Here is a 131,530-nt window from a genome sequence, read left to right as displayed (position 1 = left end):
ACTCTGTAGTATCTGACTTAGAGTCACTCTCAAAGGTCTTCTTGATCCTCCCATGCATCCTCAACCACAATCATACCCATCCCATCACCATGTAAATCAAGGTCAACATCATCCTCATCACTCTTTGTATTTGACTTATAGTCACTCTCAAAGGTCTCCTCTAGTCCCTCTATGGCTAATTGCAATAAAGCTATCCTCTTACGGTGGCTAGAACATGATTTGTGTTTATGGAAAAATGACATTAACAAAGAATCAAGCACATATATAATTGTAAAAGGGAAAATAATAACACAAGATTGCTATATCATAGATCTTTCATTACTCGATTCAAGATAACATGAGAGAGAGAGAATTAAGATGGTGAAGTGGTTGCTTCATGCATGTACGTTCTAAGAGCACATTCACATGGAAATTATCCTTTAATACCTACCATGTGCAATTTAGATTTTATCCAAGAGTGAAGAAGGTGATTGCATACTTTTGCACACCAAACAGGTCATATACAGAGTATACATTGCCTCAAGGGTGCCTTCCCAGAAAATAATAAGTTGAGTGGCTTGAAGTCTCATGATTGAGACAAGTTCTTATGATATAGAGACTTTTAAGCTCTTTTATTTGATCATTAATAGTGAAAGTGTCTTAACTCATTAATGTTTATGGATGGTGTGACTTTGTAGTTTGTACTTCCTATTATAACCGAAGACATCAGGATTGCCGCCATTTGGATTAGTAAGATGGAATTTCTTTAAATGAGATCAACTTATAATCTATTGATTAGGCAAGAATCAACTCAATAGAAGTAGTGCTATTAATTAAGAAGTATTTTCTAGCATCTATTCTCACTATCCAAATACACATAGTAGATGAGGTTGTAATATCAAATACCGGTTATTGTCGATACCTTCTTTTTGGAAAGGTTTATGAAGACCTTAAAGGATTTTGTGAGACAAAGGACAAGGCTTGAAGGGAAAATGGTAGAAGGTTGGCTAGTTTAAGAATCATTGGTATACATGTCAGAGATTCTTAGTCAATTAGATTCACATATGCCTCAACTTTGGCATAACAAAGATGATGAGTTTATAGTTGGAGAATTACTACAAAGATATGGAATCACTCGTAAGATGGATGAACCCTTATGACATAAAATCATAAAAAATTGTATCTTGAATTCTCCATAAATGCAAAAGTGGATTGATAGGTATAAAGTGCTAGAAGACTTTTTAGAAGAAGACATAGATATCTTCCATATCTACCCGAGCTTGCACTCTCCATAAATGCAAAAATGGATTGATAGGTATAAAGTGCTTGAAGACTTTTTAGAAGACGACATAGATATCTTCCATATTTACCTAAGCTTTCACTTTTCTCAATAGATATCACTTAGATGGTTAGAGAATACTCCTAGTAGGCAAGCCCACCCAAGCTTGCACTTCTCTCCATAGATATGCCACTTAGATTCTTAGATAATTCTTTTAGGCAAGCAAGGGATAACGATGAAAGGACCAGTGTGTGAGAGATAGAGTTTACAAGAGGATGCGACTGGCATGTAAGTAAGTTGAAGCACGTACATAACCCTATTAAGTATTTAGTTTTTTGCTTAAATATTTATTGTACTATTGAAAATCTGGAGCATTATGGTCACATGGTTGTCACTTTGTGTGGAGCATATTGAAGAATGACCTTTGATTCTAAATCAACGACTAACTTTCTCCAAGAGAGTCGAGCTAGTGCCAATGATACAAATCTTCTCACCTCTAGTCTTCATTATTTAGAAATCATACAAGATATCATAAATGTAACTTTTAGCAATTTGACATATTATCTTGACATTTAATGGTTCAAAGTCATCTACAATGGTCCAAATACAATAGTCAAAAGAGATAAAAGTGGATTCTTTGTTATCAACTCAACAAAGTTGTGATACATTTGTGATACCACAACTTTGTGAGTAGGTAATAAGTTTTAAGAAATGTGTATTCTTTTTCTTTTAGATATTAGTTTTTTGTTGTTATAGAATGGAAAAAACATAATAGATCTTATAATATGGAGCATATAATCTTCCAACTAGCTTCGTTGGAATTGCAATGGTGGTATGTAATATAAGTTGCACCTCAAAGCAAACACATATTTGAAGATAAAGGTGTTGGTTGAAGTGATCATGTGCTTCAACCGCCCCTACATATTTTAGCCAGTGGGTGTCTAAATCGGTAGGGAAAACATAGCATTCTAGCCTAGGGAATCCATTAGGCTTGCAACTTCTATGTGAGTGTGTTCCCCATGATGGTTCCGCTATATTGGCCTGTTCAGGTTCATGTGAGTAGCGACATCAGGCAGGTATGCAGTGCTAAGCATGTAGAGAGATGTGATCTCCCGCGTGTTGGCTATAGCAAACTTGGTTCCCGTGCGACTTGGAAGTATGTCCAAGGTAGCAAGGATATGCAGTGCTAAGCATGTAGAGAGGTGTGATCTCCTCCCTGTTGGCTGTAGCAAACTTGGTTCCTATGCAACTTGGAAGTATGTCCAAGGTAGCAAGGATATGCATCCAATTCTCAAAGTCTTTTGGCTCCAAAAGAGGTGCACATTCCTCGCTATCCTTTTCATCATCTATTGTTTTATGGCACGTTTGACATAGGTAGACTGTAGTGGATCTGGTAGTTGTTACTGAGTCCTCTATGAAGGGTCTACCATCCATGGGATGTACCTTCCACGTGCGTAGGTTGATCTTAACTTTTTGATCTTCCCTTTGGATGTAGATATGGTCGATATCCTAATTGTGGATCATTTTAGTTTCCCTCATGAATGGTCGCCCAAGGATGCAGTCGTATGAAACTGGTTGACATCGGAAGTTCATCACCACACCTTTCACCACAAAGGTGTGGCTCCAAGGATATTTATTTTTAAATCCTTCAATAGACCAATGGGTCTAGCGATGGCTCCGTCAACAACGAGTTTTACCAATAATGCTGTGTCATCCATGGTGGGTGCTCCCCATTTTACCCAGCATTGTTTGGTAACAATGTTCACTCCTGCTCTCCCATCCATGATTGTTGTGACTTGAAGGCCATCAAAGGTTATCGGCAATGCAGAACTGAGTTCATCGCCTTCAAAATATTGTCCAATCTTATTGAGTCGAATTGTGGGAGTGCCAATGATTTCGTGGGGTTCAACGAGTTTGTCTTCCTGTGACTCATTAGAGCTGTCTAGCTCTATGGATTCTTGCATGCCGGCCCCGAGGCATCCCTCCATCAGATCCTTCCATAAGCTTGGGCTACCTTGAAGCAAGGTGCCAATGGGGATTTGGATCTTAGAAGAGAGGAAGTAAGAGAGACCAGCAATGCCTCTAGCACAGAGGCTGTTTCGTGAGGAAGGTCGCCTTGGCTTGTTCTCAAGCTCTTATTTGTATAAGGTATTTGGATGGGGACCTCTGTGTCCATTCTTTTGAGATGGTCATCCCCCAAATTTTTGAGATATTCAGCTACCCGGTTTCCCTGGTGGGGGGTAGCAGTCCAGTGGTGGGTTCTGTTGGTTGTGTTGGCCTGTGAGGGGGTGACTGGTCTGGGAGCTCTCTATTATATACTGGGCCTCTTCATCAGTAGGTCTCATGTTGGAGACCAAAGGGCATGGCTCAAGGTAAGCAGTTGGAGGCTCATCTTCTATCTGAGCTTGGCAGTCCTCCCTGACTAATTCATGGGCTACCAAGAGTTTTTCCTTCTCCTCAATGGGGTTAGGGTATTTGGCAAGCTTTTTATGGAGCTGTTTAGTGTCAATTAGTTTCCTAACTTGGGTGGTTGAGTGTAGCAGATGTTCCTCTTTAGATGAAGAGGCTGATGCATATGTGGTCCTGCCATCTTCCGAACCACTCTTAATAACTACCCAGCTGTCCCCTTTGCCGATTTTTGTGGTTTTCTTTCTTGAGTGTCTAGTTGCTTATACTTGTTCAGGGACATTCTTTGAAGATAATACCTTAGTTTGTCCCTGGTCTCGTGAGGTCGATGCCTCTAATACAGCACGAGCTGCGGCCCTCTGTCTGTTATTAAATCTTGTCATGGTGTTGAGAGGGACCGTATGGATGAAGCCATCTCTTACACTCAGTAGGTTAATGCTGATGCTGGGATTAGCTTCACGTCTATCATCCCACACCCAACGCATAAAGGGGTTAATCTGGAAGCGTCTACATAGGTACTTACCATCCCTTTCTTGATTGGACACTCAGCCACTCGGTGAGGTCCCACATAATGGTAGCATTGCATGGGTGGTTGTTTAGCCATTGTATTCATGTCCTGGCTTTGTGGGATTGGGGCGGCTAAGTATACTGGGAAAATTTGGTCGCCCTCCGTTACGTAGTGGCTTAGAATTTGGGAGGGTGGACTAGTTGGCTCTAGAGGTTCCTAGGTGGGACCTTTAGGAACTTCCCCCTCATCCCCTTCTTCAGAAATTTCCATGAGGTTAGCTGATGAACATTTGTGACCCGTGGCAATGGGGGTGGAGGTGGGCGAACTGGGGGGCATTTCGGGTATCCTAAGAATCCCTCTTTGGGCCACTTCTCAGCTTGGTTGAGGTACATTGTGAAGCGCAGGTGTGCTGGCAAAGCCAACGGTTGCCTTGGGTTTGCAGGCAAGGCTTGAGGTAGAGCACGAGCTTGGGCAGCCCTTTGCTGATAGCAATTTGTGATTTCATGATTACCCCATCTTTGGCAATATGTGCAGTAGAGGGTGGAATAAGGTCACAGATGTGGACGCTCCGTGCTGGTATGGTTAGCTCAACAAATTGGGCACCATACTAGCTCCCTCTTTCGATAGAGATGGGGTTGGCCAACTCGATCCCAACCTTGGCTGGTTTTCCAATGTTGGGTCATTTGCTGCATTAATGCAGCGAGACCAACTGCTCGACCTGTTGTCCAAAGGTGGACTCCTTGCTCTTTCCATCAGATCTTGTGTTTGTGGTCTTGAATGAGGCTTCTCATGTGCCCTCATGGAGTTCTCAGGAACGTGTTCCCTTGAAGTTGTCCTCGAAGTCCATAGTACTCCCGCAGCTTTGCTCAAAGGAGGTATGGGCCAAGGTATACAAGGAATTGTGTAGGGGTACGTCATCTAAACCTTCCAGAAATCTCCCTATTAACCTTTCATCAGAGAACTTATCATCACCATCCTTTTGTCTATTATTGTATAGCTGCTCAACAGGACTCCATCTGGTTCCTTGACGAGAATATCCAACCTTGAAGGCCTCTTTCAAGGCTCCAAAAGTGGCCTTGTCTTCAGTTTTTAAGGACCTAAACCATTGGCCGGCTTTACCATCTAAGGTGAGGCCAAAGGCACTCACCTTAACTTGATCGTCCACATAGCCAAAGGCTTCACAAATCTGGTTGAACATCTCTAAGTGTGGGATGGGGTCTCCAGTCCCATCAAACTTAGTGATTAATTTTGAGATGTTTGCGGGTTTGTTCCACTCTAGTTTGGGTCCTAGTATTGGTTGAGCTGGTACCAGACAGGGACGTGATACCAGCAGCCACCCCCCTTCCTATTTCCATGGCTATTCTCAACATTTTCGGTGTTAGCAGTGCCATGACTACATTGGGTGCTGGTTGGGAAACAATGGGTGGAGGAGCTTGGCCAGGTAGATAATAGACCATCGGAGGTCCTTGTCTCATGGGTGGGTTGGGTTGTGCCTCATGTGGCCCCATGTGATACTCGCGGTATGCTTCTCAAGGTGGGTATTGTTGATATACAGGTGGCCCAGGTTGGTGTAACGGGCCAAGTAGGCCCTTTCTCTCTGGTATGACATTTTAGGTCCTTGGGGGAAGATGGATCTGGCCCTAGGTATAGTATGGGTCTTTGGGCCCAGAATGAATCGCCCACCCTCGAGATGGGCATGGCTCTCCAAACTGGCGGATGAGTCTAGGTTTGATGGCTCTCGCTTTGCCCTATTTCCACTCTAGGATCTAGAGGCTATGTGGGCTCACTTTCATGTCGGTGTTCCATACCTCTCGCCCTGGGATGTGGCTCTTCTGACTATGCGTTTCCTAGGATAAAGTTGCCAAGCCTTGAAGAAAGGCTTCTCTATGAATGTGTAGAAGAGGTAGGGTCTTACTCCTGTGGACAGGTGGTATGTCCATACACTGAGCTTCAAGTTCTCTTGTTTCAAGGTCAAGAGTGTCTTGTCACATGCTGGGATGATCTTCGCTCTCACTGGTGCTGTTAAGGACTAGCACCATGTTTGGCTCCAAGCTGTATTGACCAATGGGTCTGACCTTATGAGCGAGGGAGCTTCATGAGAGTTTATATCATCAAAGAGATGGTTGTTTCGCACCAATTTTCCCAAATGTAGGTGCGTGAATTTGTGGAATTACTGTGCCGGACCCCCTGTGAAAAGTCCCTTTTTGTGAATGGTACAGCCATACGCTTTAAGATGGTATAGGCATACGCTTTGTTGAAGACACGGGCATACGCTTCTCAGAAAGAAGATGACACGGGCGTATGCTTCCTGGAAGACATGGATGTGGCTTTAGGAAGGAACATGCTTCCTAGAAGACATGGACGTGGCTTTAGGAAGGAACATGCGTGTATTTTTGAATAAAGAAAGTACGAGCGTGACAAGTAGATGGTACAGGCATGGCAAGGTTGCACACACGGGCATACGCTTTAGAAAGAAGAGATGGTATAGGCATGGCAAATATGGCACGGACGTACACTTGCTGTAGTCGGGGTAAAGGAGATGGAATGGGCGTGGCACGTTGGAATGGGTGTATGCTTTCTAGGAAGGAACGATTATGCGATTCAAATGGTACGGGCGTACGTTGTAAGTGGTATGGGCGTTCTAGTTTTCAGAGATTTTAATGCTCCAGGTCTCACTGCCTACAAATATTCTCTAACAGTGCAGCTGTACCCCTTGTTTAATACAATTTATGCTTACTTAATGCAATTATTCCCTTTTTAATGCTAACTACCAAATTAATAGCTGAAGATCTCACAAGATATGCTCGGGAGGAATGGAATGAGTGTGGCAAACTTGCCACGACCATTCAGTGAGGATGCAACGAGCATTCACTTCACAAAGGTTCATCCAGAATGCAACTTTCGCCTACTTTCCTCCTTTGATTTTTGCAGATTCAGTTGTCTTCCTGATATTTTTGGATTTTTGTTTTGATGGGGAGCTAGAGCTAATCTCTTACTACCTATTAATACCTAGAATGCATAAAGAAACCTAATAAATTAAGATTAATTTGATGATTAAACTATTGTGCAAACTTAATAAAATATGAACAAAAATAAAAAATTATATGAATGTCAAGAGAAAAAATTGAACACTTACTTGTGTCTCCCACTTTTGGTGAAGACTTCAATGCTCCAATGCTCTGGTTGACCTCCATAGCTCCATTGAACATAATCAATCAAACAAACAACAAAATCAAACAACATGCAACCAACCAGTGGATTTGTACTCCAACCGGGCAAAATGAGGACTCTAGCATATGAAATATATGGAGGATGGAGGACCCTAAGCTAAGTGCTATCCCCGACAGCCGCACCAAAGATGTTAAGCTAAACATACAACCTTGCACACAAGAGAGGGAAAAAGGAAGAGAAATAACCATGCAAGGGTCGAGTTGGAGGTGTGCACTTAGCCAACCCTAATGAGGGTTAACTCCCCTTTGAGGCGTCTAGGGGCTCACTCCACCACCACTTGTGTCACCCAAGTGGAGATTTACAAGCTAGGTGAAGAGCAAAGCAGGAGGGAGCTATGGAAAGATCTCCATGCCAACATGCATGCAAGAGGGATCTTGGTAGAGAGACAAGAGAGGGGAGAGGAGAGGAGAAGCTAAATCATCACCATCCCTAACATGCACACACAACACACAACAACAATTAAGCATGCAAGCATCTACAACACAAGCAAGAATCCACAAGCTCAAGAGAGTGAGAGAGAGAGAGAAAGAGGGAGTAAAACTCAATTGAGACTAATGGGATTGTCCCTTTTTATATTCCATAAAATGTCTTATATACAAGAGCTCTCATTTTACAATGGCCGGCCACCCATTTACAATTGGGGGCCCAAAACTAGCTTCCTGGCTTTATGTACATTCATTCCTATGACCGGAATTACACAAGCCGTAAGCTCAGTCATCCCATATCTCTTTTATCAATTAGCACTTTGCAGAGTTACAAAAAGCTAAGTTATAAGAAGCGTGGCCATGCTTGAAAAATAATGTTAACCACCACTGGAGTGCTTAACAGGTCTAGTGAGGGAGGGGTCAGGGTGGTTAACAGGTCTAGTGAGGGAGGGGTCAGATTGGTTAACTCCTCTAGTGAGGGAGGGATCAGGGTGGCTGGGAATGAAGCTCTCTCAAGGAAAGTGTCCTTGTGTCTGCGAAGCTTGAGAAGAAGGAAGCTCCCTAGGCAAGAAGTCAATGATCTTGCAAAAAGTGGGTCGAATCCCTCATGAAACTGATAGTGAAACCTCTTGCATATCTCTCATAGTTTAATGATTGAGGAGCGACATATGTAATGTTCCTCTATCCATGTGGCATAATTAATAGATCCTCTCCTCCCTGGGTCTCGTATGAGCTCCTCGGCTTTGAAGACGTGCTCATCTATCCCCTTGTCTCCACTCTAAGGTAATGGGATGCAACATATATCTAGTCAATCACAATTCACATGTGGCAATGGACAAGTGAACACACTCAGGTATCACGGGCTGTGTTGGGGATGAATCTATCCTGAGTGACCTGAGGAAGTGATCTATGTAGAAGTGCATCTTTGATGGAATCTCTGAAGGTGTGATCCATGTGTAGTGGGTGGAGAGGCTGAGATCTAACCATATAACCCGATTGGTGTCTTCACGAGAGCTTTAGAGAAAAGGGGAGTCCAAACTTTAGTGAAGGGGTGGGAGGTAGTCTATGCAATGCCCATCTCCTGAGTGAGAAACCGAGTGGGAACTCAGGCATACCATACTCTAAGGTGGCCCTCAAGTGCTAGCTATCTCGAGGACTCCAAGGTAAGCCTTGGAGTCCTCGAGAGGCTGAGATCTAACCATATAACCCGATTGGTGTCTTCACGAGAGCTTTAGAGAAAAGGGGAGTCCAAACTTTAGTGAAGGGGTGGGAGGTAGTCTATGCAATGCCCATCTCCTGAGTGAGAACCGAGTGGGAACTCAGGCATACCATACTCTCTAAGGTGGCCCTCAAGTGCTAGCTATCTCGAGGACTCCAAGGTAAGCCTTGGGTACCTATGGGGATCCATGTGATAGATGTGAGTGGAGATGTGTGAATGTCTAGAAGAGTGCATCCACTACCATCAAGGCTACAATAAAGTCTGCATGGATAATCTGGCATGGGACTGATGGTTTAATGTGTGGATCATACAAGAGAACATCATGACCTAGGGCCTCTCAACTCACTACCAATCCTCATCAAATAAATATGACCCCTAGAAGGTTGCTCCTCCATTCATCAAGGCTAGTTTTTTACGAGGGCATCAAGAATCCAACCCTTCACCCTGGTCTCTTGAAAATGTGGCTAGAAGCACTGCCGCTCTCAAGTAAGCTCAAGGTTGCATATCCCCGTGTAACTTTGAGAGAGAGAGAGAGAGAGAGAGAGAGAGAGAGAGAGAGAGAGAGAGAGAGAGAGAGGGTTGACTCATAAAGGCCATGCTTACAATATGCTCAAGGTAAAATGAATAGTTACTAAACTAACCCCTCAAAGAGAAGAGAGGTGGGGTCACTTAAAAGGAATGAGGTATAGTAGGTAGAGTTTAAAGAATATTCAATAAACCCCTTTATACAATTTTTAACCTTCTTCGATTATATTTACTTGTGAAATGTCCTTTAATTTACCTAGCCCTTATTAAACATATGATTTTTAGGCACAACTTATTAGTTGCCTTGCTATACAACTTTCCTTTTTTGATGATGTATAGTTCCACTTTAATATCATTCTACTTTTTATAGCAGACCTTTGTAAGGTGCCCCAATTTACGATAGTAATGATATTTCATGCTATTTGCATTTTGATTTCTTTGCCAACCACCTTGGCCCCTCTCTGGCTCGCCCTACCTCTAGAGTGGTCTCTTTCACTTATTTGTACATTAAATTCCTATTATTGCTACCCATGATTTCTATTTCCAAAATGGCCTCTACCTTAGCTTTTAAATGATGATCTATCTCTACCTCTACTTGTATATGAGTGAAGTGCTTGCTCATGTAATTTTTTTCCTAATATTCATCTCCTCATGGATGAAGAGAGTAACCAGTTCTAAAAATCAAGAAAGTCTCTCAGTCTAAAACTGATTGTATTCCTTACCAAGACCATTCAAGGTCACCGGTGACACTATATCATCAGCATCTACTAATGATTCAATAGAAGAAAGGGCATATCTAAATCCTTTAACCTTTATCATAATCATTTATACTTAGCTTCCCTTTTGCCACATTATGCAGATTTTACTTTAGTTGTATCTTCCAAGCTTAAGTGTTTGTATTATACATCTTCACCAAGGTATCCTAACCCTTCTTAAGCATTTGTGCATACAATCATAAGAGTGTCACATTGATTAAAAAAATAGTAAAACACCTTTTTAGCTCTTTCATGCCATGCTTTATATGTGTACACTTGATATGGGATAGATTTTCTTTAATAATCTTTGGCTCCTTTTCATCACCTGTGTGATGAACTCCCAATATCCATTTCCAATAAGGAAGGTGCTCCTGAATTTCCCTACCTGGAAGTTATTTTTGTTTAGCACAATCTAGTATAGACTATCAGATATGATTACCTGACTGCTGTAGCAAGGAAGGTGGTCCTAAAGTTTCGTGCTTGGAAGTTATTCTTGTCTAGCTTCTCCCTCACAATCTAGGATAGACTATTAGATATGATTACCTGCAGCAAGTGACTTACCAAATAGTTTTTATAAATACTTCTGCACTTACAACAAGCTTATAATATCGTACATAGCAAGCTTATAATATTACAACAAGCTTACAACAAGCTTACAACAAGCTTATAATATCTAACATAGCAATATCATACACTTGTTATATTGTAACTATATGTGAACCAGTCATATTAACATACATCCACTAATAACCTACAAGTCTTAGAATCTATTCACAAACAGTCTTGCAACCAAATTTTTGTCACACGACTTTGCTTCGACCATAAATTAGGCATACAAAGTCAAAATCAACACTTTCTCAGAGTCCCAGTGAAAAACTTACAGAACTAAAATGGGGCCCAAAATGCCTCAAAATGAATAAAAGTTTTTTAGTTAACATAGTGAGTTGCACACAACATGGTCTTCTTCCTTCACCCAAGAGAATGTCTCAATTTAACAATGACTTTTCTATCTGCCTATAGCTCTCAAAGTTACCTATAGCTCTCAAAGTTATCTGACTTTTCTATTTGCCTATAGCTCTCAAAGTTACCCAAAGGTGTTGCTCTAAAATCAAAGAGGAAAAGAGATCAAATTACCCTTACCCGTGTACTGCTTTCTTTACTTGCCTCTTGAGCTCTCCACATAAACCGATGCTCTAATACCATGAGAAGAATGTAGGGGAGAGGATGACCTTGAGCTCCTTTATAAGCAAACCCACACACACACACACGAGTAGACAAGCACACAAGAGAGATGGATGGCTAGATTTTTTTCTATTCTCTTCTCTTCTTTACAACCATAACATAAAGAGATAAGAGTACATACTATAATAGAAAGAAAGTACTCTCCTATTATAACATACAATGGTCAGTCCATAGTGTGAATCCAACTACATGAGCTGCTATTATAACTATGCCATAACTCTAATATACTAAAGTGGTTGTAAAGCACTTGTGGTATATTGCCCATAATGTCACCAACCATGCCATTGGTGTAAGTGCGAAAACTATCACTCAAGTATGTCATCAATGTCTACAACACTAGCTCGATATCTCAATAACTACTAGATCAGGTTGTACTCACATGTAGTTATTATCGTCCACATCCTAAGTAGACATCCTACTAGATCAGGTTATACTCACATGTAGCTAATATCGTCCACATCCTAAGTAGACATAATGATTGAGAGATAGGTAGATAGATAGAGAGAGAGAGAGAGAGAGAGAGAGAGAGAGAGAGAGAGAGAGAGAGAGGATGCTCAAGAGGATGACAGCCACAATAAGCCATTGAAGGTTGGAAGTATGAGATGCGATTAAAAAGGGAAAAATTAAGCCCTTGTATCTCGATGTAGAATATTGGAGAAAGGCAATGGCCGAGATACTTGACACCCCCAACAAGTATAAGCAACAATGGGAGGTAGCTAGAGCACGTCTCGAAGGTTCGAGGGCTTCTCATCTCGGTAGCAGCCGGCACCATGTATACTTCGTAAGTGAATCCCTCACATTTACTCCATGTGTTTATGCATAGCCTTATACCATATGTGCTCAATTGTCTTTCACGAATGTGTGTAGAAGGAAGCAAACAAATGTGCCTATATGCAAGATGAGTATGACTATGTATGGAGGCATGGAATAATTGCATTTGCTAAAGAAGTTGGAGTGATAAGGGCATCAAATTAATTGGGCCCACTTTGTCAACTATAAAGTATAATGTTTTGCTAATTAAGTTTGCAAGCATGTAACTTATGGTTTGATGTTGGAAGCTATTGACCTGGCCATGCCACGTGGATTAGTATAGTCCCATATGCAACGTGTGTATCTAGGCATCATGGGTATATATGTAAAAAGGGGAACTTGGCCTCTCTTTTCCCTCCACATTTTATGTAAAGCACACGGGATATGAGGTGGATGGGAAGGAGGGGCTTGGCCAACAATGGCCTCCACGTGCATACAACTAACATGGTATCAAAGCCAAGGTAGGAAGACTTGTTGGTGGTGCTAAATCGACTGTGGTAGAGATGTTCGACCTCTAGAACTTTGTGATGGAGATGGTGGTGGTGATTGAATGCATGTACGACTAGGTGGACAAGCTTATGTAATCATTAGGCCAAAAAAAGACTACGTGGGTAAATCCTAAGGGTACCAACCGTGATAGCACCAATTATGCGAGAAGCATTTGAGCCTCATCTCATCTAGTTCCTCTAGTCTATTTATGTCCTGGCCGTCAAGGGGAGTGTTGGAAGCTATCGAACTTGCGGTGCCTGTGGATTAGCATAATCCCATATGCAATGTGTGTGTCTAGGCATCGTGGGTAAATATATAAAAAGAGACACCTGGCCTCTCTTATCTCGCCATATTTTATGTGGTGCACATGGGATATGAGGAGAGCTAGAGCTTGCAAATTATTGAATAAAATTCTCTAAAATTAGGGGAAAATTTGAAAATTGAGAGATGGGAGGGAGGGGCTTGGCTGGCTCTAGCAGTGGCCTCCACATGCACCCAATACAACCAACATTACGTAATTATTACCTATATTTATGTAGGTAATTTCGGAGGAGGCTCGCAATGATGAGAAAGGGGAAGGAGCGATGGGAATGAACGAGTAGATAGGCCACACCATGCAATATATAGGTTGTTTTTTGCTCATGATTTTTGTAAGAGCTTGGCTCGAATTTTTTGAAGAGTCTTTAATCTTTTGTAACACAACAATGTATAGATTGTGCATCACTAATTTATATCAATGTAGATGATGTTTATGTGAGTGTTAATATCAATGTGTGCAGTACCAATATGTCTTGTAACTATGCTTTCAAACACGTTTCTTTTAACACCTCTAAAATCTGAGTACCTATTGTGGTACCAATTGGCAGAATGGGATAGAGTGGGGCTGACTTATTGGAGCTAGAATGAAATGATGGCATGGTAAAATGAACAAAACATTATGTATACAGTAATCGTTATTTAATCTAAAAAGAACCCATCCTATTTTTCCTCCTTTTTGTGAAATTTTGTAGAATATTGGGCTTATTAAAGGTTGCTAGTATTTATGAAACATAAAAAAGTACACACATGTCAAAATTTTGTAGAATATTGGGCTTATTAAAGGTTGCTAGTATTTATGAAACATAAAAAAGTACACACATGTCAAAATTTTTGCAGCACTCTCCCCAAAAAAGAAACTCCCTTTAATAACCTCTTAAAAGGACTATCCCCCCAAATCAACTCTCTGCCCACCCCCTCCCCAAAAAAGAAAAAGAAAAAAGAAAAACACTCTTTTTAATCGCCTCTCAAAAGGAGCGATTTAGTTATATCACATATATAATTCACATGTTTATACAATGGATCAACTTGAATTTCAAAATCTTGGTCAATAAACACTCTAAATTAAGATGCAAGTAAAAGGATAGAAAACTATCTTTCAATATGATGCTTAATGAGAATGTCAATGTGACATGCCTAATTATTTTTCCACACAACAAGGCAACCATGATAAGGAAAGAAATAACCTCGAAATAACTAATTATATTAGAATGATGCATTTGGTTGGATGTTGAGATTGCATTTAAAACATGTTGATGTATTAGCTTGCCAATGAAGGTATCTCAAAGATTTTAAAATGTACCATGCATACCATTGTGATATTTTTATGGCAAAGTGACCTAGGTAGCTAGCTAGCTTTTTATTGAAGCATTAGGTGATTTATACAATTCATTTGAATCAATGGATTATGAAAGTTATAAAAAAGTTATTGTTGAAAGAGAAGCATGAATTCTTAGAAATTTTATCTAGTAAGACATGGACATAAGGAAAAATATTCTTATGTTTTGGATTTACAATAGGTAACCATTCTTACTTTTTGGATTTACAATAGTTAACTATAAAGATAGTCGATTGTTGGTCAACTACCTTTAGTAAATTCTTTGTTCATAAAAAATCCAAACCATGCTAAATTTGGAAGTTCAATATCTCTCTCCATAAAAAATCAAAACCATGTTGAATCAACCTCCATAAAGAAGCAACAAATCTTTTGCTCTCATAAGGTTGTACTTGTATATCAATATCGATAAGTGTGTGTTTAGAAGGACATATTTATGATCAAAATTAAGCATGGTGTGATCCTATACCATTTCTTCAATGTAAAAGAGTGTGCTACATTGAAAGCATGCATATAATAAGTCGGTCTTCAATGATCCTTTTGTTTAACAAGACCCCTCAAACATTCCTCTTCTTATCAAAATTGTGTATTTCCTCAAATCTAAATGAGAGGGATATAAGCTATAATGACATTAACAAGGGATTAAAAACTAAGATAATTAGCCCTTATCAGAGCCTTTCTCATTTGTTACTAGGAGTCACCAAGCTTAAAGTCTCACCAACCACCACTTCATATGATCCACATCACATATTCTTACTTTTTGGATTTATAATAGGTAACTATAAAGATAGTCTATTGTTGGTCAACTACCTTTTGTAAATTCCTTGTTCATAAAAAATCCAAACCATGCTAAATTTGGAAGTTCAATATCTCTCTCCATAAAAAAATGATGAATTTAGAAGTTCAATATCTCCCTCTATAAAAAATCAAAACCATGTTGAATTCTCCCTCAATAATTAAGCAACAAATCTTTTACTCTCATAAGGCTATATGTGTAAATCAATATTGACGACTCTCTATTTAGAAGGACATATTCATGATCAAAAGTAAGCATGGTGTGATCTTGTACCATTTCTTCAATGTAAAAGAGCACGCTACATTGAAAGCATGTATATAATAATTTGGTCTTCAATGAGCCTTTTGTTCAAAAAGACCCCTCCAACATTCCTCTTCTTGTCAAAATGGTGCCTTACCTTAAATCTAAACGAGAGGGATGTAAATTATAATGACATTAACAAGGGATTAAAAACTAAGATAATTGTCCCTTATCAAAGCCTTTCTCATTTGTTACTAGGAGTCACCAAGCTTTTTAGTCTCACCAACCACCACTTCATATGATTCACGTTGCACATTATCAGAATGACTAGGACATAAATTTGCCACAATGATATACCAATCTCTTATATACAATGATTTCACATGTCCTCTACTAATGACATGTGTATGAAGCACCAAAGTGGTGGGTGGCCATGTGTATACATTTTCTTATACATATCAAAAGGTAAAAATGACTCAATGGCTCGTACGTTCAATTGCATTCGATTAATGCATATGATGAAAGGAACGTCAAAGATAAAAGAAAACATGGGTATTTTGAGGAGATCCTTTGAAGATCTACATTGGATCTTTATAGAAAACTATCTCTAGATGTCAAATGAAAAGGGGAAATACATCAAAGCACTTTCTCTAACAATTTGGATGTCAAATTGAAAATGGAAAATACATCAAAGGATCGCATATAGCACTCTTTGGAATAGCTTCAATAGAATAAATAATTAATCTTGGTTTTTATGGACATTTAATAGTTAGAATATTTGCTTAAATTGACAAATTCTACACTCAAGGGTTGTTTAAATGGGGGGGGGGTTCACTCTATAGAAAATTTGTATAATATCATGTGTGTTAAAGGAGTATATTGAAAATCCATTGTTTGTGAATTTTGAGTATTAAAATGACCCCTTTTTCTATACAAACTTACAATTATTTCATTAAAAAAGTCCTCTGTATCCTAAAAAGGTGAATAAAATAATATCTCATGTGATACATTCACATATTTTTGAGTGAACTCCTTGAGATTTTACAAGCAGTTATATGTAATTGGAGGTGTCCCTTCTTAACTTATGGATCTTCTTTAAACAAATCATCATGCTAGATTTTGCTAGTTTTAAATATATGGTAGATTCAATTGAATCAAAGGGTTAAATTCCTTCATAATTAGTAGTAAAGCCATGCAAGCAACACAACAATCACCACCCCTCTCCACAACTTCAAACAACCCCCCCTCCCCCCCTTTTCCTTTCGAGGCCTCACTCTTGAGAAAACCCCCATATGACTTGTGTGAGGAGAGTATTAAAAAAATAGGTAAGTATATGCGATATATATCATTTCCACTTGTATACATTCTTTTAAATACATTGGTAACTACTAAATAGGACACCTCATGTAAATGTAAAGATGTAAATGGTTTAATTAAAGATAAGAAAAAAACCCACATCCATGCACATACATAATAAAAATTTTAAACATTTGAATAAGTAATCTTCCTTCTTTTAGGTTTGATTGTTTTTAAGCACCTTAGGCTAACGGAGCTTGATATTAGGCAGCGTCAGAGTAGTTTGTCCAGCTCTACTATGCTCTACTGTGCTCAATATGTAATTTAGGCCACCAAAAAGGCATAGTAGAGCGTTTCTCTAATTACCAAAACGCTCTACTATGCCTTTTTGGTGGCCTAAATTTCCAAAAATCAATCTCAATCTAAGATTTGAATGCTCACCCAGCTCTACGAGGCAGTGACAAACTACTGTGGCGCTGCACCAAAAAGAATGGGTTCACAAGTGGGTGGATACACCCCCAACTCGCTCTCAATCTCCCCTCCTTTTTGGCCACTTGAATCTCCTTGCTCCATAATGTTTGATTGTGAAGATGGAGAATGGAGATGGGGACAATTGTGCATTTTCAAAAAATATTGTGGTCCATTTTATTTGAGACGTTTTCAAGTGTGTGAATGCACCAAGGTTGGGTTCGTAGTCGACGACCGCGCGCCCGGACTCGCGGTGCCTACATGTGAACGCGACAACATTTTGTATGAAGAATGGTATGCATAAATGCTAATCATCACATACCAGGACTTTCAATTTGGTTGTTGGGGAATATCCCGGGCAGAACCAGCCATGGCAGAAAACTCCAAAAAAGCGTTTCATGTTGCAATTTGGAGCAAAGCTAGGGCAAAGCGAAGGTAGCAGGGCAGGTAAGCCATTGCCGCAGATCATGTACTAAAATTAACATAATTTGCGACTAATCCTGGCCAAATTAGGATTTTGAAAATTGGTCATTTACAACAGTTGTAGTCCTGACCAAATTTAGGTTTTCTGTATCATCAGAAACACAGAAGGAGAAACGGAGGGATCTTTTGCTGCATAGACGAACAACTTTAGCAGAGCCACATAGCTAGATTTTGCTTTCATCTAGAAGGGTTTTCCACAGCATGAACTGGCTTTGAAGCCACAACTGTATGAGAACTCCATAGCTGTTCAAGCAGGATTTATTTTCTCAAAGACAACACATGACCACCATCTCTTCAGAAAAAATCAGTTCGATTTCTTCAAGGAGTGGGAAGAGATGACGGTTGACCTTTGCTGGTAGCCTGGTTCTTCAATCACTGTATAAAATGCTGCTTAGCTACAACAAGCAGGTTTTGCCTAATACTATCGAAAGGCTCATAGTACTTGCCTCAAAACCACAAGCTTCATTGTGAGAAGAAGCAGAATTTGCCTACAAACAGGAAGAATTGAAAGAGATGAAGACTGCCATGGCAAACACTCCTGGCCCCCCTCGAACTCCACTGACTTCTCTCTCCTCCCTCACTCGCCAAACCTCAATCTACACGCTGACGCTTGAGGAGCTTCAGCATGCCGTCAATGATCCAGGCAAGAGCTTTGGCAGCATGAACATGGAGGAGTTCCTTAAGAATATATGGACCGTGGAGGAAAGCCAGGCCATGGCTGCTGCCATGTCGGGTGTTGTCGAAGGGAATGGCTCTTCTTTGACCGGAAGCACCCCTCATCCACCAGGAGGCTTGCAGCGCCAGAGTAGTTTGTCACTGCCCAGGAACTTAACAGGCAAAACTGTGGATGAGGTATGGAAGGAAATCCACCGGTCTAGCGATCGCAGTGCTGCAGACAATATCCAGCAACATCAAATGACTATGGCATCGATAACTTTGGAGGATTTCTTGGCAAAAGCAGGAGTTGTGAGAGAAGAGGTTGAGGTTGAACCCTCTGCCAATAGTCACAGCAGTGTAGCGACTCTTAGCACAGGCTTGGTAAGTAGTGGGCAGGCAGATGTTATGCAAGCATCTCAGGCGGCTCCACAGCAGTTAGACTGGTTGAACTTCCAACTGAAAGGCACCATGCCGCACCAACAGTTGCTTCAACATCAACATCAGCAGTTGCTGCAGCAACATCAACATCAGCAGCAACAACAAGCAGAGGCAGCTTTTGCAGGAAGGTTGGTTGCCTCGGCTGCTGTCGGCTTGCCGCCTGCAACAGCTGCTAATGTTTTGGATGCACCTTATGATGCAACCACAGCTTTAGGTCCAGGCAGTCTCTCCCACTCATCAGCACTGGTGGTGTCTGATAGAAAACGACCGCTTGAAGTTTATGAGGAAAAGTCGATTGAACAACGACAAAAACGGATGATCAAGAACAGGGAGTCTGCTGCCCGGTCCAGAGCAAGAAAGCAGGCAAGCTGTTACTGCAATGTTGAATTGATAGTTTGGTAAAGCAGGGCCTGTTAAGACCATTATTCTTGTGGCAGGCATACACAGTGGAGCTGGAATCTGAGGTGACACAACTAAAGGAGGAGAATGCTAAATTATTACAGCAACAGGTGCTCTAACCTTTACTAAGGGTTTGTGTTTGCATTTTCATGATCTTGTCTCTCTACATAGGTACATCAATTATTATGTAGTTAAGGCAAGGTCCTTCTGCATCATGAGGTTCTGTATCCTTGACGAGCATGCATAGGGCTTTGTAAAGGTGGGCAGCCAAGATCTATGGGATATGATAGAATCCTTGAGAAATTTGGGGATTTGTCCTTTTGATGAGTGGCAGTTTTAGGATCAAGGGGATACAAGAGAAGAAGCCTTGGGATGTTTGGTAGCATAAGTCACTTAAACTCATGCGAGCATGGGTAGCTAAATGATCTAGAGTACTGCACCATATGCATGGTGCAGAGTTTGGATATTTTTGTTTAGCCTGGACCAACCCTGCTTGATCACATCACATGGGCTTGCTAAATGTTGATCCATGAGCCCCAAGACTTGGATCTCGTGCTGTGGTTGCTACCTCCTTTATGTTCATGTATATGCTAATATTGGAATCAAGATAATGGCTGTGTTGTAATCAAGGAGAAATGATGTGTGAAAGTGAATTGGAGAAGTCCACAACTGCTAAGACACTAGTGCAGCACAATGGTTTTTGCGATAGATGCATGTTGGTCAGCTTTTCAAAATGGAGATCTTAAAGAGGAGATCAACAGTCATACAGATTTGTGGTCAATGACTGTAAAAAGAAATTAACTATGCGTCAACAAACTAGATGTTTAACAGAACACGAGTGCTATAGAAGCCATGCGCTGGACACACCACCATACAAAGAACTAGCTGAGTGCAGATGGGTGTAACTGTGATGACTACTATAACTGCCAGGACTGCTATATAGCACTGCCGACTCCTACATAGTAGTGTGTGACCAGAAAAGCATGGAACAGAGAAGAATCCATAATCAGTTTTCTACAAAGTTTCACTTATGTTTTCTTAAAAAAAATGTATTATAAGAAATTTTATAAGCTCTCAAAAAAGCATGTCGTGTTACAAAGATTCCCATAAGTTTTTCTAGAGCTAGGACACCTCCATCTATCAAAGCGATTCCATGATTGGGTCCCATTAACCCTTAGAAGAGTCCTGTAGGTATTGCTGTTTGCAGTAATGGACTGACCTGTAGGGCCGTGAAAATCCTAATTACTGACTAAAATGATGTGCAAGATGTGGGTGTAAGAACTGGCCTGAAGTTGCCTCTGCTAGACTGTGCTCATGTGCTGCGATTTGCTCCACACAGGCAAGATGACCTGCATTTTTTCTTCTACACTGACTTGGGACTGGTCTTGACCTCCTCCTGCTTGCGTTAAGGGCTGAAGACTGTGTTTAGACCGTTGTTTTCACCTTGTATGTGTGCAAGAATGCTGAGATCGCTGCTATGACATGATGCACATACTGCTTAAAGTCTTTCAAAGACCTTAATCCAAGTCTGTTACGTACTTGACGCTAACCACAGGGTTGTTAAGACATCATCATCCCCTTGCTGCTGGCTTCTCTTTGGTGTCCTATTTGGCCTCTAGGGCTGACCATGTTAGCTTGAGGGGCTGGTCACGCTCACACCTTTTCCCACCTTTTTCCCCATTGTATGGAGTCGTGGGCCTTTAGGTCCAGTCCTGTGGTGCCTTTCGCCCCTTTTTGGGCATATATATATATATAGCCGGGCCTTCCCCCCCTCACACACACTGTATTCGCCTCTTGCTTGCCTTGGGCCTCTGCGTTTTGGCTTGCTGCAGTCCCTCACATACGAGGTGATCTTCCAGCATGTGCATCTTGTTTGGTTGATATTGAGAGCAGGTATCCACTTGCAATTTTCTCCATCTCTCTCTCTCTCTCTCTCTCTCCAGCCATATACTGTTGTACTCACTGTCACTTTTGTACTGCCCCATATTCATGTATTCACGTATCCATGTACTCATGTACCCCATTTTGACTAGTAGCATTAGCTTCCCACTCTCCCTAGTTGCTGCTTCCGGATGCTCCCTACTGATGTATTGTAGGGCTAGATACTTACCTTCAGTTCTTTCTTTTCTTTTCCAGACAGTGTATCAGATGTCACATGGTTGTAACTTTGGTCTCATAGGTCACTTTGGCCTTTTGAAGACGTTAATATAACATTTCATTTCATTTTCATTTCTCTCCTGCATTTCCACTTTCCTGTCTTCCACTGTGCATTCCCTCATGGTATCAGAGCTCCCGGTTCTGTTGCAGTGGTAGTGTCTCGTCCTTCAGTGTTTTCTGCGTGCATCACCTGAGGGTGTTGTCTGCCTGTGTGACATCTGTGTTTTGGAGATTCATGACTCCGGTGGCCTCAAGTTTGCGGTACGGAGGAATTTCCATCAGCATTTTCTTTTGGGTGCAGTTCTGGGGCTGCTTTGCTGACTTATGATCAGCGTTTTGCTGATTTTGGAATGCCTACACCTTCGTTTTTTGGTCTTGGACTTCTCACAGTGGCCAACGCTTTGTTGGTATGAGAGTGCCGGTGACTTGCAGCATTAGTTGCTTCCTCTTCTTCCTTCATGGTATCATCAATCTAGGATCTGCATTTTCCTGCTGCCCCATATTCTGCCCTGTCTATAGTCCTCCTCTGCGTTTTTCAGATATGTAGCCCTCTGGTTGCTGCGTTTCCTGGACAGTAGCTGCTGGTAGCTGTACCTTCACCTGGGCTTCATCGTTTGCAGCCGAAGGTACCTTCTTTTCAGCGTTTTTTCTCATGTGATGTGTGGAAGCTGGCTGGCCTTGTGTGGATTGTGGCTTTTGGTGACAACTTGGTACCTAAGGAGGACATTGGATTTGCTGATTTGAGTCAGTGTTTTGCTGATTTTGGAGCATCTATACGTGTGTTTTTTTTTTTCCTGGCCTACAGAGTACTCTGTTTTCTCCTATTCCTTGCCTTCTGTTGGCGGTGGAGTACAGATTTTTTGGTGGACAACAATTTTTTGGCTGCGTTTTACTTCTTAGAGGAGTTTTTGTCAGAATACGCAGCGGAGATGATGACCAGATCTGGGAACACAAGAGCAAAAAACGCAGGTAGAAAAACAGCACAAGAGAGAGAGAGATGTAGGCGTGTAACTCTGCTCTGATATACACAAGAAGATCCCGAGAAATGATACAAATAGTGGTATGGGGCTGGGGGCCTATATATATGCCCCCACATCAGCAGCAGTCGGCTTGCTGTAGGGCAGCCGACTGGACACAGGAGCCTCCACGACTGGATAATCACAGGCGGCCAGCATCAGAATGGGTCGGCCAGCACTAGAAGAGTCCACGACTCAAGCACTGCAGTCGGCCAGGCTCAGGGTCCTCCTGCCACTACTAGACTGCCTCCCATGCCACAGAAAAATGGGAAAAAATAGGGGAAAAATACGGGGAGTGAGGAAAATTGATAAAACACCTGATAAGGGCGGGCACACCCACAACAAGGCCCTGGTGTATAAAACTGGACAGGAGATGACTTCTAACACCCCCTCTCAGCTCCTGGCTGTGAAACCAACCACTGGGAGTTGGGGTACCGCCCGAGCAAGTCCTGAGAGAGCGACTTCGTGAAGAGGTCCACCGTACTGTCCTCCGTCGAACAGAACTCTAGCAAGATGTCATCAACAACGATATGTTCACGAACAAAGTGCCTCTGGATGACCATGGGTTCCTCCAATGGAAGCCCAAACCTGCCATGCAACCTTTGCATCTTCACCACCTCACAAACAGCATCACAAACAGCCCGGTATTCTGCCTCTGTCCTCGACAAGGCAAAAGATGACTGTCTCCAACTGCTCCGAAAAACTGCTCTTGGGCCTCAAGTAGATCCCCTCGTGTCCGGATCTCCTCCCCAAACCGAGTCACTCCAACCGACGCAATCCTGCCTCCCAAAGAGACATCTGCAACCATGAGCTCAACCGCCTCATCAGGAAGCTCCCGTCCAATCTAGTGTCCATCAACCAGATCAATGAACCATATAGCTTCTGAGTCACAGAGACATCACACTGCTCACAAGGATCAACACCTGTTACGGTGCACAAACAAGTCCTGGAAACCTGATGAAACCTGTCAACCACCCCCTCTGAATCCGGAACCACAAAGCCTCGAGAAACCGCCTCCTTCTGCAAGTAATCACCTGCCACCTGCCTGGCTTTCCGAAAGGTCCCCGTGGAAAGAACATCCTCATCTACTGGAGGTTCTTTGTCCCGAACACGACGAGACATCAGAGCATAAGTGACCTGTTCAGCTTCCTCTGACTGACGAACACAAGAACTACCAACATCGGTACTGGAAAGTTCCTGCCAACTGCTGCCATCTACTGGTAAACTATCCACCATCTGGTCTCGAAAAGCCTGTACCTGCAGCGTATCCACACTTGAGTAGCCATTACCAGACTGCCACTCATCACAATCCTGAGGACCTGGGAGAGAGAGTGCTGAAAGCCTGTAAACTCCATTCTCCACTCCGCCTTCCCAAACCACTTGGCCTGTTGCTTTGTCCCGGAGAGCAACAAAATGCTCATCAAACTCCACCCGTACGCCAGTCTTGCAAACCTGATGCACTGACAACAGATGAAAACCAAGTGTCGGAACATACAACACCTGGGAGGAATGCTTCCCCCCTCTGCCATCGGGAACTATCTCCATCCTGCCCTCACTGTGAACTGGGATAGTGGACGTATCCCCAGTAAGAATATGACCAGAAAGCCTGCAGAGATCCTGTAAACCGGAACGGGAAGGAGTCATGTGCTTGGAAGCACCACTATCGAGAATCCACTCCCGAGTATCCGTCCAATCTCCTCCCTGCGTGAAGAAAATGAAACATCGGTGTCCATCACCTCCAGGTGCACAAAAGCCGGAGTCTTCATGATTGTTGCTGAGGAGTCTTCACCCTTCTCGGTCTTCCGCTTGGGGCACTGCCTCCAATAGTGGCCTTTCTCGCCACAATCATTACAGGTCCTCTCTGCCTTCAGTTTCTCGCGGTCAGCGTCGGACTTCTTCTCAAAAGACTTCTCCGATGAAGCCTTCCCTTTGCCCGAATTACGGCCTTTCGACCGTTGGCCAGTTAAGGCCTCCGAACCTCCACCCTGAGGAGGGTTCGTGAATCGTTCCTCCTGGTCCAGGACCATGGGCACAAGCTCCTCCCACGTGATGGTGCTGAGCCTGCCACTGGTAATCAACGACGAGTAGAATGCTGAGTACGAAGAGGGCAAATGTGACAGCAACGTGATGGCCATGTCCTCTGATGATATCTCCTTCCTAGCCTGAAGAACTTCCTGCTGAAGAGCCTGCAGCTTGTTAATATGCTTTCGCATCGTCGACGACTTTGCAGGGCTCATAACCCGCATCTGTACTTCCAAGGAAATCCTCTTCATGGGCGATACCCTGTTGTAAAGTGAGGCCAAATGCTGCCATATACCTTTGGCCAGTGTCATATGCTTTACATGATTGATTACCTGTGGTGTGCAGTTGAGGAAAATAAACGAACGGACCCTGGCGTTGACACGATCCCACATCTGCGTCTGAGCCTCCCGGTCCTTTCGGGTTGACGGTAACTCCCCTTCCTCTACTTCCGGCCGTGGAACACCAACAATGACGAAATCGGCGAGGTCGTAAGACTCCAGAACAGATTCCATCATAACCTTCCATATGCCGTAGTTGCTCCCGTCCAGCTGACGGTCCACCGGGAACGTGGGGAGTGTCGGGATCTTCACATGTCTCTCGGCCATCTCAAACAGATCTGCCATAGCGGGGATGTACTCTGAAAAGGGTGGGTGGGTGGGAACAAAGAAGAACTAAAACCTGCAAGTGGCTGTCCAGCAAATCAGCCCGCCTTCCTCTTGCTTCTCCTCTTCCCGATCAGCCCAAAACAGTCCACCAATCAGCCACAAAACAGTCCCCCTCTTGCTCACACAAATCCCAAGACCTATCTAGAGCCTAGGGCTCTGATACCATGTCAGAATACGCAGCAGAGATGATGACCAGATCTGGGAACACCAGCAAAAAACGCAGGCAGAAAAACAGCACAAGAGAGAGAGAGATGTAGGCGTGTAACTTTGCTCTGATATACACAAGAAGATCCCGAGAAATGATACAAATAGTGGTATGGGGCTGGGGGCCTATATATATGCCCCCACATCAGCAGTCGGCCTGCTGTGTAGGGCAGCCGACTGGACACAGGAGCCTCCACGACTGGATAATCACAGTCGGCCAGCATCAGAATGGGTCGGCCAGCACTAGAAGAGTCCACGACTCAAGCACTGCAGTTGGCCATGTCACAGATGCAGTCGGCCAGGCTTAGGGTCCTCCTGCCACTACTAGACTGCCTCCCATGCCACAGAAAAATGGGAAAAAATAGGGGAAAAATACGGGGAGTGAGGAAAAATGATAAAACACCTGATAAGGGTGGGCACACCCACAACAAAGGCCGTGGTGTATAAAACTGGACAGGAGATGACTTCTAACAGTTTTCTACACTCAGAGGGGGCTACTTCACTTGAGGATCAGTTTTGGGAGCTATTTTGTACCTGTGGAGACTTTCTTCTGCGACTAGAGTTTGCAGGTTTTGGAGGAGAGTAGTTCTTTTCTGACTAGAGTAGTGATCTTTTCTGACTAGAGCAGTTCTTTTCTGACTAGAGTAGTGATCTTTTCAGAGATCCTGAGCAGAGTTTATTTTGTCCGAGCTTGTGTTCTTTGCAGTGTTTACAGAGAAAGGAGGGTGTTCTGCTTGTGAGGTGTGATCCTTTCATAGGGATCACTTTTTTGTTGCTGATTCTTGGGATCTAATTCTACATATAGAATAGTCTTCTGCTATCAGTGATGCTTTTGAGGACTTTGTTACCACGATAGTTTATATTCTTGCTTCCCTTCCTCATTGTGAGCAATGTTGCATAGAAACGCATTTCGTACATGTTTGAAACGTACGAAACGTTTCGTCCTGTACGAAACGCGTTTTTTATTCATCCTGAATATTTTAATACCCTATAGCCCATCTCTGCATCCTCTACACGCATGAATCTCGCATATTCCCCCTCTCTCAGAATCCATGTAACCTAATGTGTCAGCATAACCCTAAAAAGCATAAACTTTTTTCCTGAGATGAAAACATAGGCATGGCGTAGAGAAATAACCTTCAACGAGTATGCATCAAATCAACCTTACCACAAAAGCGTAAAGAATACTTGCATCTTATGAATCCATGAAAAGTAAAACGGAAAAGCTTACTTACTGAGTCCTTCTCCCCTGCATCGCGATACCTTCCGTGTCTAGGCCGCTTTGATACTAAGTGTTGCAACCCCACGGATCTCCTAAACACGAGACACAAGTGATAAGTACAAACCCCCTAAAAGGGGTGCATGCTAACTCACCTCTCAACCGTAGGTTCTGTGCTTCGAACCACCCCCGAGTTAGGGGGGTTAAGGTCTGACTCCCACAGATCCATGCTAGATCCCGATCTATGCTCTACCACACATGTAGCCGGAGTCTTGGTGTAACTTTGACCAATAGCGAGGTTATGACAACAAGAACCCATGTTTTACTTATATAGTGTCCATTGCTACTATAAATAACCATATTGTTATAAATAGCGAGTTCACATGGATTTATAATAATAACCTTATTGCCCGTATTAGCCAGCTTTTTCCTAATCCTAGGGCTCCCCTAACCATGCTAGATTAGGTCGCTAATCCGAGGGATTAGCGCTAGGTACGTAACATGTGCAATGAGGCTTGTGTGGCCTATTTGAAGAAGCAGCTTGACTTGTTGAATATGGATGAGGGTGAATGGATGGATGTCTATTTGACTAAGGTGAAAGACCTTCAAGAGCAACTTGCCAACATTGATGAGAGTATTGCGGACAGCTTTCTAGTCACTACTATTCTCAATGCATTACCTAACACATATCAGGATTTTGCCACTACACTAAGGCTATTGATGAAGGGCAATCCCAGCTCATTCTCAGTTGATGAGTTGGTGTCTTTACTCTTGCAAGACGAGCAATCTTGGGTGAATAAGTTGGGCATAAAGCATGGGGATCAAGCCTTGTTGCCCAAGGAAAGGGCAAGGCAAATGTCACGTGCACACCCAGTAGGTGTACAAGTGACATGGCATTCTTAGCATCCATAAGCATTAATCAGGTAGCATTCAGTATTATCTAGAGCATTTACAGCATATATCACAGCATGAGCATGTGTATGGGACTGTTACAGCCCCGACAACAGCACATAAAGTCTTAAAGGCATCTAGAGCATTTATCACATTAGGTAGTGGACTGTGGAACCAGCCGACAGGACCTGGTCAGTAGCCAATTGCAGTATTAGAGCATTAATGAAGTCGTGAGCATTAATGGCAGCTGATAGCATTTATCAGTAGTAGCTGATAGCAACTCGGAACCAGCTGACAACATTTATAGGGCTTTTCTAGCATTTATGGACATTATCTCTTTGAGCCTTAAGGAACATGAAAGAATCATCTGCTAATGCCTGGCCGACCATCTGCTCTCCGCTTGGAAGTGTAAGCCCTACAACTTCACCATCCTCCGCTAGCTTATCTAGTCGAGATAAGATTGGATGTGTAACAATTGCAAACAAAAGAGGGCTAAGTGGGCATCCCTACCTGACCGATCTCGTCGAATGAATGGGCTCAGTCATTCCACCATTAGTCACCCCACCATTAATCATAAGCCTAGCCACTACATGTTGGCTAATAGTATAAATCAAAGAAGACATGCGAGGGCCAAATCCCATAGCTTGCATAAACCGCGAAAGAAAAGACCAACTAACGTGATCATAAGCCTTTTCAATATCTAGTTGAATCATAACCACCTCTTGCTTTGAAGCCCTTGCATAATCAAATCCAATTTGTATATTTAGTATATTATGCAAAATATTTCGACCTTTAATAAATCCATATTGCCTTGGATGAATAAAAGTAGGAAGAAATCACTACAACCTGTTAGCCAAGAGCTTTGCAAATATCTTATACATAGCCCCCATCAATGTGATTGGTCTCCATTGACATAGATTAATTGGGGATGGAACTTTAGGCAATAAATGTACAAGCCCAATCTTCCAACTCGCATGCATGATCCTTGTATTCCAAACCTCTTGAAAAATAGAAGCGAGTGTCACGTGCATCCCGCACTTGGATGCCACGTAGACATTTATGTACAGAAGGTGCAGGAGCTGGGATGGTGAACTGGTCCCATGTGAGCCGAGTCCGGGACGAGTCAGCCAGGGATCCATCTCAGTCGTCCGAGGTCAGGTGTGCATTGTCCTGCACATGAGTCCAAGGTCGGGTGTGCACTGTCCTGCACACAGTGCCAGTCCGCGTTGTGAGTCTCCCTCTAGAATGATGTCAGTGGTTCTGTGTATCTGGTATGGTACCGGATGCCAGATCACTGAGTAGATAGTGGTTACGACAAGAGGCCAGCCCATAGGGCTACCCCGGATCTTAGTGTCGGCATGGGAATGGTGTGGAACCAACCCCATGAGGGCCAGGAAGGCCCAGGCTGAACCCACCAGCCATGGAGGGGTTGTAGGACAGCCCTAGGGCAAGATTAAGGCAATTTCCAGGAGATTACAGCCTTTATATGGCTGTAGGGCAAGTATGGGGCAGCCCATACAGGCTGCCCAGCCCTTGGATTGTGGGCAAAAGCTGTGCCCAGCCCTCTGGAAGCAGGCGCATGATGCCTAGCCAGTTAGGAAAAAAACGCAGCATTTTATGTGATTTATTTCAGCATTAAATGTTGGAAATTCAGCCGTGGGAGTCTTTTATGCTGGCCGACTGCTTTAATGCTGGCCGACTGCTTTAATGCTGGCCGATTGCTCATGATTGGGTAGTATAAATAGGAGAGTCCATAATCCCAATTGATCATCTCATTCTCCACCAAGAGCTCAAGCATAAGAGGCTAGACAAAGCCAAGAGGGTGCTAAGCAAAGGGGTGAAGGATTCAGGTCAAGGGCAAGGTATTCCCAGCCAAGAAAAGGTCCAAGATTGCTGTATTTTCTTTCAGATTTCTCATCATTCTAATAAAGCAAATACACCATCCGTGGTGGGGGCCCTACAGAGGGTAATTGGGACCCAATACTGTGTCCTCTCCACCTCTCCCTCCCTCTCTCTGTCTCTCTCTATATTTTTCTGCACTTCTCCTTTCAGTTTTGTGCGTTAATTTCCGTTGCAAAAAGAGTGCTGAATTATGAGTATTGAAGTTACCGATTCTTCTCCGAAGCTTCCGCATATTACAGTGGTACCAGAGCCTACTTCAAGTACAAAGATTCAGCAAAGAAACCAAAATTTTTTCTCGCTCGTGTGGTTGGTTTTTAGACGCCGGTGGACTATCCCTTTCGGAGTGACTCCTGTCCCTCGAAGGACGGTTGGTTTTTAGCCTCCGGAGGCCTCTGGACGTCTCCCACACAGATAGTGGATGGTCAGATTGCGTTCTGGAAAGGAATTGCATTTTCCTGCTATGGTGAGCTTCGACGACGAGAGAGACCAAGAACCATGGGACCAGAGTGCACCAGGCAGCCCAGCTAGGGCACCAGGCTTGAGTGTCACAGACATGTTCCAGCAGATGATGCGAGCAATCGCAGAACAGACAGCCAAGTTGGATGAGCAGAAGGTGCGGATCTTGGCTCTGGAGGAGCGTACCCGCTCTCCAGTGTCGCGTTTTCCATCTCCTCCTCCCTCTCCTTCCGTATCCCAGATACCAGATCCTCGACACAGGGACCCTCTCGCAGGGTCACAGCCGCCGCAGCCAAGCTCTTTGCTTGAGTTGCAGATGCGTGCATTGGAGATTCGACAACGAGAAGACGAAGCCATGCGACGCGTGGAACACGAGCGTTACCTCAGAGCCTTGGACGCCAGATTGACACCGGCGGCGCTCTCGAATCATTTTCCCGAGAAAATGAACTTTAGTAAGTATAATGGTAAACTCGATCCCACAACTCTTTATTCATGGTTACATCAATTTGAAGCTTACTTTGCCGCAGTTAGGAAAACAGATACTGACAAAGTGATCTTAGCTTTGGAAGGTGAGGCCATTCCTTGGTGGATTCAGTGGGCTCATGCCCACACGAGAGCAGGTATGGCAGCTTATGTGTGGGACGAGTTTGTCCGCGACCTTAAGCAGCGGTTTCTACCGCCCCACTACCTTGAGCGACTCGAAGACGAGTTCAGGGGAGCGCGTCAGAACGCGCAACCAGTCCTTCAGTTTGCCAATAAAATTTCGACTTTATGTCTGCAATTAGGCTTATCTGATACGGACGAGAAAGAGCAGTTTTTGTATGGCCTGGACACGCAAATCCAATGGGAGGTGCGTATGTTTAGGCCAGCCACCTTTGAAGACGCACTCTCGCTTGCGTAGAGTGCAGAAATGAAACATAATGGTGGCAAGTCCAAGACTTCCTAGCTGGTTAGACATAGCATCCACATTTTGATGATTTGGCACAAGGCTATCACGAACAAAAACCAAGTACGCAGAAAGACTCTTTTTGATTGCTTTATTAATTTGGATGTGTGATACAAGTGGGATGGAATCCCCTTCTTTGCCAGCATCAATAAAATGCATGCGGACTTTATGCATAAAAGAAATCATATTGGACTTGTAGTCTTTGCGGGGCTCAAGCCTATGGTGTCACGGCTTGCCCAACAATACATCACATCCATTTAGTGGAGCAACTAGGAAATGTTCATTATCAAGGTAGCCCTGGATATGGATGCGCAACTTCCCTATCAATGGGGTAACCTGCACCTCTTTACCAATAAATGCAGCTTCGGCTTCAATCTGAGGTCCCATATTCTCAACCTCAATACCCAATGCAGCTGTCGTTTGCATAGAGATGAAGTTATCGATTGCACAGTCATCAAACATGAATAAGGCGGTCTGATCCTTGATTTGACCCCAAGCCTTGCATACCATCCGCTCTTTTGCATCATGACTTGTATTTCCTTGCACATCAGGAACTGCATGTACATTAGCCTTGGTCTGCTTGTCCTCGTGCTTAGGTTTGCGGTCAAGGCATTGTCGAAACATGTGCTCCTTGCTACCACAAGAAAAACATTTTCCCTCCTTGGCATATTGCTCTCTTTGTTCCGGGGTTAAGCCGAATTTGTTCTTCCTTGGGCCCTGATCTTTAGATGTGGTATTTTCAGCTTTACCACCCTTGTAGGTCTCCCGGAAGTTCTTTTTAGGTGGCTGTTCACCCTTTTGCAGATTTGGGACAGCCTTGTCTTACCCCTTTGAACCGCCTTGATCCTGCTTAATTTTGAGCACCAATTGCTCCGTGGCAAGAGCAGAAGCTGTGAGCTATTGCAAAGTATGTTTCGGGTGCAATTCAATGCCCGAACGATATGCTGGTTGCAGTCCAGAGCGAAACTTCCTCTTTCTTTCATCCTCCCTTTTTTGCATAAAGGGAGTTACTTCCAGCAACACTTTCCAAAACTTGTTGACATACTGTTGCACGCTTTCATTATCTCTTTGCTCCAGCTTGTCCCACTTTTGGGTGAGAGTTTGCTCCGCATTTGGTGGCAAAAACTGAGCATAGAATCTATCCTTAAATTCCTTCCAGGTGCAAATGGGATCCTTGGTGATCTTTTCAGTAATCCACCAATGAGCAGCAGTCCCTTTCAAAAACATGCTAGCATGGCGTACTTTTGACTTCTCAGTGAAGTCCTCATCGCTAAAGGCAATTTCAAACTGTGCCACAAATGCTAACACTTTAGAAGCATCATGCTCTCCATGAAAAACATCAAACTTAACAGATTTGTCACCTGCTTTAAATTCCTTGAGCTTTCTGGCATGAGGCTCATGGTCTTCTCTTTTTCTTTTCCCCTTATCCAACGGGGCAGCCCTATCTGCATGGGCTCCATGGGCCATCATGGAAGTTTCATGAAGCACGGTGGCATGTGCTCCACGAACTTGAGAATCCGAGGCATGTGACTTTCCTGCATATGGCAATGTCTCTCCATGAGACAACTCAGAAGGCAAAATTGTTCTAGCAGACCTGTCACCCTTACCATGGGATACATTGTCATGTGCATCATAGATGCCATGGACATTCTCCAGGCTAGATCCTGAAGAGGCAGCCAGATAAAGAGCAGAACCAGGTTAATAGAGCATAGAGCAACAGTTGGCAGTGTAGACTGGAGCTGAAGGACAGGTGGCTGTCGGCTGCTCATGGACATGGTCGGCTGAACCAGAAATAGGGGCAGCAGGAGGCGCCAGCAAGAGGACTAGTTGGCTGCGTATCATGAACAGGAAGGAGGACCAGTCGGCTGCGCATCATGAACAAGGAGGAGTCGGATGTATTAAATGACATTTTATGCATTTATTACTGGCCGACCAGCAGTCGCCCAGTTCCACATGGATTTCAAAGGCTATAAATAGCCCAAGTGCTCATTGTGTTTAATCATTCAATCCCACTAGGGGTTTGGATCCTTAGAGGTCCCACAGGGGACAGATTTAGGTGTAATCACCTTTTATGTAAGCATAGTTGCCACACGTTTTTTGAAACGCGTTTTTGAAACGTGTTTGAAACGTTTCAAAAACGTTTCAAACAAATTTCCAAAAGTTTTTTAAAAGTTTTTTTCAAATTTTTTTTCAGGTGTTTTTTCCAGGTTTTTTTTAGGGGGGTGTCCATAAATTTATGTTTGGTACAGTTTAATGCTAAAATCTACATTCAACTTTCATATACATGAATCATGATACATCATGAATGATGAATCCATGATTCAAATTTCATACTGAATCCTGATTCTTAATACATCATACATGATTACAATTTACATCATACAATGATCATACATGTAACATGAATCATGATACATCATACATGATACATGGCAGTCTTCAGGAATCAGGAATTAGATCATAGATGGCAAAAACCCATATAATTATTAATAGCATAACCAGTTTGAAGTTACAAGTTACAACTTACAACATACTAAGCAACATACTAAGCACTAGTGAATAGTGTCAAATGATAAATCTGAAATCTGAAATACAGATGTCTGTACCGAAAGACCAAATACAAAAACTCTGAAAAAACAAATGGTCTCCAATGTCTGGAGTCTGGACTCTCAACTCTAGACTCAAGTGTCAAGAGTCAAGAGTCACTAGTAGTAACTAGTAACTACTCAGCATCATCCTCCTCTGAGGAATGTGAGTCTGTGTCGTAAGAAGATGAAGCCTCAGCCTCAGCCTCAGCACTCGTAGATGCATGATCTGCTGATGTCGGTGCCCGTGATCGTGTCATAGTAGCTGGTGCCATCATCTCCTCGTATAGCATGGCATAGATGTCGCGCTCCTCAGCAGGGATCTCTGGTACGTCCTTCACTTTCTCTATGTCGATCTTGTCGACATTCACTTGGCGCGGCTCAATGGGATTGCCTTGCTGCTCAATTAAACGGAGGTTGCAATGACAATACACCAACCGTTCTAATTGAGCAGTGGACAATTTGTTCCTCTTCTTTGTATGGAAGAGGGCCCATGTGCTCCAGTTTCTCTCACATGGACCAGAGCTGCAATCCTGTGAGAGGACTCGTAATGCAAGGCGTTTCTGTCAAAAGATAACAGAAAACTTTATAAATAATAAGAAGAAACAACTTATATAAGTTGTAAGTACTAAGTTGTTACTTCAAAGTGCAAACTTATTACATGTAAGTTGTAACTTGTCAGTGGGCACTTACCAGAACTGGAGTACCGATGCCATATTTCTCCCACCAAGAGACTGGCTGAAGCTGAGTCTCTCTCAAAACTGCAGTGGCTCTCCCAAAGGCATGACTCCCATTCCGAAATACTAGGAGCTCATCCTCTAACTTCCTGAGGAGCTGAACATCACCTCCAGTCCAGGTCTGGATGTAAGACTGCCATCCCTCTTCTAGCTCCTCATTGTTGAACTGCTCCTCATTCCGCCATAGTGGGTGTAGTATATGGGCAACCGCATGGATTGGCCTATGAAACCAATCCCATCTACGGTTCCACACCTCCCTGATGTCCTGGATCCTGTTCAACGACACTTGGAAGCATGGAATTAATATCAATGTATAATGTGGCCACTGGCAACTAAAAGAACAACAATGACATACAATGATACATACCTCTCAGCTGATAGTATAGTGCATCGATCTAGGGCCTCTCCAATGCGGTCCATGAACTCATATAAGAGTCCAAGGGTGCTGCCCTCCATGTCCGTAATGCGAAGCACACTATATATAGGCTGAGTGGCCGTGACAAGTGCAAGGGCCTCAGCCCACCAAGTGTCTCGCATTACCGCGCGCACAAATGCTACTGCCTTGGGATGCTCTCTATCATCCCATGCCATCCACTCCTGAGAGACAACAGTGCGGAGTAAACCTGTACGGACCCGCACAAGCCTCTCAACCACAATGAGCATGTAAGCAAACCTGGTGTTTGAGGGCTTCAACAACTCCAAATCACTGTGTGCACGAAACATAGCTAAAACCTTTGGCCTCTTGGTGACAAACTTCACCATGCTCCGAGAAGTACTAAAGAGGTCGGCAATCCACCCAATTTTGGCCACATCCTCTATCAAGAGGTCCAAGCTGTGTGATGCACATGGAGTCCACACTATCTTTGGAAACTCATCCTCTAACATCCTGCCCATAGATACACAATTTGACCCATTATCTGTAACTACCTGCACTATGTTCTCTGGGCCAATCTCTAGCACTGCCTCACGCAAATGTCTCCATATGAATGCTCCAGTAACAACTGTACCTGGAACCGAGGCATCAATGGCACGCAAAAACATTGTGCCCTTACAACAGGACACCAAAATGTTATATACATTTCTCTTTCTCATGTCTGTCCAGCCATCACAAAGCAATGTGCATCCATATTTCTGCCAGGTTGCCTTCAAAGGCTCCATCTCAAGCTCCACTGCCTTCTTCTCCTTCCTTAAGTGGGTTTTGCGAAGGGACTCATAAGATGGACCCTCCCACTCATACCCAATGCGGCTGATAGCTTTAATGGCCTTCTTCCAACGAGGAGTACGCACGACGTGAAATGACAAAGCGCATTGTATAAACAACTTTGTCAATTCACGTGTGGCCTCCTTGACAGCTTGCTTTTGTATGCCTGCTTTAATGCCTGCCCTCTTTAGAGAAGGCACGGTGGGCAATGAAGATCTGTGGGCTACAGGAATGGAGCTAGACCCACCTGCTTGACTCTGCAAATCATCCTCTGTCCTAGCTCTTTTGGACACATCACCTACAGAATCTGTATCCTGTACATCATCATCAATAGGCTGAATTCCCTTTGCTGCTTCATGTTCTCTCTTCCATTGCTGAAGAGACGCTACAACCTCTCTTGGTACTTGACTGCAAGGGCCAATGCCTTCCCCTCTTACTCCTGTAAAATGGGCCTTTACCCTAATAATAGACCCACCTGACACTTTGGCACAAAAATTGCATTTCCACCTTTCTGTGCCTGAACCCCCATATCTGCTCACAGGAGTTACGTGGTTCCACATGGCATCCTTAGCCCGAGGCATGATGAATGAATGAAGAAATTTGGGCAACCTGGCAAGAAATGCCCAAATTTCAAATCTGAAATTTGGTCCAAAATCAGAAAAAATCAGCATTTAGGGTTATTAAAAACCTGAGAAGCAGGGTGCGTAGGGGCCGGAGGAGTAGGCTTGGTGCGTAGGCAAGGTGTGCATGCACCAATGTAGGCAACCTGGCAAAAAATGCCCAAATTTCAAATCTGAAATTTGGTCCAAAATCAGAAAAAATCAGGATTTAGGGTTAGTACAAACCTGTTACCTACGGTGCGTAGGGGCCGGGGGAGAAGGACTGGTGCGTAGGTAGGGGTGCAAGCAAACCTGGAAGACTTCAAAGGCTGGAAACGTCTCTTTCAAGCGTCACTTTCAAAACTGAAATGCCAGGAGATACTGCATCGTACGTTTTCTATCATAAAAAAAAACTGGCCCAGCAAAAAAACGCGTTTCAAACGTTTGAAACGTTTGCACGTTTCAAACGAGTAGCCTAAAGTTTGAAACGCGTTTTTTTGCAACTATGTATGTAAGGCAGCCCATGGCTGCAGATTCAGATACCTTTTTGTATCATAGAAGAATATACTGAATTTCCAGCACAACTCTCTCTCTCTACTCTCTCTCTATACCTGCGTTTTTGCATCAGATGGTTCTCAAGAGTGTTTAGGGCTGAAAGAAGACTACCTAGAGCTTCCGCGCGTTACATACATGTCTTGAATGCATGTGACTTTCATGCCCTCCATGAGCACTAGCATACATATATCTATCAGGTTTTGTGCCTTGTGGAGAAGATGCATGTCGAGAGGTGACTGTCACCTCTTCCTTTTGCATAAAAGACCTCAGCCTTCGAGATGCGGGATCTCCATACTCCAAGCGAGGTGGATTTCTGAATTTCAGCTCTCCATCGTCCCCCTCTTTGATGTCACCTTTGCGGAGGAGGTAGGCAAGTGCCAACTCCCTTGGCTTCTTGCCCACTTCCCGTGCCATGGACTCAAAAGTTACATCTACCATTGCATCAGCCTTCCTAGCTTCAATGGCACTTTGCACATGGGGATCTTCATGCAAAAATTTTTACTCTTGCTCTTGTGCCTGCAAAAGTTTTCTCATATGTTCCATTTCAGCCCTCATTGCATTAGGCTCTTGTTCAAGCATAACTGTCTTTCCTGGAGACAGTTGACCCTTTGATTTGCTATCATTTACCCTTTCAAGGGGCTTGTGCCTTCCTCGTAGAGCATTAGAACCACGGGAGGCACTAGATGGACCCCTCGAATTAGGCACTTCCAAAGGGTTGCCTTGGCTGTCCATTGTGTTAAGTGTGCTAAAAGCGGGGTGTCCAATACACAAGTTCGTTTCCCCACTAAGAAGAGGGAAACAACCGTGCTCTGATACCAATGAAACCGATCCCGTCAAGTGGGTATAGACTCCGTTGGACACCCACACGCGTAATAGCACAACTTAATATCACAATTTGAAATGGACAACTTAATAACAACTTGAAATTGAAATGAAATGTAATGAGATAAATGGACACCAGCACTGGGGCCGGAACGGGCCGACCCCCCCCCCCTCTCAATATATGATATATTTATTGGGAGTATTTAACAAATACAATGCTCCATGGGTTCCAAGAACCAGATGATGTCCATGTACAAATGAATACAGTACCAAACAAAAGGCTTGAAGTCGAAATTCGAAGTAGAAGGACCACTAGCGTGGTCCAATCTCTACGGTCCCGTGCTTTCACTGGACTCCGCAGAGAGCGCCCCACTGGTGTTCCAAGACCACGCACAAACAGGCGCTCTCGTACTAACTCCTGGCTCTCCCGATCTCAGCACCTTTGAATCGAGGTTCTCCAATAGCTTGGACTACCCGGCACCGAACGGGTGTTGCCGTGGAGAGAATCCCTTATCAGATTTATCACAAAATACTTTACTTAAATATGAAATTCACTTACTTAGAAAACCAATACCCATAGTGTCTGTCTGTGTGCAGCTACTAGTGGAGGATACCAGGGATGCAGCCACCTGAAAGACGGGGGATGATATAATCACTTTGTATGGGGGAAGGGCAGCAGCCACTGTGCCGAGGAGGCAGCCGCCTAGAGAAGATACCTGGCTGTAGGAGCACGCTGCCAATTGAAGGAACAACAGCCCAACTGGAGCGCAGCCTGCTGGTGGTGGATAACGGCCTAGCTGCAAAGTATAACTTGTTGGAGATGTTCACACAACCTGCTGGTGAAGGACACACAGCCGGCTGCTGTGCAACGCAGCAACTAGTAGAGCAGTTACTTGAGAGAGAAACGCCGTAGGCTGGTGATCAGGCGCACAGCCGCCTGAAGTATAGGTAGCGTAGCCTTGGCAGCATGCGCAGCCTGTATGGGAGAGGGAGCCTGCGCAGGAGTTTTGTTGCAAGTGGAGCGCACACCTCCTGGAAAAGCATGCGCAACCGGTTCAGCCGCCTGGGAGCAGAAACGTAAGAGATGGTCGCCGGTTGTGTCCTACGAAGGGTGGTTGCCCTTTTTTTTATGAGTATTGGAGGGGGAGTAAAACCATAGTGATTTGGCTGGCCCCCCACGATTGCATGTGGGCGGCCAGTTCTATGGGGGTGTGGGTAGGTGACCATGCACCCACCCCCACACACACACTTAAGTGTGGCTCCCTATCTTGGCCCCTAAGTGGGTGCCCACTTTTAAGTGAGTGTGAACAAATAACCTTATAAAACAAAGGGTTAAAATATGAAATATTAAAACAACATGTGCAATATACTTACCACCTGTTCACATGCACCAAAACTCGTCAGAAGACAGAGCAGACTTCACGACTCACTGGCAGGCGTCCCCGCTCAGTAAGTAACATGTCAAGCAGGCAAACACAAAAATACAAGTCATGCGAAAACAGTTTCAGACATGCAAAATATGAGTGCATGTGCAAATAGTATCATGGACATATCTCCCGTTCATGGAACAAGTACAAAATATCTGTCGGCACAAAAATGGCACGACGTAAAACATAAAACCTTGGTCTTCCTATGGAGTGACAGTCCCATAGGTAGGACACAGTTCCAGGCACGAGCCTCCCTATGGAGTGACAGTCCCATAGGTAAGACACGGCACGAATATTGGCTCTTCCATGGCGTGACAATCCCATGGGTCGAACACAGTCCAAGTCATGGTGGCACCAGTCTGGCTCCCATCCATACGACACCATCCTGCTAACACACGGGTGGCACCAGTCTGGCTCCCGTCCATGTCAAGCAAGAAAACTGGCCTCTTCACATGAGACACTGGCCTGGCCTCAAGTGAACAAGACACAAAAACTGGAGATGGACCAAATGGTCGGCCAATTGGTGACATATACTGTCAGGTCAATATCTCGGGTGTGCTGATAAGAACACCAAGTGACTTGCAGATCTCATCTAAATGAACTCTGTGACAAAGGAGCGGAGTCACCCCCTCTTGAGTAATAGGCAGTACTCCAGAATCCATAGCTGAACCTGTTGAAGCACTTTGTAAGGTAGGCTCCAAACCAAAAGCTGTAGTATCCTCGGTGAATCTGCCAAGTCACCCTCCTCCATCCACTTCGAATCCATAGGTGAATAGTTCACAAACTTCACCAGATATCGACGTGAAACTTTCCCTTTGACTTTTCTTTCATTATGTGCCAAAATCTATTCCGGTTGAAGAATCTCATCAAGTTCTTCTACCTCTGGTTGCGGCTCATCAACTTGCTCTGTAGGCACCGCACCTCTCAAAGGTCTAAGAAGACTCACATGGAATGCATTATGAATCTTCCAAAGATCCGGTAACTGAAGACGATAGGAAACATCACTCATCTTCTCAATCACCTGAAAAGGCCCATAGTACCGCATACTCAATTTAGGATATAAGCTCTGTTTACCCTTCATTTTCTTGAGTCTAGCCTTCTCAAATCTCAAAAGCACCCAATCACCTAAATCAAAAACCAATGATCGACGGTGAAGGTTTGCTGCTTTTCTCTGTTTCTCTTGAGTTCTTTGAAGAGCCATTTTGACCTTTATGTAAGCCTCATCCATATTCTCCACGAAACGATGTGCCTCGAAGATCTTATCTTTTGTATGCAGGATCGGAGGTACTTTCTTCCCGCCTTCCACAATCTCGAAAGGTGCCTTTCCTGTCGAAGTGTGAATGGTGTTGTTGTAAGCAAACTCCACCAAAGGAAGATACTTTTCCCACTGTTCTTTATGATCCGAAACATAACACTTTAGAAGATCCAATACAACTGAGTTGGCAATTTCCGATTGCCCATTTGTTTGTGGATGAAAGATGATGAGAACTTCAACGAAGTCTTCATGTTCTCGAACAATGCTCTCCAAAATAAACTCATCATTCGAGGATCTCGGTCACTAACAATAGATGTGGGCATCCCATGGTATTTGAAGATATTCGTCAAAAATATCCTCAACATTTGCTCTGCATTAATCTTCTTCCTAATTGGAATGAAATGAGCCTGTTTGCTGAAACGATCTACGATAGTCCAGATGCCATCATTCCCACTCTTTGTTCTAGGAAGGTCAAAGATAAAATCCATAGCAATACCCTCCCACGGTCTATCTAGAATAGGCAAAGAATGAAGTAACCCAGGTGGCTTTTGACGGTCATACTTCACCTTTTGACAAATGATACAATCACGAACAAAAGCATCAGCATCCGTGCGCATAGTAGGCCAATAAAAGAATGCCTCCAAAGCCTTCACTGTAGCCTCAATACCATGATGGCCCGGCGGAGCATGGCATTCTGTCAAAACCTTTTGCCTCAGCTGAGATGTGACACACAATTTGTCATGCATCATCAAGAATCCTTCCTTGAGAGAATAATGATCAACTCGTTCTCCGTCGGCCAAACGATCAAAAATCCGCTCAAAATCTGAGTCATTAGCATAGTGTTCTCGCATATCATCAAGTTCATGATGAAAGATAATGGAAACGGCGGCCACATGTGGTTTCCTAGAGAAGGCATTTGCTAGCACATTCTTTTTGCCATCTAGATGAACAATATGAAAGTGAGACATGGACAAAAAGTTTGCCCATCTCATATGCTTCTCTGAGAGCTTCGTTTGAGTAAGGAAGTATCGAAGAGTCTGATGATCGCTTTGAACAATGAAATCAGCCCCAAGAAGATAATGCTTCCAAGTAGAAAGAGCATGAATAATCGCAAGAAGCTCCTTCTCATATACTTGTAGATTCCTTTCTATTGGTGACAGAGTTCTACCCTCATAAGCAATAACATGTCCTTCCTGCATAAGAACAGCTCCAATGCTATTCCCGCATGCATCACACTGTACCACAAAAGGTTTATGAAGATCCGGTAAAACCAAAACTAGACCAGTGGTTAGTTTTTCCTTAAGCTTGTTGAAAACTTCCACTTCTTTTGCTGTCCATCGGAATTTTACATCCTTCTTGGTCAAGTGATGTAAGGTGAAGCAATTTCTGCAAAGAATCGGATAAACCTCCTGTAATATGAACAAAGTCCTAAGAAACTTCTCACATCATGAATAGTCTGTAAATCCGGCCAATTCTTTATCGCTTCAACTTTTGCTGGATCCATCGTGACGCCATCCTTAGACACTATGTGCCCAAGAAAGTGATTGTATCATTTGTCAAAAGGTGAAGTATGACCGTCAAAAGCCACCTGGGTTACTTCATTCTTTGCCTATTCCAGATAGACCGTGGGAGGGTATTGCTATGGATTTTATCTTTGACCTTCCTAGAACAAAGAGTGGGAATGATGGCATCTGGACTATCGTAGATCGTTTCAGCAAACAGGCTCATTTCATTTCAGTTAGGAAGAAGATTAATGCAGAGCAAATGTTGAGGATATTTTTGACGAATATCTTCAAATACCATGGGATGCCCACATCTATTGTTAGTGACCGAGATCCTCGAATGATGAGTTTATTTTGGAGAGCATTGTTCGAGAACATGAAGACTTCGTTGAAGTTCTCATCGTCTTTTCATCCACAAACAAATGGGCAATCGGAAATTGCCAACTCAGTTGTATTGGATCTTCTAAAGTGTTATGTTTCGGATCATAAAGAACAGTGGGAAAAGTATCTTCCTTTGGTGGAGTTTGCTTACAACAACACCATTCACACTTCGACAGGAAAGGCACCTTTCGAGATTGTGGAAGGCGGGAAGAAAGTACCTCCGATTCTGCATACAAAAGATAAGATCTTCGAGGCACATCGTTTCGTGGAGAATATGGATGAGGCTTACACAAAGGTCAAAATGGCTCTTCAAAGAACTCAAGAGAAACAGAGAAAAGCAGCAAACCTTCATCGTCGATCATTGGTTTTTGATTTGTGTGATTGGGTGCTTTTGTGATTTGAGAAGGCTAGACTCAGGAAAATGAAGGGTAAACAGAGCTTATATCCTAAATTGAGTATGCGGTACTATGGGCCTTTTCAGGTGATTGAGAAGATGAGTGATGTTTCCTATCGTCTTCAGTTACCGGATCTTTGGAAGATTCATAATGCATTCCATGTGAGTCTTCTTAGACCTTTTAGAGGTGCGGTGCCTACAGAGCAGGTTGAGCCACAACCAGAGGTAGAAGAACTTGATGAGATTCTTCAACCGGAATAGATTTTGGCACATAATGAAAGAAAAGTCAGAGGGAAAGTTTCACGTCGATATCTGGTGAAGTTTGTGAACTATTCACCTATGGATTCGAAGTGGATGGAGGAGGGTGACTTGGCAGATTCACCGAGGATACTACAACTTTACCTTGAGGCTTTTGGTTTGGAGCCTACCTTACAAAGTGCTTCAACAGGTTCAGCTATGGATTCTGGAGTACTGCCTGTTACTCAAGAGGGGGGTGACTCCGCTCCTTTGTCACAGAGTTCATTTGGATGAGATCTGGAAGTCACTTGGTGTTCTTATCAGCACACCCGAGATACTGACCTGACAGTATATCTGCCTATGGGATTTCTATGATCTGTGTGTACTAGTCACATGGTTTGATTGATGGATATACGAATATCTGCAGAGAATGCGGACGCCTATTCTAGACTTTCGTTTGATATGCGTCAGTGTTTACTTATGTTCATGATGTACTGCTGATCGTGGGTCCTATGGGATGGCCATGAGCGGAGCAGGTAGCATCTAGGGGGACATGACTATTCACGAGGTGGATGCTCTTGATTTATGTTATTCAGATGTTCTGTTTCAGTTGGCAGGACATAGTTTTCTCGTTGCTCTCTTAGGTTCTGTTTCAGTTGGCAGATCCTTTGAATGAACAATCGAGGACGATTGCTTTGTTTTAAGAGGGGGGTATGTTACAAGATTGAGTATTTTACCTCTTTGTCTTAAGCATTGTTAATTATGTTTTAAGCATGTTTAAGCATTCACTAATCATGTTTAATCCAGTAAATGCATGTGTAAGTTTGTACATGTGTGTGGATTCAGATACATGTTGGTGTGTGTGTACATGTGTGCATGCTCATATGTTTGTGCATATGCATGTATATGTGTGTTTCTCTTATCTTGTTGCAGGAGCATCAGTTGAGGCATCTTGTGGGTTAGCTCTGCAAGTACCATCAGGTACAGGCAGCCGACACGTGGCACTGATGGCAGGCAGTTGACGTGGCACATGTGACGTGGCAACTGACAAGTGGTACGGCTAGCTGCACAGGATGGGATTTGCTTGAACTCCACCCAAGTGCTAGGTGCTATTCCTTGATTCGACCACCATTGAAGAGCATTACTCTTTAGGAAAGAAGTTGCCTTTCGTACCTTAGATGCCTCTGTGAAGTTACCACCAGAAAATGCCGCATCAAACTGTTGAATGAAGGTGAGAGTCTTCAAACGGTCCTTTGCACCACTAAAAGTATGAAACTTTACTGCAACACCACCCTCTTTATAATCTTTTGGCTTCTCGCCTTGAACAAGATTATTATAGGGATATGGTTTGAGAAAAGAATTGCCCACAACATTAGATCCTATTCCCATCATACCACCTCCCATACCAGGCATACCAAAAGCACTTCCACCACCGCCACCATAAGTTCCATACATACTTCCTGGCATACCTCCATGCATACCTGGTTGCATGCCATAGCTCCCAGTCATGCCCATGTTGGGTACACCCGTCATGGAATGAAAGACAGAGTCTCCGCCAAAGTAACCAGGATGAGAAGTATTGAAAGGGTTTCCATGGATAGGTGGGGGAAAAGAAGAAAAAGAATCAGGGTATGGCTGAAAATTTGGGTGGATGGGAGTCGAATGTTGAGGCTTAGCTTTCTTCTCAGACCCCTGCCTCCGTGGTTTGGAATCAGTTTTGAAGTTTCGTGGGAAACGTGAGTCCTTTGCGAGTTCCATTAATTCCTCCATCAAACTCTGCATCTTTGCTTCATAGGTGGCATCATCTTCTTCAAGCTCTGGCATATTGGAAGGTATTTCTTGCTCGCTTTCCTCATCTTCATCGAAATAGTAGTCATCCTCCTCCGAAGATAGATCCTTCATCTCCGCACTAGTTCCAGCCATAGAATTAAATGTGTCGACCACAGGCTCGCCCTCTTGAAAAAGTTGACGATGAATCCCGGCAATGGAACCTTGAAACTGGCCTTCAGAAACTTGACGGGCGGTGAACACACTTAATCACACTTTAATCACTTTATGAACTGGAATAATAAATTTGGAAGAAAAAGAAAATATTTAAGTGGAGCTAGAGTGCTCCTGCACAAAAGACCAATTCGCCCCAAAGCGTGGTGCCCCTGCAGGTATTTATTTATCACTCGAGGTTGGCGTAGCCCTTGTACAATTCCCGAGAAGATTCCTCCTTGATCCACGGGGAGGAGATCTCCTTCAAGCTTTCACCCAAGATGTGTTGTGGGATACAAGAGCCTTGGCTCCCTATTTATACAAGTCTAGGGGTGAAAAGCTATGCTTTTCCCCCTTCGAGAGAAAAAAAACTATACAAGTGCTTTTATCTCATTCAAAAACTCTTTGAATATTTTCTATTAAAAAAAAAATAGCACGGCACTAGCGTTTTCGAAAATCCCACGCAGCTTTCTTTTTTTTTTCGATTTGCTGCCCAGCGCTTTTTCTCCATCGCGTTTTTCTTTGCTGCCCGGCGCCTTCGCGTCTAGTTGCCCGGCGCCTCTCTCTTGCGCTGAGTACGGATGCCAGCCACCTTTGCCTCTCTCTCTCTTGCTTGTGTGCGCCTGTGCCTGCCACGTAGACAGCGCCTGTGCTTGTGCAGCCAACCGCCATGTGTACCAACAGTCAGCCCAGCCACTCAGGTGTACCACACACACGTGCGCTTCAGCCAGGTGCCACATCAGCTTACAGCCCATCCTGTGCAGCCAGCCGTACCACTTGTCAGCTGCCACGTCACCTGTGCCACGTGGCAGTGCCACGTCAACTGCGTGCCATTAGTGCCACGTGTCGGCTGCATGTACCTGATGGTACTTGCAGAGCTAACCCACAAGATGCCTCAGCTGATGCTCCTGCAACAAGATAAGAGAAACACACATATACATGCATATGCACAAACATATGAGCATGCACACATGTACACACACACCAAACATGTATCTGATTCCACACACACCAAACATGTATCTGAATCCACACACGTACAAACTTACACATGCATTTACTGGATTAAACATGATCAGTGAATTTAGACTTGCTTTGCCGGAGTGCTTACTGCTGCCGCTCCTTAGATGATATTGAGGCTGAAGAGGTTGAGGTTTCTGGTCATGTAAGCAGCCATGGTGACACACAGCAAAGCGTGTTTAGCGAAATGTCCCAGCAGAGCCATTAAACATCCTACAATCTCATGCATATAGCTGCATGCATAAGATTTACTCACAATCTGGTATCCCAGAAACTCAACATGCAATAATTCCATTATCAGCGAGCCTCCAACACAGATTGTTCATCGATAGAGGCTCCTTGCCTGAACTGTTCTCGCTAACCTCTTCTCCAATGATGGTGACCAAAATTCTAAGACCAACCTTTGCTTGCAAGTCTCTAAACAGCTCCTGCCATTGCCTCAATAGTCAAGGCAAGGTTTGTTGTTGCTACTTGTCGCTCCGAGTGCTAAAGAAAAAATGCACAAGGCTGCATAGTTGGGATTGGAGGAAGCCCTCCAAAGAAGATGAACATGGCGAAGCAAAACTCCCTTGATGGAACTATGCGCTCTGATACCAAATGTAAGGCCCCCTTGGTGTGGAACCCTAACCCTAGAAAACTAGCATGCATGCAAAAACGTGATGAAGAGACCTTTCCAACAGATGAAAACCCTAGCATGGCATACTATGTTAATCCACCCAACCATATATTTACTAGACCCTGGGCGTAGTCCAACGTGTACCTTACCGGCCACACACCATACTCACACGCTCCATGTCCCCACTGGTGCCCCCAGTGCTACACACCGTTGGGTCTTTGGCCTACAATCGTTATCCACGAACGTTACCCATTCACACTTAATGTCTTAAGTGGTGATGTGCAATCGTATGCCACCATTGGGTTCCCATGCCTTCAGCGTGTCCCATGCTTTTTTAGCATGTACTGTTAGGGTCCTAATAGTATCAAAGTGCTAGGGCACATAGGAAGTAAGCAGAAGGCTTGAGGCTGATGGCATTTCAGAATTTTAAAGTTGCTACTGGTTACTTGCTTTTAAATTCAATCATTTTTTGCTCAAATCTTTTTTAATTCTATTTATTCATCTGCACTGGGACTCCTCTCATTTCATCATGACATTGCAGGTCGAAGTGACAGAAAGGAGGAGAAAACAGGTATTCATGACTTACATGCTTCTTACATTAATTAGAGGTTGATTTTATTTTGAACTGCACAATGATCTGTTTCATTAATTTTTGGATGGCCCTCTTTGTTTTATAAACTTTGTCATGCTGGACAGTAAGGATTCTTTTCTGAGCTTAGCAAGCTAGAAACTTGTGTGAGAAAGAGATTTTTGTTTCACTGTGGTTGTACGCTATGGTTGTAACTTGTAACTGCAGCGCCAGAAAGCAATGAAAAATTTCATATTCCCACCATTCTGGAGAGCTCTATTCCTGCTGTACGGATAGGTTCCTCATGTGAAAGTGCCACTTTTGGATGCCAATTGCCAATGTTTTTGTCTCACTTTTAGCTCTGCAAAAAAGTGCTCACCATGGTGTCAAGTGCAGCGATTTAGATCTGAGTCATTGTGTGGCTCACCATGATGGTTTTTTTGTCTCTTGCCTCTATGGAGTTCCTAGGCTTGTTGATGGCAATTTTGGTGGCAAAAGGTCAGGTGTGAGAAAAGCCATGGTAAATAACCTCATGGGCCAATTATTCCCATCTTTAAGCAACAAACTTGTCTTTGGTCTGACACGATCCTTGGCTCTCCCATTATGGAGTATCTTAATGGTGCCTAGTGGTAAAGAAAGAGGACGGTGAGGGCCTGGCGATGTGTGAGAGTTTCTCTCTGCCGAATGTGCATCCTGGCCACTTTCTGCAGGAGAGGCTGCTACTTTGCTCGTTCAGGGAGGGGGAAAGCAGGGTGCAATTGTGAGCAAATATGGGGGGCCTGATAAACAAAGCACTATCTTGGAAACCCGAGGAGCTTGACCCACTGAGTGAATCTGGGGAGTGAGACCTGTAGGCGGAGGTTCATTGGTGAGGGAGTGTCAGCTGGAGAGAAGGAATCCCTTGCGGTGCTGGCTACTCTTGTCCTGGCGACATCAATCACTTGTCTTTCGTATTGGTGGATTGCATGGCACTCCTTAAACAGGTCAGGGAAACAGACTTTGTTGGGGATTGTGACCCTGCTACCAAAGGGTGAAAATCAGGGGGGAAGCCATGCTCTATAGTATGCGAAGCACACTCTGGAGTTTGTCTGCTAGTGGTGCCAAATAAAACTTGTGTACTTATGACCAGGAAATCGGATAGGGGTCTGTAAGTTGGTTGCAAAAACGTGCAATGATGGTGAGGGCCTCCAAGGAGGCGACTGATGACAGACAATAGGAGATGAGGTCCACTTTGGCGAAATGACAATCAAGCGTTGCCTTGGCGAGGGGATTTGGAGCAGCTTCCGTGGGGGAGAGGACCAGGGACAGATCAAAAGTGTGAATTAAGAGCACGGGTGGGAGATTACCTATCACATGGAGAAAAGGAGAAGAGAGCATACAAAGGCGAGTGCAGGTAGAGGCACAACTGCACATGGGCTGCATGGCTGGGCACCTAGAACTAGGGTTGGATGGTGTGCTGACATATGCAGGTGCCTCGAGCAGGTAGTAGGTGGTCAACAGCAGCAAAGGAGGTGGGCAAGTGGCTACAAATATGGGGCGGACAGGCTGACAGCCTATGGGCGGAGTAAGGTGTGAAGGCGAGGAAAGGGGGCAGTGGCGATAGGAAACTGCTCAATGGAAGGAGAAGCAAAAGAAAAACAGGGGAGGACAGGAGCTATGCAAAACAACAGTTTTGGCAGCACACAGGAGAACAATCAGGGGACTGGGGGACAGCACAAATCTAGAATGACCCTTGGAATTCTTGGGTGGCTGGAGATTTACAATGATCTCGACTTTTGCCGGATCTAATGCTAATCCTTTTGCCGACGATGTGCCCCAACAATAGAGAGAGTAGTTGCCAGGGGTGTCAGATTAGTGAGTTTGCCTTTGGTCCACATGATATGCTCTGAGCTGAGGGATCTATAGAGTGGCCATCGGGTGCGGATTCTACGTCTCTACTCATAATTTTATTTCCTCACGTTTGGTGCAAACACTCCGGCTTCACATGGGGGCAAGTGATCACCGTTATGTGGTCAATCTTGCTGGAATTGTGGGATTGAACGGTGCTTAGGCTGGAAGTCCAGATTCAAGACTATTGGGAGACTTTGGACTTCCACATCATGAATCTTGACAAGGTGGACATGATCTTGGGAATGTCTTGGTATTTTATAAGAGTGAGATGATGATGTTGGATTATCGGTCTCATAGGCTCTCACTTGTTCATGATGGTGAACTATATGTAATCCAGGGTGATGTTTGTTAGTATATTCATTCCCATATGTTGCCCACGTGTTTGCCCATATTTCTTCCCTTTTATGGCCCTTGGTTGTGGGTTGGCCACCCTTATTTTTCCCATATTTTTCCCCTTTTTTCTTGGTATTTTTCCGAGGTCGGCTCCAGTTGGCCAGCTCCCGATGCTCCAGTCGGCCAGCACCTTTTACCTTTGAAATAGGTGGGCTGGCCTCTCCCATTCCATATCATTCATAGTTGAGTTGTGTGGTTCATGTGTTGACACACTAGCTCTCTTTTGTATCCTTCGCTTATCACACTATTTGGTCTCTTGCTCGGGATTGCATTCACTGTAGTATATTCAGCTTATTGGCTTCATCCTCCATAGCTCCTTCAGTCCAAACCCGGGTCACTCGGAGATGCACTACATCTACATCTACTACCAGAAGAGTGACATTAGCCCGAGTGAGAGAGCTATGATCTAGGAGACCCCCCCACCCACTTGGCCCTCGCCCCCCCAGGTCTCCACTAGACACAGATAGATGAGATCTTGAGGAGACATAGTAGAGAGGACAGACCCCAGATTGATCTAGCACAAATTGGGAGATATCTTGCCCCTAACCCGACGTATGACATCCTACACCAAGTCATTGGCACCGGTTGGAGCTAGATGCTTTATTGGATGTATTTACCCCCCCTCCCTCCCACCCAGCCCACAGTAGTTAACTAGAGCCCTGTATGAGATTTATCTCCACATTATAGAGTACTCTGTACTTTTTTTTCTTTTGTATCCATTTTGATGTCCATTGAGACATGATGATGATGTACACAGGTTGTCTCATAGGCCGTTTTTTGGCCTTTAGAAGATGTTAATAAGATCTCTCTCTCTCTCTCTCTCTCTCTCTCGCACGCTGAGTTCAGCACATTCTACAGCTCTCCTTGCTTCCGCTCTGTGCACACTCTATCATGGTATCATCGCTCTAGGATCAGCGTTTTCCTGCTGCCCCGTATTCTGCCCACTCTACAGCCCTTCTGCCTTGCGTTTTCAGATTTGCAGCCCTCTGGTTGTTGTGTTTTCTAGACAGTTGTTGCTGGTTGCTCTACCTTCACCTGGGCTTCATCATTTTCAGCCTGAAGGTACTTTCTCTTCAGCGTTTTTTCTCATCAGAGGTGTGGAAGCTGGTTGGCGTGTATTTTCAGGTTTGCAGCCCCTTTGTTGGCTGTGTTTTCTTCTCCAGTGGACACTATCTCTTGCAAAGGGAGTCTTGTGTGGATTTTGGCTTTGGTGGCAGCTTGGTACTCGTGGTGGACACTTCTTTCTAATGTGTTGTGTGTTTTCTTTTTTGAGAGTTGAGCCCGAGTTCAGTGATGGCTGCCTTGACTGTGCTTCATATGTTCTCTGAGCTTGCCAAGTTGGATGGCTCCAACTGTACATTGTGGAAGGTGAAGGTGAAGTCAGCCTTGCGTGGAGTGGATTTGTGGGACTGGCTCGTCACAACTGCCAATGCCACCCCTCCCACCCTTTCTATAGTTGGTGCGACTCAGGCACAGCTTGATGCTTGGGCGGCAAATGATCATCGTGTTTTCTCCTTTCTCATGTTGAATTGCCAGGATTCTGTTCTCTCTCATGTGCGTACAACAAATGCGGCACATGAAGTTTGGAAGGCACTTTTGGAGTACTTTACAAGATTATGTCTGGTACAGATTTTGGCTTTGGAAAAGCAAATTATGAATCTTTCGATTTTTGCCTTTTCCCTCTTTATCTGTTTCATCACGAATATGAAAGATCTCTGGGACGAGCTTGCTGTATGTGGCAAGAATATCTCTACATAGGTTTTGGCTATTGGGCTTATCTCCAAGCTTCCAGAGAGGTTTATGCAGATTGAGTCTTGCTTTGAGGAGTGGACCGGGACCTCTGCTAGTTTTGATGGAGCTTTCGTTGCTCAAGATAAGGGGAAGAATCGATAGAAGAAAGGGAAAGGGGGTTCTGACAAGAACTCCAAGGACAACGACAATGATAAAGGCAAAGACAAAGATAAATCTTCTAAAAACAAGGACGTGGAGTGTCACTACTGTGGCAAGAAGAGTCATAAACAACCTCAATGTTACAAGAAGAAGCAAATGAAGAAGGAAAGGACTCTACCTCTACAGCGGGGTCCCAGACCAAGAGTGATGATGGTATTCTTTCGTAGCCGGTACTTCTCGTACATTGGCGCTTGTGACTCTTGAGTCTAGGTCTTGGATTGTGGATAGCGATGCTACTGCTCACATGACACCTCATTGGGATTGGTTCGAGGAGGACATGTACTACTTTAGGTGATTCTTCTTATGTGCCAGTTCATGGACGTGGCACCATTCCCACCTTCCGCTCCTTTAACGACAAGAGGTACTTCTCTGACGTTCTTTACATTCCAGATTTGGCATTTAACCTTTTGTCAGTGAGTGCTCTTACAGCTTATTGGTGGAGATGAACTTCTCTCGTCACGAGATTATATATGTATGTATATCTATTTATATATATATATATATGTATATGTATATATGTATCTATGTATATGTATATGTATATACATGTATACGTATATATATATATATATATGTATACATGTATATGTATATGTATGTATATATATATATAAGTCGCAATTCGTGGATCCTAGTAAAACTTTTGTGGTGAAACGGATGCCTGTGATTATGTAAAAGGTGCTATCTTGTTCGAGGATGTAGACCCATAGCCTTTGAGAGCAAGAAGATTTTAGATGCACAAATGAGGTATCTTGCCCAGGAAAAGGAGCTTCTAGCTATTATCCATGCAATAAAAATCTGGAGATACTATTTGTATGGGTCTCGATTTGTTGTCTAGACGGATCACCACTCGTTGAAGTATATTCGTGATCAACCTGACCTGAAGGGTTAGAAGGCTAGAGAGGTTGACCTCATGGAGTTCAACTTTGAGATCCGCTACCATCAGTTATCGACTAATTGGGTTGCTGATGCCCTTAGTAGGATCCCTCAGGTCAATTGTATCTCTTTTACTAATAGAGCGTTGCCAACATGATTCCCATTTTGGTCGAATTTGGCAATTGGTCCAGGTCGGTTGTAGCCCACGAGATCCGAGTGTTCTGGACACTTCCATGAGTGCTGATGAGAGAGATCGGAAAAGTATTCCATTATAGGTGGATTATTGTTCAAGGATGGCAAGGTTTGTGTGCCGAGTGATCTAGACGTCCAAGCTTTAATATTCCATGTGTGACATGATGCACCTAGTGCGGGGCACTTGGGCATACATAGAACCTTGGCCTTGGTTGGTCGACATTTCTATTGGCCGCACATGAAATCCTTTGTTGAGGATTATGTGGGAAAGTGTACCTAGTGTTAGCTTAATACATTTGAAATACTTGGAGTTGGAGGGTTATTGTATCCTTTGCAAATTCTTGCAAAGTGGTAGAGTATCTCGATGGATTTTGTTGTTGGATTACCCCGGACTAGTAGGGGACATGATTAAATTTGGGTCGTGATTGACCGGTTGATGAAGATGGCTAGATTTATCCCTATTGAGTCGTCATTGAAGAGTCACGAGTTGGCTCAACTCTTCGTTGAGCAATTGTATAAGCTCTATGGATTGCCTGAGGAGATTGTTAGTGACCGGGATCCCAAATTCACTGCACAATTTTGGCAATCAGTGTTTTCCAAATCAGAAACACGCTTGAGCATATTATCTGCGCATTATCCCAAGTCGGATGGTCAGACGGAGAGGATGAACCAGACTAAGGAGGATATGTTGAGGGCCCGTCTCCAAGAGACAGCTTGAGTGGGAAAGGTATCTTCCACAGATTGAGTTTGCTTATAACAGTAGTAAGCATGCGCTACTAGTTCTAGCCCATTTATGCTTAGGTACGGTTATTAGCCAAAGTCACCCATTGCCGTAGGACTACGGGGGGTCAAGTTGCAATCAACAGTGGATTTCTTGCAAGATATGCATGATATGCTGAGAGTTGCAAGGGAAAGCGTAAAGAGTGCACAATTCATGCTCAATATTACGCTAACCAGCGACGAACCTCGAGAGTTTTACATGAGAGCATGTGGGTATATCTTAAAATCCCAAAGGACTCTAAGATGATGAGGACTGACAAGCATTACAAGTTATCTTCTCAATCTTGTGGTCCTTACGAGATCACAAAGAAGATTAGTGATGTGATCCTCAAGTATGTTGAAGTCTCCGGCCATGCACCAAGAGTTTGCTATGGGGAGTCCTTGTCGCAAGTGAAGCTAGAAGGTCGTGCACTTAGCAGCCCCATCTGGGACGTAGAAGTTGAGGAGCCTGAGTGGGGTCTCCCCAATGTGTAGGATCAGCCACTGGCCCTTCGACTAAGGGGATAAGAGTCTGGTTCATAGAGATGCATACTCCTCCCCGGTTCCCGGGGGGCCCAAAAGCTGGGACCAGACTGTGTTTTTCCTGTCGGGAAGGATCTTCTTGCAATGGCAAGTCCGATGCCTACTGTGAGATGATGCTCTCCACTAACCAGCGCTCTCTGAAGCTCTTGTCAGATCCTCTACGTGTCTCGTTGGCTAGGCCTTGGATACTCCATGAGGCAATCCTCATGGGGGCGGGAAGCTGAGGTGACGTGCAATAACGGTTAGAGACTCCATCAACCGCTGTGTTATGTACCTAGTACTAACCCTTGGGGTTAGGGACCAATTTAGCAGGATTAGGGGAGCCTTGGGATTAGGGAAAACAGGCTTGGATAGGTGGCTAAGGTTCAATATTAATAAATCCAAGGCTATTGGCTATTTATGGACTGGACTATTATTTATAGCAACAATAAGCACTATATAAGTGACTCTTGGGTTATTATCTATTATTGATTCATTGTGGTCTGGACCTGGACCACGAGGCTTACTCTTGCCATGGATGTGGCGGATCATAAGCGGTCTTGCCAGAGGTCCCTTTGGACAGGCTCTGGTAGTACGGGACGCAGGGCTGACTGGCTTGGCCAGTGGGAGTGGAACCTTAGCCCTTGGCTCGGGGGTGGTTTGCGGACGTGAATCTATAGCTGGGTGGTGGGCTTGCCTGCACCCCTACAAGACTTGACAAGGAAATCGGAAGCATAGCAGCTATAAAACGTGTTTTTTATATATTGGACGCGACGGGACGTTTTTTATAATAAAAAACGTCCAATTGATAAAAAACGTGAAATTTTTTTTTCGTTTTTTTTTCAGAAAAAAACGTAAAAAACGTTTTTAAAAAATAAAAAACGTTTTTTATTTAAAAAACGCGAGTTTTTTTATCATTAATAAAAAACTTGCTGAATGTTTTTTTTTCTAATACATACATTAATAAAAACCTTTTTTAATGCTTTTCATGTATGTATGCATGTTAACACCTATATGTATATGTACATATATGAGTATATACACGTGTATATATATATATATATAAAACCTTTTTTGATGTTTTTCATGTATGTATGCATGTTAACACCTATGTCTATATGTACATATATTTGTATATGCACATGTGTATATATACATGTGTGTGTGTGTGTACATATATGTATGTACACACACACGCGCACATACATACATACATACATACATACATACATATGTATGTATGTATGTATGTGTGTGTGTGTGTGTGTGTGTATATGTGTGTGTGTGTGTGTGTGTGTGTGTGTGTGTGTGTGTACATATATTATATATATATATACACACACACACACACACACACACACACACACACACACACACTTTTTATCATTAAAAAAAATGGCGTTTTTATTTTGGCTTGATAAAAACGACGTATTATACACGTGTTATACTTTGCCGTATTATACGTCCTGTCCCGTACCTGGCTGCTATGATCGGAAGGGTAACTTGGATGGAGGTTGCTAGGATTGGGTAGGTGAATCTTTTACCCAATTCTGTGTTGACTGATATGATTTCTTGAGAGGGCTGTGTCGGACCGATGGGCATTTCATTCGATATTAGCAGTAGGTCCAGGTGGGGAGCTCCATTGATTTAGACCAGGACTCAGGGATCATTCCCCTTGTTATGGTGGAAGGTAGTGAGTACCATATTTGGAACCAGTTGTTGTTCCCCAATGATAAGAGTTTGTGTGCCAGATTGTGCTAAGATTAGGGAAGAGATCTCTTATGATTGTCATGACGTTCCTATACAACAGGTCATCCGGAGATTCGATGGACTTGTGTTTTTTTATGATCATCCTTAGTCCCATGGGCAGACGGGGAGGGTGTGATGAGGTTTTGGAGGTTATGCTTTGTGCATACGACTCTAGGCGACTGTCTGTTGGGAGAGGTATATTCCTATCGTCGAGTTTGCCTATGGTACTATTGAGCATGTAGTTTTGGCAATAGCTAGAATATGTTTGGTAGGAGTTGGATTAAAACCCAGATTCCTTGAGACTTTGATAGCTTGAAGGAGACACTGTTGTGGTGCGTGATAGTTAGGAGTCTTTGAGAGGGAGGTATGATATCCCCTAGGTACAAGGATTTACTAGATCCTAGAAAGGATGGGTATTATGTTGCAACTAGCAGGGAGTTGTCTCGGCGATTTCAGGTTTCCAATTCCATGAGAAGTTGGAGGATTGAAGGATGGTTTATATTCTTAAGGACTTGGAAAGGTTCTGTTTTTGTCTTGTTTCCACAGTTATATGTTGGAGGAACAACTTCTTCAGTTGAGCTGGTTCCTTGATACGTGGCTATGTGGATTTGATAGATAGGTATAAACCTCATTTTGTGGACAGTTGATGGAGGTAGTTGGTTTCTCCTTCATTTATTTCCAAGAGTGGAAATGTCCTAAGTGGGGAGGAATGTTATGTACCTAGTACTAACCCTCGGTATTAGGGACTACTCTTGTCACAAGTGGGCACGTGAATACAGAAAACCAGTGGCCCAAATCATAGCATACATTCAACATTCATCACAACATGAGCATGAATCAATACATCTGGCATCACAGACATCATAATCATATACATCCGGAAAACCACATAAGATAACCTTGCACATGACACAGCACTAAGGGCTGAAGTTGCCCTGCACCCCCCCCCTCCCCCCCTCCTCCCCTCCCCCCCTTTGAGGTATCTTTATTACCAACAGAGTATTCTCTTGTACAAGATGCGGGTGCCCGGGAGTTCCACTCCTCAGTCAGCACCAGATTTATCGAAATTTGTGAAAAACAAAGCGATACAAGGTCTCGGTCACCAACCAGGGCCAAAGCAGTCACCAACTGCTCAATAGAGAAAACAAACCCTCGGTCACCAACGAGGGCCAAAGCAGTCACCAACTGCCATCTAGAAAAAGCCAATCCTCGGTCACCAACCAGGGCCAAAGCAGTCACCAACTCTGTGAAACGAAGCCCCCAGTCACCAACTTGGCCCCAACAGTCACCAACTGCTCCTTAGTTTCACGGTTGTCCACACGATTGTGCAATTCAGCAGCTCCAAACAGGCCCAAAACAACACTTAGACCATTCGTTTAGCATCCCGTGAAGCGGGGTTGAAGCCAAACACAATCGTTATTTGTTCCATCTCTAGGAAACCCTTGGAATATTGCTGAAATTTGCTGTAATTCAGCACAACTAGCCAGTAGAGAAGCAGTAGAGGAAGTCGACCATTCCTAGGGAGCAAGTATGGAACTTGACTGGCTCTCTATAGCTTGTAAGAAACTCGACCAGCACTAGAGAAGAGAGAGAACACTGTCGGCCAGCCCTGTAGCAAGCTTTTCAGCTGTCGACCAGCCCTATAGCCCATGTTCCATGAGTCAACCAGCCATGTAGCACTTGCTCATAGAGTCAGCCAGCCTCACAACTCTCCTTCTTGTTGTCCACAGCCCATAAACTCTCTACGGAAGAAGTTGACCAGCTCTCATGGCTGCCCTGACTTGCTCAACACCCCAAAACTCGCAGAAAAGAAACTTGTGGATGATAAAAATACCCATAGTCAGTTTTAGCAATTTGTGGGTTTTTAGTCCAGTGCCCGGGTGCCCAAGTTTAATAATTGGTCCGGTTCATTAAAATAGTCCCGCCCGATGTGAACTCTCCTATAAATTATAAGTTTGTCCGCCCAAACTGTAATGAATATGAACCTGCATTCATAGACTTTAGTAAACAAAGAAATAATAATTAAATAAGGTTGAGTGTGCACACTCACCACCTACAACACACACAGAATTTGCCGCCTTAGTCCCAGACAGGTGTGCACACACCCGTCCACGAGGTGTCCAAGCGTCCCTAATGCCTGTGGACATTCACAGGCAAAATACCATGCAATGTCCAAGCAAACAAAACTAGTCACACATGCAAGTACATTTCATAGGCAAATGCTTGCGTGCGATGATTTCGATTAAATCTCCCAACTTGCCATCTTGTACACCAAAACTGTCGCGACCATGGGCACCACCGATGCTAGATCCAAATGTTGGACTCACTAGAGCTATTGCCCTTGCATGAGCTGAACTAACTCACCAGGATCACCAGCCCTTCCATGAGTTCACATACTCACTGAATAGGTCACCAACTCTTTCACGAGTTTACGCAGTCACTAGGGTCACCAACCCTTGCATGAATGCATAAACACAGTAGTCAAAGTCACCAACTCTTTTTACTAGCTAGTCACCAACTCTAATCACTCATTAAAGTCATCAACTCTTACACGAGCGAATCCATTATGCTCCAAGAAATCCTTCCGCATGGCACAGATCTCTGGAGGATAGTGACAAATCCAGTAGGGTTATGGGAGCTCTGGGACTAGGGAAAGCAAGCTTGGATAGGTGGCTAAGGTTCAATATTAATAAATCATAGGTTATTGGCTATTTTTTGATTGGACTGTTATTATAGTAGCAATAAGCACTATATAAGTGAGTCTTGGGTTATTGATTCATTGTGGTATGGACCTAGACCAAGAGGCTTACTCCTGCCATGGACATGGCGGATCGCAAGCAGTCTTGCCGAAGGTCCCTTTGGACAGGCTCTGGTGGTATGGGACGCTGGGGCTGACTAGCTTGGCCTGTGGGAGTGGGACCTTAGCCCTTGGCTCGGGGGTGGTTTGTGGATGCGAACCTATGGTTGGGTGGTGACCTTGGGTGGTGAGCTTGCCTGCACCCCTTTTATTTGGTTTCTCTAACCTTGTTTATGCGTGTGTATCAGGTTGAATCCTGGAGGGATCTCACCTGCTGCGACTTCGCGGCTGGTTTCGAGGGGGAGTAGCTATCTTCTCGTGGGTGAGGCTGCCTCAAGTAACCTCTAATGGTGGTGGCTGGGTGGTTTTACTGCATAAGGGCCTCTCCTCCCGCCTTCTCAGGCAAGATCTTGGGGCGGAAAAGGTGCCCTGTATGTGCCCTTCTGATTGAGAAAGGTGGGCGAAAGTAGATGAATAGATGAAGCGCCTTGTGCTTCGAGAGGGGGCGTAGAAGCTCCATCCTTGACAAATGTGTAGTGATTCTAAAAATCTTCCCTAAACACAGCTGAAAACATGGTTAATACCAAACCAAATTATGAGATAGTGGGTAGCTCACCTCCCAACTGCAAGCGGCATCCACCAATCCCCCTAAGCCAAGGCTAGGGCTCCTGCACAATCCATAGGCCCATGTCTGTGGCGTCCCATACACCGATTTCGAAAGGCCTTCGACGCACCAACCTCGGTACTCGCCATGTGCACAGCGTGAGCTGCCCTCGTGGTCCAAGCAAGACCTTCAGTGGTGCATCTGCACAATTATGTCTCATAATAACCTAGGCTCTCACTCATATAGTAAATAGCTAACCTACTATAAACAACCAGTAAGCTTTTTTTATCTATTCAGGAACCCTAGCCAAGTATTTGCTTGCTAATCCCTTATCCTGGGGCCCCCTAACTCTGTTGGATTAGTTCTCTAATCCGTAGATTAGTGTCTAGGTATATAACAACTTAGGCCAGGCCACCCGTCTCACAGCATCTGAGAGTGGTATGTTACCTCCTTGCGGAGAGTGGCCTCCACCCCCACATCAGCCCAAGTGACTCCGGCTCTCATGCTCAAGGGAAATGAGAAGATAGTGGCTCCTGCATCCTCTGGGGTGGGGGGAGAGTGGTAGAGTAGTACACAGACTCGCAATGGTGTCCTGGTCTCCTCAAACTCTGCTGCTGAATCCACTGGGAGATGCCTAACGAAAGCTTAGTTGACTGGGTATCCCGATTCCCAACAGGAACGACGCCCGCGGGGGGGGGGGGGGGGGGGGGGGGGGGGTACTTTGCCAGCGGTGAAGGGTCTCCACCGGGTCTCAGAAGCTCTGGAAAGAGCACTCCGGTGATGTCATGATGATGCAGTGTGTTGGAATGCCTGCTGCATGGGTGACGACGGAAGCTGCTGCTGCTGCTGCTTCTGCGTGTGTGGGGTGTGGGTGGGCAGGTGGGTCTCAACTACCTGACCAAGGATCCTGCCTATTGCTGGAACAACTGGCAGTTCTTCCTTGGGGAGTCTCGGGAAGCACACTGACGGGAAAGCCTGCTGCCTGTGCCAACGGGCCGGACTCAGGCACGAGTCCATGGTACCGGTGTGCCAAGAAGAGCTGCCCTTCCCGTACTGGGAGTGGGCTCCGGTCAAGGACGCTTGCGGTGAGGGTAGAGTCTTCAAACTCTCCTCTCAGGTAGCCCTTGCCCATGAACTGAATGTTGGTGATCCAACCTGCCCATGTGCTGGGCAGCTGCCGACAAGCTTACCGACTAGAGTGTTCTCCACGGCAGAGATAGAAGAGGCCTAAAGCCGAAATTCCTCGATAGAAAAAGTACATCTGTGAGCTGCATCGGGGTTATAGATGGGAGCGCGGCTGCCATAGAGTCATCCAAAAAAGAAAAAAGGGAAGGAGAGGGGTGGGGGGCGGCGGGGTTGGGTGGAACGAGTGGGTCAAGAGGAAGGCCCGAAGGGAGAAAATGGGGGAAACAAGAAAGACAGAAAAAGGTTGGGAGGGGTTGACAGTTCTCACGCTTAGAGCAAGAGCAGAAGGTGGGAAGAGGAGAGGGGCGGGGGTGTGGGTGGGAGGGAGGCTGGGCAGCTCTCTCTCTCTCTCTCTCTCTCTCTCTCTCTCTCTTTCTAGTTACTGGCTGCAGCATAGAACTTGTCTGCCAAATGCTAAGAATGAAGTGTTCCATGCTATATGAATGGTTTCGATCATGTTTCCTTTCAACTATTTCTGTGTGTAGTTATTCAACCTGTTCTGAATTTTGCAGCTTATGGAGACCCTTGTACCAGTCACAAGACAGCCTCAAAGACCAAGACGTACTCTTCGCAGGACTCAAACTACTTCTTGGTGAAAGGGAACAGAATGTTTGTTACAGGGCTCTAGTTTTTCCCAAGCACTCCATAGGCTGATACATTATATCATAGTGTCAGCACAAAGAGCAGCCTATAATAGGGATATATTTGAAAATCAGAAAGAGCAAGGCACTTTTGGAGGTTGCTTTGCACTCTCCTTCAGAATGGTTGCGAAAGCTGGAGTGTGCTTTTGAAGTGTATCTTTGCAGATGTATGGACTATGTGTAAAGCTCCTGTTGGGGCAGCCAATAAGCAGCTGTTGTTGCAATGTAATTAGAATCGATTGTTAAAGTTGTGCTTCTGTAAGCAGGTTCAAAATAGTGAGCGAATAGTAGAAACACAGTATACACTTGAAACAAACATAGGCAGAGTGCCACTCTCATTATTGTGTGTCTATGACACATTGAATCGGGCCACAGTACATCCACCATAACACATGAATAGTATTTGTACCCCTATTTATGATAGTGAGATTTCGTCAAACCAACTCGTGTTTTTTAGTTGGTTTCAGGGTTGGATTGTGTCAACATACTCAACACAAGATGCCAAGATTTGTGAAGGACACCTTGTCATATACTCTTCCTACTTGTCATCGAATTTTGAGTATCCACTCCAAACAGAGAAATCTGATTTGATCACCATTCCCTTATGCATATGATCTTTTCCAGTTTGATCCTTGTTTGTGGATATCAATATTGGCCCTCTTGTCATGTGTAACATCTCCATGGTAATCCACAAGCGGGGAATTTTTATGTGTATTCTCAAACAAAATACGTTTATATCACATGACCACATTCATATTTAACTTCATGACTCAATTCAACTCAGTTCTTCTTCAAGTTTCAATCCACGCATCCCCATATAGATATGACAACTTAGGTGTGGACTCATGATTTACGAAGTACTTTGCCATGGATTTAATTCCCAGGAAGTTTAATGCATCCATTCCAAAGTAGGGCGCACATGACTTAGATTAGTCATTGTTTGGATCAACCATTGTTCGCTTCACTCAAGAATGACTTCAGCAAATGCATAGTGAAAAGTCATGGGATTGATGTAGTTCCCTTAAAAATCTAACCACTAAAATATCTTCCAACTTAATGGATATATCGTACTACTAATTAGTGACGTTCTAGTTTATTCCAAAGAACAAAGTTTCAGTTCTAGTTTATTCCAATAACCAAGAGAATGCACAGTGACTAAGTCTTAGGAAATTGATGTAGATCCTTAAAAATCTGATCGTTAGCTAACAACTTCGAATATACTCAAGGGATTTATCACACTATTAATCAATCATTTCCATTATTATCGTAATAAATGTGATTCACTAGACCCTTGAGTCTTAACGATCTTGGTAGAACTTTTACAATCAACCATCTAATTGAAATATTTACCTATAAATTTTAAGCCCAATTAAAGATTCTCAAAGGATTTTTTTCTCCCTCCAAATCATTATATCGAGGACTAGAAATAAGTAACAATTGTGCAACACGTGCTGTATAAATTGTGTCTAATAAAGTCATTGTCTCCCTAATGCAGACAAGTCATCACAATGCCGATTTAAATATCTTGTTGCCTAATTTTTATTTTTGAACTCTTGCAAGAAGACCTGAAATTTGCAACCTTGCCTTCAAAGCTTTCAAAATTGAAGGTCTACAAGGTACATTGGCCTTCATTTGATTCCCGTTAGTCATAAAAAAAATCACCCTATTTTCAAAATTGAAGGCCTACAAGGTACATGGCCTTCATTTGAAACCCGTTACTCATTAAAAAAAAATTCACTTGGGGTGAATTTTATTCTAATTCCCAATGCTATAAAAAGCAACCCCTTTTTCCCAACGAAAAGCGTAAGAGTTGACAACAATACGAGAGCAAGGTTCTGAGAATTGTATGTTGCACGAAATCTGTATTCCTTGGAAACAACCTTTGATGATCATGATTATTCATGATGCAAAGAAACTTGCAAAGATCACCTCACAAACCGATTCTCCTCAAGTTGCTGGATCCTCTCTCTTTGTTAATGAGATTTTTTAGCAAATGGGGTTGCAAGCGCGCTCTGAGGTCATGAAGTTAGCAGATGATGGTTTGATACTATCTAACCCTTAGTGGTGGAGAGAATGTTTTATTTGGGAAAAGGTGTGTTTGAGGTTCTCTTTTTAGACAAAGGAATGTGCATCTAAGCTATTCACACTGTTGGTCTGTCAAAGATGGGGGTGTTAGAAGAGGAATCACAACCGTATAAAGATCCATGTCAAAATGTTAGATTTCATCTATTTGGGGCTGCTTAAGTGACCATTGTACCATGCTAATGGGTTGGTATCATGGGTGATAACTTAATACTGATGACTCAATGTTATTAGTATATGTATTTGGGGCATTAGCATTTTGAGTGATGTCATATATCATAGTGATTGTATGTGTTTGTGTCTATTTTATGTTATCATGTCAGTATTGATTGTGTGGATTCCAATTAAATGTTTTAACTAACATGGTTGACATGTATGAGATAGGTGATGAGTAGTGCGATGGCACTGACGACTACATTGATGATATTCCGTACATAGTGTGTGAAAACACCCATTTTTGTGTCGTACATATAGTATTATCTTGGTAGTCATTTATTTTATGCAAAAGATTTATACATGGACATAAGTTTATTTATATAAAAGGGAAGCACAATTTTGACAAGGAAAGCTATTACTATTATTAGCTCATTGGGCTAATTTATGATTGTAAATATTGTTGAGTCTCATTCAAGATGGATCAAGGATCATTTGATGTAGAACACACTTGAAGTAAGGCTTTAGGCTCACCTCCCAGCCATAGAGTCAATCTAGACTCACCCTCGAGCTGGAGGCCATAGCTACACACTAGGCAATGCTCCCCTATGGTAAGACTTGGCATCCCATACTACCAAGCCACACCTTGCGGGTGTCCTTGCAGTGAGAAATCTTATTGGGCTGTAGGCTACGAGTCAGACTCGACGATCGTGTCCTATAACTATAACTTGGGTTAACTTATATTGGAGCCTAGGCCCTAAACTTAGCCTTGCTTTTATAAGCCCTGCTTTCCCACAGTTCTTTTAATAACTATGCCTCCTCTTTAAAGCCTTCCATTACTTAGAGAAGCTGTCCCCCTAGCTAGGTACCCCTCTAACCCGAGATTAACCCACCCTAGGTTAGGTGCCTAGTGTGGACGTAACATACTCCCCTCCCCTTAAGAACCAATGATGTCCTCAATGAACTTGGGAATCTGGGCCTTCAAATTTTCAACGAATTCGTGCATAGCTTCTCTTTCAGATCTTCCCTTCCTCTTAGTTAGATACTTATCATAAGAACTTCATCTTGAATGTTTAGTACATTGATTAAGAACCATTTCTGGTTCCTTAGGAATATATTCAAATTTCTCTTCTTGGATTAGTTCTTGTAAAGGAACCACCTCATCCGAGTCACCTAGCTTCTCTTTCAGTCTAGAGATATGAAAGATTGGATGAACTATAACACCCTTGGGAAGTTCTGAGCGATAAGCAACATTATTAATCTTCTTTGTGATCTTGAATGGTTTACAAAACCTAGAAGATAACTTGTAATGCTTGCCTGTATGCAGAGTCTTAGAATCTTTCAGAATTCTTAGATACACCTACATGCCAACGTCCAACACCCTAGGAGATCTATGTTGGTTAGAATAAATTTGAGCTCAGTCTTGAGAGAGCTGTTCTTACACTTCCGTTTCAAGTTTAAGAATCTCCTGTAGATCTTACAGAAAATCATAAGCTTGCCGATTTTGGATTTTACCAAATCCAAGAGCAATCGATGCTCTAGGTTGAAATCCGTACATAAGCTTGGATGGGATAAATCCTATAGCCAAACGCTTATTGCTATCGCACACAAATTCTAACTGTGAGCACCCATTTCTGTGTCGTAGATAGTATTATCTTGGTAGTGATTTATTTTATGCAAAAGCTGTATATGTAGAGGCATATAGTACTTTATGTAAATGGGAATCCCAATTTTGACATATGTATATGCAGAGACATATATGCAGACATATAGTTATTTATATAAAAGGGAAGCCCAATTTTGACAAGGAAAGCTATTATCAGCTCCTTGGGCTAATTTATGATTTTGACAAGAAAATCTATTATTAGCTCCTTGGGCTAATTTATGATTTTACATACTTCTAAGTCTCATCCAAGACTTACCAAGGATCATTTGACATAGAACACACCTAGAAGTAAGTCTTAGATTCCGTCTGGACTCACCCTTGAGCTGGAGGCCGTAGTTGCACCCTAGATAGTGCTCCCCCATGGTAAGGCTTGGCATCCCATACCACCAAGCTCTGCGGGTGTCCTTGTGGTGGTGAGAAATCCTATTGGGCCTTAGACTACGAGTTATACGATCGTGTCCTAGAACTGCCTTGGGTTCACTTACATAGGAGCATGGGCCCTAAACTAAGCCCATCTTTTATTATGAGTGCATTCCATAGTTGTTTTAATAACTATGCCTCATTTTTAAAGCCTTTCTTCACTTAGTGTGAAGCCATTTCCTAGCCAGGCACCCTTCTAACCCGTGATTAACTCACCCTAAGTTAGGTGCCTAGTGTGGACGTAACATACTTAGAACCATTGATGTCCTTAGCAATGAACTCGAAAATCTGGGCCTTTAAATTTTAAACGGATTCCGACATAGCTTCTCTTTTAGATCTTCCCTTTGACTTCGTTAGGTACTCATCATAAGAACTTCATCTTGAATGTTTAGTACACTGATTAAGAACCATTTCTGGCGCTTTAGGAATATATTCAATTTGCTCTTCTCAGATTAGTACTTTTAAAGGAACCAGCTCATTCGAGTCACCTAGCTTCTCTTTCAGTCTAGATACATGAAACATTGGATGAACTATAATACCCTCAGGGGTTTCACTCATAAATATGTAAGCGTGGCGTGGGTTCAACAGAAGGGATTTCTAAAATCCTTTTTTAACACATTATTTATATACAGAACGTTACCATTAAAAGGGAGTATTCACAGGTTGAATAGAGAAAGGGTGTGTTTTCATGAAAAATTCACAGATCTAAACTGGCCTCTTCCACCTGTATGTTGTTGTTGTGAATCCTGGGACTGTTGCTACTACTGACCATAATTCTGATTACCCGTTCGGCTACCACCTTGGCCACATCCACAACTCCTACCTCATCCTCTACTTGCACTTGTGTAGAAGGCCTGCTGCTCTTAACTATGTTTGTTTTGTGAAGACTTTTGATCTTCACCCAAGTTCTTCTCTTTAATGATCAGCATTGACACCAAATCTGTGAAGTTGGGAATGCTAGCCCTTGAATGCACGTGATACAGGGTTTTGCATCATGGCACTGACTAGTTCTTTAGGCAATCCATAAAGCCTGTATAACTCATGAGACTCCTACTTGTAGACCGTGTGGGAATAAACTTAACCATCTTGGTTTGTGTATCCATTACTACCCAAATAGAATCATGTCCTCAATTTGTTCTAGGTAGTTCCATAGTAAAATCCATGGAAATACTTTGCCACATAGACTCTTCTATCTCAAGTGGATGAAGTATGCCATCTTGCCTAAGGCATTCAACCTTATTCACTTGACATTGGATACACATTAGAGAGGCCAAGTGGCCCTTTTTACATATATACCCACAATGCCTAGACACACACATTACATCTGGGGCTATGCTAATCCACATGGCACGGCCAGGTCGACAGATTCCAACCCCTCCCCTTAATAGTCAAGACATGAATACCGAGAGAGGCGCTGATGAGAGATCAGGCTCAGAGGCTTCTGGCACAGTTAGTGATGTCCCGTTTGTAATAGAGCATTAAAAGTTCTCCACTTTTACTTTTTATAGCATGTTGTTCTAAGCTATAGATCAAAAGTTATGTCTAATTTAAGATAAACATAGCTTCAAATCGCATTTTGCATGAACAAGCGACCAAAAGCAAAGTATGGAACATTTTTCATGCTCTATATAGATAATGAATACACCATTTCACTACAATTGTGATCCACACTTACATAGGCTTGGTCATCCACAAATATGTCAACATGGGACATGGATGTGGAAATGGGTGCAGGCATGGATGCTTAACGGCTTAACACCCAAAAAAGTTATGCAAATTCTCTTTAATATATTAAGCGTAAAGTATGCATGGCTTGCATGTAGTAGTGACGATGGAATCCATGTATGCTCTATGTCCAATTGGATTGGAGAGTGTAAACACTTTTACTGATTGGATGTAAAGCATCCATGGCTTGCATGGATGCTAGCTGAATAGCATCCATGGCTGGTATGAATGCTATTTGAGTATCATGAAGCACCCATGGCTTGCATGGATCTTAGTTGAGTAGTATGTATACAAGCCATGATGCTTTACGTTCGATCAACAAGCATTTACGCTTGTCGATAGTGGGCGTAAAAAAGTGCTTATGATACTTTATGCCTAATCAACAAACATTTACATTCTCCAATTGATGAGTAAAGCATCCATAACTTGCAAAAATGCTAGTATGCAAGATATAAACACTTTACATTGAATACACTTGTTGATTAAGCATAAAGCATCCATGGGTTACATGAACACAAGTTGAATTTTTAGCACATTGTATGCAAGCCATGGACGCTTCAGCCCCAATTAGCAAGCATAAATGATCATTGATTAGGAGTATATCATCCATGGCTTGCATGGGCACTATTCAACTAAATTATCCATGCAAGGCACATGCATAAGCCTTATGCATAGACTCTCATGCAAGAGCATAAAGCTAGCTGGATGTAAAATAAATCTTATGCTTATAATTAATGATATGTATATTATGGAAAATATGCTAGAGAGCTACAACCTTAGCCCACCTTGGAACAATGCCATTTTACATTTTGGAGAAATAATACTTGCCCACCTTAATGCCTCGACCAAAGTTTGGAAAGCATTATCCCTCTCGCAAATGGTAAATGGCATATTTGAAGAGCATAGATGTTGCGGCTCGCCCTACGTAATGCAAGGTCTGTAAGAGAAATTGCTTGCCCATAGGCCGACTAGGCCTATGGCACGTTGGAGAGAAAAAATGCTTGCTCGCCTTGCATAATGCAAGGTTGTCAAGAAAAATTGGTTGCCCATAGGACGAGTGGGCATATGGCATGTTGGAGAGCATAAATGCTTGCCCACCTTGCATAGAGCAAGGCATGCAAGCATAATATCTTGCCCATAGGCCGAGTGGGCCTTTGGGTAAGAGGGAATACTTGCCCACCCTGCATTACACAAGGCAAGCATGTCAAAATGCTCATCCACACCATTTGCCATTTTGGAAAGACATGCCAATGCATATGCTATGCATAGCCTACACATAACCTAGACATAGGCACGGCTATGTATATTTATACTCATAGGAATGGCTATTTATATGCCTACTCATAGACATGGCTATGCATAGCCTATGCATGACCATGCTTATGTACAAGTGGCATGCTATTTTCTGCCCATGAGGGAAAAATTTCACATGCAAGATTGTGCATGGGGCATTGGGCCTTTGACTTGAATAAAAAAACAAACTAGGCATAACCATACAATGCTTACCTCACACACAATTGATTTGTAGCTTAGTGCTTAGTTTGGAGGTGGTTTTTTTTTTCAATTTCATGTATACACACACAAACACCACAAAAACAAATAGGTTGGTGAGAAATAAGACCAAATGTTAAGAGGCTATGCAAGTCTATGCTTATAAGACATTATATGCAAGGCCACACACAAACACCACAAAAACAAGTAGGTTGGTGAGAAACAAGACCAAGTGCTAAGAGGCTATGCAAATCTATGCTTATAAGACATTATATGCAAGGCCATACAAGATGCTAAGTGCTACACAAGAGGATATTCATAGTGCTAAAGAGGCATACAAGTGCTATGCAAGAGGATATCCTAAGTGCTATTCAAGAGGATTTGATATGCAAGAGAGATGCATAGCCTACACGCATAGGAATAGCTATGCATAGCCTGCACACAGATATAGCTATGAATAGGCATGGCTATGTGTAAGCCATGGCCATGTATACACATAGGCTATCCATAGACATGGCTATGCACAAGAATAGCTATGCATAATCCATGGCTATGCATAGGCCATGCTATGGCATTACATAGGCATAGCTACGCATAGACATGGCCTATGCACAGCCAAGGATTACACATAGTCATGTCTATGCATAGCTATGCCTATGTAATGCCATAGCATGGCATATGCACGGCCATGGATGATGCATAGCTATGCCTACATGCATACATGGCTTACGCATAGCCATGCCTATGCGTAGACTTATGCATATCCATGCCTATGTGTAGTATATACATAGCTATGCATAGATGTGGCATATGTAAGCCATGGTCATGCATATGCGAATAGGCTACACATAGGCATAGCTATGCATAACCATAGATTATGCATATCCATGGTCATGCATAGGCATAGCTATGCATAGACCATGGATATGCATAATCTATGGTCTTGCATAGGCCTTGCTATGGCATTGCTATATGCACCCTATGCCCATGCATGGCCATGGCTTATGCATAGCCATCCCTCCCCTCAGAATATTCTTTTCTAAGTACACCTTTCTCTCTCCCTCTCTCTTACACATCACAACGATATGGAAGGTTGTGGTGATTGTGTTGGCCCTTGTCGGTAAGAATGAGCATTCTAGGTTATTAAGAAATCATCGTGTTATCTTTTTTCTGAGCCTACATTGTTTGTGCAGGAAGTAGTTTCTGCCGAGCAGGCATAGTACCCACATGAACAACAATCAGGTGAAAAGCTAGCTGCTAGGCGGCACACTGATTGTTTGGTATTGTGCAATGGGAAATTTATGATGAAGAAAATGTTATCTGTGTGGTATGAGCTACAATTACCTTAGATAGGGGCTATTCTTGACTGTTTTTTGTCTGTATTTGCGCCATCTGTAACCATTTGGTACATCATCTGACTTGCTCTCTATAATAATTGCAACCTTGAGTGGGGCGATCACGCTTTAGAGATTTTCTTTTTAAGTAGGCATGGGTTATGGCACTGTGGCTATGGTCTTCATGGGGGTTAAACAAGCATGGGCACCCCGAGCAGAAGGCCCATTGATGATGTTATACACGCCCGTGAATATGAGGGTAGTGCCTAGATCTAAGCCATTCACTAGCGTCAACGCCATGGCAATAGGCACAAAGGTCCCCCAGGTCTTCAGAGCACCGCTCACCTCCATTCAAAAGGCAATCATATTCAAATCCTCCTCAATGTGTTGTCATTAGACCTTGGTCTAGTTTAGAGTCTTCCTTCTACCTATTCTTTGATATTCATCCCCACAAGCATTGACTTTCCCTTAGCAATGGCCCTATTGTTGGCATCTTTATTTCCTAAGGAAGGAAAGACATAAGTCTTGCTAAATCTCATGGTGGTGAATGTGGTCTGAGAAATTGTCAAATCCCAGGGATCCTCATTCAGGAATGGTTGATTCCACATGAGAAATTTCTCTCCCTTCAGTAAACATACGATTGAACATGTCCTTTATCTCAGATTCAGACAATTCCACAATTTGTTCCAACAAGGAACTAGTGCTTTTGGGTTCCCTTGCCATTTCCGCACTTAGATAAGTTGTCTTTGTAGCCCGACTGGCTCTTAGTCTCTCTTCAAATTTCTCCTCACAAAGGCTCTTGGCAGCTTCCACTTTTTTAATTTCTAGCTGTTCATTGGGATATTCTCCAACCCAGTTCTATTCTCCAAGACAACTTCACCACCTTGGTTGGACAAGATTGTGTGGTTATGGTTATGGTACCTCCTAGTAGCTAGACTATGTGGTTATGGTACCTCCTAGTAGCTGGATTGTGTGGTTATGGTTGTGGTACCTCCTAGTAGCTAGACTGTCTGGTTATGGTTGTGGTACCTCCTAGTAGCTGGACTATTGGAATATGGTTGTTGTTCCTAGCTAGACTTTTCTTGAGGTTATGGTTCCTCTTGCAATTGGACTGTGTGGATATGGTTTTGGTAGTCCCCTCATCAATACAATCACTAATGATTCCTACCTTCCTCACTTTTCTTCTTCTTCTTCCAACCTTGAGTGATGAGTTAGAATCAAGGTTCTCAAATTGATCCCTCTGTAGCATTCATGTTTGGGCTTATCTTAAGATCTTAAGACGTACATCTACCAATATGGGCTATACACTCTCATCATCATGAATCCTATGTGGTAGGTTGGTAAAAGTGGATACTTCATTATTTTTTCTATAAGGATGATCCTTAAAGAGATTATCTATTCCACATTTTACATAACTTGTGTACTAGGGTTTATAGAATTTTGTGTGTAGGCTATTAGCTCGTTGAGGCTGACTTATGGGGACATTTGACCACATAATGAGGAGCCTTGTTAGTGGTAGAAATGTAATTAGGCTCTCTTCTCACCATAGTGTTCATGTCCATTCCTTTCCTTTCCACTATAATGGCACTGGTAGCACTTTTATTGGGCTCTCTTCACCATAGCATTCATGTCTCTTCCTTTCCCACTATGCCATGGTTTGAAACACAAGCATTTCTCCTTGCATGATGTAATATTCAAGAGTGATCTCTAGAGCATCTAAGGCATGTATTATGTGCATTGTATGTGGTTGGGAAATCGTGATACCAACATTTCTCCTTGCATGATGTAATATTCAAGAGTGATCTCTAGAGAATCTAAGGCCTCAACCTTTGATCTATTCTCTGCATTATATATGGTTGAGAAACCATCATACAAGTATGTGCTGATACCCACTGTGAATAGCCATAAAAATAATCATAATGTTTGTAATTTCCTATAGAAAGACTTCCCTTAGCATCACCAGCACACCCTATCCATAGGAATGTTCATATAACTCATGTATCTAGTGTGAAAATTCAGTCTAGAGGAATGTATAGGATACTTGACATATCTATACCATTGCTAGTATTACCACCACAACCTAACACTAGTCAAATCAGGTGGTTATTGAGGATTTGTTGGATGATGGAGACTACTCTAGGGAACTAATAATGAATGTTGATTACCCTAATGAAGTGGGGATTGCCATGGGTTTTGTGTGTTCACCTTTTTAGTGTAACCAAGCCTTGTTTACTACTTTCCAAATTCTTTATCAGCACAAATTTGGTACAAAACCTTTGTCTTGAGATGCCACCCACAAGATGCTTGCACAGAGAGGAGAAGGAAGAAAAATTAAAAAAGTCAAAGAAAGTATTGTGTTGGAGTTTTCACCAGAAGAGGTGTTTTACAAGGGCACACCAGAAGAGGTGTTTTACAAGGGCACACCTTTAGCCCCATGCCCATGCATGCCACATATACATAGGGCACAGAGAGGAGAAGGAAGAAAAATTAAAAAAGTCGAAGAAAGTATTGTGTTGGAGTTTTCACCAGAAGAGGTGTTTTACAAGGGCACACCTTTAGCCCCATGCCCATGCATGCCACATATACATAGGCACTACTCTTTTCCAAAACCTGCATTAAGCCTCATCACTGATCGCCATCCAGGTACATTTCTAATGGGGGAGCCATGGCAAGTGCAAGCCTAGCCCATGGACCCATTGTTTGGATCCTCCTCAACTTAGCAAGAACCTCTTGTGGCCTTGTATTTGACCACAGTAACTCTTGGCCTACCTTGGCTCTATCCCTCTAGTGCTTGATAACACCAAATCCATCTAGCCATAGAGGCCATCAATCTCCATTGTAGCTATGAGCAAAGCCAGCTTTTCTACCATGCATCCACATTCTAGTGAACTTGAATCTCTAAGAAAAGGGACGTCAAGTAAATATCAAAGAGAGTAGCAAAGAGAGTTGAAGAAAGTAGTTGACTTAGAGATATCTGAGTTAGAGTAGTACACACACAACGGCACACCCTTCGCCTTGCCCATATATATCACCTACATATTTCACTATGAGTGTCATAAATTTTTTCACATCTCGCATCTCACTACTTACACAAACACATGCACCTGCAACCAAGCTCATCACGATGCTAACCCTCCATGTACATCTCTAGATACGGTGACCATGGCGATGGGTGAAAACTTGGCCCATGGTATGACCCATTGCCTAGAAATCCTTAACTTTGTAGTACCTCTCCAACTAGATTCAATGCTTGAAACCTTTGCTTTGACTCCAATTTACCACCAACACAATCTCACCGTGGCCAATGTATTCACCCACCCATGAAGAAGTAATCTCATCTCTAAGCATCACATTGCGAGATCAGAGCACAGTATCATGTCATGCCAAGAAGATCTGGCCTAGCATCTACCCATGTAAATCATTCCATGGTGGACGTGACACTAATCATAGGGTATAAAAAACTTCTATCAACCACCTCATTTGAAGTATCCACAAAAAAAGGAGGCCTTGCATGATAACCTTCTACATTGCCTAAACCTTCCACTTCACGTTGATAAGTTGACTATACCACATCCAACACTTATCACTGCATGTGTGGATTAATAGCACTTAAGCTTACCCTCCCACTCAAACTCCACTTAGCCTTGGCCACCCACTTCATGGTATATCGTGGACCATCCACACCTTTCCAACCCGGTAGAACTTCACTACCAAATTGGGTGGCCAACTTAAGTAATGCAAGGACATGGTTTTACCATTAGGAAGGGGGTATATTAACTACTCCATAGGTTTACATGGTTTTACCATTAGGAAGGGGGTAAATTAACTACTCCATAGGTTTACATGGTTTTACTCACTTGACCTACTATAAGGTGATTTATTATCTTGCTATAACTCTCAAATAGTCACTTTTCTTTTATAAAAGACGGTATTGGAATATATTAAGTGGTATTATCTTATACCATTTTTAAGTTTGGTCTGCCTAGTGTGATAACTAGTCACTTGTATATACTTTCTTAAGATTAGTAATATAGGTCGGCCTAGTGTGATAACTAGTCACTTGTATATACTTTCTTAAGATTAGTAATATAGGTTGAAAATTTTTTAAGTTTTGTCGGCCTAGTGTGATAACTAGTCACTTGTATGTACTTGTTTAAAATTAGGAATAGCTAGATAGGTTTATTAGTAGGTTTCTCTTTCGCATTAGCTTGTGAGCTCCCCTTATTCTCTATTATTGTTGGGGATGTTTCTTGTTTGATGGATGTATGCTAGATAGGTTTAAGTTTCCCTTTGGCATTACCTTCTTCTTCTTCCCCGCCTTTTATGAGAGAGAACCTCAACAAAGATGAATCTCTACTTGCCTCCATCTAGGCAAAGAGAGCTCTTTCTTTACCCTATTAGCAAAAGGAGAATTCTATTGTGACAATGGAGTGAGGATGTGACAGGATACACACCCACATCCATCTGGAAGTTATAAATTAGCTTTAAGGCAAGGCCTAATGACACATGATTCAGTGTCTATTAAAAACCATGTAGTTTTTTACACCATGAAAAACTCAATTTTGTGAAAAACCAAAAAGATGACAGTGCATTTAACCACCCAGGATCCTCCTATCAATTAAGTGTGGGATTCATCACAACACCTAATTTAGCATATTTGCCTAGAGAGAAATAGAATCTATTAAAAGAAGTAGTGAGGTTCATCCATGGAGTATGCTTCCACACAAAGGAGAAAATTAACAAGAGGATTACATCCTCTTCCATAAAATGCAATAGTCTTTTGGACTATGCAAAGGGACTATCTGGATTATAACCCAAAACAAATAAGAAGCTTAATAAAAATCTAGTAATGAGCAGTGGATTAGTGAGAGTGTCATGGGTTGAACATATACTCAAATTGCACCACCAATGATGGTTTTGCATTGATAAGTTCTTTGGAATAACCCCAGATCTTTGGAACAACCCCAGATCACTCACCAAATTAGGAGAGATGTTTCCAATGCTCTTAGGACTAGAGAAGCATTCTTTACTCTAAATAAGACATTAATAATATGTTGTTTGACCTAGAGTTTCACACATGTGCAAGTAATAATATCACAAAATCATGATTTGATGATATTTAAGAACCAATGGATTACACTCCTGTGATGCCTAATTTGGGGCCTATACTCAATACTACATGCCTGACCTAGGAAGGGGTAGAAGATGATAAAGGGAAGATGAACTTCCCTAAGACTTGGTTAAACAACAAATACATGTGGTCTTCCATGACCAACCCCATAACTTGCCACATCTACCACAACTGATTTATTAATCTTGAATGGGTGTAAAAAATAGGACAAGGGTGGCTAGGGAATTAGGAATATCCCATGCACCAAGACAAACACAGATGAAGCCACATTATATTACTAAGTTGATGCAAACATTTATGGGCAATGGAGATCCAATCCAACACAGAGAGATCTTTGAGGTAACATGTGAGACTTATAAAAAAAATATTCTTTTTCCCTAACATAAGATAGGGAGGCTCACCTATGGGTAAAGAATCTCAAATCTTGAAGACAAATTCAATTTCACCGACTTAAAAATGTGTTTGTACCAAGTTTTATACGAACACTACTATAGGATGATCCATTTTCGATGCTTGGTATCGAACGGTTTCTGTGCCGTCGATATAAACGTCGAAATTTGATTTGAAATAACCGTCAAAGACAAACGTCAAAATAAAGGTCACAACAATAAGTGTCAAAAAGCGCATTGAAATCTCTTTTTTTTATTTTGGACTTCTTAAAAAAATTAAGTGTGCAAAAAACGAAAACGTTGACAAAAACCAAGTATTTCTTGGTAAATAAAATTAAAATAAGATGTTATAGCTCATCATCAACTCTCTCATCCTCAGCTAGATCCATGGCTCTGACATCTATTTCTAGAAATACCTCTCCATTTACATCTTCATCAATAGGTGTAGCCTCCGTATCATCCTCTTCTATTTTAGGCATTAGAGGTGGTTATGTTGAAAGTTGTTCTTCTATTTTTTCTTTGAATTTCGGATCAGTTGTTGTGTTTACTTCTGGTGGTTCAAGTGCTAGTAATTGTTGAATTACTATACCTTCATTTGATCCTTCTTCTAGTTGTTCAACTAGATCAATATCTGTTTCTTGTGCTTCTTGAGTGGGTTTCTCAACCTCTACTTCATCTGAAATTTCCATATCTTCAAATATTTGTTTACTGCATGGATCAATTTGGATTACAAACAACCACCTATGATCTCTCGCATCCACCTTGAAGAGGACATGATCACAACGCTTTGGTAGCACAAATGTGTCCCTTTGGTTTGTCCATATCTTTGTGGAGTCTACTTGAAAAAATTTGCTCTTATCTCTACGCATGGTTTCTTGTGGTCCTTGAGTCACTACCTTGAACCACTTCACATCAAAAACGAACATAGAAAACTTTTTGAACCCAACCTTGATAATGTCTTGTATTGCTCCACAATAATCAAGTATGCCAACTTCACTACTTAGATCACTTGCACTTGAATGACTTTCTTGCATGAAATTTTCTTTAACACTGCAATCAAATGTTGTTCTCTTCTTTTCTATTCTCTCCACTCAAAAGTGACGATCGCGTAACCAAAGCACACCAAATTTGTGATACTGCAAGCAAAAGAAGATCATGAAATTGTATCAAGAACAAAAACTTATACAAGACTATGTGTCTTACGGTTTCTTGTGTACATATAAAAACTCACTTACATGGTAATCACAACCATATGCAAGCTCCTCCTCCTCTTTGCTTATAACCTCACCACTCTTTTTTGCTTGTTGTATGGTTTGTTGAAGCCATCTACTCTATAAGGAAATTATGGAAGTTGAGAAAGTGAATCTGGGTATGGCAATGCTCTAGTATTCAATTTCTAAAATTCAAACGATCTCGGTCTCTTTCCCTCTTTGCTAGGCTATACCTCTCGATCGATTTCTCCATAGCACTTGAGTTGAGGCTACAAAATTTATGCAACTATAGAAATCCAGAATCTCTCTCAAGGTCTATGTGAGGCATGTATCCACACTAGTATATAAACAACATCCACCTCGTCCATAAATAAACATGCATCTTTTTCTATGATGTCGATCCACTGGCATATGATCATATGAAGGATCTAAGATCATATGCCTTGCCATTTTCTTTGCATAATAAGGAAACTCACTATAATTGGGTAAGGCATAAGAAAAGCACTACACATCAAAAGTCCAGATAGTCTACTTACTAGTCAAGAGGTGCATCATCCACAACAAACTAATCTTCATCATCGCTGGCAAAAGTCACCTTCATGCTAGCCACTTTCATAGTACCACAATAATTCTCTATAAAAGGAGTAAGATAGCCCTCACATATCTCTTTGTCATTGTCAATGAGCATACAACCATGCCGTGTGTGCATAGAGGCTTTTAGCATAGGCCTCGTGCCACCTCCAATCTCCAAAACACTACCTGTTGTTGGACACAATGCTTCCAAAAAGATAACATAAGAGAGGAACTCCTCTCAAGGGGACCTCACCATCCTCCAAGGTTACCATTATGACATGCCCTCATGGATGAAGACATGTAATGGGTAAGTATCTCGCATTAATATTTTGTTGAAGTAGTTTCCCCACCTATACACATAGTACCAATAACTATTGGTCTCTTAAAACAAAAAACCCATACAAATAATGAATATTAATGTACCCTTTTTGCCCCCTCATGCCCATAATGGGGACACATGCTAGCCTTGTGCAAAGCAAATGCAAAGAATGTAGTCATCTACATGAAATTTCAAAAATTGATACATGACAAAAAAATAATGTATACCTAAACAATATGGTACATAGCATACCTTGAACACATGAGTATACTTTGTAGATGTTCCATATGGCTCTGAGCAATCCAAGACCCATCTAAGAACAACCATCAACCCTACACATGAATCCATGCACTCCACCAATGTGATAGATGAAAGTGGACAAAATATAGGAATCCAATCCATGTCTTCCATGACTATGGAAGCCACCAAAAGTGAGAACTTGACATGATCCTCAGTGAGTTGCTTTCATGCTGATATGCCTTCTACCCCCATAATGTTATTACCTACACAAGGGCATGCTTCTTAAATATGGAAAGAGATGAATGTGATGAATTGAGAGAACAATTTACAAAGAGTACCTATTGGAAGATCTATCACGCTTAAATCGACACTCTAAGCGCAAGGTTTTGAGTTGTAAATTTTCTTACCCTTGCCTAAGTTCATGTAGAACTCTTGCATCACTGTAAATCCCTCTGTGAAATTTCTGTCCATAAACTCTTTTCCTAGTGAAATAAAATCATAGCTCCACACCTTCACCTCTTGTAATGTGGTCTTCTTCTCTAGTGCACCAAAGGTAGCCACCAATGCAGCATAGATAATAGAGCCCTAGCCAATTCTTTTATGTGAAAGAGCAAGATAACCAAAGGATCTTATGTCTACACACAAGACAAAGTAAAATCATTCAACATTAAAAAGAAATTAAAGCATGCTAGAATAGAACAAATAGTACATATTACAAGGAACTTGTAGTAAATTTACCCTTCATAGAAACATCTTTACTGCCTAATGGTGGATGACCCCCTTCTTGCCTTGTTCCTTGGCATCTTGATCTTCTTTCTCCTTGAGAGCTTTTAGTTCTTCCTCCATTTTCTTCCTTTGCTCCTCGGTCATCTCTTCGAAAGAATCTGACTTTGATTTGCATTCACCCTTGAGGTGCCTAAGATAATTCTCTTTCTCCTCTTCCAAGAACTCCCCTTTATTCATATTAAGCCACCAAAGGGCAGTGCTTCCACTCCTAATAGGTAAGTAAGAAGACTCCATCAACTACATTATTCTCCCTAAATATGACTGAATTATACATACAATATGTAGGGGGCTAGATCACTATCCATGCTTTGAAAATATCCGGCAAGCATGGAATTCTCTTTGATGATATGAGATGCATCAAGAACCCACCATAATAAAGCAAAAAGAAAAGTTCCACCAAAAGTAACATATGAGACTATCAACATAAGTAATTTTAAAATATTTTCATACACCAATTAGCAACTAATAGTTACCTTGAGACCAATCGACGAGATGAGTTCTTCAAATCAACATGCTTGGCAGGTGGAGTTCCCACATTCATCTCCTTTTGAAATGCATAAAACAAGACACCCCTATATCTACTCACCACATCACTAAAATATGCCTCCAAACTTGCACCAATAGGTAGCTCCACTTTATTGGCACCCCTTGTAGAATATAAGATTTGTTGTAAAATCCTTTTTGCATCTTCCAATAGTTGATCCATCCATACCTCCTTTTCCAACCAAGGAATATAGTGATGGTCTCCAAGTGGCATACCATAGCTCAACCAAAAATTCTCACATCTTGCCCCAATATTTTTAATACCCTTAGATACCACTCCACTCCATCTGTAGGATTAACTATCGAGATATTCTACCATTGAAATAATCAAAAGAAATACTAGTTAATACACAAAATTCTCCAAAGAAGAGAACACATATAATAGTTTACAAATATGGTGAAACATGACAATTAGAACTTACTCTTGTCATCTTTTGATTATAAGTCTTGATGACATTTCTCCTTGCATTATTTGTTACCTGGATGAGCTCATGTTTGGCTAAATTGGGAGGTATCCTCTACTACAAGCAAACTCAAAATCCTTCTTCCACTTTCCCTACAATCCAGAGAAGCACATAAAGACACATGCTTATGAAAAACTATTTATAGGGGATACAAGGTCTATAAAGTTTACCCCATACACCAAACAGCCAAGGATTGGCTGGGTAAGAGGATACCAAACCCTCTTGCTAGTGTTAGCCTCATGGGCTCTTGCCTTTATAATAGACTTCTTCTCACTATCATTGAACTCCTCTGTGAATTGAGGCTCATCGCATGAACATAGCATACTTGTATGGAACAAGCAATCCTTCAAGTTTGTTTTCACTGTTGCGTCCTCGTTCATTCTTGAAAATCAAACAAAAGTAAACACAAGAAAAATTCAATAAAATAAATATTTTTCACATGCAAAACTTTTCAACATATCATTTTGAGAGTTGAACAACTTACATGTTCAATCATTGCAAAGTAGCAACCTGACTTAGTTACTCCTGTTGAGTGGGAACTATGAATTGAGCTTGGACCCTTATGTGCATCTTCTTGTTATTCTAAAATATCTCTCGTATACATTCCATCCACCATGATGCAGTCCTATGATTTCCCTCCCAAACAAAAAAAACATCTTGTTTTGGAGGGCAGACCATCTCTTATCTTTACTTAAGTCCTCTTCAAACTCTTTGTTAACCAATTTCCAATTCTTATCCCATGATTTCTTAGTATTCTCATCCACGTCTTTGGTGGTCCCATCAAGCATGTTGATGGACAAGATAAAGCTACCTTTCATCACATAATATCCATCATCCTCCAATATCCCTTTCAACAAAGATAGGTCTTGTCTCAGCTCCCTAACCCTTTCTTTGATCACAAGTCTGCATAGTGGAACATGTGGTGGGATAATGCCCTTGTTCATTGCTATGCTCTCTAAGAACTCTGAGACCTGTGGTGGTTGAGAAACCAAGAAAGGAATAATATCATCTACATCCTCCTCTTTGTCTTTGTTCTCCACATCTTTGCTCACACTACCCTCCGCTTCTTTTGCATCTGCATCTATTTCTTTACTCATCCCAAGTGCATCTACCTCATATTCCTTTGAAGCACTAACATCAATATCATTTGCATCTATTTCTCTACTCATCACAGGTGCTTCTACCTCTTTCTCCTTTGAAATCTTTTTTTCTACCACCCCTTTCTCCTTTGAAATCTTTTTTTTTCTACCACCCCTAGTGGAAGGTGTCTTTTTCCTTTTTCGTACTTGAGATGACTACAAAGAAAATATTTTCCATACATAAAAAGCATGATAACTATACACAAAAGCATAAATGAAAAATACCATGACAACCATACATATCTTTTTCCCTTAATAACTTTATAAAATAAAGAATCTAATAAATTAAAAGCTTCAGTCCCATACCTAGCCTCTCTTCATGGCTATGGGAGCTTGTTGTAAACCACAAAAGAAGCAAGAAAATTTGCCAACACCTACAAAGGGTGTGAATCCAACACCTATAATCACAACATGTAGTAAAAATGAGTCAACTGTGTTGGTGGTGGGAAAGAGATGAAGGGGAAAAGAGATGGAGGGAAAGCAAGGGATTGGGCTCCACAAGAGAGAAACTGTCAACAAGAGGAGGAGAAACCATTGCAAGGGATGGCAAGAATGTAGCTATATGATGTCCTCCATCAATCACTTCAACAGGAGGTTGCAGCAACTATAAGGCCGGACCTGACCTTTCAAAAAAAAGTCTCATTCGACTGTCACAAGGAAGTCCTTCTCAGATGGACTCCACTCATCCCTCCTTACCATGCAATGGCAACACACACAATTTGCGCAAATCCAAAATGCCAAAGATGTAAAGAAAAAGAATTTGAGAGTTAAATCAAGCCTTGTAACCCAGCCATGTGAAATCTCCATATGGATATCTCCTTATCTCTAACAGATATGCAGATGCACGCATGTGGGAAGCAGCAAAAAAGCTCAAAAGTTTGGTCGAGACGGTGTTTTTGGGCTCCTCCCTATAGATGGTTTTGCTGGCAAAACCATATATTACACTTGAATAATTGTATAGAGTTGTTTGCTTGACTTGTGTAGAACACATCCATGCGGTAACATGCAGAGCCAAATTGACGAAACGTCCTAAGACACCGAACATAAAAAAAGAGTGCGTCCAGCTAACATATCATAGAGCATCTTAAAGAATTCATCACTGCATTCTTCGCAACTCATACATCTTTGCAAGAGGCAAAACCATCTTCCCATACACGATGCAAGCCTACACTCCCTTGACGGTTTTGCTAGCGGGCGAAACTGTCAAGGGAGAGGACCCTCTTTTGCAAAGATGTTAAATAAAACCCTCTTTTGCAAACATTTTGAAGAAAACACAGATGACCAAACCTGGAAAAAAAATGCAGACAACCATACCTGAAGAAAATGTACCAGAGACTCAAGATGAAGGAGTAGATGGATTCACTAACGAAATCTTAGGAGAGTAGGGAGTGTTGCCATATATATATAGGCACTGCTGTGTGTGAACACACTTAGGACCGCTGGGGGACTTTTTCCCTCTTTAGGAGGTTTTTTCCCCTGGCTTGTATATACGCCCATCCTTCTAGGGCTAACTCATCTTTAGGACATTGACACAATCTAATACACTTTGTGTTGTGTGCATTCTTGCTTCTTCATCTGCAAGCTTTGTGTGCTTTCCTGCAACCCTAATTCCAACAATTGGTATCAGAGCAGGCATCGGATCCCAGGGCTATGCCGCCGGCACCCTCCAACTCACGTTCTCCGATTGAGGTGAGCTTTCACGAGCGCTTGCAGGTCCCCATACTCTGCAAACAAGCCCTTAGGGCTTGGCGTTCTCAGAAATCGCATCTGAGGTCGTTTCGGGCTCCGTTTTTGCATTGCAAGTTCTGCACAGGTGTTTTCATCATTTTCTGCAGTTATTTCGACAGTGCAGTTTTCTGCAAAACAGGCATATGTATTCTATTGTGGACCGTGCTACATAGCACGAGTTGTTTTCTGTTCAGTCTTTGCTTCATCACAGGCAGCTTTTGCATCAGTTACAGTCAGTGGCCATGGCTGATAACAGCAATGATGTATTTCGCATGTTGTCTGCTAAAGACAAACTGGATGGAGATGGCAACTACCCACTTTGGGCATACATGATGCAGCATGTTTTGGTTGCAAAAGGAGTGTGAAACATTGTGCAGGGTATGGATGTACGTCCAGGTTCTGTGGATGTAAGATCTGTTGAGGATGTTGCAGGTTCTAGCAGCTCTACTGTTGCTGCTGTTTTACCCACTGCTGAACAAGCTCGTTGGGATGGTAAAGATGCGCAGGCTCATGCCTTGATTGCACTTTCTGTCAAACGTAACATCACCCCACATATTCGTTCAGCTAAAACAGCAAAACAGGCTTGGGATATTCTAGCTGGTTTGTATGCAGGTCGTAATGAGGCAAAAATCTCTTACCTGCGTAAAGAGCTAGAATTGAAGATTATGCAGGAAGATGATGACATGAATGTTTTTCTTGCTGAGATTAAAGATCTCAAGGAACAGTTGATTTCTGCAGGTGAGATTATTCCTGATCATTCTCTTGTGCAGGGATTTCATTCACGTGATCACGTTAATCGCGAAGTGGTAATAACACTAGTTAATAACACTCTCACACACTTGTTAATATCATAGATATTCACACAACCGGGAGAAACTTGCTATCCCGGTTTTCCCGGCGGGCTACTAGCTTGGCCCGGCGGGCCACTGTTTAGCCCGGCGGGTTACTTATCTAGCCCGGCGGGCCCCGGGGCCTTTTTTTTTTGCGCCAAAAACTTGGCTGTTTTGGAGGGACCTATATAAAGGGTTTCCCCTCACTTCCAAATGTGCTTTACCAAAGCACTTGGGTGGCTCACCTCAGGCTAAAAGACACAAGAGGTGAGTATAAATATTCTGGATTTTTGTTTGAAGCTTGTTAATAATATTTTGTATTTTATAAGATTTTGATTGTAAATGGTTTATCGTATTTGTTACGTGGACTAGCAATGTCTCCTCTTGGGTGGTCTACTCGAGTGCCAATTGGTCTGGGTAGGAGCTTCCCTAGAGGAGGGTATAGGTGGTGAGATGTTCGGGACATCATCTCTATCTAGGGATGGATTGCCTCAAATGCATCTCACCAAACGTTTGGTTTCTTTAGGTCGACTAGCAATACCTCCTCTTGGGTGGTCTACTCGAGTGCCATTTGGTCTGGGTAGGAGCTTCTCTAGAGGAGGATATAGGTGGTGAGATGTTCGGGACATCATCTCTATTTAGGGATGGATTGTCTCAAATGCATCTCACCAAACGTTTGGTTTCTTTAGGTCGACTAGCAATACCTCCTCTTGGGTGGTCTACTCGAGTGCCATTTGGTCTGGGTAGGAGCTTCTCTAGAGGAGGATATAGGTGGTGAGATGTTCGGGACATCATCTCTATTTAGGGATGGATTGCCTCAAATGCATCTCACCAAACGTTCGGTTACATTGGCAAGAAGTGGGTTTTAGACTTTATAATTGCATATTTTAGTTTTACTCAGGCTGTTTTGGATCTCAAATCTTGCATGATTGTTGTTTAGGTGTTACAATGGTTGCTTCTAATTGCGGCACATCAACCCAACGAAGCAACAGACCATTAGAAACTAGTGGAGTTTCCTTGCAACGAGATATGACAGCACAAACTTTGAATGTTGCGTCTCAAAGTGGCAAGAGGAGGAGCGGAGGAAAATCACCGGGACCTGAATGGCAATTTGCTTCCAATCTTTCTAGATTTGTCGAATGGAAGTGTAATTTTTGTGGCTTGGTAAAATCTGGGGGTGCTCCCAGAATAAGGGAGCATTTGCTTGGCACTAGCACAAAAAATCCCGGAGGTAAATGCAAGGGTGCAGGAGCTGATGATGCTGCAAAGCGCCTTAGAGCTTTGATAAGTAAACAAGCATCACAAAACAAGAGGCCCAATCTCTGTGCAAGAAATCACCAATCGCCGAATTTGGCAGCATCAAGTGGAGGGATCTCCAACCAAGGAGTGACTCCAACACATACTACTTGCCAAAATGACACCCAAGGTCCAGATGTCTCAATACCGATGGATGCATCTCCTGAGTTTCAGGTGGGTATGTCTCGTACCAGACAAACTAATCTAGTTGACAGCTTTCGTGCCACTGCTTTAGAGGATGCTCAACTTGCTTTAGCGAAAGCGATCTTCTTTACTGGTTCTTCATTGTCTATGGTCACGAAAGATTCATGGAAGATGGCTTGGAAGAAGATTGGAGAATATGGACCTGGGTTTTGTCCACCAACTTATCACCACATGCGAAATCAATTACTTGACAAGTGCTATGACAACACACGGGAAAGCGTTCAAAGACTCATAATTGACACCACAAATCAGTCTGGATGCACAATTGTCAGTGATGGTTGGTCGAATGCCCAAAGACGTCCATTGATAAATGTAATGTTGGTATGTCCTCGTGGGGAATGCTTTATCAAAGCTGTTGATAGCTCCGGGGAAATTAAATCTGGTCAATTTATCGCCGATATCATTGGTGATGCTATCGACCAAGTTGGGTCTGAAAATGTGCTTCAAGTGATTATGGATAATGCAGCTAATTGTCGAGCAGCAGGTCGTATGTTGGAATCTCGATTTTCCAATATCTATACATTTGGTTGTAACACTCATAGCCTTAACTTGGTGTTACAAGATTGGTACAAAAATGCTGATACAGAGTGGTTCAAGGAGATTATCGATAGTGCAAGTAAGATTGTCAAATTTGTGCTCAAACGGCAACGTGTTTTAGATATGTATCGTCAACGCATGGAAACTATGCTAAAGTTGCCTTGTGAAACCAGATTTTGCACTAATTTTTATATGCTTCAATCTCTCCTAAGAAATAGGAATGCAGTCATGGAAACCTTTGTGTGTGCTGGCTTCTCTGAGTGGGAGGCTGACCAGTCCGAAAAGGTTAAAGAAAAGGTGAGGTACATGCGATCTTTGATATCGGATCGTAGTTTATGGGAGGAAGCAGCAGATTGTTATCATGTTATGATGCCAGTTATGCTTGCTTTGCGCCAGTTGGATTCTAGATTGCCAAATATCGGGAAGGTTTGGATGGCGTGGTGGTCCATTCAAGAAAGCCTCGCAAACCTAGAGGAGCCCACTAAAACTGTTGTCAAGCATTGGAGTCCTCCATTCACCAGAGCAAGGAGAAATATCTTGGCCAAGTATGTAAGCGCTCGGTGGGTAGGAGCACATAGTCCATTGCATAGTGTTGCATATTGTCTTGACCCAGAATACTGGCATATGGACGTGAATGCCCTAGATGAGGAGGTAATCGATGATTTCTATGATGTTGTGGAGCGATTTTATGAAGGTCCAGATGAGCAAGCAACAGCGGTAATTGAGCTAACCAAGTATAAATTGAAAGAAGGTAGATTTGCCTTGGAGTTTGTGCAAAAGCTTGCTAAGGAACAGCCTGCTTGGAAATGGTGGATGTTGAATGGGGGAAGTGTTCCAACTTTGCGACGCTTAGCTGTGAGAGTGCTTGCGCAATGTGCTTCAAATTCTAGTTCTGAACGTAATTGGAGCAGTTACAAGTATGTGCATTCTATTAGCAGAAATCGTTTATTGAGTGATAGAGCTGAGAAGTTGGTGTATATGTATTGTAATGATAAATTGGTGAAGTCAATTGAGTCAGATGATTACAACGAAGAGATGCCTAAGTGGACATATGACATTAGTCAGGATGAGTATGATGCAGAAGAGAATGGAGATGTAGAGCCTAATGTCCCACATATGAGCGATAACTTGTGCTTTATTGAAGAGATAGAAGAAAACTTGCAACCCGATTTTGGTGTTAGTAAAGCCACCCGCAGACGCTCCTCACGTTTGATGTAATCATGTTAGTTTTGACACACTCCAATGTAATCCGTCTTGCAACAACTGGATATCAAACATGTTGGTGAACATTTTAGAGAGAATGGTTTTTAGTCATGTCATGTTAAACTTAGAATACGAAATCATGTTAGTTTTGACACACTCCAATGTAATCCGTCTTGCAACAACTGGATATCAAACATGTTGGTGATCAATTTAGAGAGAATGGTTTTTAGTCATGTCATGTTAAACTCAGAATACGAAATCATGTTAGTTTTGACACACTCCAATGTAGTCCGTCTTGCAACAACTGGATATCAAACATGTTGGTGATCAATTTAGAGAGTATGGTTTTTAGTCATGTCATGTTAAACTTAGAATACGAAATCATGTTAGTTTTGACACACTCCAATGTAATCCGTCTTGCAACAACTGGATATCAAACATGTTGGTGAACATTTTAGAGAGAATGGTTTTTAGTCATGTCATGTTAAACTTAGAATACGAAATCATGTTAGTTTTGACACACTCCAATGTAATCCGTCTTGCAACAACTGGATATCAAACATGTTGGTGATCAATTTAGAGAGAATGGTTACGAAATCATGTTAGTTTTGACACACTCCAATGTAATCCGTCTTGCAACAACTGGATATCAAACATGTTGGTGATCAATTTAGAGAGAATGGTTTTTAGTCATGTCATGTTAAACTCAGAATACGAAATCATGTTAGTTTTGACACACTCCAATGTAATCCGTCTTGCAACAACTGGATATCAAACATGTTGGTGATCAATTTAGAGAGTATGGTTTTTAGTCATGTCATGTTAAACTCAGAATACGAAATCATGTTAGTTTTGAGACACTCCAAAGTAATCCGTCTTGCAACAACTGGATATCAAACATGTTAGTGTCAATTTAGAGAGTATGGTTTTTAGTCATGTCATGTTAAACTTAGAATACGAAATCATGTTAGTTTTGACACACTCCAATGTAATCCGTCTTGCAACAACTGGATATCAAACATGTTGGTGATCAATTTAGAGAGAATGGTTTTTAGTCATGTCATGTTAAACTCAGAATACAAAATCATGTTAGTTTTGACACACTCCAATGTAATCCGTCTTGCAACAACTGGATATCAAACATGTTGGTGATCAATTTAGAGAGTATGGTTTTTAGTCATGTCATGTTAAACTTAGAATATGAAATCATGTTAGTTTTGAGACACTCCAAAGTAATCCGTCTTGCAACAACTGGATATCAAACATGTTAGTGTCAATTTAGAGAGTATGGTTTTTAGTCATGTCATGTTAAACTTAGAATACGAAATCATGTTAGTTTTGACACACTCCAAAGTAATCTGTGTGCATGTGTTTGTGTGTGTGCGAGAGAGAGAGAGAGAGAGAGAGAGAGAGAGAGAGAGATAGAGAGAGAGCATTGGAAATCTTTTGAACAAAGTTGCCGAATCTTGTTAAATTCCAGGGTTGCATTTAAGAGAGAGATAAGTTTAAATGCGGCTCTAACTCGTCCATGTGTCGTGCATTGGTCAACTGATCATAGTCGGCACCCAATTTAAAACATATATACAAATTTTTGTGAAATTCTTTGCCGCACAAAGCACACGTAGTACTGTTGACCATGTGTTGCAAAAGATAGGTCAAGTGGTACATGTGCCCACATGGGACAGTGTAGTGGCCAGACCATGAGTGAAAGAAACTATAACAAATAGGGCATGGTCTGCCACTTTCGTGCCCATGTAGAGGTGGTTGCTCCAAACTATTCGGGTGTTCAAATGCCGTCATAGGAGAGTTTGCATGGCCTTGCTCCTCCATTTGCATTATGCGTCTCTTCAAGAGCTTGTTCTCTCTTAGTATATCTCTAGCGCTTGAACTTTCAGGTGCTTGCCCGCGCTCTGGTGCTGCTTCCGTCTGTTGAGGGCCTTGGGTGCCTCTAATTTGGTTGATTTGAGTTTGAAGCTCATCAACCGTGTGATGAACTTCCATTGAGGCTCCAAGAATGGCCAGTTGCAACTCATCTCGAGGCATAGTGATTGACTCACTCCGAATGTCTTCCACATGTAGATGAGGAGGTCGAGAGCTAAAGTCTACAACTGAATTCTGCACAAATTGTGCATATAGCATTTTAGCAAACCAGAGGGGACAATCACCGTGATGCATGGGTGGGCCATGACATCCACAAAAATGCGCTCCGCATGCTCGATAATTAAAGGAACACTACATTGTGTTAGCTTCAAGCGCCCTTTTTTTATGGCATCATTGGAGACGTCAGGCCAGATGCTCTTGACCATCTCTTTGGACACATTCTTATTTACTTGGGCATACTGTAATCCATGGGCCGATGCCCATTTGGAGGTGCGTCCGGCAATACGTGCCGCATCATTCACAGTGCCAGTGCCCGAGATTTGCTTTAAGCGTTCAAATGCCTTCTTTGCGGCTTCATTATTATCAGCCATCTGAGAAAAATTATGTATACACTTTAAGTTTATAGAATCAATGTTAATTTAGGAATAGCTTTAAAGTTATTTTCAGATGTTAGGTATAAGTTTATAAAAACAATGTTTATTTACTGCAAACTTGTTATTTTCAAATACTCAGAGAGAGAGAGAGAGAGAGAGAGAGAGAGAGAGAGAGAGAGAGAGAGAGAGAGAGAGAGAGAGAGAGAGAGAGAGAGAGAGAGAGAGAGAGAATTGGGATCAAAATAATATTTAACAATTGGGACCAAAATAGTGTCAATCGATTAAAGGCAGGTCATGGAATAGATAGCCAACCAAAACATATCATTTACAAGAGGCTTTATAATAAGTGTGGTGTCATCTCAGATAGTGGACGTAAGCATGCAGCAGGTGACACTTCCAAATTCTTCAATTGCTCCTCAAAATCTGCCATGGTCTTCCTATCTTCCTTTGATGGCGTCATATAGGCAGCCGTCCATTCCTTAATCAAATTTGTGTGGATGGCAGTTTTACCCACCCACGGCACTTTGGTCATTTCTGCAAACTCAGCACAAAATAATGTAAACTTTTCAATCACCCAAGCCAAGCAGAAGACATCTGATGCATTGCTCCATGGACAAGGGGACCTTACATCTGCGAGCTCAGGGGCTCTCCAGGGGCGTTGATCGTGCTCTGCTTTGTTGGCGATATTTGTGGGTTTGAACTCAATCCCATCCCTCAATGCAAGACCCCAGTCAATGATGCCTACCCGTGGCACCCCTTCTTTGGTGAAATCTATCATTATATTCCAGGGGTGGCAATCATTGTGGATGATCCCTTCAGCATGTGCAAAGGCCATGGTATTCACAAGGGCACAAATAAGCTCGGGAGCATGAAAAATCAAAGACTTGTATCGCTCCATTTCATGAGGAGCCACTTGTTTTTTCTTGTATCTGTTGCCTTTGCCTGCAGCAAGCATGGAACTGAGGGTCCCCTTAGGAGGCGGAACACACTCCATTATATCTCCAAGACTTCCCCCATTAAAGAGGGGGAAGAGCAGTATCCATGGCTCCTTCCTTGTGTGCCCAATGCTGCGCACTATGCCCCTGTGGGTTAGGTCGATTGAAGCCTCCTGAGCAAAAGACTTCAATTGAGCCCTTCGACTACCAAGGAATTGCTTTGCACAATAAGAAATGCCTTCTGGAAACCAGGAGACACCTTGAATATGGCATTTATGTACAACGCCGTACGATCCAGAGCCCATCTTCTTTTATGTGATGATGGCCTCTGCAGGCAACCCAATTGTCATGCTGCAGTTAGTATTATGCTTTGTGCGCTGCAAGTGGGTGCCTTTAGAGACCTCACGTGCACCAGATGATAAATCTTCTTGTTCATCAGCAGGCCGGTCCAGCTCTTTGCGAGCTCTCTTGCTCAGGATAGCTTGGGTGTCTATGGACTTTGCACGCTTGGACCTCTCTTTCTCTACCTTCCATTTTGTGTGGAAGTGCTCCAGCTTGGATTCATTTGTTTCCGCTGGTCTGTCGTCACCTAGGTCAACAGCGCATCTAGGCATGTTGCCCACAATGCTAGTAACAAAATGCTTGATGGCTGCTCCATCAGCACCCACATGGATATTTTTCACTGCGCGGACAACCTCACCTAATATTTGCTCAAATCGATTCCTATCAGACACAATACCCTCGATGTGATTAGGTGACAAGCAACTAATGAAGGTAACGAGTTTGATATGAATTGATTTCTTGATTTCAGGAGTAAGTGCAAGCGTCGCCATCAATCTGCACAATATAATTGACAAATAGTTGCAACATTTATAACCACAAAAAATGCTATTTGTAAGCTAACTAAGAGATTTCTACATCCAACACACTTATGACTCATGTCATGCAAACTAAATAATCACATTCATCGTCAAAAACAAACACAAAACACAAGTTTACGACTTAACTTGACGTCAGCAGACCTAGTCAGTATACCGACCATCTGCAGATATCGCATTAAGATGAAAACTATGGCACAAGTTAAATGCTTTGACACATCGTCAGCAGACCTAGTCAGTATACCGACCATCTGCAGATGACTATCAAACCAAATAACAAAAACAAACTTCACCACATAGCTTGGTGTCAGCAGACCTAGTCAGTAAACCGACCATCTGCAGATACCGTACTAAGTAGCAAAGCATCACACATGTCAGTAAACCGACCATTTGCAGATACCGTGCCACAACGAAAACTTCTACATAAGTTAAATATTAAGAGTGCACATCAGCAGACCTAGCCAATCGCTCGGCCATCTGCAGCGGGCCTCTTAACATTTAACGACACATGCACATGCATCACAAACAATGTTAAACTTAAGCGTATGCAAAAAATTAAATGACACCAACACTTTCAACTTAAAAATTACCTCAAATTGATCACACTAGCACCACCTACACCAACAAGTATAAGGAAGATTCTGTGAACAGTGACCCCCTGGACCACCCTTTTATACTACAATATAGCCCGCCGGGCCGGGAGGCGGGCCCGGCGGGCTTCTGCGCGCCCGGCAGTCCAGACTTGTAGCCCGGCGGGCCAATTGTGGGTTACCAGGTCATCCCACCCTCTAGGATTTGAGAACTGTGAATTTTGTGAACATTGAGATTTGTGAACAATAGCTGTGATCACAAGAAAAAAGGCTGTGATCACGTGAATATGAAATCCCTGCTCTTGTGCAGACTGTTCTTGATGCTTTACCTGAGACATCAGACTTTTGCTTCCACGTGGAGACTTCTTACTGAGGACAGACCTAATGCTGTCAAGTATGATACTTTAGTCAACAAGCTCTTGCAAGAAGCGCAGTTCAGGCAAAACAGGGCCAGGCAGCGTGCAGTTGATCAAACATTTATTGCTGTGCAGCAACAGAGAAGAAGTGGTAAGGCAGCCCCTTCCACTGTTTCTTCTCCTATTAGTAGGTCTGCAACTTCTTCTCCTTCCACAGGTAGCAACAATAAGTCTGAGAAGGCTCTTGATAAAGGCAAGAAAAAGACCAGGTGCAACTATTGTAAGGCAAATGATCATGTCATTAAGAATTGCCCTAAGCTAAAGGCTAAAGAGGCAAAGAAGAAAGAGTCAAATGCAGCCACAATAGCAGATGTTTCTACAAATGCAGATTCTGTAAATGTTGTGCATGATACAGAATGGGCGTTTAGCGTGTATTGCCAGTATGACCCATCTATACATGATGCATGTTTGGCAGTTTCTGTTGACTCTAATGTATGGTATTTTGACAGTGGTGCTACAAAGCACATTACCTCACATCGTGATATGTTCACTTGTCTTGAGGCTGTCTCTAATGGGAATACTGTCACATGTGCCAATAATGCTTCTTACCCAGTGAAGGGCGTTGGTAAAATTATGCTTACTGCCGCAAATGGTAGTGCTTTCACACTTTCAGATGCTTTGTATGTGCCAGGGATAAAGAAGAATCTATTGTCTGTCTCTGCGCTTGCTAGACTGGGATTTGTAGTCAAATTTGTGGATGACAGATGTACTATTCATGATTTGACTTCTGGTGATACGATTATTGCATCTGGCACCTTGTTTCGTGGGCTGTATAGGCTCAATTCTTATGACAAGTGTGTGGAAGATTCAGCAAATGCAGTTTCTGATGAAAAGGTAGTTTCAGATGCAAAACTATGGCATGCTCGTTTTGGTCATCTGAACTTTGCTAGTTTGCTGCGTTTGCAGAAATTTGATATGGTTGCTTCATTGCCCCCTCTTGAGGCACCATTGAAACATGTTTGTGAAGGCTGTATTTTGGGCAAAGTGCAACGTTCTGCGTTTCCAAAGGATGGTTCTGTGCGAGCCACTCGCAAATTGCAACTTGTACATAGTGATGTATGTGGGCCTATGCAAACTCTGTCATTTGGTAAACACTTGTACTTCGTGACTTTCATTGATGATTACTCAAGGCATGCATGGGTATATCCACTGAAGGCAAAGTCCGAAGTGTTTTTGTGCTTCAAACAGTTTTTGCTTATGGTTAAAAATGTATCCAATTGTAATGTGGGCACCCTCCGTTTTGATCGAGGGGGGGAGTACATGTCTAAAGAGTTTGATGCATTTCTGGCTAGTCATGGGATAAAACACCAATGTACAGTGCCGTATACCCCTCAGCAAAATGGTATTACTGAGAGGAAAAACAGGTCACTTATGGAGATGGCACGATGTATGGTCAAGAGCAAAGCTTTGCCACATGTGTTTTGGCTTGAGGCTGTCATGTGTACTGCATATGTACTCAACAGGTGTCCCACTAAGGCCTTGCAGTCTATTACTCCATACGAAGCTTGGGATGGCAGGAAGCCTTCTATTGGTCACTTGTGTGTCTTTGGTTGCTTGGTCTATGCTTTAGTGCCTATGCAACAACGTAGAAAATTGGATGATAAGGCTGTCAAATGCATTTTTGTTGGTTACAGTGCTGAGAGCAAGGGTTACAGATTGTATCATCCACAGTCAAAGCGTATCTTGATTAGTCGAGATGTTGTTTTTGTGGAAGATGCTGTGCAGCCTTTGTTATCATGTACCAAAGAGATAGGTGTGAGCTCACGGGATGTATTTGATACATTGTTGCCTTTGTTTATAGGTGGAAATTCAAATGTAAGTCCTAATGAGGCAAATATTCAGCCTATGCAGATATCAAACGACATCATAGATCAGCCCATTTCTGATACAGATTTACAGGATGTAATTTCTGAGGATAGGGCTGAAAATGAGCAGGCTAGAGGTATGCCTAAATGGCTGGTGCAAACCTTGCGTGATAGTAAAATTGATGCACCTATATCTAGTCGTACTCGTTCAGGTTTTCAGCATGCCTCTTATGCATCAGATTGTTATGCTTTGGCTGTGTCTAGTATATGTGAAGAAGAACCTCTTTCATTTGATGAGGCACAAAAATCAAAAAATTGGTTGGCTACAATGCAAAGTGAATATGATGCTATAATGAAGAATGGTACATGGTCTTTATGTGATTTGCCTATTGGTAAAAAGGCCATTGGATGTAAGTGGGTTTTTAAGTTGAAACGAAAGCTAGATGGCAGTGTTGATCGCTATAAGGCTAGACTTGTTGCAAAGGGTTATGCTCAAGAAAAGGGCATTGATTTTGATGAGACCTTTGCTCCTACTTGTCGTATGACTACCATTCGTAGCATTTGTGCATTGGCAGCTCATAATGGTTGGAATGTACATCAGTTGGACATAAAGATAGTGTTCTTGAATGGAGATTTGCATGAGGAGGTGTATGTATCGCAGCCTCGTGGTTTTGTTCAAAGAGGGCAGGAAAACAAAGTGTGCAGATTAAAAAAGGCTTTATATGGTTTAAAGCAAGCTCCACGAGCTTGGTATGAAAAGATACATGCATATTTGAGTGCACATGGTTTTCAGAATAGTCCAACAGAAAGCACTTTATATGTTAAATGTGTGGATGATGTACATCTAATCATTGCTCTCTATGTCGATGACATGCTGCTCACAGGACCAAATGAAAGTCATATTGCTGATTTTAAGGCTGATTTGAATGCCTCTTTTGAAATGTCAGATTTGGGGCATTTGCATCATTATTTGGGGATACAATTTAAGCAGTGTGATGGAGGTATTGCTTTGTGTCAGACAAAGTATATTGAGACATTGTTGCGGAGATTTGGCCTTGAAGACTGCAAGCCTATTGCTACTCCAATGGAGACAGGTTTGAAGTTGAGTCATGATGCTGGAGATCACTTTGATGTCACACTCTATCAGACAGCTGTTGGTTGCCTCATTTATATATGTATTACGAGGCCGGACATTCAGTTTTTGCAGTCTCACAGGTGAGCAGGTTTATGCATAGCCCAGGGTCTCAGCATTGGAAGGCAGTTAAACGCATCTTTCGCTACTTGAGTGGCACCATACATTAGGGAAAAAGGGAGCTCATTTTGGGGCCTTTTACGGTTTGGAAAAATAAGCTCTCAACCAATGAACAGAGGGCCAACGTAACGTTGGAAATTCACAAAAATAAGAGAAAATAGATAAAAGAAACAATATTTTATGTAGGTACAAGCGTGCTACATTAATGTGGAGATTGGTTTTTTATTCTCACAAGATCTTTGGACATGAAGATAGAATCTAGTCTGACATTTTCTCTGACAAGGGCCTTCCCGCTTCCACCTTCCTTTGAACTTTGAAATGTTGTGCTGCCTTTCCTTTGAAAGGTCTACCATTCTACACCACTGCCTCATTGTGCAGCAGCCTCTTCTTTTCCAAAACTGCTCCCTTGATCCTGTTTGGCTTAGAGTAAGATGTTTCTTGTCAACTATCTGTCTGCCCACTTTCTCTTTCTTGAAACTTCACTTTGTTATCTTGTTTACATTACTTTGCTGTGGTTACAGATTCACAAGGTCTCCATGGTGAATAAAAACTATGGCCGTTCTTGTGGAAGACGCTCTGTGTATGATAATGCTATGAAGGCAGAATTATACCACACATCCTTACCCCGTCGACCTGCTTCTTCTATTTCTTCAGTAGAGAATTTAAGTACAGTCAAAACGGAAGGAACTTGGGAAAGGTTTACTGTTTCGAAAGGAGCATGGGTGCTCATGCAACCTAGTAAAAGAAAGAGACCCCAGACAAAAAACATTTTCTTGGAATCATGGAAGGGAAGAGTACGAGATTTTAAAATCACCAGAGGGAAGATATCAGTGAAAGAAGTTTTGATTCAGCATGTGTACATGCATAAAGAACTTGTCTTGCGAGACTATCCAAATGATCTTCCGCAACACAGGCCTAATTGTATATTTTTGTATTATGGTTTTGTTCTTTATGAGGTGTATGGATTTTTAAGACAAAGCTTTCTTTCTTTGCTTATTGACATTCTTGTGTTATTTTATTTCAGATTTATACCCTTCATCGTATGAGACATGGCAAAACATCGATTGTATTCTGGGATTTATAGATGTTTTGCATGGATCGATAGGAGAACAACAATACCAAGGTCGATGTGCAATAGAGCTAGCTCAATCCGGTATATTTTTTACTGATCATTTTTATCATTTGCTGGACAATGCAAATACACATGGTGTGTTAAGAAAACAAGACCTTCCGGCATGGAATTCAGTGGATTGGCCTCTCCCACATTTTAGTGTTATAGAGGCATATAGGGCCAAGCTTTTCAAAGAAGTACAGAAAGCTCTGAGGCCCAATATTGCCACAAGGATAATAAAAATTTCTTTATGCATACCTCTCACAGTTTTTGTAGACTTGTTTAATACCTTTCCAGTGAAGGTTTCAAAAACAATGTTCACAGTTAAAGCAACAAGTCTGGCATGCATGCCACAATTTTTGGATAAAGGTTGGGATAAGAAGACATGTAGTTTAGTGTTTTGTGAGGTTGTCCAACCTTCTATGCAACTGAAGTACATGGTTGGATCACAAAATTTCATTTTTTCTTTTTATTATAAGCGCAGTCGAATGCTAGGTACAAAACTAGTCCCAATGGATCAAGATGAAGATTCTTTTGGTGCAGAAAACAAACTTCTTGATATTGATGTTGTTGAGAATGGTGATGTGCTAGTCAATATCTCATTAAGACAATGTTGCTCCCTAGCTCAATTGCGCAATGACATTCTATTTGAGACAGAAGGTTCAATTTCAAAGGACTTTTTATTTATCTACAACAATAAAACGGTATACCATGTGACTTATCCTAGTCCCATTAAGCATTGCTATTAGTTTACTTTACCCTATTGTTTCATATTGCTTTTTTGCAGGTGCTCAAAAGAAGAGAGAGTTCAATAAAATGCAAAGACATTGAAAATTTAAAAATTGAGATAACACAGACTCCATAAACAAAGGTATTATATTCAATAAAGTAAAATTCTGTACAGAAGTGTTTAATTATATATGTAGAACATATTCTTGACAACAATTTTCTATTTATCTACAGGCTGATCTAGAGGCTGCTCTACATGGTCCAAGCTCACCGTATCATCTTTATTTGGAGAATCTATTTTCTGCTGCTCCATCGTGTCGTGTACAGTCTCTTGGTGCTGCTCCATTGTCTCCTCTACTACCCCTGGAGCATCTGTTTGCTGCTGCTCCATCATCTCCTCAATAACATCAGCAGCAGCAGGTCCTTGTTCTTGTGGCTTCTCCTCATCAGCACTAGGTCCTTGTTCCTGTGGCACCACATCTGCATCATCTGTGTCATCAAGGTGTATGACACCTTCTCGGACTTTAGAGCTCTCACCCAACTCGACAGTAGCTGGTACAATAGGTTTGGGGGAGGCATACTTCAAAAACTTCCAAATTATATCAGCTCTGAAACTATACACATAGTTTGAGCTGAAGCTATCTTCTCTCATCTGCAATGAGATATGATGATTTAGAACACTTTGTACCAATATCAAATTTTTTGAAGCTAAATGAAAATTATTTTTTCTTACAAGCTCTGGTTGTCCTATCTCAAAATAGCTTGAAAGTATATATTTGGCACTAATCAGCACTCTCCAGCCACAGCTACTTGAATCATCTTGTTGTGGTGTCTGGATAGTTGGAAAGATATGTTAGAAACTGTTAATATCTGAACAAAATAAAATTATTCAATAAGTTCAAAGGCATAGCATGAAATAGACATCAGTAGAGGGAACAACTTTCTACCTCTAAATCTATTGGCTCTATTGAATCCAAAAGATTGACATTAGGAGGACAGTGATCCAATGCATCTAGAAGTCTTGTAATACAACTGCAATACATATAATTCAGTTAGTGTGCATTAAATCCAAATAATGAAGTTTAAAGTTAAAAATAGCACACAAACCACTTACAATTTCACCTCTCTGTGTGTGTTTCTAAGAGAGTTGAATAAAAAGCATTGCTTCTGCTGGATGTCAATAGAAGCAAAGCTCCAGTGGTCACTGCATAAGGAAAAAAGCATTAAGAAATCAAAGGCTACAAGAGTACTCAATCTTGAAGAAAAATCCCAAAAGAAGCAGCCACCCACATACTTGTTATGGTATGGAAGTAGCAAAATATCAACATGATCAAAATCACAGTGTCTGAACCAATTGGAAATATCCATGGGAGTTTCCTTTGGATCTCTTAACTTGAAGGAAATTGCGGGATCAATAATATGAACTGTATGCTGTACAGCATGGTTCAGCCAGCTTCTCATCATGCTACATTGGACAAAACAATAATTAGGGTAAGGTGTAAGGGAGGAGGTAAAATAAGGATAATTAGACAGGAAGAGGAAGCCATGTGCAACTCTTCCCTTTGGAGGCACACTAGATTCCTTGATATCAGCCCCAGCTGCTGCTGCTGCAAGCCCTGGCCCCTTGCCAGACCTCCTTGCAGTTGCCTTGGTTCTTGCCATCACTCTGAAAAGCTGCATACAAAGCAATGGAAAAAGATTATAACCATGGAGAACATGGAATGATAAAAGAAGTTAATGACAAATTGGATAAAGCAAAATTGAACAATTTGTAACAAAACGCGATTATGATAATTTGAAATTTCTAATAGCTCATCATCGCGTTTTTCTGCAAATACTTGAAACAACATGCTATTGCATTCCTACAGTGAATTCTCTGTCTTTGCAACTATAAACAATATGTATTGAGCCTATGCAAGGAGTATGCAGCCTTGAATAGCCTAGAAAGATACAAAATCACAATGAAAGGGGTGGATGAAGAAGCATTTTCAAATTTGCAACAAAATGCGATTTGGCCTGTTTGAGATTTCTAAAGCCCTCTCCTCGCGTTTTACTGCAAATTCTTGAGGCAGCATACTTAAGCATGCCTTTAGTCATTTCAGTGTGTATACAGCTTGGTGCAACATGGATTGAGCCTATAGAAAGTAAGAAGTGATCAAGCTCTCACTCAACAGGCCCAAATAAAAAGTCTTCATGCTTCTACATGCAGTGGAAAAAATCTAAGAAATGCATATAATATTTATCATAATATCTAACCTACATCACATCAATCAGTACCTTACTCTTATATACTATTAAACAAGAAGAGAAGGAAATAGATTATCTTACTGACCTGGAAGCTATCTGTAGGTGTGCTGTGCTGATAATGAGTATCCTGTGCTGGGGATGAACCTCTGCTGCTGGTCTGGATGCTGATGGTGTAGAGTAGGGAGGTAGAGATGCAAGAGAACTGAGTTAGGAGAGTAGATTATTGCAAAATACAAATAAAGGAGCTATTAAATACCACACATGTGAAATGTAGTCGTTTTTTAACACGTGTGGGTCCCACCCAGATCTTTTGGAATTTAAAATTTGACACGTGTGAAAGTCACTTTTTGCCTTGGAAATTGTGCCAATCATGATTTCATAATCAGATCCATTAACACTCTTCCCTCCCTGTCTTGCATCCCTGCCAGCACCCTCCCATCATCCTTTTCCTTCCCACTCTGATCACTTCCTACCCAACACACTCCATCCACTCTGCAACCTGTCTGAAGACTACTACCACTGCCAGATCTCCAGGTTACCTGTGCTGCAGCTCAAGTTTGGAAGAGAGCAAGAGAATCAACAGGGCAACTCCAACAGTATGGAAGAGGAAAAGAAAGGTGAGAGATCTATACCCTTTCCAATGTTTTCTGATATATATTTCTTAAATCTATAGAATTCTTGAATCTCAGTGCTTAGGAATCTGGTAGATCACCCTAGGATTTGATTAGAGATGGATATGAATAGGACTTAGAATTTTGCAACAAAATGCGAGGAGAGTGCTTTACATTTCCCAAATGCTCCAAATCGCGTTTTCCTACCAATTCTGATATTAGTTTCAGTTTTTATTTCTTCCTCTTTGTTTTGCTCTCTTTTGCCCTGGGGAATTCCTCCTAGTGCCATTTACTGTCCAGAACATTGTGAGATGTCCCTAGTTTTTGATTGGAGATGGATGTCAATAGAAATGTAGAATTTGCAACAAAATGCGAGGAGAGCACATTTTTCAAATGGTTCTGCATCGCGTTTTGTTGCAAATTCTTGTGTCCCTTTTGGTTTTCACTGTTTCCTCATTGTTTTGCTTTCTATGTCCCTGGGGATTTCTTTCTTGATGATGGGAAAAGTTTTTGCTTTGGAACAGTTGATTCTCAGGCACCTCCTTTCAAGAGGAAGCTGGACTTTTCTTTTGCTATACTCAGACCACAGCAATCACCACAGGTGATTCATGTGTGCTCATGAAGAGAGTTGTTTTGTGATGTCCTATACATTACCTGATTGTATATGTCAGCATATAGAATTCATGGTATATAAATTTTTGTTCAGGCAAAAGCAAGAGAATAGAGCAGAAAGGTGAGTCTTCCCTTTCAAAAGAAAGGGAACCAGAAGAGGACAAATCTCCAGATTTGCTCCTATTTGACTTTCTTCACAAGTGCAAGGCTCAGAGGAACTTCCACATATACCACAGTATTTTCAACAGGGAGTTCACTATGAGCTCTGTTTTGGAGTATCACAGAGATTTTCTTTCAGACCATTGGGATACCTTTAAACAACTGACAGAGGCAGGAAGGATTGTGGAAGGTGAAAAGGTTTTTGTGCATTTAAATCATATTGTCTCCATTGACAGGCTGAGGTACCATGTGAATAGAAGGTTTGACAGCCTGCCTGAGGAATCTAAATTCAGCTGTAACTTGCACACCAGAAAGTGTAGAGTGCTTGAGGAAAACATGGCATTCCTTATGTACATTGTCTTCCAACAGCAATCTCTAGAAGAGCAAGGGCAGGAGGCTGAAGAAGAAGATATATCTGTAGCAGAGGTAAAAGAGGATATTCCTGTGGCAACAAATATGGCAGAGTAGGAAGAAGATATCAACTGCAAGTGGCTGCTCTTGACCTTGTTCAACTGAGGACTGAAACTCTTAGGGCAGCACAGCCAGTTGAAGATTTTGATGTTCAGAGCAGCAACTATGAAGTGCCCATGCTTCCAGATGTCTTGATTGGTGGTAAAGATTATGTTTTCCTCCATGATATAGAGTGTATGTTCAATTTGAGGGAGGACTATGCCATTTCCCTTATTGCCCAGGCTTCAAGGCTTGACAAGGAGGTTGGCATAGAGGATGACCATTCACTGCTAGCTTTGGAAACAACTTTTGATCCTGCAGAGGCCCTTACTATTTATTTCAAAGAGGCTGAAAATATCCAAGAGCCAGATGAAGCTGCCTTCCAGCTCACCCAGGAAGCTATGAATCTCTCAGCACTTCATAAGGAAAAGCTTAAAGAAGAGGCTGGTGGACTGGAGGGGAGAGGAATAAATCTTTGGAAAGATGAACTTCTTGTTGCTGATGAAAATGAGAAGGTATGATATTATTACTTCAAATCAAATACTTTATCTTGTGTTTAAATGTTTTGTAGTTATGTATTATTGTCTCACTCCAATCTTTTGATACATGGCAGCTACAAATTGAGGATGACACATTCCTCCTGAGAACAAGTGGAAGCAGGCCGGCTGGGTTTGGCAAAATGTCAAGCCTAGCTCATTATATTCATGATCTAGGCAGTGCTAAGATCTTGATTTACCATAGGCAATTGAGCAACAATGGAGAAGCCATTGTTTACTTCTTTAAATGTTTGTCTAGGGTTTTAGGTGGACATGATCTTCCATGGCAAAAGGAAAAGATCATTTTAATAGAGAGGTTGTCCGCCATAGATGTATTTGGGGATTATGTGAATAAGCAGGCCTCTAGGGCCTCTTACTTTTTGTCTTACACTTCTTATGCATTAGCATGTGGTGTTAAGGAGCCCAAATGTCTAGAGGGCTATGGAAAACACAAGCTCATAAGGTTTCGAGAGCCACCCATGATTGCATCAGGCTACACAATCCAAGAAGAAGAACACGTGGAGATAGCTGCTGAAGACAAGGATACCCCTCTCAGACAAGCAACAGAGGCAAGCATTGATAAACAGAAAGTCGACATCAAGCCAACAAGGAAGAAAAAGAGTCCAATCAAGTTCAAAAAGAGAGTTCCGACTCGCAGGCCTTGGGAGTAATAGGATTTAGTCATCAAATATAGCACAAACATTATGTTGATGTTGAACTGATTTGTACAAAGTCTTTGATCCTCATCAGTTCCTTGTCCGTACGGACAATTCAGTACCCTTTTGCATTTGTCCCATCACCGTACGACACTTCAGTACTCTTCCCACACTCAGTAGCTTCTAAAAGCGTTTGACACTCAGTACCTTATTGGTAAGGATCAATAGTGTGTCTAGCATAATTAAGTAGTATTGATTGAATTTTTTGTGTGTAGCTCATGGATGTATTGATGCTTGTTAATATAGATCACATGTTTCACAAAAGAAATACTTTTGATGGAGTCTCAAAACATATAGGCATAACACCAAGAGTCACTTGTTCCACAGAATAAAAATCTATTGATTGAGTTTGAAAACATGTGGACATAACACCAATAAGTTACAAACTGCTATTCATGTTTACTTGTCCATTTATGGTTTCTAAATATCTTCGAATCCCTCCATTGTCTATGTCTCTCTGCTGCCATTGAATTGTCCAAAGTTTGTCTTCGTCTTTGCTTTTGGGCTAGAATAAAAGCAAGCTTGACTTTGGAACTAGCAACTTTTCTTTTAGCATGCAGCCTTTGTATAATGCCTCGGTAAAACCATTGGAAGACTTCCTTCAGACTATTTGCCTTTTGACTCCCTCCATAGTGTTGTGTGTGTTTGAAAAATGCATTACGTGCCATGTAGTGAGACTTCTCCATGCCTTGGGTAGACCAAATTGCTGGGCATCCATACTTTTTGACAAAATAGGGAAGGTGGTTGTAGATGATATACTGTTTTCACAGAGACATAAGAATGCATAGTAAGTTATAAAAGAAAAGAGGATCACACTTAAGTAAAAGAAGAAGACATCACTTTACCATGTAGTGAGTTATATTGCAGGCTGTCCACGCGTCTTTCATTGACTTCCCAAAATGTTTAATTGCCTCTTTAAAGTTCTTGTAATCACTCTTTGTCCATGTTACATTGTCACAGAACATGAAGAGTTCATCAAGAGACCTCCACACCTCTGCCTTCACATTTCGTGCTTCCCCATCTGCCTCATGATCTTTCACGGCATTATGGACTTGCTTCCACAATCCATAACTAATCTTTGAAACTGTTCTACCTTGCCTTACTTGCTTACTACTGTGTTTGGGTCGAGACAAGAATCTTCTTGCCTTAACACCACCAATAGAGGGCTTGATTGGTACCTCCTTGCCATTGGTAGACTTTTTAAAATCCTTTGTGATATGAACATCACCTCCATGCAGACCTATATCGGATAACACTTTTTCCAATGCATGAAGAGCATCCTTTCTATTTCTTTCGGGACGGAGTTTCCAAGCAAATCCAATATACAAAAATACCAATTTCTCAATAATTCGACATAGAGCATGCAATGTGCATATGTGAACATTACATAGTTGAATGTCAAGAATGGCCTTGAAGTCAGGGTCAACTTTATCTCTATTAGGTGCTCTCTTCCACCATTTGGAATCCATTACTTGAGCTGATTCTTTGCAGTAAAGACAAGGAGACTTTGAGTTACCTCCTTTACTAACGTTATACATGCACTTAAGTGTTTTAAGATCCCCCGCCATGTGCCACTCTACTTGAAAATCACCTTTTCCTGCAACATGGAGATTCTCTCCTTGCACTTGTCTTTTAATTATTCTTGGTATTTCCGTGTGGTGAAACACCCAATCTAGTGTTTCATGGTCTTCTGTCTTTACCTGTGATTATACAAAACAAAAGTCTTACTATAAAAGATTTGAAAACATTGACTAAAATCAAGTACGAAATAAAAAATGATCATACCTGGAACGAGCCCAACCACCATATGTGTTTCTTCGACTGCACACTAAAATACTTCGAACTCGCTTCAGTCAATGATGTATCAAGTGCTCCAGTCATCAATGTGATAGTAATCCTTTCCATTTTCTTTTCCTTTACAACCTCACACTCATCCAGTTTGATAACAAATTTCAAAATGCCTTTGCACTCTTCAAATGTTATTCCATAAAACTCGACCATTCTTCTTTGAAGTTGTTGTAGATCTACAAATATATTGTTCCAAGGGTCATACACAGTGGTTCCTTTAGCACCATGAAATATTTCTTCAATATGGATATATGGTCCAATAAACTCATCTATACTTTCATTCAAATGACCTCTTATCTTCCACACTGTTGCTGGATTTGGCAGTAAAACTCGTTTAATCCTTTGATCTCTCAAAGTTGAGGATATCGCATGGAAAATCGAACTATATCCCTTCTTGCTAACTCCACTAACATCAAGAGTCTCTTGGATTGTAGTACCATCAACTTGATTATTGGATATAAAGTCCTCTACAACATTGCGTTTGATTGTTTTGTATTTTTTTTCTTCAATCAAACCTTTTGCTACACCACAAGAAAGCAATCCTTTCATTTGTTTAACTGGAAGAAGGTTGGGATCCATATTTTCTTTTGCAGGCTCCAATAGTTTCCTATAGTAACAACACAATATGCCTATATTATTCAACACTTCCAATCCTGTTTTGCGTTAATGGACAAAATAGATATAGTCATTTGAGAGCATTTTTGAGTATAAAAAATAAAAAATTACAAACGAACCTTGCTTCCTGAATTCTTCGCTTGCATCCACCAGTCCCAGCCTTCAAATTTGCAATGTTTTTAATCTTCCTGCTTCGTTGTCTGTCTCCAAGCACGGATCTCTTCCTTCTTGATCTTGTCAACTCTTTTTTACTCTTTGAATGCTCCTCAATTTCATTCTGCAACTGCTGCTCCAATTTTACACGAATAGCTATCTCTTGAATCCTGGCCTCCTTTTCTTGTAGGTACATTGTTTTATATGTTTCTGCAAATGCAGACTGTGCTGAAATATAACCAAGAAGTCCATTTTGTCCATTGCCCGCAAACCTCAGTAGTGTGGTTGGATTGACAAATGGAGGTGTAGAGTTTTTTACTAGACATTTTGGATATATACTTCTAGTAATGCTTCTCATGCTAGTAGCATGTCTGTAGTAACATGCTAGTAGTGTAACTAGTAGTGCTTCTTGTGGTGGTAGTATCATGCTAGTAGTGTTACCAGTAGTGCCTCTTGTGCTAGTGGCATGTCTGTAGTATTACTAGCAATGGTTATAGTGCTAGCACTAGTTGTGACACTACTTCCTATGCTAGTAGCATGTTTGTAGTATCACTAGTAGTAGTGCTTATCATGCTAGTATTGTTATTAGAAATGCCTCTTATGCTAGTATCATGTTAGTATTGCTACTAGTAGTGCTTCTTGTGCTACTAGCATGCTTGTGTGTCAATATTATTATTTCTTAAGCTACAAGCATGCTTGTAGTGTTACAAGAAGTGGGTTTTAGTGCTAGTAGGCAATAGTTGTTATAGTGTAAGCGTGCTAATAGTGTTACTACTAGTGCTTATTATACTAGTACCATGCTTGTAGTGTTACTAGCAATGGTTATAGTGCTAGCAAACAACTATTTTTGCAATGCTATTAGCAGTGATTATAGTGCTAGCAACAATTATTACAATGCTAGCCACAGTCACAATGCTAGTATTGTTAATAACAGTGTTAATAGCACTAGGAGGGTTACTATCAGTGCTTCCTATGCTACTAGCATGCTTGTATATCACACTCATAGGGTTCATAGTGCTAGTAGCATGCTTCTAGTATCGCTAGCAATGCTTATGGTAATAGTGGTGCTTATAGTGTTACTATTAGTGGTTATTATACTTGTAGTGTTACTAGTAGTAATTGTTGTGCTAGAAGAGGGGCGAGCATTATACGAGCAAAATTGTATGAGCAATACGAGCAGTGGGAAAAAAAAGGGTTCCTCTCTTTATAAAATTAGTGAACTTTAATGATAAAATATGACATATTTCACAAGGAAACCGTGGCATAAGACCATTTCTTTCTCCATCTTGCATCAACTTTCCATATCATTGCAAGAAGAAAACACAATTATAAAAAGATAGATGATTCACCAATTGAGACGTGTGTGGTCAAACTTATTGTATGTAGTATAATTATCAAAAGATAGATCATTTAAAGTGCCAAAAGACGTGAGCAAACATACTCTACCTACCACAATTGTTAAAAGACATATGCTTCATGGCCAAAACAAGGTGTGTGTAGACAATATTTGGATAATAAAACTATCAAAACATATGTGATATGTTCTCTTAGGTTTGTTCTAGTAGCTTGTGAAGTTAACAAAAGATAGCCAACCTGCATTCCTAAAACTTTTGAACATCACACATGGCATAAGACCATTGCTTTCTCCATCTTGCATCTCAATACACCAACCACAATGCTTGATGAAGCTCTCTCTTTGGAAATCTAGCTCGATGGAAATGAGCATCTAGTTCAAGATGTTTTATTAACAGAAAGTAAAGATGCTTGTAGTCCTCTCAAGTGCAAGAGGGAAATTTGGACATAACCACCCTATATGTTTTTCCTTGCACCTAACTTCCTATTGTTGACATGGTAAAATCAACATATGGTCATTGTGCAAGCCATCTCGTTTTCTTTTTTGATCCTTGCCTCCATCTCATTAATTATAACATCAAACACAAGCATCGGCTTTCGATCTCATTGGCAAGAAGGCAACCCAATTATCAAAAGATAGATGATTCACAGTCGAAACATGTGTGGTCAAACTTAATGTACAATGAAAAATTCTCAAAAGATAGTTGATCCATAATCCTAACATCTATGCCCATACCAAATTTATCTAGTACAATCATCAAAAGATAGATCATTTCAAGTGCCAACAAGATGTGAGAAGACAAAATGTATCTATTGCAGTTGTTGAAAGACATGCTTCACGGCCAAAACAAGGTGTGTGTAGACAAAACTTGGCTAATAAAACTATCAAAACATATGTGATATGTAGTCTCTGGTTTGTTCTAGCTTGTGCACTTAGCAAAAGATAGCCAACCTACAATCCCAAAACTTTTGAATGTCACACAATGCAAAAGACCATTGCTTTCTCCATCCTGCATTTCAATACACTAACCACAATGCTTGATGAAGCTCTCTCTTGGTTAATGCAGCTTGATGGAAAAACTTTTGTTGATGCATATCCAATTCAAGATGTTTTATGAACACAAAGTAAATATCTCGTAAAGATGCTTACAGGGCATGTTCCTCTTTCCACCACGAACCCGTATCTGAAAGTCTTCACAAGTGCAGGAAGGAAATCTCGAGATAACCGCACTATATGTTTTTCCTTGCACTTGACTTCCTATTGTTAACATGGTAAAATCAACATGATCATTTGCAACCAACACTTTGCAGTCATTGATTGTGCAAGTCATCTTGTTTGCCTTTTTGATCCTTGCCTCCATCTCCTTAGTTACAGCCCTAAACACAACCACCTACTTTCCATCTCATTGTAATGGACGAACATCCATTTCATTGTTGTGATTGCCTGACTCATGCATGGGCTCCTTATCTCCCCTTTCTCTTGATTCATGTGCAATTTCACACTCTTGTAGATCAAAGCCTGTAGCCCACAAATAAGCATCCATCTTATTTGAGTCTAAGAATATTCCCCTTGCAATTGGCCAAACTGCAAGACAACTTTCTAGTCTTTCCAAGACAATGTTTGTTGCTGGTTCTCGAGTATGATCAATGTCATTCCCACAGAACCACACATATTGAATGTTATCTACACCTAATGCAACTTAAACAAGGCCTTAAAAACAAGGAGCTAGCTTTTTTATCAATCAACTCATTGCACTTTCTTCCCTTGTTGTGTAGGTATCCTTGACCTCGCTTCCCAGATTGGTCCTTCAAATAGCCCACCTAGTTGGATGAATGTCAATTTCAGGCCCTCATCTCTTTTGTTGCTCTCTTTGGGATGGCTTAGGCTGTCTTACCCTTTCGAGTCACATACTCATACTCTGGACAATGTGAGTCTCCATCCTTGATGGGAGTATGGATGCTTCCTTCTGCCTTTCTTCTCACTCTTCGTGCATCACCATTTGTAGACAATCGTCTTTTTGTAGCATTCAACTCTATTGCTGTCTCATTGCTAAGGTCTATGATGTTGCTTGGTCCAAGCGGCATTCAAGACATTCAGGCTCCTCTTTTTTTAATTTTATGTATACCCCCACATCCTTTGTGCCTACCTTTGAGAAATGAGTCATATTTTGATTGTTGCAAAACGGTTGTCATAAGATCACCTTAACAAGTATTATACAAAGAGATATAGTTTGCTCCATCATTTGATGCCAACTGATTACCATGCACAGACTCTGCCAAGTTTGTTCTTGGCACCAAAACCTTCTCATTGGCCTTCATTTCATGTTGACAAGAGAACCACACACAAAATCTTTATCAACAAGTATAACAAGTCCACATTTTTTAATCTACAAGTGTACAAATTCTAGAAATTACTATTACCAAGCCACCATTCATCTCTTGATCATGTATTCACCCCAATGTGCCACTTTGGCATGCCACCATATTAGCCATGTCTCTAACATGGATATTTTTGTCTTGTCAGCATGTCGTCGTCTCAACCAAGCCCATAAAGAATCTAATTCCATCTTAGCAGCTTCTTTTGATGGCGTTGAATTCCACCGTGACATCTTGATTTAAACTCTTCCTGGTTGTGTGGTGGAATGCATTTTTTGCAGTGTAAGCTTTGTTCCCAATGAAACAAACAAGATCTTTCCTGACTTGTCATCACATTGCTGGGGCCACCATTGTAGACTGTCCTCACTGCACACCAATTTGCATGGGCCTCATTAGCCATGAATCCGCTAAATTTTGGCTTCTTGTATCCCACCTTCATCACACTATTAAGAAGGTTCCAAAACAGGGTCTGAGCTTATGTATCCTCGACCTTAAAATCACCAATATCTATGGTTTGCATTTCTTGAACATATGGATGGTAGACATGGCAAGCCATTGTAGTCCAATCATACATCCTCTTCACAAAATCAAAAGAAGCTACCTAGATCACCTCATGGTCTCATTTTGTTAACAAGCTCTGCACCATTTCCATGGCCTTGAGTGGACATCTTAAACACATGGCATACCTATCAAACCCTGAGAATTCTAATTGTCTCGAAAACACCATGATTTGTAAAATAATCAAATAGTAAATTCTTCTTGAGCTTGAAAACAGCATCATAATCTCCCATTGGCTGACCTTCCTCAACTTGGGCTTCCTTTCTCCATGGTCTTGATAGTCGTCGATTGTCTAATATAAGTGCCAACTTTACTAGCAAGTCATTGATTTCTTTGTCTGAAGGTTTGGCATTGTCCTCATGCTTCCCAAATAGTGTTGATTGCATCACAATCTCTTTAAACACCATATTAGTGAATTTGGGAATTTCCCAATTCTCATTTTTGAATACTTAAAAAAGGGGACATGGATAACATGTTTGTAAGTTTCTCAAAACCCTATCATATGACCTATCGTTGGAAAGCGCTTGAAAAATGGAATCTAAAGAGCTATAAAGCGCTCATTTTGGATTAGTGGTGTTCAAGTTATGGTTAATCCAAACTTTTGATCACGTGTCTCAAACTTGTGGAAAATTCCCATATTCCCCAATATGGTGTTTTTAGCTAACTTTTTCTGCATTGATCTTGGTCTGCCACACTAAAAGCTTTTGACACCATATCTTTCACTCTACTCTGAACCTCAACCAAAGCTCGTCTAGTTACTCCTTCAGCAATAGGGTGCATGTGATAGCCCAAATGTATAATCCCCCTATTGACTCCTTTACAAGTAATCTCATTTGGAGAACAAAAGATAAGCTTGGATGATCACTCAACAATACAAGTGGGTGATAAAGAGCAGTAAAAGCAATTCAAAGACACAAATTTATCAGTTTTTCTACCAAAGGGACATACTTTGGCCAAACGACCCACCCAATGCAGCTCATTTCTTTGTTTTGATCTTAATAATTTAGTGCATAATTCATTCATGCATTGCAAATGACCACCACACTTTTTGTATCGTACAATCCCTAGAAACCCTGTCACATTACTTGTGATAGCATCAATCCAGACATGTCCATGAAATTTTCTATCAGTGTTACCAATTAGTTTTTTTGGGTTAAGATAGGGTAACTCAAATAGAATATTTCCATCATACCTAGCTGGAAGCTCTTCTACTTGATGGATCTCTCTAACTGTAAGAGAAACTTGTTTTTAGAGATTTTTTTTTGGAAGGTTTCTCAATATGTTTACAATGGTGATACTAGAAGGCTCCTCACCAAAAGTTCTTGTGATGTTTATGGACTTCTTTGAATTTGGGTGACTGGATGACTCCTCCTTAACAATGATGGTGGTTATTTGGCTACTTGGTATTCCTCCATGCACCATACAGGATCTTCCAAACTGTATATCCAGGTGAAACATTAATTTATCTCCCCTCTTTATTATTGGCATCTCAAATGATAGGCCATCTAATTCTGCACCTACAAGTTGATGTAATTGAATACTATCTTTTGTAAATCCAAACAGTGCTGCCAACTCCTCTCTAGAAACCTCGAGAATTCCCGTTGCAATTGCAAGCTATTTGATTAGTGCCTTTTTGTGCTCTTATGACCGCAGTATTCATCTTGCTCACTCTAAACTTAAAAGCTAACCAATACTTCTAAGCATGAAGCAGTTCAAGTAGTACTTTGGCTAAAATATGAAAAGTTCTACATTTTGAGATTAAGTTTGAAAAACTTCATTTAAAATTCGAGAAATAATTCGTTAAAGTATATCTTAAAATTGGTTCTACAACCTCCCAAAATCTCCAGGCTTTTGTACCTTCAAGTTTTAAAGTCAGGTTAGAGATCCTGACATAATTCAATTTAGTCTAATAATTTTGGATTTTAAAAGTTATATCAATCCTATTAGCACTAAACTAGTCTCACTCCTTAAAAACTGCATTTGTAATGATCCTTAATTAATGATCCATGCATGGACATGAGTCCTTAGAGAGCCATTCAATGAAACCAAGTAGATCAACTAATAACAAATCCCCCCTGGGAGTGATGGTGTGAACGAGAGCTGGCACTCATGTATAGGGGAGTGCCATGCCCGAAGTAGATCGGTCCACAAAGGGGAGCAAGCCCAAAGCTTTACGGAAAGCTTCAAACTTCTCACGAGGAAGCGCCTTTGTGAAAAGATTGGCGAGGTTGTCCTGTGTTGGCACATAGGCCAAGCTGATCTCTCCTGCTGAGAGTCTCTCCCTGACATAGTGATAATGCACCTCAATGTGCTTTGTGCGAGCATGAAAAACTGGGTTTCTCGCAACTACCAATGCGCTCTGATTGTCAGTGAAGATAGAGTTGGCAGACTCCTGTCCAACACCCAAGTCAGCCATAAGCCGTCTGAGCCACACACACTCAACCGTAGCTGTGAAAGCTACCCTGTACTCAGCCTCACAACTAGAAGTGGCCACAGTAGGTTGCTTCTTGCTCAACCAAGATATGCATGAGCTATCGAGCGCATGAAACAAAAACCACTTGTGGACACTCTTGTGTCATAGCAACCAGCCCAATCTGAGTCCGAAAAAGCATGTAAATCTGGCGGCAACGATCCCCCCTTGGGATAAAACAACCCAAGATGCATTAGGAAAAAAGGGAGCTCATTTTGGGGCCCTGTAAGAAATTCACTATTTTTCGATTTATTTCTCTCCTAAAAGATCTCAAAAATAATAAAATATGAAAACGTGGCTCAGAACTGTCAGTAAGGACTACTGAACTGTCAGTTCAGAAAAGAATAAGATTTTGTCTAACTAACATGATTTTGCATTAAATATCTCCTTAATTTTTTTGTTTCTCAAAGATTTCGCATCTCTTTTGACGACGTGTGCAGGCCTCTCATAAAGAATCCATCACTGAACTTAATGATTGTATGGATACCGCCACACTTCCACAATTCATGTTACAAAAAGACTATGAGATTGAGAAGCCAACTTTGCAACCTCAGAAGCACAAAAAATGGCCGATACTAGTGAGTTACAATCTCAGAAGAAGCGATTATACCATCTTCACATCGACTTAGAAGAACAATATGCTCCAACACAAAAAAGACGAAAGGATACGGTGCTGAATGCTCAACAACGGGAAAATATGAGAAGAGAAGGGCTCCAATATATTGATTTATGGTGTTAAAAAAGATACATCACCATCGATTTATATTATAACCATAAGATGAGAAATTTGGGTTTCACAAAGTTTTAACTTGTAATGACATTATGCATAAAGTTCATATAGAGTATACATATATTTTCTTGTGAGCTACAATAGTGCAAGTCTTTTCTTTACAAGTTACAAAAACTGAACAATTCAAAACCCTTGAGCCTCTTATTGTTGAGCCTCTTTTCTTTGTCGAGCCTCTTTTCCTTATAAGTTATAAATGAACAATTTAAAACCCTTAATTCTCTTATTGTTAAGTGTGTTCTTCTTGTTGAGCCTCTTTTCTCTTCCAAGCCGCTTCTTCTTGTCGAGCACGTTTAGTATCATCTTCATCCTGTCAAGTCTTTTTTTCAACTTTGCACCATCTTTTATGGCATTATCCATTACAATGACAAATTTATCATCCCTACAAATGTTAAGCTGATTTTTACACATGTGAACTCCTTAAGATATCCGAACAATGCATCCACAACTATAACTCCTTATGATATTTGAACATTTCATCCACAACCATAAACATGGCTTCAACGTGTCGAGGAAAAAAGATTTCATCTCATCCTCTATTTGATTCTCAAACTTAGGGAGGTAGGGGAGTTATCCACAAATTGTACAAAGAATTATCCACCAATAAAGTGCTTGATTCTCAAACTTATGGAGGCACAAGGTTGCTCATGGGGATTCATACACACCTTGTACAAATAATCATCCACCAACAAAGTATTTTTCTCACTACAAAAGAATGAGCATGTAGCAGCAAAAATAGCAGCGTTTTTATAACTATATTTCTCTGCTATTTGCGCTGCTCAGCACAACGAAAGCTCTATGAAAAAAAAAGAAGAGAAAAAGATATGGGACAAACTGGGGAGTCTGCAGAGCACAGGACTCCCCAGTCTTCCCCAACTCTTTTTTAATTATTAAATAGAGTCAGTTTCAGTTTTATGACACAAACACAAACATAAAAAACACTTGAACTATTCAAGAATGCAATTGAGCCAAAAATTTATTTCATTTCATGAAGTGCCAGGCCTTTGGCCATATATACAAAAAAGGTCTACAATGAAGAGGTGGCTAACTGGAATCCTCATCAAATTTCGAGTGATCATCATCATCTTCTTTGTCATCCTCTTCACTTCCTAGCTTCATGCTCATAATAATCAGGATCCTCCTCTTCCTCTTCCCCTTCATCCTACATACATGCCATCAAGCCCAAGATAAGCAAGAGCAATAAAATACAATTAGATGTAGAAAAGAGAAGTGTTTAGGCTCACTTACCTCATCTGCTTGCGTCCCCAAAACGGACTCATCCAAATGTACGTATCTACGCCCACAATTGCGGACAGGGGCTTTGTATCCATAGTCGTACTCCTCCTTTGTTGGGTCACGCCCAACAACCTCCCTCTATAAAAAATAATACAATTAAAGAAAACAATATAGTACAAAACAAAATGAAAGATGAGAAGAAATTATTACTAAAAACGGTACTTACGAAACGAGCAATGAAGGAGGACTTTTCTCCCCCCCCGAGCCGAAGTGTGAAGCCCCTCACTTTCGTAGTCAGGAAGCACTCGCCGTCGCTTATTATTATTGAAAAGCACGTGGGTGATTTCTCATCATGAAGCTGCGTGCATGCCTCCACTCCTCGGTCATACAAACGCTGGGCTTATCCAAATTATTCTTTACTGCTCTCTTGATATTTTCTCTCCTACTAGAGAGTAAAAGCTTGATTCGTCTCTTCATCCACTCCTCGGAGAAGCAAAGACCCGCATGTGAAACAGGGAACTTTGACTTAAGCACATCAATAACGTATTGCTTTGAAAGTTCATCTTGTGCTTTCCACTTTTTGAAGGAGTTCATGAATTCTAGGTTTGTAAGTACATGCACGCGGTTCATGACTTGCTTTCCTCGTGCATCCATCACGAGGACACCATCAACATCCACGTTGTATGGTAGGGTGCATGGATCGAATGGTGGAATGGGTCTCCTGGGGGGGCTGGCTCATAATGTGTAGATGAAGAGACCCCCTGCTGGGGAGACGCATCGTTGGCACGTGTACTACCCCCCCCAGACTCCCTACTACATCGCCATTGTGGGTGAAGATGGACATGAGGGAGCGAGGGTGGGTCTAGTCCAGGAAGGTGGTGTGGGCTCATCACAACCATATCATGATGCACCTGGCCACTTGGCCCCACACCTATCAAAGACGTGATTTGCCGCGACTGGCCATGTGGGGTAGATTGCTCCCATGGCATCGACTGGCCGATTGTAAGCCCACTTGCATATAAGATTAAAAAATAAAACTTATAGAATGCATAAAAGATTAACTTTGTGTATGTAAAAAGGTCTGATGGAACCATACCTGTGTATCTGAGTAAACTGAGACCAAGCTTGCTACCCATATCGTTCACTTATAAATAGATAGTAGATTTTCCACATCAAGATCTTATGAGGGGTCGATCAACATTGCCTATACATATATGCATAAGGCAACAAAACATGATTTCTCTAACAAAAGCCAAGCTTAAAACTTAAACAAAAAAATACAACATATGATATTAGAAAATTGTTAAGACCTCCTATTATGCATAGCCTATTGCAAGAGGGCTTATGCATAAGCCCTATTGCATAAGGGCTTATGCATAGCTGATTGCATAAGGGCTTATGCATAGCCTATTGCAAGAGGGCTTATGCATAGCCTATTACATAAGGCTTATGCAGCCTATTGTATAAGTCTTATGTATAGCCTATTGCAAGAGGGCTTTTTCATAGCCTATTGCATAAGGCTTATGCAATAAACCTATTGCATAAGCGTTATGCAATAAACATGAGAAATCCCCAACATCCCGACAAAACACTGTTGTGGACAAAATAGATAATATTTCTTGAAAACGAGAAACATTTGGCATCTTTCAAAGATTCCATAAAAAAATTTCAGTTTTTTTACCTCTTTTTAAAAAGTGGTACACATGCATACAACACTACCAAAAAACGATAATATTTTGGGCACTTTACATGTTTCTTACAAAAATTGACATGAAAAAAAAGACTTCGTTCTGCTTACTTTTTGAGATAATAATTAAAAATCTAACAATAAGTTTTCAAAAAACATGCCAAAATAGAGATAATGTTTATTATTTTCATCTTCAATTCATTAAAAAAATGATACAACTGTAAAAGAAGCCATTTTCTAAACATATAGCTTATGGCATAGATATGGTTCCTCATAATCATTGCTACACCATCACTAGTCGATGTGCCTTTCCCTGAGAAGGTAGACGAGGCATCCTCTTCTTCACTATCCACAAATATATTTTTTTTCTTCTATGTGTACACTTGAAGCTTAGACTCCTTGGGTCATCTGCCATGTTAGCATGATTGAGGATGTGCTTCAGAGTACAACTATAAAAAACTATTTGTATAATTATATTACAAAAGCGCTATCTTGATACAATTATTATCTTAATTATAAAACCCTATTTTGTCTCAGTAGTATTAAAATCCATTTTGAAGCTCTCTTGAGTATCACAATTTCTTAATTGATAATATATACTTTTTTAAAAAGAGTTCGTTACGTACATATGAATTTTAAAATATCATGAATAAGCTATTTAAAAGTTGTCTAATTTTGAAAAATAATTTCACACTCATTTTTAAAGAAGATGTGTCCTTGATGTGACAAAAAAGGGTTAAATTTAGTTATTAAATGACTTTAGAAAGTATGAAAAATATCTCTTTAAGAAACAAAAGTTTATACTTTTCAAAATACTTTTTTGTAAAATATCAGGTAGGGACTTAGGTTCGAATCCTACTGGTTACTAGAGTAAGGATGTTTTAGCTATAACATTTGTGGCCAACTTAATGCTGAGTAAGAACTTCTCAACTAAGAGTTGATGTTTTCCATCAACTTGATATAAAACATCAACTTGATGTTTTATATCAACTTGATGTTTTATATCAACTTGATGTTTTCCATCAACTTAATATAAAACAACAACTTTTATGAAAATTTGGTATTTGCATCAAGTTGATGTAAAACATTAACTTTATATTCAAAACATTAACTTTCTATGCAAAAGATCAACTTTTTTACAATACTTGATGTTTTGTATCAACATTATGCAAAACATCAACTTCCCACAAAACTTGATGTTTTACATCAACTTTGATACAAAACATCAAGTTTTATGGAAAAGTTGATGTTTTGCATAAAATCAATGTAAAACATCAACTTTTTCATAAAACTTGATGTTTTGCATCAACTCGATGCAAAACATCGAGTTGTGTGGAAAAGTTGATGTTTTGCATCGAGTTGATGCAAAACATCAGCTTTTCCACACAACTTGATGTTTTGCATCAAAGTTGCAAAACATCAACTCTTCCACACAACTCGATGTTTTGCATCAAAGTTGATGCAAAACATAAACTCTACCACAAAACTTGATGTTTTGCATCAAGTTTTAAATGCTCCGGAGAAGAAAGTTGGAGGATTAAATATCGATTTTCACAAACGGGATGTTTTAGCGATTCCATCCACGCAAGCATGCTCAGACAACCGATTCCATAAATTTTGAGTACCAACACAACTATGTTTTGATGCGATTTGCAGACATCGCAAAGTGACTTGCTGATGCAGCAAGTTGCTTTGTGACGTCTGTAAATCGCATCGAAACATAGTTGTGTTCATACTCAAAATTTGTTGGATAGGTTATCTAAGCATGCTAGCACAGACGGAATCGCTAAAAAGTCGATTTGTGAAAATCAACCTCTGATCCTCTAATTTTTTTCTCCGAAGTATCTAAAACTTGATGCAAAACATCAAGTTTTGTGGTGGAGTTGATGTTTTGCATCAACTTTGATACAAAACATTGAATTGTGTGGAAAATTTGATGTTTTGCATCAACTTTGATGCAAAACATCGAGTTGTGTGGAAAAGTTGATGTTTTGCATCAACTCGATGCACAACATCAAGTTGTGCAGAAAATTTGATGTTTTGCATCAACTCGATGCAAAATATCAACTTTTAGCCTAAAAGTTGATGTTTTGCATCAAGTTGATGCAAAACATCAACTTTTCCACACAACTCAATGTTTTGCATCAAGTTGATGCAAAACATTAAGTTTTATGAAAAAGTTGATGTTTTACATCAATTTTATGCAAAACATCAACTTTTCCATAAAACTTGATGTTTTGCATAGAATTAAAGAGAAAATATACCTAGGATAAGGTGATATAGGTAGAACATAGGTTTACGACTAAGGACGTGAAAAACACATATGGTCGCAACCTTTGACTACAAATTTGAGAGAAGGTCATTAAAAAAATGCTTGTCTATGTAACCATGTAACCTTTGTATCAAAAATAATATCGCTACATAGTAGATGCCAAAAAATCATGATAACAGAAGAGCTATATGAGATAATCTATGATGACCTGTAATCCATTGGTTTTAATCCAAATGTGCAAGGCTCCATTGATTTGGAATACCACAAGTCAATTGATTCGCCAATCTTGATTTTTGTTCTACAATTCAATTTTAAAGCTGAAGAACTATAAGCAAATACACGTGGTGCGACCATCTATGTCGAGGAGGGGGGTGCATGTGAGCCTGGACTTTGCCATGCCTATGTGCAGTAATATGCTCTCCAACATAGGGAGCCTTGAATCTACCGTCATCGTCGTGAAAGCTCTAAGCTCTTCTCTACCACCATTCCAGAAGCCCTAAGCTCCTCTCTTTTCTCTTTGTATACAAAGACAATGTCGCGAGCAAAGATTGCATCTCTCAGTATCCTTTGCATGTCCTCTAAATAATTATAACCAGAGTTCATTCTACACTACCCTTAGATATACCATCTTTCAACATCCTTCACACTATAAATAATTATAACTAGAGCTCATTCCTACACTACTCTTAGATATACCATCACCAATGTTCATAAAAATGGCTATCTGGATCAAACATCAACATATGCATACTATGAATTTTTGCCACCACCACATATGTACATGATATAGGCTACAATTTTTTCTTGCCACCCTTATCCATATTGCATAACAAAAATTCCCTTCATGAAAACAAATGCCTATGTGGGTCGAAATTTACACCCATAGGCTATATGATGTCTGCCTCTAAGATTATCCAGTTGAAAAAAATATCTCTTTTAACATGCTTAGGTTTACTCAGAGCCTCCATAGTTACCATCTTCTACATATATATATGAATATAAGTCTACCTTTGCACACCTATAAGTTGACCTCTTTAAACTCTTAGCATTGGTTGTATATCATGCCCACTATCTGCTTATAAATAATAGAGCAAATAATTATATCATGTAAACTGTCAAGGTAAGTATATACTAAAGGCTTTACTATTTGGGTCTAGAAATAGACTCAAGGATGTTTGTAGATTTTTTCATAAATTATGGAGCTTATATTGTTATGTATTCTAATATTTTTTGAGTGCTTATCAAATAATGTGCATATTTATGCATAGTGGTAGAATTTGTCCCAAAAAGTCCATTGAAAAAAGTGTCTTATATTCATGAAATTTATAAAATAATTTTTTATTTGAAAAAGATTGATATTTCTTTAAGTTATGTAGACTCTTATGTAATTTTGTAAGTCAAGTTTATTTTTATGTCACAAACAACAGCAGTTTATAAATCTATGAAGGTCACACGTGTTTTCAATCTTAAAAAAAATAGCAAAATTCATGTATTTTTTAAATTTATACATGGAATTCTATATGTGTTTTCAAAAAACTATGTTTTTAAGCCATTTTTGAGATTTCACACATTTTGGGAGGGAATCTTTTTATATAACTCTCGTCAGCTACCTATTTTGCTCACAATAGTGCTACAAAATAAACACTGCTATGCTCCCAATGTGTTGTAGTGTCTCATCCAAGTCATGGGACCACTTCCACAATGTGGAGAAGCTCTTAAAGAAAATTGATTTATTGTTAACTAGTAAGCTTGCCTCAGTGCACACATCCTATGCGAAGACACAAGATAACCTACAGTACCTTCAATACACTTTGTTGACTCGTAATCTTGACTCGTCGCACACATCCTATCCAAAGACATGATATAACCTATAGTCCCTTCAATACACTTTGGGAAAGCATTGCTCTACTATTCTTTATACGTTCTTAAGCTGTGAAGTGCTCCATATGAAAACATCAAAGTAGTTCAAGCTGAATTCTAAGAATCTATTAGCATTCAGATAAGCACAACACACCCATTTAACATGTCCATTTGGCTCCTTGCAAGTCTTCATTAGATGTCCATATTTAGGTTTCTATTCTCCATGATAAAATTCCACTATCTTCACGAGCACGTCATTTAGATATAGAATAATGACCACTTTTGCTCACTTAGAAGTAGTGGTATATCTTGGTGAAAGTGGCGCAATGGGAGATGGGATGATCCATGAGAGGTATTGCCACATCCAAAGAGGGATGTTTAATCCTAAGCCTTATCAATGCCTCATATTTTTTCCTAATTTTTTAAATACATACAAATATGGTAGTCCACCATAAAGTCTCTCTTCTCTTACCATGGAGTGTTTTATTTATCAACCGCCTATTTGGTATCCCTCTCACATAACTAACAAGACCTACTAGAGTAAGAAAACTGTGACAAGCAACATGCATACTATGTAGGTTTGTTAGTATGAACACATATCCTTGTTTTCATTTTATACATGTTGAAATTGTAGACAATGGAAACACTTCCATGTTTAACCTAGCTACATGTTGAAAATGCAAACGATGTAAACTAATAATAGAGAGAGAGAGAGAGAGAGAGAGAGAGAGAGAGAGAGAGAGAGAGAGAGAGAGAGTTTACAATAAAAAGTTGTTGTCCTTTGTAGCCTGCATGCTAGTGATGGTGATGACTCCATGAGAGACATAAAGGGAGATGACTATTGTGTGAGAGAGAGACAAAGAGGGAGATGACTACTGTGTGAGTGTGAGTGTGAGTGTGTGTGTGTGTGTGTGTGTGTGTGTGTGTGTGTGTGTGTGGGTGCGTGTGTGTATGTGTGTGTGAGAGAGAGAGGGAGAGGATATTTTAGGTTTAAAAAGCTCAAATCAATTTGTACTTCTATGTTCTATTCCAACATGCATGTTCATAGCTTGTAAAGATGTGCTTTTTAGCACTAATAGTGTACCACCTTAACATGATTGCACCCCCAAGTACAAGGTTGTTATGTACATCTTTCTAGAAATCTTGCTTTAGAGATGATGACCCTCAATGTCTCTTAACTTGTTTCTCAGTCGTACTGTTACATAAAGAAACTTCTAATTTTAAGCACAACTTTGTTAATATGTACATATCCCTACCTTTTGTAAAATGATATTAAGAGCACAAGAAGAGCTATTTGGTGAAATATTTAGCATCATTGTGGAGCTTTGTTGATATTACAAAGTTGAGTTGTAACATTTCATTGAGTTCTAAAACAACTCAATGAAATGTTCAATGTTACTATGGAGATTCCAAGAATCTTTACTGCCAATTTTAGTGATCTTCTTAAGATTTATTTGAGAATCTTTACCAATGTCATGCTTCCTCCAATCTAGTGTTCTTGTATAGTCATGTCCTTTGAGTCGAGTAATGTGTTCTTTGAATACTTAGTTGTGGTCTATATGAAGTGTCTTTTGGAAAGGATTTCACTCCTTCATGGGCACATAAGCCATGAATGGTGAAGGCTATTCATGTTCCATTCCACTTTATATTGTACAAGGTTCTTACTTCTACTTGCTACTTACAACAACATGTGAAATGTAACGAGTCTCTAAAAGGAATTTATATTGCTTATCTCTCAAATATATCATTAGTATAATAGATATTTGAAATAACCATGTAAAGAAATTCTAAGTAAAGCTATAATGATAGCTTCTTATTCCAAGCACAACTAGGTCTTCTTGGTTATTAAAATCTGCAAACATCAACAATGAGGTATAACATTCCTTGGAGCCAAAGATCAGTTGACTAGGATTTTCTGTTGTGAGGAGGATGTAGCTTGAATGAAGGAAGACTAATAAGGGCTAGATATATAGGCATCTCGTTCAACCTAACAAGCAACAAGTATAAATAACTTCACAAGAAAACAAATCATTGCTTGCTAAGATAGCAACCTTGAAGTTTCTAAGTGAGCACATTAAGAAATCCTAGATGTCATAGTTAAAGCTAAAGTGTGGGAGCATAGTTGAGTTATGATGGGGTTGGCAATGAAACTACAAGCATGGACTATTGAAAAGGAGCTATCTAGCTAAATTGTACATGTTTAAAGTCTTACAACAATGTTCCCATGCCTTTAAATATGTGGAGTGTGGAAAACAATGCCTATAACTTCAAAAAATTAATTGAGTGTCGTCATTTAGAGAGTCTCTATGGCATGTTTTCCCTTGCAATAGTAGTGTTCGCAAACAAGCTCACAGACTCAAACTAAGGCCCCAGTCATGAGTTTTGAATAAGAATCAAGAATAAGACATCCCCTAAAGAAGGGATATATAATGTTTCTTCAAGAGGGGAGGCATATGTTTTCAAGAATAAAGGAATGGTCACTAACATGACATGAAGTATATCATTGTTTGCATAGAGCCCACAATGGCAATATATAGGCAAGTTTGTAAGTGAAGGGAATACAAGGGCCATCTCACACATATGCACAAATGTTGTGGCTTTGGGGTCGAAGGTCAACGAAGGTGGATTGTTTTGTCATTTACCCTCTAAAACATGCTACATAGATTATAGCATAGATCCACTCCAATAATAATTTATTCACACTGCTTAAATATTCCTAAAGTTGCAAGTTCTCTCATTATCTTTGTAATTTAAAGCACTTTCATAGTTGTTTGTTATAGGTAGTTACAACATTCATGAAGTTTGAAGGCACAGAATACAACGGCCAAAGAAATGAGGTATTTTATTCATACTCACTTTTTTTTGTGGGAATTTCCTCTGCTTAAAAAAGAACCTAATCCTTGGGGTGTCATGCGCTTGGCATTTTGTCGAAACCCTTATTTCAAAGGTGGGGTTTGAAAGGCTAAAATGGGCTGTGAAGCACAAGCAGCCATTGAAGGGGAGGAACAGTAATATAAGGGATCAGTGCTTGAAAAAAAACCCGAGTTTAGTGTAATATCGCTTTCAAATTTTAGAAAATACCTACAAATTTATAGCTTGGATAAATTTATAGCTTGGATGTGCAAAATTCGAGGGAATATAGTACAAATACCTTTAAAAAAATAAATGAAACTTTTTATTGATCATTTTTTGATTTTATATATGATGGTTTTCCAATTTTTTTTGAGAAAATAGTTTTTTTTCGAGCACTGTATGGAATAACTTATATTTAATACAAAAGGCTATTTTCCGAAGAAACTAATTAAGGCGATTGATGATGAAGAGGTGGGTAGTAAATGCTGCTACAAGATGCGCCCAGACGGCATGAGGGAGGAGCGAGTAAGCGGCGAGCTTGTGTGCAGTGCCAAATGCGGCAGCGCAAACCATGACGACGATGAGCAGCAGGTAAGAATCAACGAGAGCGGCTTCAAGGTTCTGCATGCCAAAGGCGAGAGGTGGCCACAGGAGGTTCAAGAGAAGCTGGAGGGCGTAGAGAGAGAGTAACTGCTTCTTTTCTGTAGGCGGCGCGCTCGTGTAAACCAGCCAAGCTGCAAAACCCGTCGTCACGTAGAGCGTTATGGCGGCGCCACACCACACTGCACAGGTAGGTGTCCAGCTGGGCTGCTTCTGCAAGAACGACGCTCTCTGTGGGTTGAAGATTGTATTCACAGCTGCACCCAACATCAATGGTATTGCAATGCAGACGATCGCTCCTGATATTGCATCGCTTCTGTTAATCGACTCCAACCCTCTTCTTGCAGGCCTGCGCTTAAGAGAAGAACCCCCCCTTGTGTCATCTGATCCCGACCGTGAGCTTCTTAACATGCTTCCACCCACCGCTAATCTTCGTTGATTAAGCAACAAACCACCACCACCACCAACAATTACCTGTATCCAGCACCAAAGATTAATTAGTTCGCCAGTTTATTGATTAGAGCCGCCACCTAAATGCAACAGCTAAATGCAACCCAATGATTTTTTTTATAAATGCTCACCAATGTTAAGCTCCAACCTTTATATGCTCAGCTCTCCAGCCTTTTTTCCCCTTCGTACTATCTTCGCTGAGGTAGCCTGCAAAAAAGCGAAGCCTGCAACAAAGAAAGCTATAGGAGTAAAAGAAAATTAACCCTGCTGAGTTTCAGATCTTAGGGTTCAAATTAATAGCTAATTATATGCAGCTAGCCCCATGTAACCTAAGAAAAGAAGCAGATGGAATAAAGGACATCCTTAGTCTCCAAGATAGCCAACCACAAGTTTCATCCACATATTTCTATGACATAAAGTTGATAAGACTTGTGGCCGAGCAAGGGCCATGGAGATAGAGTAGAGAAGAGAAACGTTAGGGCCATGGAGATAGAGTAGAGAAGAGAAAGGTTAGGGCCATGTAGATAGAGTAGACAAGAGAAAGGTTAGGGCCATGTAGATAGAGTAAAGAAGATAAAGGTTAGGGGCATGTAGATACAGTAGAGAAGATAAAGGTTAGGGTAGAGGGCCACTATATATGACATTCTTTGGCCTCCCATATGGGGTGGACCTTAGCTAAAGATTTAAAGTTTGACCAATTTCTCCTTCCTACAAACTTGCAAAATGGATGATTTGGTATTCACATGCTTTTGCAAATTTATGTAATAAGTTCAAAGAGGATCAAAAGATTATAAAAGATATTGATGGCATCATGTCAAGGATATGAGTGTTAACACACCATGATGTAAGAACAATAACAAATTCCAAGATTGCATTTGAGTCTAGTGATGCATGCAACAATCTTGCCTTTATACAGTATATTTGTGCAATCTTGTCCCTTGCTTCAATTGGTAGTCCCCATTATTGCAATGTTTGGATGACATAAGTTGTAAAATTCGCCATAATGTGACTTGTGGTCCCTAGAGGGGCGAGTTGACATAAAATCCTAGCCACATGCTAAGACAATTAAACCAAAATGTAGGGCACTTTTTATATTTTGACACTTGTACAGAGAAGATATGTGGGATGGTTCGATATTTATTTGAACCCCTAGAGAGGACATGGCCATGGAGATAGAGTAGATAAGAAAAAAATGGTTAGTGTATACATATATATTTTTTCGCCCTCACATGGGTACACTTGATCAGTATTTTGGCCGTAGAGCTAGCTAAAGAAAAAATTTGGCCAAGACAAGATTACTAAGTTTTGAAAAGGGATGATTTGTGACATTATAATGGCCCAAAATTATGTAATTCCAATAAAGAGAAATGAAAAGGGATGATTTGTGAAACATTATGCTTGCCCAAAACTATGTAAATTACAATAAAGAAAAATTTAAGCTTGACACATGATTGCCATGTCCTCTCCTTTAAGCTCTTTCTTCCTTTTTATCATCACCAAGGAATTAGTTGCTTCACTTCATATACAAGACTCACTCATATCTACTCTCCTCTCCTTCAAGATCTCCCTTCCCTTTCACCAAGGAATCTACTTCACCTTCCTGCAAGACTCATTTTTCTCTCACTAACTAGTCTCTCTCACACAAAGTAAAGATAGGAACATAAACTACAAAGCAAACTAATCTTTACTCTCAACTCTTTCTCTCTCCCACACACACATCCAAGAGAAAATAAGGAGAAAACTAATCTCTCTCTCCCACACATAACCAAGAGCACGTAGAAGACTTTCAAATCTCTCTCTCCCCCACATACAACCAAAAGCAAGTAGAATACTAATCTCTACTCTCAAATATCTCTCTCCCTTACACAACCAATTACAAGTTCAAGTAGAAGACTTGGAAATTTTATTTATTAAAAAGGGGGATAATGTCCATTCATTATGAGATAATGCCTTGTATATAAGTGTTATGGGCTACCACACCTCCAATTAGAGGGAACTCAGTGTATTCACCTAAAGGATGAGCAATAGATCACAATTATCGTAGGGCACTTACCAATGCTTCGAAATTGAGTCCCTTAAGGCCTCCAAGCTCACTTTTTAAGCTCCAAACCTCCAAGCTCCACCTCCATGTTGTCACCGTAGAGTCGCTCGCACTGTTGCATAAGGCAATCACTCTCTCTCACTCTCCCACACAAGCATGAAGCATACAAGCACAGAAGAGGAACAATGCTAGAATGCTCTCTCTCTCAATCTCTCTCAAGACACAAGGAAGATCTCTCTATAGCACAAAAGGGGATCGTGTCTTTTCATTATGAGAAAATGCCTTATATACATTTGGCTCTTATTCACACTTGGGCACCCAAAACTTACTTAACTAGGCCTTGGGTGGCCAATATCTCATAATGTACAACTTTTATAGTGCCATTTCATGACACTTATTAATGTCTTCAATTGGAGGATCATGTTTGTTAATCCAAAATGGGATTAACATCCCCCCTTCCTAATGTAGGTTCTGTCTGCAGAACCTATTACCGAGGTCTAAAGACCTGGTCACCAAACTCATGTCGGTAGAAATTTCTTCGTGATTGGAGCTTTCTGAGTGTGTGTCTGAACGTTGAGTGTGGGAGCGCCAAAATCCTGTGTCCATCATGTCTTCAAACGTGACATGCATGTAGCCTAGAAGACATCTTAGACGATGGTAGTAGAGCATCATCGAATGGCCCTTAATTCATATCAAACTTTAATTGTTCAGCTTCATAGCCATCATACGGCTCCTTAGGTTGATCAATCAGCACTACCAATAATTTCAAACATCTAACTCTTGCCACAATTGTTGGGTCTGAATTCTTCGCCATATGCTTGTATCCATGTGAGCATTTGCTTTCTTTTCTCCCGTATATCTGCAAATGTCACTGGGATGAAGATCAAAAAGTTGTAGCAAACATGGGAGTCACGCCTTTTGTCTTCCTGAAACTCCAGCGGCATCCATCTTCTCCTCATTGGCATGTATAATGGGTCAACCTGCTGTGTTGGTGGCACACACATATAGACCTGGCTGTACTCCCTGGCTGTACTCCGGAATTGTCAAGTACTCCTTTTGCCAGTCTGGTTGTATTCCAAAATCTTCCAATTTGGGTTGCACCTCATCGGTCACAATTGTGGCATAGCCGCCTCTTGTGTGTACAAGGTGTGCCTTCCTCCACCTGGCGGAAGCAGTAGCTGATCATGAAGGTGACAATCCTGATTTCCAATACGTCAGCTAATTGCGGGTTTGCCAAATTTGTGTGCTTTGCCACATTTTCCCATAATGTGCCCTCTCCAGCCAAAGGAATTAATTCTTCTAATTCATGGCGAGGAGCTCATAGAGGGTATGGCATATTGTGCTGCTTTGTTGATGTGATCTCGGAGTAGGCTTCTGCGGCATGATCCGTCAAGTTGGCTCAAATGGAATGATTTGCATGAGGACCTTGAACATCAATTTTGGCTTTAAGAGAGGATTGCCAGCGCGACTAAATCCCTCGTACTCTGCACCAAAAAATGATTCCAAAATTGTGTTGTCTCAGTGAAGGCTTCAATATTATCCTATAGAATAGGATAGCGTACCTCTTGAGGGTGCCGTTGTGGACACGGGTGAGGTGCCAGTATCTCCTTGGGGGCGAGAGGGTTAGTGGGAAAATCTATCTGTTGTAGGTTGAGAAAATGTAGTCAACTTGAGATGTGTTAGTAGTGGCGTATTAGGATAGGAGTTAAGTAGTTTACTAGCGACATTAGAATAGACAGGATAAGAATGTGGGTAGCATCAAAATTGTAGTGTACATTTGTTAACATGGCTTCTAAGTGTTTGTAGATATTAGAGTATAGCTTTATAATGCCAAAAGGATGATACAAAGTAGACGCACATAAGTTTAGATGCTGGTGAGTATTATATACTTCGAGCCACCCATGACAGTCTTATAATCCACTCATAACTATGTGCTACCACCTCATAGTTGGCCGGTGTCTCACACGAATGTCATCTAGGACAAACAGGTCTAATTTTTCGACACTGTTGTCTAGAATTTCAGAATTTTGGAGGACCCGACACCAACTATGAAGGTTTAACCCTATATTATGTAATGGGTAAAAGAAGATGTCTTGTGGATTAGTTAATACTATGTCCCCACGCAAAATTTCCATTAGTATTGTAGGGTCAGCATCTCGTTCAGTATTTTGTTTAATTAGGGTTAGTTCACCTAGGTCTACGTCTTCAAATAGATTTATATTATACTAAAGTAAAGAGAGGGTTAGTGTAGACAAAAACAGAGTGAGAGTTTGAGGAGGGGCCCAAGGAGTTATTGTAAACTGACCCAACTCCGAGGCACGCTCAAGGAGTAGACGTAGGTCATCGGTAGGCTCCAGCCCACTGACTTCTGTCTTGGATTTCAACCGACATTCTAACTCTTGTAAGCGAGAGTCAGTGTTGCTGAGGATGTTTGAAATTGCAGTTTCTCGAACCATCCTTGCAACATCTAACTCCTCAAATCTTCGGGCTGCATCCTCTTGGGCATGCTTGGCTATTGCTTCTCTTTCTTGAGATTCGGTGATTTGTTGGAGTCTTTCGGTGATTTGTTGGAGTCTTTCGAGACAGCCAGCCTTTGAATGATTTGTAGTTGTTGTGTAAGTTGTGCCATTGCTTCTTGGTTTTCCAATTCTTTCCTTTACATTTAGACATGGCTTGCACTTATAGTGTCATTAAGTGTTCTTATTTTTTCTGCATGGGCCTTGTTTGTTTGTTCTCGCTCTTTCTATAAGTGAGTTTCCCTCTCCTCTGCTACTTTCAGTTAGCTGCTAGATCTGGCTTTGCAGTTCTTCTTCTTTGGACGTGGCATTGTGGCTGGAGCTCCTGTACTTGGTAGGCATGAAGTGATGTGAGCTCATTGGTGTGGGTGACCTCCTTCTAAAGTTGCTCCTTAGCTTGTTCTAACTTTGCGTTGAGGTTCACATTTTCTTTGATTCTTTGTACAATTGTTTGGTTGAGGACCATATTATTGCTTTCCAGGGCTTTATATCTATTCTCTTGCTCCTCCGTGGCCTTCAAGCTTTTCACAATGACAGCTTTATGTGTAGCTTCAGCTCTACGGCCAAGTGGTCTTTTAAGGTTTGCACTTGTGTGCATGCGTCCTTAACCTGCTTCCAAAGGGCAGCGGCGGAAGCATGTGTGTTGTGAAGAGGTGGCAATGCCAGACCTTTTGTTCCTGCTCCCAAAGTGCACTTGTTCTTGCGCCTTCTTTGAGCCCAGCCTGTGGTGGTTGGTTTAGCAGCTCATCCAGTCCTTCCATGGTCTCTTGCATGAATTGTTGATAGTCAACATTTTGTAGGGAGGCCAGCTAGGGTATTCTTTCCTCATCTTCCAACCGCCTTCTTTTGCTTGGGCTTGAGGGCTCTGCACTTCTTTGTCTTTTGCTTGTCTCATTGTGGGCTATTGTTTCATGTACTTAAGCTGTTGCCACCTCAACGCCTTGTGTTTCCTCAGCCTATACTAGCGCTTCTTGTTCAGCGTTATCTCTGCTGGCATGTCTACCAAAGCTTAATCTTTGAGTGGGGATAGATCGTAAATATCAGCTAAGCTGGGCTTGTCGGGGGAGTAACTTGTTGCATGGGCTCCTATGTGGCTTGGCTGATTGTGGTCTCTTACAATGCTTCTTGGTATGTCCGGATTTCGTGTGCCACTTCCGCCTCTAATCTTTGCAATTCAGCAGCTATATTTGGGATGATCCCCCTCATTTTCTTCTATGTCTTCTTCTTTCTCCCCTTTTTGATTTCCTTCATTATTACCTGGGTCTCCATTAAGACAACTTTCCCCTCTTGGATGTCTTCAGCTATTAGTGTTGGCTAGAGCAGCAGTGCCAGATGCAAGTGCTCCGCTAGTTCGGGCTCTGGGAGGCCTTTTTGCCACGTGATTAAGAACTTGGGTGAGCACCTAGGTAGTACGGGTTGAAAATCTTGGATTGGTGGGCCTTCAAATAGTTATCCATCTCTCTATAGACATAGTAGGCCTAGTCCTCCTCTTTCTCCTCATGTACCTTAGCAATTTTGTTCAAAGGCACCTTGTTATATCTGTCCATGGGCTTGACCTGCATCATTAATGACATGGCCCTGCAAGCTTTTTCTGTAGCCTCATCACGGATGTTCTCGTACTTAGCCCCATTGGAGTTGTAAGAACTTTTCTTTAGCATTGCGTCCACCAAAGGCATTTTGTCGAATGCGTGGGCATGGACCTTGACTGCTGCTGGCGGGAGCTACAAAGCATCCCATATGAGCTCTTCTGTGATTAGGAGTTACTCTGTAGTGCCGTCATCCTTTGTGATTATTCCCCGTTCTTGTCGTATAGGTCTTGATGTATTCGGCGTAGAGTTCTGCGTCGATGCTTCTTGGGAGTATTTGTGCCATTCTCCCCAAGCCTACCTTTTCCAGCTTCGCATTTACTTCAGCCTCTTCCAAAATTTGGAGGCATTCTGGGCTGTGGTAATGTAGGGCTACCTTTCCATGGGCTGTGAGGGCTTCTTTGCTAATGATGGCCCCATGGAAGGCTTGGGCATAAGGGCCCAAAAAGTTCAACTTCGGGACCCACACTGATTTCTTTTTCTGACTTGCTAGGGATCTAGTGGCGCTGGCTTGAGTGGCAGCTAGGGTCTCGATAGCTTCTGACTCCGAGGCTGACATTTGTACATGAACAGCACATCAGTCTTCCGAATGGTGGGGTTGATACCGTTTCCACTTCTTTTTTCTTTTTTCTTCTCTTTTTTTTTTTGTTAATGGGTAACCGGTTAGTTGAAATGATAAGTGTGTTAATGGGTAACCGGTTAGTTGAAATGATAAGTGTGTTAGTGTAGGAGTAATCATAGGGTGTGTTAATAGACAGGTGAAAACTTTGGCATCATGAAGGTGCAGGGTCTAAGTGGTTTCATAAACCTGCAGGTCGTGAAGTGGGTTTCGTGAAATAGTGACGTTCCGTGAAACAGTAAGGTTCCATGAAACAGTAAGGTTCCGTGAAGTTATGTTTCGTGAAGTTAGGTTTCGTGAACCGGTGAGGTTCCATGAAACAGGGAGGTTCCGTGAAACGGTGAGGTTCTGTTAAACACGGTTTCGTGAAGTTAGGTTTCGTGAATCGGATGAGGTTCCGTGAAACACGATTTCGTGAAGTTAGGTTTTGTAAGCCAATGAGGTTCCGTGAAACGATGAGGTTTCATGAACCTAAGGTTTCGTGAAACTACAGGGTGATACTATTGTGAAACTTTAGTGAAGGTGCCATTTGTTATGTTATTGGTTTTTCATTTTTTCTTTCGTTGTTAAGGTGCCGACTATGCGTAATGCATGTGAGGATACCGTGAAGAAGAAATCTTAGAATAATTATGATTCGGTAATTTATGTACAACAAGTATTGCCAAGAAGATATTGATCAATCATGAAGATCAAAAAATAAAAAAGGAAAAAGAAAACAAAAAGGAAATGGATCAGTCTCCCACCTCGATAGAAGACAGTCGATTATAGCACAAAATCTTGGACGAAAGATGCACAACAATTAGCAGGCAGAAGCACAATCAAAAAGCAAAGGTCACACAATGCAAAATGACGAGAAAGAAAAGAAATTTGATTTTATAACATAGCCGTCGAACAGGGCGGCTGCCTTAATGAAGAAAACCACGTGGCGTTGTTTGATTGGCCCATGAGAAATGACTGTTTCATGGCGTGAACCTTGGTGAACCAGTTCACAGCGTGAACGTTTTTGAATTGGTTCACGGCGTGAACTCTTTTTGAACTTGTTCACGGTGTGAACATTTTTGGATCATGAATGTACAAGATTAATACCTTCTATTTTTTTTCTTCATGATCAAGCATTCAAACATGCACATATTGAGTGAATGACACCCTACTTACCTTGTACCCATTGTGCAACCATTGGATACCTTCATTTTTTATTGACACCTTAGGCACTTTTGGGTATTTGTTGATCTGTGCATTCATTTTAGTTCTATGTGGGAGTTTTTAATTCTTCCTTCCACCCAACTGAACAATGTTGTTACTGGGTCCTGTGGTTGAGGGCTTCTATCCTTGTCCCTTTCATGAACTTCATTGTTTCTACCTTTAGGTTCCCTATTCAGTTCTATGACCAAAGTGGCTACTGTCATTGTTTTGGCAATTCCCAACCTATTTTGTTGAGTTGTTTTTTTCCTTCACACAAATGTTGACGAGGTTCCCGCATGGGTTGGGATTTGATGCTGTATGCTTTTACTACTCTCTCTTTTGTGACTTGAATTGCTTGTGATGTTGGCCACACTGAGTGGGGCTTGGGTACCCATATTGCCGTATTGCCTTGGTAGTATCCTTGTGCTCGCAGTAAGTCTTTTCGGACCCATTGCTTATGAAACCCTTGTGGGCTATTGGGATTCTTGGAGTCTTGCCAATCTGTTTGTGTAAGCAAGATTTCTTTGCAGATTTTTCTTGTTGTCCCCATATTATTCATGGTGTCCTTCTTGTGGGGTAAGTTTTTAAGTTGAATCTTGGGCACCCACTTCTGTGTACCCTTAGATTTTGGGTATTGTTTGTGCGAGTTTCATGGGATTGATGCTTGTTCTATTTTATGAGGTGATGTCACTGTATTCGATGTATTTTTTTCATCAATCATGATGTGTTTCCCTCTCTTTGTCAAGCTCCATAAAGGTATGGACATGGCCTTGTTGCCCTCGCTCAACAACATTGTCCTCTCTTCACATTGGATATTGCATTTGCTGGTGCAAATCCAAGATTGTCCTAGAATCATTTCCTCTTCCATGTAACCTACAGGCATGACAAACACCTTCCAACCAAGGAATTATTTCTGATGGAAATGTTAACACTTAAAAATCTCTCAGCTCTCGTAGTTATTAAGTGCACACTGCATACTTGCGCATCAGTGGGTTCAAGGCGTGGTCTATCTAATGCTAGCCATGTTTCATATGAGATCAAGTTATGACTTGATCCCGTATCTGTTAGTGCAATGCTCGTTGCATGGCCCCTTTAGCTATAGTAAGTCCCACCTTGAGTCATGCTAGCTCAATGTTTAGTTCCTCTTCGTCCAAGAGAGTCAAGGAAGCCATGTTGACATGTATCAATCTCTTTTGGAGTAATTGTTTAGCTTTGGCCTCCCTTGCCTTAGCCTCTTCTTGAGCTTTCTAGATTTTTTCCTTTGAGAGTTGT

At 41.5% G+C, this 131,530-nt stretch overlaps 2 protein-coding genes across 4 annotated transcripts; one reads left to right on the top strand and one right to left on the bottom strand.

Annotated features, from left to right (window-relative positions):
• Positions 1 to 17,615: 17,615 nt before the first annotated feature.
• On the top strand, positions 17,616 to 60,838 carry LOC147619975 (ABSCISIC ACID-INSENSITIVE 5-like protein 2). Of its 3 annotated transcripts, XM_086772085.1 has the most exons (7): positions 17,616 to 17,766; positions 17,900 to 19,025; positions 19,158 to 19,260; positions 19,335 to 19,406; positions 46,627 to 46,656; positions 46,882 to 46,946; positions 60,083 to 60,838. In XM_086772085.1, exons 2-7 carry the CDS (start codon positions 18,316 to 18,318, stop codon positions 60,222 to 60,224), a joined length of 1,122 nt encoding a protein of 373 aa, XP_086628211.1. In that variant the 5' UTR covers positions 17,616 to 17,766; positions 17,900 to 18,315; the 3' UTR covers positions 60,225 to 60,838. The 3 variants fall into 3 exon arrangements, with proteins under 3 accessions (XP_086628211.1, XP_086628208.1, XP_086628210.1); XM_086772082.1 differs by having other exon boundaries at positions 17,900 to 19,260; XM_086772084.1 differs by lacking the exon at positions 46,882 to 46,946 and having other exon boundaries at positions 17,900 to 19,260.
• On the bottom strand, positions 33,331 to 36,399 carry LOC147619976 (uncharacterized). Its single transcript, XM_086772081.1, has 3 exons — positions 34,464 to 36,399; positions 34,053 to 34,368; positions 33,331 to 33,922 (listed from the first exon to the last, which is right to left on the bottom strand). The coding sequence occupies exons 1-3, from the start codon at positions 35,966 to 35,968 to the stop codon at positions 33,497 to 33,499; spliced, it is 2,247 nt and encodes a 748-aa protein (XP_086628207.1). The 5' UTR covers positions 35,969 to 36,399; the 3' UTR covers positions 33,331 to 33,496.
• Positions 60,839 to 131,530: the final 70,692 nt, after the last annotated feature.

The sequence above is a fragment of the Cibotium barometz genome, chromosome 32 (assembly GCF_041138505.1).
Source record: "Cibotium barometz isolate CiBa-2024 chromosome 32, ASM4113850v1, whole genome shotgun sequence".
In the NCBI taxonomy this organism is placed as follows: domain Eukaryota; kingdom Viridiplantae; phylum Streptophyta; class Polypodiopsida; order Cyatheales; family Cibotiaceae; genus Cibotium; species Cibotium barometz.
This window is presented reverse-complemented; position numbering and strand designations above follow the sequence as displayed.

Bases quoted from the DNA above. Each gene is read 5' to 3' on its own strand.
- LOC147619975 (XM_086772082.1), top strand. From the start codon at position 18,316: ATGAAGACTGCCATGGCAAACACTCCTGGCCCCCCTCGAACTCCACTG. The intron at 19,407-46,626 runs GTGCTCTAACCT...ATGACATTGCAG, and splicing joins CTAAATTATTACAGCAACAG to GTCGAAGTGACAGAAAGGAG. The intron at 46,947-60,082 runs ATAGGTTCCTCA...TGAATTTTGCAG, and splicing joins GCTCTATTCCTGCTGTACGG to CTTATGGAGACCCTTGTACC.
- LOC147619976 (XM_086772081.1), bottom strand. From the start codon at position 35,968: ATGCTGATTTTTTCTGATTTTGGACCAAATTTCAGATTTGAAATTTGG. The intron at 34,369-34,463 runs GTATGTATCATT...GTCGTTGAACAG, and splicing joins ACTATACTATCAGCTGAGAG to GATCCAGGACATCAGGGAGG. The intron at 33,923-34,052 runs GTAAGTGCCCAC...ATCTTTTGACAG, and splicing joins GCATCGGTACTCCAGTTCTG to AAACGCCTTGCATTACGAGT.